A 144,179-nucleotide genomic window follows, 5' to 3' on the forward strand; every position below is an offset into this window, starting at 1 on the left:
GGCAAAGATCCTTCTTCCACCTCTGCCCCAAAAGGCACGTACACACACACACACACACACACACACACACACACACACACACAACTCTATCTTGGTAGAAGGTTGGGGAGATTGCAACTGCTTTAAAATTCCAAATGAAACATGAGAATACCCAACTATCTGGCTCTAGCCAGCCTAGTACACTCAGGCCTGTTGTTTAAACTTGGGTTTTTTTTTGCAATGGTGCCAAACTGTCAGTCAAACACAAATGAAATGTTACCAGACAACTGTCCCACTTTGTTTTATTAATTTTTAAGTAGACAGGCATGGTATCAGAGCAACACATAAACACAGTTCAGTGTTAGTATTAAATAAAAATTGCAACAAAGCAAATCTAATATATTTTAATAAAATGCACAGCTACGATTGTGCCAAGTGGTAATTAAATAGGAGTGATAAGACATTCACAACAATTGAAATAACTTTCTTATACAATAAAAAATCCCTGGGGTGAGAGGTAGGTAAACAGAGATCCTAAAAAAGGAAGAAGGGATAAGGGGAAGGGAATTAGGACCATCTAATGAGATCAGGTGTAAGAGTGGGTTTTGCCCTTCTTTAAACCAAGCAATTCCAAGCACTGTAGTGTTTCTAATCCTTGAAGGTGTCTGAATTTACAAGCTAGGAATTTGAGCAGGGAGAATAGAGTCTAAGAATATCTGTTTGGTTCTTTTAAAAGAAACCAAAGAATTTTAAAAATCAAAATCAACCCAAGCTCATTCTAGGAGTATTACTAAAATACTATGGTAAAAGTGCCTCCCTCAAGAATGGCAAGCAACAAGAGAAAAGCAGACCTTCTTATGCAAGAGTTCTTTACCAAGGAAGCAAAGAAATAGATGATTCAATTAAAATCATCCAGGAAGCTTTTTTAAAAATCCAGACATCTCTATCATTCCAAAGCCCACAAAATCAGGATCTCAAGGGAGGGCATATAGGCATGTATGTTTTTAAGAGCTCCCAAATGGTTCTGGTAATCACCCTAATTGACTATCTAGAACCTTGATGTATGTAAGTTTTATACCTAGGGGTAATTCAGAATTGCAGCCAAAGAGAGAGGAAAGATTGGGGAAAGCAAGCTGAAGAAGTAGAATATGCAAAGTGCCACAATGTCAACAGGTGTAATAAAATTTAATCAGATTGCTTTTCTAACACCTACCACCTAGGGAAAGGGCACTCTGACTGATACAGCGGTTGGGGTGTTGTTTTGATGCAATATGAACAGGCTGAGTGGGATGTCAAAGCATGAGGTTTAAGATAACTCAAAAGAACTGGGCACTTGATTCACATGGGTAAAATGTTTTAGGAGGTAAAGGGAAGAGAAAAAAACAGAAATGGGCCTTTTCAAAATCTAATCAGGTTAATCTTGCCTCCAATCTCCACATGCCAAAGCATGTGTATGAGGAAACTGCGTACAGGGAGGGGGTGCTCTACCCTATATACCATGTAACCTCAACCATGTTGAAACTCTACAAGATACACCCAGTGCTTTGTGACTTGTGTTGTCTAAATCGCTGATAAAACACAAACACATTGAAATTGTTCTGGTCACAGTTCTAAGAGATTTCAGAACTGCTGATCAAGATTTGTATAGTCATTCACCTATAGGTGCTTGCCTGCGAGCTTCCCCTCAGGGAAAAGAATACACTGTATGTTAAAGGCTCACTGAGGCACATAAGCAATCATCGCATGTGCTCTCCTTTTGAATCTATTTGTCGGCCTCTCATGAAATAAGCACTTTTGTGAGTAAGAACCATCCCATCCGCAAAGGAGTGGCAGTATCTATTTTGTCTCTTTCTGTTGTCTCCCAACTATGGGCCTCTGCCTGGGAGCTCCTCCAGTCACTTCCATCTGTTTTATCACTTTTTCATTTGTCATTGACCTCAGAATGTGAAATCTCTGAAGAGCAGAAATGGGGTGCTGGGAAAGCCAGTGGCTGAAGAAAGGCCATCCACATTTCCCAAAGGCAGTGCTGGGTTATTTTTATCAGTTGAGCACCATAAGGACATTAGAAGCCTATGGAATACCCACTGCACAGCTTGCCCTCTGTTTAATGTCTCCAGCATCAGGAGTCATCTGCCCACTGTTCCCTCACACAAAGGCTGGAAGGAAATATACCACGTACTACATACAGGTTTTATTTTAAATCAAATAAACACAGGGCGCAGACTATTAATAAAACAGAGACACAATTTGCCTTGGCAGGAACTGTGACTTACTATAGTACTGAACAACTCTTGGTGCTCTGTAGATGCTACATCATAAATTTAAATAGGTTGCCCCTATTACAAAGGTGGTTAGAAAGAAAATGGACAGAAAACTAAGTCAGTCTTCATTCCAAGATTGACCACTTGGGTTCTGTTTCATTTCTTGATTTCTCAGATGGGGTATGACTTCAGGAACAACAAAGCTGTTTTCTTCTACAATTAGCAAAGCGGCAATTCCTGTCTAACATTTTCACAAGTGGATGTTGTAAATAGAGTACCGTAGTGAAACCTTGCCTTGTAATATTGGGTAAATCACCTTAGTAGGCCTCAGTTCCTCAACAAGAAAAACAAGAGCACAAGACAAGGTCTCTAAATGTCCACTCAGCCCTAAAGCTATCTGGCTTCTCAATTCTAAAACTTTCAAATAAGAAAAAATGAAAATAAAAAATAGCCAAACTGAGCAATCCAGTCACCCAGCATGATGAGTAACCATGATGTGGACAACTGCATGGGTGGATGGACATCACCCATGGTAGAGTATATTATTATTCCCAATTATTCAACCTCCTCTCTGGAAGAGGATTATACATCTCCATCTACTGACATGTGACATCTTGCAGAAATAGTATTTGCCAGTTTCAGACAATGGCTTTGTCTATGTGACTTATTTTGACCAATGGGTCACAGAAGAAGTAATGCATGCACCATCTGAAGTTAAGAACTTTTGAATGCTTCTGAGCCCTCTTGGTCTTTTCCCTATGTCATGAAGATAGGGGGAGCTACTGAAGGCATCACGGATCTCAAAATGAAGACAATGCAGGGAGCAGAATCAACCAAGGAAGAGCTGCAAATGACATACCTAAATGAGTAAGCAACACAAGCCACCAGAACATTGGGGTTGCTTCATTTATCTCAGTCCTACCTAGATAAAGCTGACTGATTCACCACTCACCACTGGGCATATATCATAAATACTCAAAGAATGATAAGATAGATTGGCTATTGTGTACTCTCAGAATGGAAGCTCCTGGCCACAGCAGCCTTATAATTCAAATAGCACCAAGGACACCAGAAATATAAAACAATTCAAATATGTAAAACCAGCTGCCTCCCACGGCAATTTGGGGATGGCATGACACTGCCATCATAGCTATGCCCTCACTTCAATATACCTAACTAGAGTCCAGTGTGATGAAGAGGGACCCTGGTCTTAACCATCTAGAGGCCCCAGGCCACTGCCTATTGCTAAATTCCTTTAGGTCTACGGGAAACCTTGATCTATTCCTGGAGCCAAGTCATGTAACCTTTGAAATTTCATGATAGTTCTCCATTCAGAGAGGTCTGTACTTAGATTTTTTGTGGTTGTTCATCTAATGAGAACATAGTATTTAAAAATTTCTCAAAAAAACAAATGGATTCTCTAGCTCAGTACAGGAAACACTGAATTCAATGATCTGTAAGGTCCCTTCCAACTCTGAAATAGGTCCATCTTAAAGCATTATCTAATGCAGACATAATTTTCCTCGCCATTTCACAAGGTGGATATCATCTCTATTAGTGGCACACATCAACTTGATGTAGCAAATTAGGGCAGAAAAACAGGTGAATTTTCCAAATGAATTGACAGGATAATTTAGGTAAAGTGAACACGGTAATAAAGCAAACCTGTCCCCATTTATCAGACTTCGTTCAGAAAGTGTGTGTTACTTTAAGAGGGGGAAAAAAATCAGAACCAATTAGATTTACAATCTGTGAACATAGTCAAAACAGAGAGCTCAAATCTTTTTCTTCATTCCTATATAGCCTGAGGGCAATAGCCAAAAGAAATTACTATTAAGTGTGAGTAATGCAAAATAGATTGTGTGCGAATTTCAATCTGAAATGTGTGAATTTAATATACAACTGCAAATTAAGAAGTGCCTTTTGATTTACAAAGTAGGCTTGGTTCCTATGTGGAAAAAAACTCTACCCTACAGACTACTCCAAGATGGACTAACAGACTGCGTGTGATCCTGGAAGAACAAGGGGGAATATTGTAGCACTGGGACAATACTGTGGCTGCAGTGCTGTACCATCATCCACGGCACACACAAATCAGACCACTGAGAGGAACACTGTCATTGTGTCTCCACAGCCAGCTGTGGCCAGAGCAGCCACCATCCCAGTAGAGAACATAGGCAAAGCAGTTTATCAATACAATAACCTGGAATCACAATAAGGTGCCTTGAAGCTACACAGAAATAAAAGAAAATGAAATTTGTGTTTATTTAGACCATGTCCATAGACTAGACACTCAATTTTGTTCTAGGCTTTCTGCTTCAGAGCTGATTTCAAATCCAGGCCTTGCCATCATCCTGCGGAAAACATGTTTCTTCATATCCATGTTCCTTAGAACGGTTTTGCTTACAGGGTCACAGTGAAGAAAGGAGACCCCCTTGTATGATTATAGATGCTCACTGCCCACTGGGATGTAAGAAGCTACAATATACAAAGTACAGGAAGCAATGACTACACTGCTCCCTACCCTCATAGAGCTCACCACGTAGTGAAGAACTAGCGGGATTAAAGAACTTGCTCTAATAAAACATAACCATCACTTTAATACAAAATACCAGAAAGGTGATGATGGCTAGGAGTCCTTCCCTCATCACCTGCCAAACTTCTCTTCCTGTTTCTGAACATGGCTGACATCACATCATGTCCTCTGTGAAGTCTTCTTTGTCCTTTTCCTCCTCTAAATCACTTCTTAGTCACATACTCACTGTTACCAATGCATAGTATTCTGTGATGGTTTGTTTTTGGGCTTTCTCTAGCAGGACAAGTTCCTTAAAGAAGGGTTTTTATCTAGAATCTGCTGGGCATTCAGTAAGTAGAATGACTTAATAAAGGTCTAAATAGACCTACATAATAATCTTTGCATAAGATTCAAATTAGAAATAGATGAAAAAATAGGTCTTGGCTAGGTCCTCCAGACCCCTTCCTGCATTAACACAGAAAACTTCCTTACATGAAAAACCTTGGAAGGCTCCACTCTATGGAACCTGAGACCCTCTGACATCATCTAACACTTTTTCTTCCTTGTGAAAAGTGGGGCTAACACCCTACAACTCCAGTTTGATTCTTAAGCAAGGTACACAAGGATCTGTGTGATCCTCTACATGTGTATACATCTGCAATTAGAAAAACAGTGTGTAGCTTGTAAATTCCTGATATAAAGAGCCTCTTTGTTGAGAACTCATGCTTGCTTTTCTGTTTCTATCATAAGTAAGGAGAAATGTGATCATGTGCTGAGGCAAGAGAGTTCTAATTGGGTGCTACCACTAAACTCCAGTTTTTGGATGAGGAAAGGTATTAAAAGAAGTGAGAACAGAAACCCCTCTTCCTCTTGCCCCTACCACCTTTGCTAGAAAATAGCCAAACAGTTCCCACAAATGCCTGGCAAAATGTTTCTATGTATACATGTCTACAACCACTAGGTAGGCCACGCCAATTCTGGGGTTCAGAACCTTTTGGACAACTAAGAGAATCTCATCTTTGGCAAAAGGGTAAAGCAGTGTGCACACTGCCTAGATGGAGCTCAGACTGTATGCCTCAGAGAATAAAAGGGTAGCGCAACACTTTGGTCTATTTCTGGTGTCCTCAGATTTCTACTATACTGCAATAAAAGTAGTAAAGTCTAGCTCAAAAAGAGAGTGGCCTTAATTTTGGCAGATCCCAAACAGCCATTTACCCCAAGTCAAAAATGGCTCAAGGCAAATCAATCTGACCTTATTCACTATGCCTGGCAAGGGTTAGGAATATTATTCATCATTGCATCCACTTATTTCAAAGGGACTGGACTGACAAAAAGCTAGACTAGGCATGCAGGGCTGCTTTACTTGCAGAGAAAAAAGAAGAAACAAAATAAAAACAGCTAACCAGTGGTGTGCTAGTAAACTGGCTCTCGAATGGAGTGTGCAGAGGAAGCCTCAACTTGTAGTAGTGTTTACTGATTTCCATGGTATAAATACACCCACTGAGGTCAATTCCAAGCTATGGATGATTAGAAGACTTGCAGAATTCCTTAATATTCAGCAACTGGCTCTGGGAAAGCCCGTCATGTGCCAGCTTAGCACACATTTACTGAGAGTTTATTGCAGTGTCAGAAGCTGATAAGCACTTTAAATGCAGTATCTCATTTCATCTCCCCAGCAGTCCTATCTTATTATTATCTCCATTTTCAGGTGGGATAACAGAGGCACAGAGAGAATAAGTAAACTGCCCATGGTCACAAAATTTGGAAGTGGCGGGGCTGGGGCTAGAATCCAGGTTTCTGACGCCAGAGCTGACGTTCTCACAATACCATAAGGCCTCTCATGATCCAATCAACTGGCCCCTTGTGTAAATGGCTAACAGATCTCTAGCCAGACAGCAAAAGTGAGGTTTTGACCAGAGTATACACAGTGCAAATACGACCAAACATCTGTGGTACATGGCAGGCTTTATATAGTCACAGAATACAGCGGGATTCCTTCCCTTTGAAAACTCCATATCCTCCTTCCTCGAGTCTCCCTTCTAGTCTGACTCTCATACCTTAACACTTTCCAGTTAGTAACTAAGAATCTCTGCTCTACTCTTATTTCTCCCTTCGACAGTTCCATTCACATTTAACTCAAGAGTCCTCCTACTCCTTTCTCCTTCACAAGCGAGGAGAGGCCATCCAGGAGCAGCACCACCTTCATCAGCCGACAGCAGATAGAGAAGGACCACAACTGGCACTTCTGTAGGGGAAGTTCTGAACTTAAGCCACAGAAGCTGCTGTGGACGTTGGCACAGGGACCCCTGACAAATGAAAAGGAAGAAATGGACAGTGACATTCATATCACATCTCCAAGTCAGGAATTACTTTAAGACTGAGAAAAGGAAAACTCACAGCAGAATTACACTTGTCCCAAGGCATTCAAGGACGATCATGTCCAGATGGAGCAGAATTGAGAAAACCATTGGTGGGACCCCCTGAGAACTGGAATTCCTGGGCACATGCAGATCAGGGAGGCAGGCAAAAGGAAGACCTAGTTCCTAACCTTGAGTAGATGTTTCCACCGCTCCATGGTTTTCTTGCCAAAAACAGTGAGTCTCTGACTAAAAACTCTAATATCTGCAACTTACACTTGAAATAAATTTCCAATTTCCTTAAAAATCTTCCACATGAAGCAGTTCACAGGTTTTAGCCAAAGGTAAATGAAAACTTCTGCATAATTAGCAAGATTTTTTTTTTTAAGGATTTTATTTATTTATTTGAGAGAGAGGGAGAGAGAGCACACAAGCAAGGTCAGGGGCAGAGGGAGAGGCAGACTGAGCAGGGAGTCGGACAGGGGACTCCATTCTAGGACCGAGATTATGACCTGAAGGCAGACAACTGACTGAGCTACCCAGGTGCCCCAGTGAGCATGATTCTTTACATCATTTTTTAATGGAGCTCATGACTTACAATTGCAGCCACTGACTTATTATTTCTTTCACTTGGATCTATGTACTTTTATGAAGTAACTTTTCAACTACAACTGTAATTAAACAAAGCACTGACATATACTGAATCACTGTACCTCATGAGGCCGTAGTTCAAAAAAAAGAAGAAAGTATATTTAATCTCATGGCTCTCAGTACAAATATTCTTCATAATTTTGAGTGCATTTTGTACCAATAAAATTATCTGCCGTGTTTTCATGTTTACAGTCTAAATTTTCTAACTTTATGAATATGGTTATAAATTACACACAAATACTACTGCAAATTACAAATATTCTGCAAACTAACAACATAGAGCAGAAAGTTCACAAATATCTTATTGATGGAGAGGCATCATCACAGAAGTCTGCAGAACACTGTTCCAGACTACCAGTGACAGTGACCAGGATAATCATGCCCTAGAAGATGAATGAGGAGGTCCAGTTATGACGGACTTACAGGCCCAGGGCTTTTGGGAGACAGAAGAGCAGGCACTTACTTGTTTTCTATAAATACTGCTTTTTAAAATTTACCTTAAAAATCTTGTAAGCATATTTCCTTTGTAAAGGAAAATAATTTAATTTCTACAATTTACCTTGTGGAAAAACACAAGGTAAAAAGGAAAGTATCCCCTCATGAAAGAGGTTTTTCATTTTGATTTGAATTAAAAAAAAAAGGTGTTAATTCTTAAAAGACATTCATTAATCATAAAAACTTTCCTAAAATATTGAGTTCATTTACATACAAACTAGGAAAAATATGTAACAAATTGGTGTGCTTTGAAAAGTACAGAAAATATGTTTTCCTTGCTTTCATCCCACATTAAAGAATTTGGAGAAAAAAAAAATGAGTCTCCACCAAGAACTGGAACTAAAGAAGTTATTTCTTTTGATTAGCAAATATGTATTGCACACAATTCTCTAATGAGAACCCAAGAAATTGGTGCCTTTCTTTTCATGTATTTCTACCTCCATTCCTTTGTTGCTATGTTTCAGCAAATCTCTCCCAGAGTCACTCTGGTGTATGACATACTGTCCAATTAGCTGGCAACATTTTCCTTTTACCTTCACTGAAATGACCTTACTCTTTCTAGGAGGATTTCATACAATCACCCCATTGAATTAAAACTGCATGAAAAGCTGTACTCACAGACCAACTCCTAGGCAACACAAACCTGTTGAACTAAATCTGAGGTGAGAAATATTCCTGAAGAGAGAGGAGAACAATTATAGTCATTTCCCAATTAATTATTAATTTAATCCAGAATACAATGTCTTGCTAGAATGTGTAACTACAGGTGAAAAAAAATAATCTGTAAGAATTTAAGCAGTTTATGAATGTATACATGTATATTTGAATGTATATACATATTCATCACATGTGATGGATCCCCCAAAATAGTTAATTTCATCATTTGATATGTCTGATCAACCCACATTTGTCACCTATGAATTTAGGGAGGCAGTACAGAAAACGCCAATGCACTGTGTTTTCAAGAGAGCACACTGTTATTTATTACAAGCTTTTTGCAGAGACCCATTTTGAAGAGAAACAAATGAAGCGAGGGCTTTCAGTAAAGGCAGAATAACTTATTACACTAAATTCAGAACTATCTTAGAATTTGAAATATGGGCTCTGCATTGTTAACCCAACTAAAATATTTCATCCACATTTACCTTTAGAGGAAAAAAGTTTTTGACTCGAGAAAAGGCTTTTTTTAAAAAGGCTGATGGAATTCATGACAAGGGTTTCTAAGGCTGCTTGGAAACCAAATTGTTCTTAAAAAAATATCTCTGATGAGTTAAGTGCAAATGAATCAAACATATGGATTAAATTTCCCTTAAAATACACAAGGGTTTAAAAATTAGAGCAAATATGCTTGGTAAAGTACATTTGAAAAATGTTACAAAACATTTCAAAATGTTTGAAAAATAGCTTGAGGTATTTTAACAAATTGCAAATGAAGCTTGATTCATCCATCTCTAATTACATAATAATTACTAACACTATAGTTTAGGATTTATGTTCTGTAATACAGTAGTCATACACCATGATTAGCTATTTGTCTAAAAAAGTCATTCAAGATGTGCTAATTGAAAGCATTTTGAACATTCAGAACCAAACTCAGCTCTGGGATAGTGCTACAGACACCGAACCCAGGGCCAAGTACACAGAGGCAGTTAACTGACAGTGATCATACATACAGCTAATGACTCTGGAACTGTCATCTAGTGGGCAGAGCACTGTCGGGGATCTTATTAATAAAAATAACTGATAGAGCTTTATGTTGTTTTAAGTTGGTGGTCTAAATATAATTCATGGAAACTTTCAGAATGACTGATTCATACAATAAAGACTTTCCTGAAAAACAAGTAGGTGTATATTTATACTCTGATATAGCTCTGACAGTGACATTCCCCAATTCATTTCAATCCCACAACACAAAAGCCTAAGTCTCCTAGTTTAAAAAAAAAAAAAAAAAAGGCATTTCAGGTGAGGCACCTATGTGGCTCAGTCACTTGAGCAGTTGGTTCTTGGTTTTAGCTCGTGTCATGATCTCAGGGTTACTGGATGGTGCCCACATCAGGCTCCACACTCAGCAGGGAGTCTGCTTGGGGGTTCTCTCTCTCTTCCTCTGCTCCTCCCTTGTTCTGTGCTCACTCTCTCTCTCTCTAAAGTAAACAGATAAATCTTAAAAAAAAATTACAGGAAAGAGAAGGTAAGAGTAATTAATTACATCAGAAAAATGAGTGGACATAACATTTATTTCAAGAATTGAGTACTTTTGCATTTACACTGTTAAAAGTAATCCTGGAATATGGCAAAGGAATAGGCTCTAGAACTAAACTGACCTAATTCTATTCCTTCTTCCACTTCTCAGGGGCCTGATTACTAGAATAAGTCATTCTATAAACTTCAGTTTCCCTTTCTCCAAAAAGGAAATAATGGTATAGCTTACAGCCAATGTACAGATTTAATAAAACAATAAAAGTAAAGTATCTAGCACATAGCAAATATTATGTTAGTTCCAATCTATAATGTCAATTTATCTTATACTTCTTAATAACTACCACTAACTTGGGTGAATAGTCTGTATTGGCATCATGCTTCAGATGCTTAAAGGTTCTTAAGAAATGTTTCTACTGCCTGGCTTACTTTCTCTAAAGCTTATCTGCAGCATCCATCAAGATCCAAAACAGATACAAGTCCTATTTCCCACTTCAAAATGTGGTCCTGAATACAGATTGTAAAATTTCTCTGGGTTCGGGTCTTTCACAGTAAGATAAAGAGGACTGGACCAAGTCATTGCTCCCAATTTCATTTGCTTTGGGTTGCTGCTAAGCACCTCTCAAAACTTACATGAAAGGTCCAGAGAAGACCTTAGAAAAAAATAAGAGAAGAGTTGGCCATAAAACTTTTCTGTTCATAAAGAGGATAGGAAGTAGTCACTGAACACACTGCTCCTCTCCCTTGATTCCTTTCTCACCTGCCCTCATGTAATAGGACAAACGGTGGTGAGCAAGGAGCTGGACACATCTTGGGTGAGTGTCTGTGTCTATCTTGGCTGCATAGATGCAGGCAGCTGCATCTACCTGAGGTCAAGTCCAGCCAGGGAGGAAGGAAAGCATGCTGACCCTAGCCTCCAGAATCCAAGCCTGAACTGAGAGCCCACACAGCCCTTTCTGGCTATCCATTAGCAAGGCAGCAGCTGATGCTGGCCATACCTTCCCCCACAGTTTCCAACTACATTCCTGACTTCTCTGGGCAAACACCTCAACATTCAAGTACGCTCCTCCATATAAGCAGTCACCATGTCACATCACTAGGCAGCACTGGAGACATGCACTGGAGAAAGTGGCAAGGACTGAAGGGTGTGGGAAGACTCTAGCCACAAATGTTCCCTATTTTTTGTCCCATTTATCGAACTTTTTTCCTTAATAGGTTTTAATAGATCAAATCCTTTAAAAAAATAGATCAAATCCTTAATAACAGTCATGGCAGAAGGGTGGGGCCGTGGAATTAAACTGATGCTAGGTGCTTTCCAGCTATAAATATTATACAACTACACAACATAATCATGCATAAACATCTACTTTACACTTGGGTCTACTAGGAACACTTCTGGCAACCAAAGATAAAGCTAAAAAGACCACAGCCTAGAGAAATGACACAAAGCACTAAAGCTCAAAGACTGCCAACTCACTACTACTTACTCCTCATCCCCAAAGGGCTGTCCTCCTAACTTATCCATAATCCTAACAAGTCTTTAATGACTGTTTCACTGGATTCACTACAAACTGGAGGGAGGAACTAGAAGAGGAATAAAAGTTGTCAGCCTGAAAACAGAAGAGTAAAAATGCTTTAAATAAGAGGAAACAACCAAAACTCAAAGACCATTTAGTGACAGGCAGAAAAGCCCTGCTACCCCATCTGCTAGCTGCTGAGGAGAGCATAACTTAAGGATAACTCTGAATCACTAAGAAAAGGGTAAGTTCAAGTTCTCCATTTTACAAAGTCAGAGAACAAGTATGATACATTTCAGCAAAGTTGCAATAAAAACCAATTAAAAATAGATTAGAATATGAAAAAAGATGCTCAACATGTCATTACAGACCCGGAAATTAAAACAGAAATGTTATACCAGTACACACTTATTAGAGTAGCAAAATCAGTAGCAAAATCACTGACACCACCAAATACTGGAGAGCACGTGGGGCAACCGGAACCCTCATTCAACTGTTGGTGGGAATGCTAGATGGTAGAGCTCCTATGGAATATGGTTTGGTGGTGTCTTACAAAAGTCCAACATACTCTTAACATATAGTCCAGAAAGCACACTCCTAGGTATTTACTCAAATGAGTTGAAAACTTATGTACACACAAAAAACTGCCCATGAATGTTCACAGCAGTTTATAGCAATTTCTAAAACTTTTAAGCAACCAAGATGTCCCTCAAACAGATGTGAACATCCATGTAACAGACAAAAAGAAATGAACCATTAAGCCTCAAAAAGACATGGAGGAACCTGAAGTGCAAATTGTTAAGTAACTGTAGGATTCTCACTATATAACATTCTGGAAATGGCAAACTACAGAGGCAGTGTAAAAAAAAAAAAAAATCACTGCCCAGGGACTATTCTGTATGATCTTGTAATGGTAGATATAGGACATTATACTTTTATCAAAGCCCACTGAACTGTACAACACAGAGTGAACCTTAAGGTAAACTATGTACTTTAGTAATAATGTATCATAGTGATTCAAGCATAACAAGAGTATATATACCAAGGTGAGATGTCAAAATATCAGAAAGGGGCTTGGAGCATTGTGAGGGGAGCAGAGAAGGGAGGAAGAATTCACCTCACTGTTGAGATTCTCCGCAAATCTACACTGCTCAAAAAATACAGTACAAATTTTAAAAAATAGTTTTGGGAGATCTACAAAATAAGATACAGTCATCTGGAAAATTCACCATATGGAACATCCATTTTGCAATGATATTACACAAATAAGGCCAAGAATATTTATTAAACCAGTTAGAATTAACTGAAAAGCCACTCTTACCTTATCTGCATCAACACTGAAATTATCAGTGTAATGTACGGCAAACAAAAGAAGTCAGTTTTACAATATGTGGTTTTTAAGAACATAAACTCTGGGAAAAGTCACTCCTTACTGGTGAGGGGTTTGTTACTTTCACTGGTGGCAGTTAAGTGGACCAGTGATTGTAGATCAAATAGGAACCACAAAGAAAACAAGCAACACTCTAGGAATTTATTACCAAATCAGAACCTAGACACAGACAACTAAGCTCATGGGACTAGTAAAGTAGCAGCCCAAAATGTAAGGAAAAGCACTGTTTAAGGGATAACAATTTAGAAACATCTTTTTCTTTAATTAGGTTCAAAACACTGAGAGACAAACACTGAAACAAGAATCTTAACCAGACACAAACCATCTTAACATGTAATGATCTACTGGAAACTATCCACACGATGATAACTGAAGGCAACTCCCAGCTACTGTACCAACACATGAACAGACCTGTGTCTGTTCATACACAAAATGTATCTATTTTGTGTTTTCAAAAAATACGTGGGTTCTTAGAGAATGGACACAAGAATAACTGGGTTCCAAGATTTTTACATTAAGTTTGCATTTATGAAGCTATGAGAAGTGTGTCTTGTTTGAAATGACTCCTTGAAACAAAACACATCTGAATAAAGAAGCACACCAAAAAAGGAAAGAGTCCTCCAGACATTTCACAGAGGCTTAATTTGGAATAGATGGCTTTGCAAAGGCAAATTATTTTAAATAAAAATTTCAAGATTAAAAAAAATGTAGTGGGAGGAGGACAAGAGGAGAGAGAAGGAAGTGCTTAAACAAACAAGTCTGCATAGATGATGAAGAAAATATAAATATGGTTTCAGTACATTCCTTCCTAAAACTATGCCTGGTTAACTGAGGTAGACTCTGGAAAAAACAAGTGCAAAGATTCAGGTTTTCCAAAGGGCAATATATAGTCATTTCAGAGGTGGTAAAACAAAAAGTGTGTTTTATGAACACAAAATTAAATAGGAGCCCTTTTACGGGAAGAAAACACCTTCATACTAATTCCCTATTTGTTATGCCAAACTTCCAAATGTATAAAACCTACATATTGCCAGTGACAAAGCAATATCCACGTTATTTATAGACATATATGAAATAAGGTTGATCAAGAAATGAGAATGGTAAAATAAAAATAAATGCCATTACCTTAATAATTATCCTTTTTTTTTTTAAATTAACAAACAAGTCACTTGAAAATTTAGAAATACCATCCAGTTAAAGAGTTGTCTGGAGCCAGAAAACATTATAAACATTTCAAGAACTACTGTTAATTTGCGAATTATTAAAAATGTATCTATTATCTTAGAGATTTTATTTTTAAAGTACTTATACAGTTTCTACATCAAGAAACAGTACTAAAAGCAAATTTCCTTTAAAAATTAAATAAATAAGTATGGAAAGTCCAATTTAAAAGTATAAATAAGTAAATATAGTAATTATAACAGAGTTTTTACCCTTTTCTGCAAAAATAATTAGTGGAGATGAGAATATAACATTTGAGGTTCAAATATTTTTATTTCCTAACAAGCCCTCCAAATGTAGTTCTACTCTTTCTATTGTGACAAACTTTTCGATCCACATAAATATTATGTGCATCACAGATTAAGTGATATGTAAAAAATACCATACAATCAATTAAGGAACAAAAGACACAGAAAAATGTCAGAAGAAAAATTACTATTGTTTCCTTCAAGTTAATGTGGCCCTTTCTTGGAAAAGGCCAGCAGATATCTTTAATATTTTATGCCTATCACACAGGATACAGGTTAAGGTGATTTATTAACTAAGATAAAAGAAAGAGTGGGGATCTACAAATACACAAAAGGACTCAATAATCAAGATAATACTGAAGGAGCCAAAGCCCACACAACATGAAATACCTGCCTAAGTCCTTCACTTTAACTCCAGTTAGGGTGGAGTAGAGGGAAACATAACTATGCCATTTTACAATTCTCATCATAGATTCAACACTATATAAGAAACTTCCAATGCAGGAGCTCACACAAACTCAGGCTGTGCAAAACCTAAAGAATATCAGTAACTTTGTGTTCAGTAGAGTCAGGCTACATAGAGCCAAGAGAATGAGTGACAATTATATTGTACACTGGAGCTGTATGCACATATTTTTTTTCTTGAAATACCTGTATGTTTGTTCATAGTAGATACTGCTTGCTCACTTTTTGGGTAATTAGTGGTTTCAGCCTATACTTTTCAGTCAAATATCACATCATAAAACCTGCAATCTCAAGAGCTCAACTAAAGCCCCTAATTATGCAGCTAGACCACAACATGTTTCCTCTTCCAAGCAGTCTTGCTTTTTCTGGAGACAGAGGCCCAAGCCCAAACTGTGTTTTGATCATTCTAGAATCTCTACACTGCCACTGACTAGAAGATAAAAGCCTGTGCATCGTTATTTTCCTGTGTGGATTTCTAGAAGGCTTCAGCCTGTATTTAAAAGTCATTTGTCTGGTAATTTCATCAACACTAAGTTCCTTTAAAAAATAAAATGATTATGAGAGCAAAACATTTACCATAAACATGTAACATGCATACATGTTTATCATAATTACACATGTGCCATAATTACAAGTGTACATGTTTATAATATACATGAACTTTGGGAAATGGCTCATGAAAATAGATCTATGATACATTGTTCAAACAAACTTCTTGTTTTAAAGCAGATTTAAAGGAGAAAAAGAGAAAAACCTGTATATATTATCTTTCCAAAGCATATATAGATTACTGTGCCTCTCCTTTTAAGATTTGAACTCATTTAATTAGTTGGAGCCAGAAGCAACACAGTGTAATTATAGAAAGTGCCCAGTCAGAACTGCACAGCCTGGTCCAACTTTGTAAGCCACAAAGCTTCCACCCAAGGGTCTTGTACACAGTAAGCAACCAATGCAAGTCCGCTGAACAAAGGAACTATCTGATCAGATATCTGCAAGACGGAATAGTACAAAGCCCAGTCCTAAGATAATTGTGTTGCAGAGCCCAAGATATCAGGTTTTCAGATGATGTAAAGGAACCAAATTGTTCTAATTTGATAATGCAACATAGAAAAAAGAAAGCAAAACACCAAAATTTTCTCATTCTAAGGCAACATACCATCTTGTGATAAAGACAGCATACATACTGTGTACAGTAATGGCTGGATAGAACACCTGAGCCATCTCCTCAGGATCCTTGAAGGGAGTTAAGAAATACAAAGCATTCCCCATCCATTGACAGAACAAAATGAGAAAGAGGGAAATAAAAAAGTACACCTAATTCACCATCATAGCAAAGATAAGCTTCTAGGAAGCTTGAGTGTCCAAATACTACTTAACTGGTAATTTTTTAAAATCATAATTACCATATCATTATCCATGAAGAATTTTAAAAAGATGAAATACATGCCAAGACAAATAACACAAGACCTAGAAAAACCGTCTAACAAGTTTTAGCAATCAAAACAGGTATGTTTTAATGGCTGCCCCTAGGACTTCAGGAAAAAAAAAAAAATGTTACTGGATAGAAACAGTTTGCAAGGTTATCTTAGTGTGATCATTTATTTATTTTAAAAATTCATAAATAAAACTTATTTCAATTTTTTAAAATAAATTAATTCAATTAAAATAAAATGATGTCTCATAATTTTAACTCTTATAAACTATGCCTCAGAGGAAAGGGGGTAATTTATAGCATTGCATAAAATACTGGAGTTTTGAATCAGACTTAAGTTATCTGAAAATTATATAATTCTTAACAGGGAAAAAAATTCTCTTAAACCAAGATACTAGGAGTTTTTTTGTTAAGTGTCTAAAAAGTTCTATTATTTTTAGTTTTAAACCAGTGGGTGCTCTCCAAAATGGAGAATTCAAGACAACATCAAGTATAAACTTTAAAAAGCATCACCATTAAAGCACAGGTTGGCCAACCTAAATGGGATAAATGTAACTTTAAAAAAAATAAACAGGAAAAAAAAAATAATAAAAAAAAATAAACAGGAAAAAAAAAATAATAAAAAAAAATAAACAGGATATTCTACTTGTGATTAGATACACACCATCTACTTTTTTTTGGCCTCTTTTTATCATCTAACCCCTGCTGAACTGAATGCGCATGTCAGATTTCTATTCTATTCTTACTATATGTAGTGTCTAAGTTCTCAACCTAGACAAGAAATTTTAAAACTTCAAATGAACGTCACTCATTAAGTACAATGCTATTTTGTTAAACTAGCTGTCTGGAAAACTATAAAGATTTTGTTTTGTTTGTTTTGCATTAGCCACAGAGAGTGGACTTCTTTAGAATACCAAAGTATTTATTTAGAATATGAAAGTCAAGTTCAGCAAAAATCAATGTTAGAGCTGAGGAAAATAAAGGACTTATCTGAATGTATTGAAAGAAAAGTGAAAATAAATCCAGAATTCTAGAATGGAGAAGTGCATCTTATGCAATCCCACCCTTCCCACATAAGTACCAGCAAAAAATACTAAAGACCAGAGAAACAATCTGACAAAACACTTCAAAGACCACAAGGAATGAGGTTATCATAAAACTGAATAAATGATTAGATAGCTAATAGAAGAAATGGTAGGGGAGGAGAGGGTTAAAAATTCAACTATATGATAGACTGTGACAGTAAGAGTGGAATTCTAAAGGTTTAACTAACAAATTCCTTATTTAATTCAAAACTATCATTTTTAACAATAATGAATTTGACACAAACCCAGTTTTGATGTTAAAAGTTGACATATATAGGTCCCTCATGCTCAGAGCCAAGAATAGAAAAAAACAAAAACCAACAAGTACAAGTGCGAAAGAGAGGTCCTTCAAAACCCTTTGTAAACAAGCTTCTCCAAGAGCATACTGATCACTCTTCAGCCTCCCTGACATACTGCTTTGGATGTGCAATATTAACGCATGGAGTACCAGCACAAAGCCAGGTGATGGAGACTATCAGGCTCCCTATGTAAGCTTTTCTTCTTTCCCAGCTATATTTATATTCTTTGTGGTTTTAGGTTTTTTCCTTTAAGGGAAAAGTCTCTCCAATGAAAAGTTCTAAACTTGTTTTTTAAAAAAAATTGCAGGGAATTTCTTCACATTTTATAAATAAAAATACCAAAAATGAAATAGCTGACAGAAATTCAAGCAGATCCAAATTCGACCATCCATTTTTCATACTTCTCCAAGTCTGCAGCAGAGACAGACTTAGCAATTTTCTTAAGAGCCAATTCAAAGTCTCCTTTGGTAACAGGCATCTGAAGTTCCTCTTTAGAAAGTGCACGGATCTCTTCTGGACCTAAGCCATTGATTCGCCGTCTCATTGCCATTAAAGAGGCATCCCTAAAAACATACAAAATCAGTGAATACATACTGATCAAAATGTTTTAAACACTGTTAACTGTTACAAAGTTAAAGGAAAACATTCAAAAGATCATTTTATGTTTTTCTGATGCTGCTCACAACTTCCCATTTCAGAGATATTCTGAGGGTTCAGAAAAGGTTAAAACAGGATGCAAATGACTTAAACATAAAATATACTATTAATGAATCCTAAAAGTCTAGTTTGGGCTCAGATATTACGGAATTTTCTTTTCCCCACTTGCTCTTCAGAGACAGCCAAAAAAGTTAGGAAACAGAAGGAGAGTTTTGAAATACTAAACTGCACACTTAAAAATGAACACACAAGCTAATGTTAAGATAATTCAAATCTTATACCAGTTTGTGTACAACCTAATTAGAGGAGGAAAAGCCAAGAAGTTCTTTCTCTGGAACTTGAATGTATCTACATATAGTGGATGTGGAATTCCACGTGAGGCATTGGTGGGCAACTAAAGGGATAAAACCTGGCTTCTCCAGATCCTATTTTCAGTTCCATTCTGATCAGCTGTAAATAATTATGACGGTTTGGAAGAAGTGGACAATTAATGCTTATAAGAAAGCTATTAGGAAGCCAACCTAAACCAAACTTCAAATTTTTATATATTTTACTACAGTGATACCAGAAACTAGTGGGAGCTTATATGCCACTAAATTTACATGCACATAGGAAAAATACTAGTACAAAAAGTGAGAAACAGATATTAAAGTTTTAAAAAAAACTACTGCTGTCAATTTAAGGATAGTTAAGATGCTCAGAACTAAAAGAAAATCCTCTTCAATGAGTGAATTGTCTACAAAATATGATATCACTAAATTGAAAGGGAAATATTTGATGTATTTTATAAAATATATATTTCCCAGCTTAAACTGGTCAACTTGCTTGTTTACCTGCATGTAGTAAACTAATGTCAACCAAAAGTAAATTTTATGTTGGTTGACTCAACTAGGATCCAATTTAGAGCTAAAACGACCTTAGCTTGTCAAAGTCATTATATCAAGTTAAGTACAATGCCTTAAAAATGAAAAGATAGAAAAGGTGACCATATTGTTATATAATTATTCATCTAACAGTGATGAAGTGATGTAGAAAAGAAACAGGACAAATGAGAAGTCATTTCAAGGAAATCAGTTGCTACTTTACTTTCATGTAAGAGCTAATAACAATATTAACTTCAAGACCAAACCTCCTGCCAAATCTATACCTAATATGTAAGTCACAGATTAAAAAATAAACACACACACACACACACACACACACATACCTGCAAACATTAGTTATATCAGCACCAGAATAGCCCTCAATCTTCTCTGCTATATCTTCCAGTTGAATGTCAGGATCCAGTTCAACTTCACGAAGATTAATCTTCAGAAGCTCAGTTCTTCCTTTTGCTGTTAGAAGATTTTTTTGTTACTGTAGGATGTTTTACTTTACAAATCATTTGATGAGAAATTATATATTAAGATTCAGGAAAAGAAAGAGTAGTAAATAACTTGAGTCCACCTACTATTACCAACTTACTGCATGACTTAGAATTACTGAATTTCCTATATGCCTTGGTAGCAATAATAATTGAAACCAAACTCAAAGTTTTACTTATAAATTGTGAAGATACTTGCTGTGAAAACAAAGGATCTGAGATCCTTTATGAATAATAAAATTAATATTCAAGTACAAGATACATTTTTAGTAGAAAATAACATTTAGTCTAGTTTTATAAAGCTAGATTGCATGGAGTGTAACTCTTGTGAATCACTTTGCTCATCTTTATTGTGATATAGAAAAAGATTTCCTAGGCTGTAAGAAATCAGCAATTGACACGAAACACTAATGTGTTTTTAACTTGGGGAACCAGCTCTCATACATTTGCTCTTTCAGTATGACTGAAATGTGTATTGTACTGTGTAAGTTCAAATGAGTTACAGAATTACTTAAAATAACCAATCATGCTTGCTGTTTTACTATCAGTTTTAATGGCAAATTTGCTATTTAATACAGCAAACAGAGACTGCATCTGGCTTTCTACTATTTCCTGATATATAAAATGAAATATAATTTTCCCCAACTTTTATTTTGAAAAATTTTAAATCTACAGGTTACAAAAAAAAAAAAATCAGTGAACACCCATTAACCTTTCATCTAGACTCATCAACTGTCAATATTTTGCCACAACGTATCCATACAATTATCACACTTATCACTGTGGTACATTACTACACACTGGTACATTAGAATCATCTAATACACAATCCAGATTAAAATATCCTCATTTTTTTTTCTTTTTTTTTTTTTTTAAAGAATTTTATTTTATTTATGATAGTCACAGAGAGAGAGAGAGAGGCAGAGACACAGGCAGAGGGAGGAGAAACAGGCTCCATGCACCGGGAGCCCGACGTGGGATTCGATCCCGGGTCTCCAGGATCGCGCCCTGGGCCAAAGGAAGGCGCCAAACCGCTGCGCCACCCAGGGATCCCCTCTTTATAACTTTCTTAAAAACCATCATGCGTTGCATTTAGTTATCATATCTCTTTAGTCTTCTTTAATCTAAAATAGTTCCCCAATGTTTGTTTTTGTTTTTCATGACATTGACAATTCCCCAAATGATCATACAGAGTCAAAGCATTCCAGTAAAGATCTCAACAGGTCTGTGGATCTGAATAGGCGGATACTAAAATGTTTATGGAAATGGAAAGAATCAAGAACAACCAAGACACACTGGAAAAACAACAATAAGGCGGGAGGAACTGCTCTATCAGAATTGAAGACTTATTACAAAGCAACAGGATTCAAATCAGTGCAATACTCTTGCAGAGATAAACAAATAGATCAACGATACAGAATAGGAAGCCTAGAAGCAGAGTAAAGCATATGCTATGGACACCTGATTTATGACAATGCTGGTTTAAGCAGTAGGAGAAAGGATGCCAGAACAGCTACTATCTACAGAGTAAAAAAATATCCTGCCTCATACCATACATAAAAATCGGTGCCAGATAGATTACTACTCTAAACATAAGATGTAAAATTACAAGTCATTTTAGAAGATAAAGCAGGAAATATCTTAATGACTTCGAAGAGAATATTTTTTTTAAAGATTTATTTATGATAGAGAGAGAGAGAGAGAGAGAGGGGCAGAGACACAGGCAGAGGGAGAAGCAGGCTCCATACCGGGAGCCCGACGTGGGACTCGATCTCGGGACTCCAGGATCGCGCCCTGGGCCAAAGGCAGGCGCTAAACCTCTGAGCCACCCAGGGATCCCCTATTCTTGATATATATTTATACACACACATACACACACACACATATATATATACATACACACATGTATATATTCAAAAAGTTGCCCACAAAGGAAAAGACTAAAAAAACTGACATTAAAATTAGTCCGTTCAAGTGGTAAAGCTTCCATCTTTACCACTAGTTCACCAAAAGACTCTATAAATAGAGTGAAAGCACAGAAGCTACAGGGTTTGGGAAAATATTTACAACATATGTAAGTAACAAATTACTTATATCCAGAATATTTAAAGAACTCCTACAAATATAAAGAAAAGTCAGACCACCTAACATAAACATGGGCAAAATATTTGAACAGATATAAACAAAATTTCAATGGCTAATAAAGGAAAAGATACTCAAACTATTTAAAGAACAAAATAAAAATTAAACCACAATGAGATAGCACTGAACACCAAGAGATATAAACTTAAAAGTCTAAGGTTTTGGAAAAATGTGAAGCAACGAGAACTCCAAAGTGTAAAAACTCCAAGTGTAAAAACCACTTTGGAACAACCACTTGGAAAGATAGATTGGATTTATCTATTATTGTTCTAGCTATCCAACATGACCAGCAATTTACTGCAAAGATGGAATGCTCCATCTCAACCTAAAGAAACTTTGGCATTTTCACCATTATACAAGTATAAAAATATTCATAATAATACTATCATAACTGCCTAAAATTGGAAACAATGAAAATGTCCATCAAATAATATGATGGATAACTGTGGTATAATTATATAATGGATGTTATAGGCTGAATAGTGTCTCCCCCACCCCCGGAGTTTTACACTGAAGTCTTAACATCCAATACTTCAGAATGTGACTATATTTGAAAAGAGGGCCTTTAAAGGGGTAATTAACGTAAAATGAGGTCAAATGGGTAGGCCCTAATCCAGTCTCACTGGTGTCTTTAAAAGAAGAGATTACGAGACACACACACACACACACACACACACACACACACGAAGGAAGACCACATAAAGACACTGGGGAAAAAATGGCTATCTATAAGCCAAGGAAAGAGGCCCCAGAATAAAACAATACTTTGCTTGATCTTGGACTTCTAGGCTAAGAAAATAAATTTCTGTTGTATAAGCGACCCAGTCCATGGTACCTTGTAATGGCAGCCCTAGCGGACAAAAGTGAACAGCATCTAGATATAATATGGATGAATCTTAAAAATGTACTTGAATAAAAGAAGCAAAATAAACAAACACAATTAGTGGGATTCAATTTCAGTTTTAAAAAAGATAAAACTTTGTTCGAGGATACATTATTAGGTGAGAAAATTATATGATAAAAACAAATTATTTCCAACAGTGATTACCACCAGGGGGCGGGAAGGGAGCTGTGCTAGGGAAAGAATATACTAGAAGAGCATACTGGGAACTTCTGAGGTCTGATAATGCTCCATTTCTTGTCCTAGAAAGTAGTTAAGTGCTTGTTTGCCAATTACTGGGTAGACTGAACTAAATTTTATTTTGGTTTTTTTTTTTTTTAAGATTTTATTTATTAATGAGAGAGAGAGAGAGAAAGAGAGAGGCAGAGACACAGGCAGAGGGAGAAGCAGGCTCCATGCAGGGAGCCTGATGTGAGATTCGATCCCGGGACTCCAGGATCATGCCCTGGGCCGAAGGCAGGAGCCAAACCGCTGAGCCACCCAGGGATCCCCCTGAACTAAATTTTAATACACGGTTCCATAATGAGTTACATTTCTCATTCACACGTACAAAGTGAGGCAAAGCAAATCAATGCAAAGGACAGCCACAGTGGAAGAGAAGCATGCAGGCTTTATCTGGGATTACCAGGAAAAAAGGAAGAGTATGAGTAGGAAATCTTTACCTCCAGAATTCCTTAATCTTGGGAACTCCTTATCCTTAATCATCCCCAGCCAATAGGCCTACCTTATAGTTCACTATGGTAGAGAGCCAAAGAAGTCCTACACTCAGGTGGCCAGCAAGAAGGGAAAAAAAGAGGGAAGGGCAGGGAGCTCCTTCCTAGGTCTGCTGCCTCAGGAAGTGGTTGAGCTCCTGGTGCCTCAGTAAGAACTCTGAATTCAACCTACTGTGATTTCATAGTGCTCCATGCATATCAGGTGAATGTTAGTAAACAAATTATCACTTTGCTCTCTTAGTGATATGCTAGAATATCACTATATTTGTAAATCAAAATGTTTTACTGCAGCCTGCCCTAAGAACTCAAACACCAAGTTCAATACAATGCATTATCCCACAGAAACCAGGTTCTAGACAGTCATCTTACATGAACTCTGGAACATGCTCAAAGTGAGGGCCTGGTGGTACTGAAGCCTAGTAGAAGCATCCTTTTCTCTGGTGACTATAATTTGGGGAAAATAACTTCAATTGTTTTATCAGTGATTTGTTAGAAGATTCCAAGTAGAATTTATCAGCTCTATAAATCTAAATAATATTGTAGAGGATTTAACTAGAAATAACTAAGTTAATAATAATAAAGAACTGCCAATGCCATATAACCAAGTCAGTATACATTCTAAATTTAAATAAACATTATTAAAAGAATCATACACTTCTTGTACTAACAACTGTTCTTGTACTAACAATTCTTCTTGAGCATGCTTGACAGGCCAGCATAGCAGATAGTGAATATGTGCTCTGGGGCCAGACTATCTGGGCTCACAGCCCTGCTCCATCTCACTGGATAGGATACTTAACCCCATGGTACCTCAGTTTCCTCACATGTCCAATAAAGATAAGAACAGAATCTACTGCATAAGGCTTGTGAGGGTTAAATAAGTTAATACATGTAAAGCCTGGCCCACAGTACTCAAAAAATGTTCATTGTCCCCCACCACCATCACCTCCTCCACCATCATTGGTCAATCAACAAACAACATTAAAGGGAGACACAGAAAACCCAGATCCTTTCTATTAAGGACCATCTGAGACACAGACAATCCAGAGAAGGTAGATAGGCCAGGCCAAAGAAGCCTCCACAGAATTAGCATGCTTTAATGTCGACTCTGAAAAAAATCAATAAAATTTTTTAAAGTTTTATTTATTTAAGTAATCTCTATACTCAATGTGGGGCTCAAACAACCTCAAGATCGAGAGTCACATATCCTCTTTTGACAAAACCAGCCAGGCACCCCAATGGATTTCTTGTTCTTTTTTTTTTTTTTTTTTTTTTTTTAAGTAAGCTCCATGCCCAACATGGGACTTGAACTCACGACTTCAAGATCAAGAGTCGCTTGCTCTATGGACGGAGCCAGACAGGGGCCCCAATAACATTTAAATAGAGGCAAAGAGAGACAACAATCTAGGAAATGGGAGTACCATAAATAATGACACAGAAGTAAGAAGAAGCAAGCATATACCAGAGTTCAGGGGAGGGTGAGGAAGGGAAGTAGAAAAGTACAAAAGAGGGATGCCTGGGTGGCTCAGCGTTGAGTGTCTGCCTTTGGCTCAGGGCATGATCTCAGGGTCCTAGGATCAAGTCCTGCATTGGGCTCCCTGGGGGGAGTCTGCTTCTCCCTCTGCCTATGTCTCTGCCTCTCTCTCTGTCTCTCATGAATAAATAAAATCTTAAAAAAAAAAAAAAAAGTACAAAAGAGGACTGAGAAATGCAAACGGACGCAAGTAAAACAGATAAGGTAAGAACCTGCAGTTTAAAAAAAAAAAAAAACTTGATGTGATAGGAAATTAGACTCAGAGTCTAAGAGACTCTAGAATACTTTAGTGATTTAGGGAGGTTATTCTAAAAGCAAAATATAATTAAATGAAAGGGACTGAAAAAAAAGTTCATAAAGCCGACCAGGGGGTTGCTGCCATAATTCAGATGCATAAAAAAGAAGAGATTTAGCATAAGGCCAAGCTCCGCTGTGCCTGTCATTGTGCTTTTAGTTAACTATGGCAGATTGCATTTACCAGGATGACTGCAACACAGGCTTCTACAATGTAGTCTTGCTGCTGTGCCACCCAGAGGTAGCCTAACTTGAAAATGGGTAGGGTTGTAAATACTTCAACCCAGGGTACAGCAGAAGTGACACTATACAACCTCTAAGACTAGGTTAAAAAAGCAATACCACTACCACCTTTTCCAGTGGATCATCTGGAGGCCTGAGCTACCATCTATGGAATCTGACTATTTTGAATCCCGCTATGCCTGAAGCAGCCCAGGCCACATGGAATGGCCACAAGGTAAGAAGGAAGTGTTCCAGAAAGACAAGCTCCAGCTGAGGCCTCAGAGGTGGCTTTTGTTTCATGTATTCTCATTTTTATGTTCTTTCCTTCTCCAACTAAAAATTTATTTTCATGGGTTGCTTTTGTTCATAAAATGCCCTTCAACTTTTTTTTTTTTTACTTTCATATAATTTTTTCTTTCCATTAATTTTACCCTAGATTTCTAAATCGTTCTTTCAGGTCTCTCAGCTTTCCAAATGTTATTGTTTTGTCTATTCCAGATCCTTCTATCAGATGCTCCAGCCACAAGAGCTGTCTATTCATTTTCAAGCAACCACACCTTTGTTTCTGTTTTCCTCTATGAAAATAAATGAAAATGCAACTTCTTCCATGAAGTCTCCCCAAAGCCTTTGGTCAGAATTTATTATTCCTCATTCTCCACTCCAAAGTACCACGGAGCAGAGGAGAGGTGAGGGGGTGATGCAGGAAAATAGGTGATTGGGATTAAGGAGTGTACTAGTTGTGATGAGCCCTGGGTGTCATATCTAAGTGTTAAATCACTATATTATACACCTGAAACTAATATTACAATGTACTGGAATTTACATTATACCGAAACAAACTAGTTTGTAAAGAATTTAAATAAAAAACTTTAAAAGTTCCAGTGACCTGTGCAACAATATCAAAGTCCAATATACACGCAGGATAAATAAAAGGAAAACTCTACAGAATAAATCATAGTAGAATTGCTGAAAACAAAAAGATAAACAGAGTACCTTAACAACCACAGACAGGGGCACCTACATGGCTCAGTCAGTTAAGCATCCAACTCTTGATTTCGGCTTAGGTCATGATCTCAAGGTCGTGAGATTGAGCCCCACTCTGGGCTACACACTGGGTGTGGAGCCTGCTTAAGATTCTCTCTCTCCTTCTTCTCCCTCTGCTCCTCACTACCCCCCTCGAAAAAAAACATAAAGGACAACCACTAAAGAAAATTCCAATCTGTTTTCTATAGCTAAACATATACTACCATATGACATATGACATAAAGCATAGCTTTATTTACAACAGTCCCAAAACAGAAACCACTTGAATATCCATCAATAAGAGAACGGATAAACTGTAATATAGCCATATAATGAAATGCTACCCACCAGTAAAAAAAAAATAACATGACAAACCTCAAAATAATTATGCTGAATGAAAAACAGTCTCAAAATAATTCATACTGTATGATCCTACTTATGAAATTCAAATAATCTATGGTGGCAAAGATCAGATCGATGGTTGCCTCAGGTAGAAGGTACTGAGGAGAGAAGGTTGGGCTGCAAAGAAACACAAGAAATCCTTTGAGGATGAAAGATATGTTCTGCATCCTGATTGTGGTATGGTTTCATGGCTGTATACAACTGTCAAGATCATCAAATTTTAAATGGATGAAATTGATTATATATAAATCATTCTTCAATAGAGTGGATTTTAAAGAACAATAGCCAGAGGGGAAAAGATACATTACAAACAATGGTATCAATGACAGCAGACCTCACAAGAGAAACCAGGCCAGGCCAAAAAATGACAAAATGACATCTTTATAAGTAACGAAAGAAAAAAACAAAACAAACAAAAAACTTCTTTCAACTCAGAATTATTTATCAATCAAAAATACCCTTCAGAAATAAGGGTGAAAGACATCTCAGATAACAAAAACTGAACTTAATGCTGGCAGACCCAAAACAGAAATGTTAAGGGAAGTTTTCTAGACAAATGGGAGATGAACCTATATGGAAATCTGGACCTTAAAAAAAGAAAAGCAGAGTAGTGGGGATGTTAAATATGTAGGCAAATAGAAAATCTAGGGAGATGAACCTATATGGAAATCTGGACCTTAAAAAAAGAAAAGCAGAGTAGTGGGGATGTTAAATATGTAGGCAAATTGAAAATCTATGTTTTGTGCTCCTCTTAAGTTTATTTTTTTTTAAGATTTTATTTATTTATTCATTAGAGACACAGAGAGGGAGAGGGAGAGAGAGAGAGAGAGAGAGAGAGAGAGAGAGAGAGGCAGAGAAACAGGCAGAGGGAGAAGCAGGCTCCATGCAGAGAGCCTGACGTGGGACTCGATCCCGGGTCTCCAGGATCAGGCCCTGGGCTGAAAGCGGCGCTAAACCGCTGAGCCACCTGAGCTGCCCTTAAGTTAAGTTTAAACTGACAATTTATATTTCATTAGATCGTGGAATCTATACTGAATGTAGGTATAAAATACATGACAAAATAGCACAAAGACTGGGTGGGGAGGCAAATAGTTCTTACATTTTACATGAAGGTACAACTAAGTCAACTGTGAAGAGTTACAGATGCATACTATAATCCCTAGATTAACTGCTTTAAAAAACAGGGATAGGTAAAAAATTCAATAAAGGAACTAAAGAAGATACTAAAAAAAACAATTATCGAAAGAAATTAAGAAGAGAGGTACAGAGAAACAAAAGGGAAAATAACAAGATGACATAAACACAGCCATACCAATGATTATATTATATTTAAATGGACTACAATTAATTTTTTTTTAAGATTTTATTTGAGAGAGTATGAGAGAAAGAGAGTGCACAAGCAGGGGTGGGGACAGAGAGAGAGGGACAAGAGATTCCCCACTGAGCAGGGAGCCCGATGCAGGGCATGATCCCAGGACCCTGAGAGTTCATGACCTGAGCTGAAGGCAGACACTTAACCTACTGAGCCACCCAGAAGCCCCTAAATACTCCAATTAAAAAAGTAGAAATAAACTGGATAAATAGCAAGACTCAAATATATGCTGTCTATAAGAACTGAACTATAAATATAAGGACACGGTGAAAACTAAAGGAAGAAAGTAGATATATCATGCAAACAATAAGCAAAAGAAAGACAGGCTATATGAGTAGCAAAGTAAGCAACAAATCAAAGGGTCTAACCAGAGATAGTGAAAGATATTTCATAATGGTAGAAGGACAAAGAAGATATAACAATGATAAGTGTTTATGTACCTAATGATAGAACTTCAAAATGTATAAAGCAGGGCAGCCCCGGTGGTGCAGCGGTTTAGCGCCGCCTGCAGCCCAGGGCATGATCCTGAAGTCCCAGGATCGAGTCCCACGTCAGGCTCTCTGCATGGAGCCTGCTCCTCCCTCTGCCTGTGTCTCTGCCTCTCTCTCTCTCTCTGCATCTCTATGAATAAATAAATAAAATCTTTAAAAAAATTTTTTTTTAAATGTATAAAGCAAAAATTCACAGAATTAAAGCAAACAATAAACAAATTCGCAATAATACCTGGAGTTCAACACCCCACTCTCAGTAAGTGGTAGAAAAACCAGAGTAAAAAAATCAGTAAGGATCTAAAAGATTTGAACAGTACTATTACACTAACTTGATCTGACCAATAATTATAGAATATTATAATCAAGTACAGAATACTCTATTTAACTGCAACTGAAACATTCACCAAGAAAGACTTTGTGCTGAATCATAAAATAAATTCAATAAAATTAAAAATTGACATTACTGAGTAGTACCTGACTATGTTGGAATTAAGTTAGAAATTTAAAAAAGGAAAAATAGAAAGTATTTCTAATTGAACAGTAATGAAAACATGCTATCGCAAAATTTGTAGGATAAAGCCAAAGCAGTGCATAAAGAGAAATTTAAGCTTTAAATGTTTATATTTAGAAACAGAAGAAAGGTTTAAACTCAATAGTGTTAAGTTTCTAACTTCAGGAAAAAAAAGAGACTAAACTCAAAGTATAATGGAGAAATAAGAGAAAGTCAATGAACTAGTAAACAGAAAAATTACAAAGCAAAAAATTGGATTTTCAAAAATATTAATAATTTTGATAAATCTCCAGCAAGATGATCATGAAAAAGATAAAATACAAATGACCAATTTTATTTTTTTTTAATTTTTTATTTATTTATTTATGATAGTCACAGAGAGAGAGAGAGAGGCAGAGACACAGGCAGAGGGAGAAGCAGGCTCCATGCACTGGGAGCCTGACATGGGATTCGATCCCAGGTCTCCAGGATCGCGCCCTGGGCCAAAGGCAGGCGCCAAACCGCTGCGCCACTCGGGGATCCCCCAAATGACCAATTTTAAGAATGAAAACAGAGCCTATTAGTATACATTCTACTGATAATAAGGGGAAAATAAGGTATAGAGGTTTGTATTACATGAACTTAAGCAAAGCTGTAATTTCATTTCCCAGCATTCACAGAGCACAGCTCTGGTTGAGTCATTATGGGTGCTATTTGAAAGGCAGAAGTAAGTCAACTCAGAAAGCTGGTTCACGGCATGAAGTGCATTTGCAGCTCAAGCATACTGTCACTTATCTTCTGGCTCACCTGCCAGTATGGAGCAGTTCCTGCTAGATTTCCTCCTTCAGCTTTTCCGACTCCCAACCAGGTGTATATTTAATATTGTTACAATAGAGCACCTCAGTAATCAAAGCTGTAAGTCTTAGAAGCAATGAGAGCCCACCATGGGTTCCAGTCTATCCTCATGGGGTTCTAGCTCATTCTCACAGGTTATAATTTGTCCTTGTTTCCACCACTTCATCTTTTCTTCCTGAATTGCCTTCACTATTGACTTCAGTCTCCAGAACTAGACATGAAATCAACAGCCTCACATGAATCCTTTAGTCAGTTTGCACATTTGTATTAGGTCAAATCCCAGTTTGACAATTTAGAAGAAATGGACAAATTTTTTTAAGGACAAGCTACCAAAGCTTACTTAAGAAAAAATAGAGGGGCACCTGGGTGGTGCAATTGGTTAAGTATTTGACTCTTTGTTTTGGCTCAGGTCCTAATCTCAGGGTGGTGAGATCAAGTACCAAGTCAGGCTCTGTGCTCAGCAGGGAGTCTGCTTAGAGTTTCTCTGTCCCTCTCCTTCTGCCACTCCCCCCAACCCACTATTGCACTCTTGCTCTCTCTCACTCTCTCTCAAATAAGTAAATAAAACTTTAGAAAAGAATAATAGATAACATGATTAGATAGCCCTACACTTATTTTTAAATCAATGGAACAGAGCTGAGAAATAGATTCACACATACATAGCAAAATAATTTTCAACAAAGGTGCCAAAACAACTCAATGAAAAGAAAACTTTTAACAAGTGGTGCTAGAATAACTATATATATATATATATATATATATATATATATATATATATATATATACACACACACACATATACTATATATATGTATATATATAGTTATATATAACTCTATATATATAATGTGTATATATAGTTATATATATAGTGTATATAATTACATATATAAAACTATATATATACCCAACCTCTGACACTATATATACACAAAATTACTTCAATATGGATCATACATTTAACTAGTTTCTGAAAGAAAAATAGGAGAAAACCTTTGCCCTTTGGCATAAGCAAAGATTTCTTAAGACACAAAACACATGATCCATAAAAGAAAACCTTGACAAGAGGACTTCATCAAAATTAAAACTTCTGCTTATCAATAAACACTATAAAGAAAACTGAAAGGCAAAATAGAAGAAAATACTCAAAATGCACGTATCTGGTAAAGAACTATACAGCATTAATAAAACAACAAATAAATCAAAAACTGAGCAAAAGTGCTCGCGTCAGCAGCACATAATACTAAAAAAAAAAAAAAGGAAGGAAAAAAAGAAAGAAAGAAAAAGAAAAAAACCTGAGCAAAGGACTTGAAAAGACACTGCACAAAAGATAAACCAAGGACCAAGAGGCACACGAAAAGGCACTCCACATCATTAGTCATTAGAAAAATGCAAATTAAAGATGTGAGATAGTATTTCAGACTTGATAGGATGATTAAAATTAAAATACTGACCATACCAAATGTTGGTAAAGATATGGAAATACTGGAATTCTCATTCGTTGATGGTGAAAGTGTAAAACGGTAGACCACTTTTTAGGAAAACAATTTGGGTATTATAAAGTTAAATACAAACATATCTAACCTAGAACCCACCTATTCTATTCTTAGCTATATTCCCCCAAAGAATCAAAAACATTCATCCATAAAAAGATTTGTATGAGTATTTATAGTTTCATTCCTAATAGCCCCAAACTAGAAATAACTCCAATGTCCATCAGAAACGGAAATAAACACTGGTATAATCATATCAAGAATAAACTATCAATACATGTAACCATATGTATGAATCTCAAAACATTGTTGAGTGAAAGTAACAGATATACCAGAGTACCCATGTTATGATTCCATTTACATGAAGCTTAGTAATAGATAAAACTAATCTATGATGATAAAAATCAGGAAACTTAATACCTATTGAAGGTTGGAATTAACTGGTAGACAACACACAGTTACTTCCTGAGGTGACAGAAATACACTACATCTTGAGCAGGGTACTGATTAAACAGGATTATTCATTTGTCAAAACTCAGCAAATTACATACCTAAGGTTTATACACTTCATTCCATGTAAATTTTATCTCACTATAAAAAGAAAAAAAGTTCACTTATGAAAATTTCAAGTCATTAATAGGATGAAGTTGTATTTTTCAAAGAAGCATATTTTTAAGAAAATCCCAAGAGGAAAAAAAAAATCCCAAGAGGACTTTAATCCCTTAAGATTTAATGAGGACTTTACATTTAAAAGTAAAACTTTAGATATCCTTTCAAATTTGTTAACATGAATATTGCTCCGAATGTAAGAACTGCTCTGAAATGAAATGTCAGGAACTTCAACAGAGTACGACTGTGGGCCTCTCTTTCCATCTACTACAAATTGATTTTGTGATGCTACAAACTTTAAGCAGAATGCCAATGGACTAAAGACTTAAAGAGAAACGGTTTATGTATACAATGGAATATTACTCAGCCATTAGAAACGACAAATACCCACCATTTGCTTCAACGTGCATGGAACTGGAGGGTATTATGCTGAGTGAAGTAAGTCAATCGGAGAAGGACAAACAGTGTATGTTCTCATTCATTTGGGGAATATAAATAATAGTGAAAGGGAATATAAAGGAAGGGAAAAGAAATGTGTGGGAAATATCAGGAAGGGAGACAGAACATAAAGACTCCTAACTCTGGGAAATGAACTAGGGGTGGTGGAAGGGGAGGAGGGCGGGGGGTGGGGGGGAATGAGTGATGGGCACTGGGGCGGACACTTGACGGGATGAGCACTGGGTGTTTTTCTGTATGTTGGTAAATTGAACACCAATAAAAATTAATTTATAAATAAAAAAAAACAAAAGATGGAAAAAAAAAGAGAAACAGAAAAAGGTAACAGGAAGTAAAACAAAAAAAAAGAAAAGAAAAGAAAAATATATTAAAATGAAGGCATCATACCTGTTGGGAGAGGTATATATATCCTCTTTTCTAATCTCCTTCTCAAAGCTTCATCAATGTCCCATGGGAAATTAGTAGCGGCCAATACCATAACCATTTTGGAAGGATCATCATTCTCTAAAGCTCCTCCAACTCCTATACACAATAAGGGGAAAGGTGTTTTTCTTATAGTACCTTATTCTCTCATTCAACTAACATTTCTAAGCATCAGCCAGAGAATTTGTAATAGTCTCAATGACGAAAATAATGCCATCCTTCTGACCTCAGTATGATGCCAGAACCTGACGCATCAACAGTTAACTACGAAACAAAGAGGTAATAGAATTCATATAATCTATTACAGGATTCTAATCCAATAAGAAAACCCATCTTTTTCTGAAGAAAATGAATATGTAGTTGCTCTGAAAAGGCATGGGAGATTATGCTGTTTTATCCCTTTTTCAAATCATGAAGTCCCTCAAAAAAAAATTTTATTTTAGTTGTTAGTTTAATTTATTTTCTCAAGAACAGAAGAAGGTTCACATTTACTAATGTACTAGCATGCAATCATAATATACTACAAACATTTTTCTCCTTCAAACTTCTAAGTGACTTGAAAAAAATAAACAAAAAATTTGAGAATGAACCTAATAGTACTGAAAATACCATTTTTTTAATAGCAAATCAAACATATGTACCTTGAGTCTACTTTTTCAGAACCAAAAGTTTTAGAATAAAAAGCTTCAGGTTACCCAATGGAAACTCCGGAAAATGTGCAGTAAAACAAAACAAAACAAAAAAATCCCAAAACATCAAAAACTAACAAACTTTATTGCTAAAAGTTTGTATTTGTGACCTGGCACAACAAAGTAGTGACTTTAAAGCAACTCAGTTCAATATGGTATTTTCCTAATAAATTGTTACTAAACTCCTGTTTCAATCACTATCACAAAGAATCAAGCTATCCAATTAATAATCAACAGTAGTCACAAATACCCCTTGATGAAATTCAGCTGACTAAATTGATATTCAGTGATATTTTTAAAACATCTAATGTGTTTCTCCTCTAGATCCTTCCCTTAACATATAACATAGTCACTTCTTTCTCTCATACTTTAGCAGAAATTAAAATGATAAACTCATTAAGGGAAGGGACTCATACTACACTGATTTATGTATCCTTACAGTGCCTGGCACTATATATGACACACACTGTAAGTATTCGGTAAGTATCCACAGTTTCTGTATAACCATAGCAGTTTTGAAACAACACATTCTAGATTTTTTTTTTTTTTTTAAACACATTTTACATTTGCCACACAACGACCACAGTAATAAAGCTCTAAAGGCAGCTCTGGCCCATTACTCTCTTCCTTCAATGCCACTTCTTTGTCTGATTAAGTACCAAAGCTTCAAAGCTCAACTTGGCTGTTTCTTTCCATGACTCCCTTAGTCTGGGTGGTGCCTTTCCTACTGTGTTTTTACCACACCCAGAGTTTAGTTCTACCATACAATTTATGACGTATTGTTAAGTTGCCTGCTTCCCAACTACATCAGTAGTTCTACTTTTTGGTTCATGATCCTTTTATACTCTTAAGAATGACTGAGCTCCACAGAGCTTTTGTGTGTATGGAATAGATCTATCAATATTTACCATTAGAAATTAAAACTGAGAATTTTTAATTCACTTTAAAGTAATAAATCTATTATTTATTAATATAAATAACATTTTGTGGAAAATATAATTTTTCAAAACCAAAAATAATTAGTAAAAACAGTGGCATTTTCTTACATTTTTGTAAATCTCTTTAATGTCTGACTCAACAGAGAATAGCTAGATTCTCCTATCTGCTTCTGCTTTCCATCTATTATGGCATCCCAAATGTCTTGTGGCCTCTGAAACACTTCACTGTATTCTCATGAGAGAATGAGAATGAAAAAGGGCAAATAAAGTCTTACTATTATCATGAAAATGATTTGCCCTTGCAGACCTTTTAAAAGGGCCTTAAAGATCCCTGGGGCCCTGGACCACATCTTTGGAACCTCTGCAGTCCTAGTAAACCCCTTACCAGCCATGACATTCCTTTTCTTTGTAACCTCAGAACTTAGAATGGTACATGGTTCACAACATGTATGCAATAAATGCTATCTCAGTGCATGAACAAACTGAACAAGTGGGTGGATGAACAAATGATTACAAATAAATTCAGGCTGCCTTTTAGTCCACTCACTGAGAATTTCCACCAATATGAATCTACACAAAATTCAAAAAGGAAATATAACAGCTTGTGGACAGTAATTAAATATCAATTACCATCCATCTGAATGAGTAGTTCAGACTTGACTCTGCGACTTGCCTCATGTTCATCTGAGGTTCCTCTTCGACTACAGATAGAATCTATTTCATCGATGAAGATCGTAGTGGGCGCATAAAATCTAGCCTTTGTAGAAAAACATTTTAAAGAAACCATTCAATAAGCTCATAAAATAATCTGAATTTTTTAATGCCATTTCCTCCTCCTAATATAATGGTAAAAAAAAAAAAAAGCAGAAATTTCTCACTGCTTTAATGCCACTATTTGATTACTGACAGAGATTAAATCATTTATATCAGAAAATGGATATTTCTAAAAATAAAAGTTAGATGGTTGGTGAAGGTGGGTGACAGATACATGGGGATTCATAGTACTATTATTTCTACTTTTGTGTTTGAAAATTTCCTAATATAAATCTTCTTAAAGATAAATTATCAATCTCCATCTTCAAATATATTTTCTTAAATAACTACTGCAAGTCCCTAATGAAAAAGGAAAACTTTAACGACAGGTCAATTTCTGATTTTTATATATTTTTTTAAAGATTTTGTTTATTCATTTGAGACAGAGACTGAGAGAGAGAGCATAAGCAGGAGGGAGAGGGAGAAGCAGGCTCCCCACTGAGCCGGGAGCCTGATATGTGACTCGATCCCAGGACCTAGGGATCATGACCTGAGCCAAAGACAGATGCTTAACCATCTGAACCACCCAGGTGCCTAATTTCTGATTTTTAAAATATATACTAAAATATACTCAGCTCAACCAGCTCATTAGAAATCCTGAAATATCAAACCATACATATTACTTCCAAAGTGTCTTCCACCCTCACTGGATAAGCTGCCCTTATCTCAGAGAGGAAGAAACACTGAAGACACATCAACCCTCCAAAAAAGCCACCACCCCATACCTTACTCATGTGTCAAGAACTGTTCAACTACAACTCCATTTGTCCTTTTAAAAACAGATCCCAGGACACCTGGGTGGCTTAGCAGTTGAGCATCTGCCTTTGGCTCTGGGCATGATCCTGGAGTCCCGGGATCGAGTCCCACATTAGGCTCCCTGCATGGAGCCTGTTCTCCCTCTCCTGTGTCTCTGCCTCTGTGTGTGTGTGTGTGTGTGTCATGAATAAATAAATAAAATCTTAAAAAAAAAAAACAGATTCCTAGGTAAATGGATATAAAAGGGATATCATTCGCCTACAGAAACAGTACTTTGAAATCTGAATATATCATCACTCACCATTTCAAACAACAGACGGACTAACTTCTCAGATTCACCTCTATATTTAGATGTCAGTGTAGAAGATGAAACATTGAAGAATGTTGTGCCACATTCAGTGGCGACAGCTTTAGCTAGCATAGTCTTACCAGTGCCTGGGGGTCCAACCATCAGTACACCCTGAAATTTCAAAATCTGTATTAAATGTTTTATCAAAGTAAAATATATTCTTATAAAATATCATCAGCTATTGATGTACATAAAAAATTTCCCCATCAAAAAAGAAACTCAACTGTCACCATGTCACTCATGGTGCATTTGACATGAGTATCATTTCATAGATTAAAAAAAATGCAGACTGATTTCACAAAATACCTCAAATGAGAGGTACTCAGGGATGGGCTAACAAAAGGCCCAGACAGTAAGAAATCTTCTGATACATTTAAAAAGAACCTACCCAATTTTCTACCTGGAAGAAGGTAAGTATGTATAGTCTTGAGCATGGCTTAAGAGTGACTGCTCTGTTTAAACATAATGAAATAAGACATTTCCTACCACATCTAGTAGAATTGTACATTCCTTGCCCTTCAAAGAGACAAAACCTGTCTTCCACAAAACATAATACACAGTTTTTAAGCAAAGTAGAGATCCACTTATTAGTTAAGAAGGTAACTAAAATCCAGTGGCAATTCAAGAATAATCAATTTAGCTAGCATTTTATCAGATTAATGTGCTAGACAATTAATAGTTCATATAAAACAGTGTTAGTGATGAAAGAGCCACTAAATATAGACTAAAAACTAAATTTTACTTACCATCTTTGAAAACAAACAAAAACGCTTCTGTAAAAATAAATCAACTAGAAGTAAAAATTATTCAATAACACCAAGCCTCTACTATTGAAGACTACTGGATTTTCTTCTCACACTTTCAATGGGAGTTCAGATACCCAGTGAACATCACATTTCTTTTGTATAATAGTTGGTAATCTTAAGAATTCTGTCCTATTTATTTAATAGGTTTCTGGAGATTTAAATTTTGAAAATTATGCACATATAAAGTTTCACAAATTCAGAAGCTGTCCAAACCCTTTTCTAGTGTGAAAATTAATGGAAGACTCCTTTAAAATAGAGCTACGAAGCCAGAAGGGGGAGCTCTCATGCTCTACAACTCTTAGTCAATTGCAGACCCAACTGGAAGAGACCTGTCTTGCAAGTCTATGCTATGTTAGCTACTATCGCCACCCCCTACCCTCTCCCTCGCAACAGCCTAGTCAATGAAAGAGTGTCATAACCCAGCCAATGAAAAACCATTACACTGTAACCTCACACTTTACTCAAATAGGCTTTTACTAACAACCCTCCCAATTTTCCCTTTTCTCTATAAAAAAGAGTATTCCTCTCCTCTGTTCTCCAGACTTGGCTATCGCTATAGCTTGTTTATCCCAAACTGTAATTCTCTGCTATTCTCAAATAAGCCCATTTTTTGCTGATAAAATAACTGACAGCTTTTTTTTTTTAAAAGCTTTTATTTATTCATGAGACACAGAGAGAGAGAGAGAGAGGCAGAGACATAGGCAGAGGGAGAAGCAGGCTCCATACAGGAAGCCCAATGTGGGACTAGATCCTGAGCCAAAGGCAGACGCTCAACCGCTAAGCCCCCCAGGCGTCCCGTTTTGTTTTGTTTTAAGATTTTTTTATTTATTCATGAGAGACACACACATAGAGAGGCAGAGACATAGGCAGAGGGAGAAGGAGGCTCCATGCAGGGAGCGTGATGACAGCTTTATTTTTAAGGTTAACACTACCTATAGAATTCTGACACCCAGAAAGAAGATTTGAAACACTACTTTGGTAACTGTTTTTTTGCTCTGCAAGGAGCTTATAACTGTGCATGAGATGGATTTTGAAAACTAAAAACAACTAATAGTATAAGCACAGCTATAGCAAAATTCATTATTTCACTACTGTCCCCTTTGAATGCCCTCTCTGTTCCTGTAATGTCTTTCATGTGGGCACCTCCAATAGGAGTTAATTTCCAACATCAGTCTCTGTACATAGATAGAATCACACAGTACAATATTTATAAATTTCAGCTCCTCATGAATTATTCAATTATCTCCTCTATTTCCTATATCTCCTTCTCTATTGGCTCTTTCTCCCAGTATATAAACATACTTAACTCTGTCCTGTTTAAAAAAAAAAAAAAATCCTTTGCTCAACCCTACGAATCCCCTTGATACTATCCACTTTTTACCTTCTCAGCCAACCTTCTTTAAAAATTTCATGCTTACTAGTTTTTCTTTTTGAGCTACAATCTGAGTTCTGCCGCCACTAATTCATTAAAACTACCTAATTTACTAATCCAGTGGTCACTTTTCATCTCGTATCTTCTTTCCTTCTCCCTGACCTCTACTGGTGCTGTTACCTGATGTTCATTCCCTTCTTCCTGAAGTGCTTCCTCCCTATGTTAGTTCTATGACACTGTTCTTCCCTGATGCTCCTCCTACTCATGACTCTCTTCACTGCCTTTCAGGTTTCCTCCTCCCCTGCCCTTTATATTCTTGAAGCAATTCTAAACCGTTTGCTCTTTTTCCTTTATAGACTTCCTTGAACAATCTCATCCACACCCATATTATCACAATTTTAATTTAAATTCAAACTCTGTTCTAAGCTCCAGACCTGTTTCAAATTACTTACTATTTACCTAAACATATTTTGTTTCTATTTAAATCTGCCCCTCTTCCCAATTTTCAGTACCAATTCATAGTGTATGCACCTTATATAATAAAGAATTTGACTGGTCTTTTCCCCCAGTTCCTGGGAAGAAAACTATAAATCCTCGGAATTTCCAAAGTGACAGGAGTGCTTTTGTTGTTCATTTGAATCCTGAAATTTTATGTTGAGGTGACTCATGGTGGGCCCCTATACAGTTTATGCTAATGAGATGATTCAGGATGGTGGCTAGCCTTGCCAGAAAAGCCAACCATGGCATTAAAGAATTGGGGCTTTGAGCCACAGGATATCAACAAGACATAGAGAAAGAAGGGAGACTGGAAACTGAGACACACAGGCAATCATTTAACCAATCATGACTATGTAATGAAATCCAATAAAAACCCTGGAAACTGAAGCTTGAGTAAGCTTCCCTGTTGCAATACTCTATGGATTGTCACACACCCAGGTGCTAGGAGGGTAAAGCATCATGATTCTATGGGTAGAAAACAACAGAAGTTTCATTTTCGGCATCCTCACAGATCTTGCCCTATACATTTCTTCCTTTGGCTACTTCTGATTTGCCTCCTTTTGCTATGATAAAACTGTAATTGTAAGTAGAATGCTTTCTTAAGTTATCTGAGTCATTCTAGAAAATTACCAGACCTAAGGGGGGTAGTAAGAACCCCCAAATTTATAGCCAGCTGGCCAGAAGTGAGGGTGACCTGGGGATGCCCAAGTTTGCACTTGGCATCTGAAATAAGGACAATCACATGGAAAAGTACCTTCAACCTGTAAGATTTGGCCCAATTAGGGGTAGCTGGTGTCAGAAGTAATTGCATACTCCTTCAGTTCAAGCCTGGAATTTGGGAGTAACATAATTTGTACCTCTCCCTATAAACCATCAGTCATAATGTTATCATTACCTTTTAAATATCTCTCATAAATCCACCCATTTTTCACTAGCCAATTACAAATGCCTTTGTTCAGATCCTCATTGTTCAGATCGACTATTACAACAGCCTCTTCCTCAGATTCTTCATCAGCATCCATTTATGATCATCTCCAGTCCATCCTTCACAAGATGATTTTTCTACATGTGCAAATCACCTTCTTGGTAAAGGCTTACAAGCCTCATTAAGATAGGTTGGTTATACCTACCATGCCTGTCTTAAAACTTCTTTCAATACCTATTTTAAGACTTTTTTCCTCTAATAAATATTGTTCTAAAAGTTATAATAAAAAGGGAATGTTACCAAAATTAGGTAAATCTATAAGAGTCCATAAAAGCTTTTAAGTTGTAGAAGACAATCAAAATGCTATGAGTATTCCAAGCTATTTGAGTAAACAGATACACAATTTCTCCTCATCTTAACTTTTAGGCATGTAAAAAAAGGAAGAGATATTGAAAAGAGAAACAGACCTTCCTAGCTAATTCAGAAGAGTGTTTTATTTCACTCTACGGATCGGACTCAAGGAAGCCTTTGCCTAGGACGAAGACCAAAACAAGTTCCAGGCAGCCATTGTTGGAAGGGTTTTTTTAATATGCTAAAATAAAAACAGTAGACTTAGGAACTAGTCCTGAGCAGGCTTTTTATTCTAAAGTGGAGGGCATGTCTGAGAATTATACCAAGCCTAAATGAAGTGATCAAAATAATTAGTGAGAAATACACCAACTTTTAGAAAGTATTTATTTGATCAAATATTTATTCTACAAGACTATCTACTATTTAATTTGCTTGTTAACTTATTTACAGAAACAGATACCTAGAAAATTCTTAAAGCTAATCCCTAGTCCGGCAAACTGAAGGCAAGTGACTTTACTAAAGCCTGCAGTTTCAATACTCTGTTCCTCTCTTGCCATTGCAGAGGAGACACACCTCAACTACAAATTCAAATCCAGGTATTTAGGGTGTAGTACACAGACCTCCCCCAACCTTCACTACTGTGTAACAAATGCATAAAGAAGCCCCAATGTCGTCATTCATTATCATGCAAGCATCATTTTTATACCTATTTTATTCTAATAAATGCTCACCTTCCATGGCCTTCTTATCCCTTTGAAAAAGTCAGGCATCCACATTGGAAGAACAACAGCTTCCCTTAGCAACTTCTTAGCTTCTTCCAGATCTGCTATGTCATCCCTTTACAAGAGTAGCAAAGTTTCATGCTTATTCATGGACACCTCTGACTTATTCAATACTACTTTTTTTAAGTTTTTTTATTCATGAAATTATCATAGTAAGAGCACTATTTAATTAATACTGCATAAAATGATGAGTGAAAATATATTGCAGTGATTAAATAGGACACGTTATTCAATTAACAACCTTTGTCAGTTATGTCAACATCAAGTAAACATGTAAAATGTCTTGTTTATATTCTGAGAGAAGAACTGTCCTGTCAATTCTATACATGTATTAAGGAAGAAGTCACAATCATGGATAATAAGGCTCACACCAAGCCAACCATTACTGTTGTTACTTTAATTCAAGGACCGAAAAGACTTACCAATGAATGCTGGGATTCCTGGATACAATGTCTCTCTCCAGGGCTTCCACCAGATCCTTGTCATACCCAGCACCGTCAAATTTAGGAATTTCACCATCGCTCGCACCATCATGCATATTCTTCCTTCCCTAGATACAGGTATAAAAAAAGTCAATAACAAGATAATTTTAGTTAACATCACTGAGCTTTTGAAATATTATAATGTAATTATCTTAAAAGTAATTTTCTTTTTTTTAAGATTGTGTTTTCTGATTACTCAAATGCCACCCTCCCCTGTTGATTTCATCAGAAACCAATAAATTGGACAACTGTATTATACACATCAAATTTATATCTTTGGGGGTATAGTTTCAAGTAAGACTAAAATGATCCTTACTAGATACTTCTGGATTTGTGGGTGCAGGGAATTTCCACCACCACCAGAGACTATCCAGAACATACAGAAACAACATTAATTTACTGAGAACCTACTACACGGCAATAAATCTTACATATATTATCTCATTTAATACTCACAACAAGGTATGTATTGTTATCCTTATTTTTACAAATAAGGAACTAGGATTCAGGTGAAGTAATTTAAGCAAGTTCATAATTATTAAATGTCTGAGTAGAGATTTTAATGCAGCTTTTCCTGGCTCTCTGAGCCCATGGCCTTTGCATAACATCAGACCACTTCATGACTAACTTTTTAAAGCTTAAATGCTTTACAAACTATGATTTGCCAAAGCTAAGAAAGAGGCTACAGAGGAGGAAGGCCTTGGGACTCTGAACTGCATCTTGCAAAGCCTTTTCCCTGTTTTCACCCCCCAGGATTCAGGGTTTCTTCCTAGTAAAGTCCTTGGACCACATCATAAAGTGACTATAATGATCATGGTAAAAGGATCTTTTTAAATAGTATTATTAAGACCACTAAAGCAATATACTTTATCCTAAATTCTTTATTTAATAATATGGTAGCTTTAAAAAACAATTACATGCTCTGGTTTCTATGGGTTCTGCCAAGAATTACTCAAGCTTTAAATGAAATGCGCTCAGTTGCTAGAGATAGTTAACCACTAGAACTACTTCAAGGGACAGGGCCAAATATCTCCCTAGAGCTTCAGCCCCACAGTTACTGCCTAATACTAAAATGAAAGAGAAAACAGTCAAAAAAAAAAATGCATGAATTTCCTAAGCTTAAGTCTGAAGAGAGTAAACAGAATGAACCTCTCTTACCACACTTCATCTGAGATAAACCGTAGGCTTGATCATAAGTGCTGACAGAGAACTAAAATGGCTCCCCTTGGGCAAATGCTCAACTCATTAAGTAACTAGGTAAATGACCAAACAGTGCTCTTGGTGACTTGACACAAAAAATGAATATTTTACTGTTTCTGGGTGGCACAGTGACAATATTAGCTCAATTTTCAATAAGATTCTTATGTTTCAGATGATAGATACCAATATTGACAATATTAAAAAGAGTAAGTTTGTGGCATATCTACACAACAAACATAGTATCTACAAATTTAAAATAAGCTCAGCCTAGAATCACACTGTATAATACAGGTAGGAAAGGCTAAAAATCACATTCAAACAAATCACTGGAAATTCTCTAATCATTTTTAAAACTCTTCTGGAAATAAATCAACTAAAGAATGCAACAGAAACTGATATATCTAAGACTTAGCATAACTTGATTCAAATGGCATTATAATCTGAGACTTACCAAAAAATAATTATTAAAAAATATAAGTAGACATCCATTTTAATAGGAATGTCCAGTGGTAGAAAAGACATGATAAACACTGCCAAGGGAAAGAAAAAGCTGTACACTTATCTGAAAGTAGTAAGAATCAGAGGATTTAAAAGAATAATAAATATGTGAGCATATCTGTCTAATACATTTCAGTAGGTTTTATCAGTGAATAAAAATACACTACCTGCCCTCAATTGACCATCTAGTCTAATAGGGGAAACAGTAACAAGTAAACAAGACAAAAACATACATATCATAAACTGTGAAATGCTATGAAAAAACTGAGTGGTCCATGTCATTAAAAGGTAATGAGCAAACAAAACACAGATTGGAGAGACAGGCAGAGGCCAGCTCACCTAGGGCCCAAAAGGCCAGAGGGAGAAGCTTGGACTTTATTCTAAATGAATCGGGAAATGGCAGGATCTGATTTACATTTTTAAATGACCCTTCTGCCTACTGTGTGGAAAAAGGATAGGGTAGACAACTAGAAGCAGAGAAAGAAAGTCTGCATTCTAGTAATACTCAAGGTCAAGCTTCTCAATTCACAGAAGAGGAAATATGGGTGTTAAATCAGTCAAATGACTTGTCCTAGGATCCAAAGTTTATCAAAGATAGAGATGAGATTTGAATACAAATTAAGTACTCCAAAAAAGATTCTGGGAACTCTTCCAAGTCAAAATGGTGAGATTATTAAACAACAGATTTAGGGAAACTAAAAATAAATAATTAATTTGGTTACACTGGGAAACCAACAAAAAAGGTGACCATCATCCTTCATAACAAATACTCACATACACTGAGGGCACTTGATAGAATGAGTACTGGGTGATATACTATATGTTGACAAATTGAATTTAAATAAAACAATGTAAAAAAAATACTCAGATAAACTACAATAGGGCATCAAACATAAGTAACTGTGGTTTCAGTTAATGAGCTAGATTAACTGTAATACTAATACCTAAAAGAGACTTAGTTTTCAGGCAATAAAAGATAACCTCACCCAAGATAGTACCTGAACAATTTATAATAATAATAAAAGCTGCAGTAACACTGAAATGATCTTAGAAATCTTTCTTTAGATTTCCACATTAACTGACGAAGGTCAACATTAGCAAGAATTTAAAAAAAAAAAAAAACATTAGCAAGAATTTGATATTTAGCATGCAGTCTGACCTTTTTCCTCATTAAAGAAAATATTTTAGCATCTTTTTACTAATGTCTAAATTACCCTTATCAAGAAAGCTTTGTTAATGAGCTTTCATTAGTATCGACTAATCATTCTATGTGAAAAAAAATGAGGCTAAAATTAGTGACTAACCCAATATCATATAAAGTCAATGACACAAGTTGGCCTAAAGCACAAATAACGGTTTTTGCATTTTATTGTATGTCTTCTCACTCAGGCAGATTAAGTGAAAGACGGTCAGTTACTAGCTCTGGGTCTTGCATTTCAAATGACAAGTGAATTGCACCCAGAGAAGAATATCCAGGGCAATGAATGATTCAAAACCACATCATATAGAGGAAGACCAAGGACACTAGAGACATGTAAGCTGAAGAAGAAAACACTAGTGGAGCCACATGACCAACTGACCTATCTACCTCTATTTCCTCTATATTATTCCAAAGGAAAGAACCAGAACCAATAAAAAGTAACAAAAGACATAAATTTCAGATCAGCAAAACAATTTTCTAACAATGAGATCTGTTTAACAAAGTGGTCACTGCTCTTGCTAGGTAGTGAGCTACCCAACATCAGAATTACTAATTAGTAATAAATAAAAAGAAAAAAATCACTGGCCCACAGTCAGAGGGATGTCCAAGCTCAGCTCAACTCTGAGGTCAGTGACATTATGCTGGTAACTTGAAACAGTCAAAAGAGAAGTATTTACACCACAGGAATCAGCTGATGCTACAGACCAGGGCTTGATTTATTGTTTTGTTAATGGCCTAGACTAATAGGGAAAATGTTAAAAATGCAGATGAAACTTAAAAGTATGTCATTTCTGCAGCTCTTACATTATAAATTGCACAAAAATTAAGAAAATATTTTTCCAGGATTTGAAACTATTACCTGATTCATCAAAGTTGCTCAAATAATTGACAAATGAGTGAACTACCAACATACATTTCTATTATTTCACTTTCATCTCATTAATTAAAAAGAATACCAACACCAGCATTCATGTCAGAACTACACTTTTAGGGCAGCCCAGGTAGCTCAGTGGTTTAGTGCCGCCTTCAGCCCAGGGCCTGATCCTGGAGACCCAGGATCGAGTCCCACGTCAGGCTCCCTGTGTGCAGCCTGCTTCTCCCTCTGCCTGTGTCTCTGTCTCTCTCTCTCTGTGTGTCTCTCATGAATAAATAAATAAAGTCTTTTTAAAGAAAAAAAAAAGAACTATACTTTTAGTCATCTATTAACTGCAACCATAGGTTGGCTACAGATATAAGAGATGAGCAAAAATCAGCAAAGGTATTCTGTGAGAGTCCATTAGTTCTACAGAATTTACAATAAAGAGTACAATATATTTAATTATTTATAAATTATGTACTATACATCATTTGTATCAGATTTATAATAAATGTGTGAATGTGTATATACACACACTTTCTTCTGAAACTATTCAACATTTACCAGTACACTACTATAGTTGGATGATCATCATTCATCAAATAGTTTACCCATATGACAGTATCCTTTTCTTCATAAGAAAAAGAAAAGTTTTTCTCAAGTCACTATTGATTTGTAGAATCACCTATCAACACTTCTCAATTCAGTTTACAGTATCCCTTCACATCAGACATCCCTACACTTACTCAGTAATGAGAAGGAAAGTATTCAAAAAGGGCCATTTGTTACATATAACTCAATGAAATGAAGTCCTTTAAGTTTAACAACCTTAAATCAATTCTATGAATATAATTTACCATACTTTAATCTGAATTCTATTTAAAAGTATATACAGCTTTAATCATGAGATCGCAATAGAAGCACTGCTCATTTCACTAAGAGTTAATTAACCATAAAGCCATAGTCTTAAAAATACTTGCGAATCAGAGCTTTGTGAATTAAATTTATTTTTGGTTACAATACAAAAACATTTCCTCTGCTACCTAATATTTTTAGACCATCTTTTTTTAATAAAAAAATGCATTTATTATTTCTATGTATATTTCTATACTAACTCTAGGCTCCAATAGTTTAAAAAATAATACATCAAATTTTCTCAGGTACATTCAAATAAGACTGAAAAATATAGCTGTCAAGGTCAATTGATTCATCTCACTCCCTCTCATCAATAAGAAAATATTCAACGTGAGGCCAAGAGTCACATTTTGTTAGTCTGTATTCCTAGTCCCTGCAAGTATACTAAAACAAAGCACACACATAATAAAAGTATGTTAATGTGATGGGATGAGCACTGGGATTACAACTGATGAATTATTAAAAAGTATATCTGAAACTAATAATATACTATATGTTGGCTAACTGAATTTAAATTAAAATCAATCAGTCAAAGGTGTGTCAAGTAAACAGGGTAAGAAACTGGCTTTGTGATGACTCTGTGGACCTCATGGAGCGAAAAATTGTAAGGGCTGAGCAATAGATTGCTATACAAAGTGATTGTTACTTGCTGAAAAACAGTATTTTTAAGCTTGGACCTCATCTGAAGCTTGTCAACAGCTTAAAAAAAAAAAAAAAAGAAAGAAAGAAAAAGAGGGGTGGGGAAGATTTAATCACTCCCAGAAAATGAAAGGGAACTCTTTTACAAGAAACAAGTATTCATGATATATTAAAATATGATAGTAATAAGCATTTTGAAACAAAAGGCTGTCTAGCATACTGATTAAAAGCTCAGGTGATAAAGAGTTCAACTCCTAGTCCCCCCACCACTTGCAGGTACGACTCTGGTGCCTCAATTTCTTCATATGTAGAACAGAGAAAATTATGCTGAGGTCACAAGAAGTATTTACAGGAATTAAATAAGCCAATCAATATATATATATATAAAACTTCAAAAAGGGGCTAGTAAAGGTTAAGTGTACTCAAGGAAGATTAACATCTGCTACTGCTATTATTATTAGTTGCCCCATCACCCAGTTTGCAACACTAAATTAAAAAATCTAGATACTAAAAAAAAAAAAAAAATCTAGATACTAGGCTCCTGGGTGGCTCAGTGGTTGAGCCTCCACCTTTGGCTCAGGTCATGATCCTGGAGTTCTAGGATAGAGTCCCGCATCAGGATACCCAGAGGGAGCCCGCTTTTCCCTCTGCCTAGGTCTCTGCCTCTCTCTGTCTCCCATGAACAAATAATTAAAAAAAAAAAAAATCCAGATACTGAGAATCTTGGGTAAGATATATAATTTCTCTTGTCCTCACTTTTTTTTTTTTTTTTTACATCTATAAAGTTAAGTGGCTGGCTGAAGTACAATGGCAGCTTTCAAACTTTTGACCACAACACAAAATAATAAGTTCATTTGAGATCACGAGCTACTATACACCAATATATAATTACATAATTAAGGTTTTTCTATATATTGATAAAATTAAATATTTTTTCTAAAAATTACAGTGTCCTTACTCTCATTAATGCCTTCTGAATTTTCTAATCTGTTCTGTTTTTTTTTTTCTTAATCTGATTGCAATACACAGAACCAAAGATACTGGGGACCACTGTACTTCTGAGGAGCCCTCCAGTACAAAGTACTCACTGTCAAAATAGCATATTCAAAGGCAGTGGGTATGTCAGTTTCACCTAAGCATTCTCAAACCCTACCACAGCCTCCAGTAAGTTTTAAGGACACTAAAATTCTAAAGGGCATTGAGTGCTCATAATAACCATAGCTGAACCAAGTACACTTTTCAAATTCTAATAAACTCTGCATGAGTTTGTTTTTACAAATTGCAGTCCCCTTTGTGTCCAGAGTGACTCAAAAACCATCTTTTATCTTCAAACAACTGTAGAGTTCTTTTTTTTTTTTTAATAAAGGGCTTACTTTCCAGTGACATTCTGAGTACTTACATGTCAATGAAAGAATAAGATTTAGAAAATTATTTGGAAATTTTTAAGAGACAATTTGCAATCTCCAGAAGAATCTGACATTCAACAAATGCCGCCTCATTGCTTTGTTCTTTGCTTAAAAATCACATTTAAAAATCAACATTTATTTAATTGTTCTCGGACTCCTTTCAAATCTAATCCCATTTTTAATCTAGTTAGGTACGGATAACTACATAATATGAAAAAATCCTAAAATAAAGAGGAAAAAGATCTGTGACTTCACAGATTCCATTCCAAGCTCCATGCTTTGACTCTATGACCTTGGGTTAAGGCCTCGGCTCTCTACCTCAGTTTCTTCATTTACAAGATGAGTACCTACTTCATGGGATTGTTTCCTGAATTACTGTCCAATCACTGGAAATGGTGCCTAGCAGGGAGGCATCCAGTAAGCCATGACTAAGGTTATTCTCTTGTGTTAATGTGAAATGAAGGTAAAGACTGAAAGTTCCCCACCTAGTTCTAAAAGTTTACCTAAAAGCTCCTAGCAGAGCAAGAGTTGGACTTCAGCCCCTACTTTATGTTCTAAAATGCAAACCAAAATTAGCCAACAAAAGTGAAAAACAAGGGAAGCAAAGATGACACATAAGACAGAGATTTTTAAGTATCCATTCAGGTGGTTTTTGATAATGAGGGAAAACCAGCAGGGGTAAGTAAGTAGTGCCTCCTCACGAATCCCAAAAAGGATCAGAGATAGAATCACTTACTGTTCTATGGTATAATAGTTCTGACAAAAAACAAATAGAATCTATCTTTGAATCTATATATCATGAATAGAAATACTAAAAAAAACAAAAAAAAACAAAAAAAAAGTTTTATTCAAACCACAGATTAAATATGCACAAGGCCTGGGAAAGTTGTTTGTGCAGAGGCCTTATCTACTGATTGAAATTATACATCATAAAAATAATTCAAACATAGCATCTTATTTTGAAGGATAACAACTTGCTATTAAGTGAGAAGTTATATTTTTTCTTTTCTGTTTTTTTTTTTAAGATTTTATTTATTTATTCATGAGAGACAGAGAAAGGCAGAGACATAGGCAGAGAAAGAAGCAGGCTCCTCCCCTCCTCCCTCTTCTGCCAAAGGCAGATGCTCAACTACTAAGCCACCCAGGTGCCCCTGAAGTTATATTTTCATTGTATGTATCACAGCATCAACATGAGAACATATCCTGAATCTCTAGCTAGAGGAATTTAAAACTTCTTGGTGGCAATCCAATAATCATCATCATTCATGCCTGATGTCACAATGGAAACAGGAAATGGCATCACTAAAATTAAGGCTAAAAATGTGTCAGGTCATCCTGGCTGGCTCCCTACTCTGTAAGATTACCTCCAATCCATCTTAAGGGCAGGACAGAATTTCCACCTAGTACTATGTTCATTCACCCAACAATTTCCCAGATAAAGTAAATATACACAGTGAACTCCAACCAAGGAAAATTCATTAAGAGAAAAAAAAAATCCACATCCTTATAAGTCTTTCCCCTACAACTATTTTCATTTATTGTTCATTTTAATTTAGAATACATGTTAAAATATATTTTAAGTTTTAAAACTTTATTTTGAATATTTCTTCCACTATCCATCTTACTAAAAATCTCTGTGTGTTCTTTTTTAGTATACTTCTAAGGTCATTAACATTGCAGAATGGTCTTCAAAATGCAAAGACTGCTTAGGTTTTTGAATCAGACTGTTTTACTTATCTCTTCCACATCAAAACCGAGGTACCCTGAAAAGCCAAAAAAATTATAATATACACCAAAAGTCATGGGCTTCAAGGGAATGAGTTACAAAGAGAGTCTTGCCTTATCATCTCTTCCTCTTGCTCTATAATCCTTGTCTCTACTTGTAGAGGGTTTTTCACCCTTTGATATAGGATGTGCTCGGCCTACAGGTCCCCGGGCTCCTACTCCTGGCATTTCTTTCCTCAGAGGTCTTACTTCTCGATTGGGACGCCTTATCTGAGGTGGAGCTCTGGTAAGAAAAAATTAAAATGAAAATTAATCAAAGGCAAAAGTATTTCAAACTACTTCAGTCAATAAAACTATTAAATCAAGAAGCCCCAAATCTCAATTGTCCCCCTTTTGCCAATTCATGGTTACCACAATTAGGTCGGTTTTTAAAAGTGCTTTTCATTTAAAAAAAAAAAAAAAAAAAAGGTGCTTCTCTGTAAAGATATATCAGCTGACACAATTTTTAAACACATAAATATGTGTAACAGCAATTATTTTGTCAAAAAATAACTTAATCACCAATAGAGGGCAATACAGACTATTTCCATCTAATAATAGTGTAATGGAAAGCCAATTACTTTATTTATTACTGTCCTAAGCCAAAACTAAGTAACTTTTAAAAAAGTAAAGCATTTGAAACTAATATATTAAATGTCAATTACACACTTCGATTTCTTACAAAAGCATTAAAAGTTGAAAGGACAGGAATTCAAAATATGTCTGTTTGCACAGTTGACTAATTTACTGACAATCAAGATGATTTCCTCTGCTTCTATACTAGAAAAATCCAACATTTCATTCATCAAATTATAAGTGGTAGGGCTAAACAATGAAATCTTTTTATATACAGATTAATTTATGTGTGAAAACGTTATTCATGCTTTGAAGGTGCCAAAGGAAAAAAATCAAATTATACAGGCTCCCACATGTGAATTAAGAACTTTGATAACTATATATGATGAAGGATGTTAACTAGACCTGTGGTGATCATTTCACAATACATAAAAATACTGAATCATTACGTTTGTATACCTGAAGCTAATATAATGTTGAATGCCAAGTATACCTCAATTTTAAGAGTTTTGATAAATATGTAAACATAACAATACACACAAATGGCACATTTTATTTCATGTAACACGAAACATGTCAATTGGAAAATTCTGAGATTTTAACCTAGCACAGTATTTAGTGTCTCTCTTTAGGTGCTGGGGGACACTATCCACTCTGTGCCTAATCTCTTAATTCTCTTCCTTGGACTGTCTGTGCCTCTGTTTTCCTATCTTTTCTCTCTCTACCACTCTGCCTTTATATTTGTATATATGGGTAGTCCGTTTTTTACCCATTTGCCATTCTTATTATTATCCCTTTCCAACTTCATGCTTTTAATTCATCTAATTCATCATGGGCTTTCTCTTCCTGACATCAGAACTGACATATGTATATAACTTAGAACCTAGCAAAACAAGACAAAAAGCCAAGAAGGATGCAAACTTGAGGCAACAAAGGCAAAACACTGTTGACATACTTCAGGTCTAACAGAGCATCTTCAGACTGTTAGAATTAGACCACCTCATGGAACTGCTAAGGATAAGAGAAGCTGGTGAAAACTGGACATCTATTAGGTTATTACCTACTGACATAGGAATCCTTGGAGTTCAGTCCAGCTAAACAAGTATTTATTGATCACCTACTAGGAGATATACAGCTACTAGTATGCTAGGCCCTGGAAGAAGAAAGAAATCACAGAAAGTAACTGGAAAATAGCATATAGTACAATGGCTATGAGGCATTTTCAAATATAAAGATATAATTGTGGTATTGGTTCTAGTGCATGATTAGTCTTGAGCATCTGCCAATAAATTAAAAATGTGATGAGACTGATCAAAAACTAAAAATGTCACACTCTCTACTCCTGGAGTTTCTTTGCCACCACTACTCTGACGAAATTTCGTTCTGTTTTGGTGAAGGAGTAGAAAGTAGTAGAGCAGAACTTTACTTTTATTTTTATATGCTTGTGTGTGCATAAATGTCTTTCCTGAATCAGACCCAAGAGTAAGGCCAAAGACAATAAAATGAGAGCAACAATCTCTTCCCCACAGAACAGATGTCAAGTTTACCCTTCTGTTAGCAGCTGCGCCTGTTATTCAAATAGTCCATCATTGTTTGTGAGCCTGCTTTTTAGATGCACAGCCGGCCTGAAGCTTTTGCTCCCAAACAGAAAGCCTGTCCCTTACAGCTGCATGCCAGGCTGCTCGTCAGCTGCTGAGCATGCCCTACCAGCCCTCATTGCTTAGACTGACTGAATGGTAGTGAATCTTGAAACACTTCTACCTTCTCAGTTTGTGCCTTCCCCACCTCGGCTTGCTATTTAACAGTTGCTTAGGAATCCTGCTGTAGTCCACTTTGCACACGCATCCAGCTCAGGAAAGCTGTGTTGGGAGAAGAATTATTTCAAAGCTCTTACACAGGCTGCATTCCAAATGCTTGTTGCTGCTGACCTTGTCCTGCCACTCAAGGTTCTGATGGGCTCACAAATGGTCTGAATGAAACTGCTCGGGAAGCCAGATGTGCCGTGTGTGGCAAGTTGCACATCTCATTGAAAGTGTGCCTGTGCTGTGAGTCTTCAGTTCCATCTCACTGCAGTTTGATTTTACATTTGTAACAGACTCTGTCGGCTTCCCAAAGGACATCCTTGATTCTGTTCTGTACTTCCTCCACTAGCGCATCACTGCACAATGTCATGCTTCAATTTCAGGACTCAGTGACAGCTTCCAGGCTGTGTAAAAAATGTCTCAAGGCATCTTTCACTGGCCTCTTTTTAAAAAGAGACTTCAGTAGGGTTACACAGCATCATCAACTTCTGCCCTAGTGGTCAAAGAAAAGATGACACTGTACTAGCTTATAGTATTCCAAATGTAGATAACTGGAGATCTGCAGATAAAAGACTAGATGGTCTACACTCTGTTCATTTCTACTATATTTATTTCCCTCTAAAAATGGGAAAAATGTGCCTTTTTCTATCACATGCAAATAAGCCTAATTCCCCCCAAAATCCAGTATTTCCTTTCTAAGCCATATTACCTATCAATATTATATGTAAATGTTATCAACATTGCTTATTCTAGCAAACACCTGAAAACAACCCAATGTCCAATATCAGAACAGATACATAAATCATTATATATTCACATACTGGATACAATATACACGTGACCATGAATTATAACCACATGCAACAACAACAGATAAATCTCAGGACCGTTATGTTAAAAAGTAAATTCAAAGGACACACAGAGTGAGCAACATAGGATTTCATTTGGGGTACAAATATATGGACTAAAAGAGAGGCAAGGCAACAATAAATCCCAGGTTCAGTACAGTGTCTTACTCTGAAGGAGAGGGAGGGGGATAGGATGCAAAAGAGCTTATGGGCATCTTCAAAGGTAATAGTACAGTTCTTTATCTTAAATTCCCTGGTGGGTACATGGAAGCTATTGTATTGTGACCCCTAATGCCTTGCATAAATTTCAATTATTCATATCACCTACTCAGTAGTTAATAAAACTTTAAATGTGATTATACTACAACAACACAAGGTAAAATATCTGAGCACCTAAAAAGTGAAATTACAGAGTTGCTACAAAGTTATTGGCATGTTCCAGAAGTACACATATCCTAGTGACAAAGGCTCAGAGTTCACATTCTTAATTGACCTACTAGATTTCTATCTGGCAAGTCTCCATAAAATATCAGGCAACAGAAAGAAAATGGTCTGAATTATAGCACCACCCTTCCCTGGTTCCAAAAGTCAAAGGGAAAGAGACTTTTTTCAAAAAGGCCCTTCATTCTACACCGTATTAAGAAACATGGTCTAAAATACTAACACAATTTTCTCCAATTGTTATATAGGCTCCTTCTTGATTCCTATCGATTGAGCTCTATTTCTTCTAGCATTCTGCTTAATAATTATTCTAATTTTTTTGTTCATACATTGTTAGAATTCTGATGTAAGTAATTTAGAACAGGTTCTAGATTTGCCCAAGAACATAAGCCAGATTGCTCAAAGTTAACGTCTGGAAAAGAAAGAAAAATAATCTTATTTTGCTATTATATTAATCTAAATAACTCCAGAATTAAGTAAACAGGAAAATATCTCTTTCCCTATCTAATAAAAAAAATAAGAAATATAACTTCCAAGTAGTTCATAATGATATTTTTGATATAAAAACTAGGAGTCAATATACGAGACTTCTGAGTCCAAGAGAAATAGTTAAGAAATCAGGAGGCAAAAAACAAAGCTCAAATAGAAATTAGAGGACCTATGATTTGAAGTTAGACATTAATGATTAAGAATTTTAATGTTCAGTCTCATCAAATACATGACTGCTATTTTTCAAATCAGTAAATAGTTATTTACCTAATAAGTACAGGAACTATGCTGGATGTTATATTGACATAAAAACATTGCAAACACAAGTCCTACCTTCACAGAGAAACAGTATGGTGAGCTGAAGTCAGCATTAGACTTAGAATCCTAAAACCTGGGTTTCTTTTTACTCCCAGGTCCACCAGTTACTGATTATATGAGCATATCACTTAACATCTGTAAGCCTCACATTCTTCCTAAGTGGGGATAATAATTATAAATCTATTTTTCATTGATATTAACATATGTTCAGCAAAATGTCCATATATCACACAACTCAATAAATTTTAATATTATATAACCACCAGTAGATGAAGATAACATTTCCCAACATCCCAGAAAGTTTTTTCATGGTTCCTCTTTAGTTAGTATCAGCCAGTGAGGTAAGCACTATTCTGACTTATTATCATAGATTAGGATTGCCTATTTCAGTTTCAGAGAAATGAATCCTACAGTACATACTTTGTGTTTGTTTCTTTTTTTCAACATTACCTATGAAATTCATCCATGTTCCTGCATGTAGCATGAGTTTATCTTTCTTCAATGTTGTGTGGTATTCTATTATGTAAATATAATTTTAACTTACTTATTCTACTATTTTTTTTAATTTTTTATTTATTTATGATAGTCACACACAGAGAGAGAGAGAGGGGCAGAGACACAGGCAGAGGGAGAAGCAGGCTCCATGCACCAGGAACCCGACGTGGGATTCGATCCAGGGTCTCCCGGATAGTGCCCTGGGCCAAAGGCAGGCGCCAAACCGCTGCGCCACCCAGGGATCCCTACTTATTCTACTATTGATGAGCATTTGAGCTGTTTTCCATTTGAGGTTATTATTTAAGCTTCCATGAATATGGGAATTATGTTCATGGTAAATATAAGCATTCATTTCTTTGGGGTATGTACCCAGGAATAGAATATTGGATCACAGGGTATATGTAAGATTAGCATTAGTAAATATAACCAATAACCAAAAGGTTTTCCAAAGTGGTGATGCCATTTTATATTCACATCAACAATGTATAAGAATACCAGTTGATCCATCCTAGCCATTCTGGTGGGGGTGTAATGGTATCTCATTGTGGCTTTACTTTGCCTTTTCTGAAGGACTATGGATTGGGCACCTTTTCAACAATATGCTTATTGGCCACGTAAACATGATCTTGTGCAGAGTAACTATTCCAGTCTTTAGTCTACTTTTTTTTTTCGATCAGTTGTCTGACTTTTACTTATTGACTGTCATACTTTATATATTCTAGATAGAAGTCCTTTGTCAGATATACACAATGCAAATATCTTTTAGTATATGGCTTGTCTTTTCACTCTCTTAATGGTGTGTCTTCTTACAAAGAAAAGTTCATAGTTTTAGAATTCTGATTTATCAATCTTTTGTCTCTAATACTTTAGTGTCCAGTTTAATAAATCCTTGCTACGCCTAGATCATGATAATATCTTTCCATGTTTTCTTCTGGAAGCATATTCTTACTACCTTTTACATTTTTGGTAACGATCTATTTCAATTTAATTTTTCTATAGGTAGGAAGGGTCAAGATTCCCCTCCCATAAATATTCAATTAACCCAGAAGCATTTAGTGACAAGACTCACCTTTCCCTACTGAATTGCAGTGACATCTCCTACATAAGTCAAGTGACTTCACAAAAGTTAACCTTTAATGATAAGTTCCAGTTCCAAAAAGAATTTTAGAAATTTTAGTTGTTTGTGCTATCAGATTAAAAACAAATATTTTATTATGATATATTCAGGAGTCTGTTTAAAATATTAGTTTTTTCAATAACTATCTGAAATCTTAATGAATGCAAGACAATATATATGCTATATAATATGAAAGTCCACATTAAGTCTTCCCTCATTATCTAACAAATTAATCACATCCAGAAATACATTGAATACTGTAAGTCATGCTGATATGAGTTGTTTTGTATCTGCAAGGGTAATTTTTGTGCTCTTCAGAAGCTTTCTTTGATTTTTAAAATATTCAACTTATTAAAGTAAAAAATGCAAAAATTCAGTTATTCCTTAAAGCTTTTAGATTCAGCTTATAAATCTTTTCCTATGTATAAGAGTGGCAGACTTTGGAAGTCATTTTTGAGATGCTTCTGAATAAATGTTTTGTCCCACTTCCACCTGGTTAATTAAATTCTACCAAAATTTTTCACCTACATTTACAAATGTAATATACTTTATTTCCTTCTTAGTTCCTCAACTGTCTTACTCAATAAAGCATAATAATTTACATATAAATACTTTCATAAATCTAGTAAATTAGACTTACAAGCCTAAACTTCTCCTAATGTTCCCCAAAGTCCTTAACATAAATTATGTTAAAAAAAAGACACAGATATCCCGTTATTCCTTAATACATGTTTTACGTTGGAATTGCATGCTTATCACTCTCACTAGCCATAACAAATATGCACATATTCCTTAACAGAAAAATATTATTTCTGTGGCTTTGATTCTGTGAGACATTTCTATTCTTAATTTTAAATCTTCCTGGAGTTGAAAGATGCTTAGCCACTACAGAAGACAATTATCATCCACGTTAACAAAGGTAACATTTAACCAGAAATGTCAGCTAGTATAAGACTTGGAGCTATAGATATTCTCACACCAAACATTATACAAACCCAGTTTATATCATAGGGGTTTCTTTCTTAACATTTTGACATTATCCACAGATAGCCAGGATAGTAACGAAATTTTTGTCACCAATTTTGATGGGACACACTCACTAATCTTATTTAAAGCTGCTATACCAGTCATCAAAAGCTGGGGAAGAGGGGATGATTACATCACTAATTCATTAGTCTAATGGTAGAATTCCACCACTATCAGGAAGGTAATTACTCAATTGTAATTTGCTCTTCTTTATCTAAAAAGATAGATAAGCCTTGTGTTTTCCATGTAACTCTAAAGACCTTTAAACTTGAAAAACTTAAAATATTTATTTATTTACTTACTTAATTTGGCATTCTTACAAGGAGGGTATAAGGGCTACACAACTTCTACAGATATTAAAATAATATCAGTTGGACTTTAGATATCTCACAGTTCTAACTTTTAGTCAAGTTCTAAGATTGTTCTTCTTTTTAAAATGTGCAGACACAAAAAACAAATGAGATAGCCCCTGCATCCAAGCAGCTTAAAATTTAGCTAAATAGATATCCATATTTTAAGAATTATATTGGATATCCCTTTTTCCCACACATAAATCCGATGTGTGATGTCCCTCTAATAGGACCTTAGAATGATGAAAACCTTGAAGAGACATTCTTAACTTTACCACAAACGAACCATCAGAAGTTAAAAAAAAAAAAAAAAGATAAAACTCCCAATAACTTCTGATAATAGAATCATCAATTATAGAGTATTAAAAGATGTTTAAAATGGTTTTTAAAGGCATGAAGAATTTTAAACAAAAAAAACCACAGGTCTTAAGTAGTGTAAGTAAAAATAAATCCACACTTAGATTAAGTCATCACAAAAACTGTTTAACATAAAAGACAAAAACAAAATCAGGAGGACAATGGGAAACAAAAAACAAGTTATCTACAGTTAGAATAATGACATCATCCAGAAAACAAAAATAATACTATTACTAATGTCATCTTCAAAACACAGAGAATAAATAACTGCCAATCTGGTGTTCTATACTAAACTATCATTTAAAAGTGACAGGGAAATAATGATATTTTGAGACAAAAATTGAGGGCTTACCCTCAACTGAGATGTGTGTAAGAACTACTAAAGGATATACTTCAGCAAAGAAGAAACTGCATCTAAAAAGAGTGAAATGCAAGGAATGATGAACAAAACAATTAGTAAACACATAGATAAATCTAAGTATCTTACTCATCCATTCAACAAATATTTATTGAATGCCTACACTGTGCTGAGCACTACTCCTGGTGTTGAGGGTACAGCAGTGGAAAAGTCAAAGGACCTGATCTTATAAAGCTTCCAATATAGTAGAGATTATAAACAACAGACACAGGCTATATATCAGGTAGCAGTAAGTACTATGAAGAAAAATAGAGCAGAGTAAGAGGACAGAGTGATGACAAGTGAGGCGGTAAAATTATTTTTTAATTTCTTGAGTACAGTTGACAACATAATATTACATTAGTTTCAAGGGTACAACATAGTGATTCAACATCTATACACATTATGGGGTGCTCACAAGTATAGCTTCCATCTGTCACCATACAAAGCTGTTACAATACCATTGATTATATTCCCTATGCTTGGGGTACCGGGGTGGCTCAGTGCTTGAGCATCTGCCTTTGGCTCAGGTCATAATCCCAGGGTTCTGAGATCAAGTCCCACATCAGGCTCCCTGTGGGGAACCTGTATCTCTCATGAATAAGTAAAATCTTAAAAAAAATATATTCCCTAGGCTTTACATTTCATTCTCATGACTTACTCACTCTATAAATGGAAGCCTATACCTCTAACTGCCCTTCCACCATCTTGCCCATCCCCCCAGGGGATAAATATTATAAATAAGGTGGTCAGGGTAAGACCTTCTAGGTGACATCTGAACAAAGACCTAAATAAGGTGAGGACATTAGTCATCTAAATATCCAGTGGGACTGGGGTGAAGGCTAGAGGAATGGGTGATGAAAACCACAAATATTTCTTGAGCACATTCTGTGTGCCTGGCTGTTCTTTGCACTTTGCTTGTATCCAATCATACAGCTCTCAAAATAACCCCACGAGGTAACTGCAGCATTGATCCCCAATTTACAGAGGAGGAAAATGAGGGAAAGACTGAATGACTTGTCCTCACAGACACTAAGTGACAGAGTTAGGATGAACTCTCAAAGCCTCGCTAATTATCAAGTTCCTAGCATAGCAAACAACCTTCCTAAAATCTGAGCTCCTAAAGGGCAGAAATCTTCCTTCCTCCTGTTCTTTGTATCCATACTACCTAGCACACAGCGGGTGCTGGGTATGTTGAGCAGAACTGAATAAAGAGCAGAGGGATGAGGACTAGTGAACAAAAGGTGGCTATAAGAGAAAGAGAAGAGGCCACAATTAAAAAAGAAAAAAGGAAGAAGAAAAGGAGAATACTGTAATGTCACAGAAGCCCTAAAGAAGAAAGTTCCAAGAAAGAAAGATGGTAAACATTATCAAATATTATAAAAGTTAAATACAGTGAGTCTTGAGAATATGCATTCCATTATTCAAACAAGAAGTGATCTTCAAGAATTCAGTCCCAATACCGCAATGATGGAGATCCAAGATTTCCAGTTATCAGGAAAGCACAGCCGTGAAAGGCATTACAGGTACACTACACATGACAGCAGTTTGCCAAAGGAGCAAAGAGGGGGACTGACAGTAGCTCAAATGCAGCAAGGCAAAGATTCTTTTCCAATAAAAATTTAAAAGTAATGTGTTAGGAGTTTGTTCTGACTTACCACTATCTTGTTCCCATTCCTTAGTTTATCTCTAATGAATTAAAATTTCTATCTTTCAGTTGTCTTTTCTGTAACATAAAAAAAGGTAGAAATACCAAGTTTTTAGGCACTTATTGAATAAATATCTAGAATTCCAAAATAAAGATTTCAAATGAGTTCCACAAAATAAAACAAATGCTCCTGAGAAAAAACTTACACAAAAATAAAATAATATAGCCAAATGAAATGACTCTCCACTCCTAGGATGCTTTTGATGAGAATTTAGACCCTGGAAAACATCTGCTCCTTCTGTCTTCACTCTCAGATGATCTTGCTTGCTTTTTATCCCTCATTGAAATAACCAGAAAAGAACTTCCCCAAATTCTACATCCATGCTCCTGTAACTACAGGCCTTCCCTTCAGTTACTCTGACTCAGTTGCACTTGTACACTAGATCCCATCTCCCCTTGTCCACCCCATTACCCTGCCCCTGATTTAGTTCCCTCCATTCCTGGTATCACCGGTCTCCCCCTCCCCTACAGCTTTCTCACCAGCCTACAAACATCTTGCTAGTCCCCTCCTCTCTTAAACAACAAATCCTGACTCTATATCTTCCCCCAACTACCACTTAATTTCTCTGCTCCCCTCGTCAGCAAGATTCAGTGAAGAATTATATATACTACTCATTGGGGATCCCTGGGTGGTGCAGCGGTTTGGCGCCTGCCTTTGGCCCAGGGCGCGATCCTGGAGACCCGGGATCGAATCCCACATCGGGCTCCCAGCGCATGGAGCCTGCTTCTCCCTCTGCCTGTGTCTCTGCCTCTCTCTCTCTCTCTCTCTCTCTGTGATTATCATAAATAAATAAAAATTAAAAAAAAATTTATATACTACTCATTGTTTTCCATTCTTCTCTGCCCATTCTCTGAACCAACTCCATTATTTGCTACCATTCCACAAAAACTATTCATCAATGAGCTCCATGCTGCTAAATCCAGTAAAATTTTCAATTCCTTACCTTACCTTACTTTACCTACATGCAGAATTAGATGAAGTTATTTAACAGAATCATTAAACCTCAATTTCTTCTTGAAAGATGATAATAAAAGGATCTATTTTAGAAGATGATTGTGAGAATTAAGAAATAAAGCATGTAAAGAGTTTGTTAGCACAGTACCTGATTCACAATTAGGAATTCCACAAATGTCAGTTACTGTGGTTAATCAACACTGCTAGCTGCATTCTACCCACAGTCTAAAAATAAGTCCACTCCGTCCTCCAGAAATATAATTTGGGAAGAGAATAGGACTCTAGAATGTTTTTTTAAAATGAGTATAATCTCAACCTGCAAATCATTAGACAAATAATCTATTCCACATATGACACATGACATTAAATTTTCCTTCTTAAAATTTCTCACCTGATGATTCATAAATAACTAAACACTAATCCCATCTCTCTTAAGTTCTGCTTCTCATTTCCAACTCCTATTAAACAGCATGATCTAAAAATTTCATCACCTACTCCAATTTTTCTCTCAATTCTCTGTATTTCATTAATCATCAAATCCTGTCCATTCTACTTCACTAATGGCTCTCACACTCACTTTACAAGACCATATGCTTAAAAAGGCAAGGACTGTGTCTGTTTCTGAATCCCCCCATATCCCCAGCATAGTACCAGCATGTGACACAGTACTTGGCATGTAATAGGTGCCAGCATCTTAGCTCAAGCTTTCCAGGATGCCTGGGTTATTTTCTCTTATTGGTTTCTGGAGGCCAAGATCTGTGGAGGTGTCCCTCAGCTTTATACTTTCCACAAGGCCAAAGATCATGCCTAGCATATGACAAATGTTCATAAAATAAATGTTGGATATATCGATGATATAGTATGTTTCTTCCTAGGACTTCAAAATGATTTTACAAAACAATCTCATCATAATATACATTTTACGAGGAAACAATGAGGCAAGGAGAAGGGAACTTAACTTGGAGGACTACTCAATTAGTGGTGGAACTGTTAAAAACAAAAACACACACACAAAACTTGCTCTCCTGCCTCATAATCCCAGAAAAATAACTGAACGAGAGTCTGGATGAAATGCCTATAAAGATGAGATAATAGTCTATGCTCTATGGGTACTCAACATTGCCTTTACTTGATCTTTTCCCACTGCAAATTGAGATTTAAAACACTGGCAGTAACTTAATCTATTGGGGTACCCAAAGAAACAAAGCAACAACTTTATACCAAGTCAGTAAGAATTTCCTCAAAGAGGAATAACACAAACTGGATAAAAAACAATCTTACTATTTCTATGTACACAGAAACATATTGTGTCATTTTCTTTGGTTCCAGATGAAACAACATTGGAAGGCCTATTAGAGTTCTATTTTACCTATACAGAATAAACCAATGATTAATTTCAGGCTTGTGGATCCTATTCTTACTGCCATCTATCCCAAAAGCTGTAACTTAAAAAGCCCTAAAACATTCAATAGTTTACTGAATGTATGCTATACAAAATATTGCTCCAATGCAGAAAATCTGTTCCATTGCTTCAGATCTCACCTGGAGAGACCATTTTCAAATAGTCTCATTAAAGAGAATGCATTTAATAAACTTACATGGAAATTCTTGTAAGTAATTTAATTAATACAAAAATACCCTTTAACTTATGACACTAAGAATGATCGGGAGGCTTCATCTCTCTGGAGTTTAGTTCTAATATTGCCACTCTCCCTCATCATAAACTGTTTGTAGCTCAATTTCCCCACGTTTAAGGCAATGAATTTAACTCATTTTCAAAGATTGTTTTGATTTTTCCAAGCAGCTGCTGGTGATTTAAAACAAGATCCTGATTAAATTCAGCAGACACATGACTTTTAAGGTGTAACTTGAACAATGTGGCAAACCAGAGCTGGAAACCACAAGATACAGATTACCTTGGTGTGCAGAAACATGGATAGAGAAGTTTTATGCTAAAATTCCATTAAGTAAAAAGGACAGACCCACAAGCAGGGTTACCAGATTAGTAACTAATGCCAAATACATCAGATGCATCCCAGAAACACTTTATAAAAAACAAGGTAAATTATATTTTCCTACTGACTCATATTGTAATTTCAGTGTGGTATTCCCACAGAAAAAAAATTAACTATATGTAAAATACCAATATTTATTTCATTAAGTATTTTCAGCTTCTTTATTCTCTTACAACCTCTAATAAGAATTTAATCAAATAGATAATAGATCTATATATGCATTAGGATATATAGATGTATATTAAAGCCTACAGATACCACTGAATATCTGTAAAAAAAAAAAAAAAAACACAATAAAGTGGATATAAATAAGTTGAGAAGATTTGAGTTCAAATCCTGTTCTGGCACTCACTTATTCAGATGACTTTGAGAAAGTAACAAACTCTGTGAGCTTCAATTTCCTCAGCTGTAAATAGGGTTCATAATAAGAAGTTAGCAATAGTAATATGGGCAAACAATAATAGTAGCTATTTCATGGGATTATTGTAGGTTTAAATAAGATAATGCTTATAAAACATATAGTAAGTGACCAATAATTAGTCGTCATCCCTTCTTTAATAATGATCACAAACTTCACAAGACTTGGACATAAAAAAATGATTATCTTCTCTGCCAGTTATTCAAAATATTTCAGAAAACAAAGGATTTATGTAGAATGATCATTCTCTTTTTATCTGAAAAAAAAATGGTATTACTTTATTCCAGAGTTGACCATTCATTTTAATAACTGATTTAATTTAATATTATTAAATTTAATAATTTAATTTAATAATTGATTTTAATAATTGATTATTGTCTTAGACATTAAACTCTTCCAATTAATTCCATGAGGTAGAAATTCCCATCTTACAGATAACGAAACTAACATTTGGAGAGATTAAATAACTCACTCAAGGTCTGAAAGCAAGTAAGTTGCAAGAAAAGAATTCAAATTCAGATCTCATGGACTTAAGTCAAGTGTCTTCCCATTACCACAAGACTATCTAAGGAATATAATAACCATTACTCACTATCTCTAGACGGAAATTTCATTACATTTTGTTTTATGTGATCTGTAGAAGAAACCAAATTGTAAAAGGAGAAAAACATAGAACTCTAACCTCCCAGGGTACTGGGTGGCCCAGTTGGTTAAGTGTCTACCTTCAGCTCAGGTCATGATCCCAGGGTCCTTGGATAGAGCCCTGCGGCAGTCTCCCTGTTCAGTGGGGAGTCTGTTTCTACCCTCCCCCCGCCTCCCTTTCATACTCTCTCAAATAAATAAATAAAATCTTTAAAAATAAATAAATAAATAAAAACTCTAACCTCTCAAAACTTTCAAATCTAAACTTATAAACTTAATATTATTTATTATTAGCCCATGAATACTCAAATATTATACAGAATTCCTTCACTAGTAGAATCTTGTGAAGTTGTTGGTATTTTTCTATTGTTGGTGATGACACACATGGGAATAAGAATCTTTTTCTCCCCCCAGACAGTATAGAGTCATGGATTTGCTTTTTATTCTGATCCATACAGGAAAAAACACATTATCTACAATGGCTACATATAGGGAAAAATTCTTTTAATATGTTGAAAGGAGGTTCAGAGAAATACATTCTGGTCCATTCATCTGTCACTTTCATTAAAAGTAAGGATTAAAACACAAGCATAAAAATAAGATCTGCATTATGGGGAGTTAAGGGAGGACAAATAAAAGGAAATAATGAGCTAATACTTCTCTAATAGGTTTTCAGGTAAGTGTTCATCAATGGGCAAATGCCAGCCACACTTTTTTATTCGTTTGAGCCACAAATATTAGAGTTAATATCTGTAGCCAATGCTACATCATGGTGCTCTAGCAATTCAAAACAGGTATTCTCTATACTGTAAATTATTCCCAGGACTAAGTGACTTCACTGGCAAATTCTACCAAACATTTAAAGTACAGTTAACATGAATCTTCATACTCTTTCAAAAAATCAAAAAGAGGGGACACTTCCAAATTCATTCTATAAGGGAGCATTACTCTGATATTAAAGCCTGATAAGGATACTACAAGAAAACTATAGACCAATATCCCTAAGGAATACAAAAATTCTTTTTTTAATATTTATTTATTTAACAGATAGAGCACACATACAAGCAGAGAAAGGAGCAGGCAAAGGGAGAGTGAGAAGCAGACTCCCCACTGAGCAAGGAGCCTGATGTGGGGCTTGATCCCAGGACCCTGGGATCATGACCTAAGTGGAAGGCAGACACTTAACCCGCTGAGCCACCCAGGTACCCCAGAAATACAAAAAGTCTTAATAAAGTATTAGCAAAATATTCCATTGAATATGAATTCAACAATATACTGAGAAGATTATACACCATGACCAAACAGGATTTATACCTGGGACATCAGAATGGTTCAACATACACAAATCAACAAATGTGACACAATGCATTAACAGAATGAAAAATAAAAATCATACGAACATCTCAATGGATGCAAAAAACAAAAAAAGGCACTTGACAAAATATGACAGTCTTTCATTATTTAAAAAACAAAATTTCCACAAATTGGGTATAGAAGGAACATACCTCAACATAATAAAGGCCATATATAATTAAGCCCACAACTAACATCATACTTCAAAGTGAAAATGGAAAGCTTCTGCTTTAAGATCAGGAATAAGACAAGGGTGCCCACTGTCTTTATTCTTACTCAGTACTAGAAGTACTAGCTAGCACAATTAGGCAAAACCAAAAAATAAAAGGCATTGAAATCAGAAATGAAGATGCAAAAGTTGTCATTATTTGCAGATGATATGATCTTATACATAAAAAGCCCTAGAGACTCAACCAAAAGTCTCTTAGAACTAATCAACAAACTCAGTAAAATTGCAGGATATAAAATCAACTTACAGAAATCAGTTGAGTTTCTATACACTAACAAGGAAATATCTGAAAGAAAGACAACAATCCCATTTACAATAGCATCAAAAACAATGAAATATGTAGGAAAACATTTAACTAAAGAAGTGAAAGATCTGCACAATGAAAACTACAAAACTTTAATGAGAGAAATTGGAGAGAACACAGATGCAAAGATATCCCAAGTTCATGGATCAGAAGATTAATATTGTTGAAATGTCTATACTACCCAAAGCCATCTAAACATTCAACCTAACTATCCCTATCAAAATTCCAACTGCATTCTTCACAGAAATAGAAAAAAAAAAAAAACTCTAAAATTTGTATGGAACTACAAAAAAATACCAAATAGCCAAAGCAATCATAAGAACACAGCCAGAGGCATCACACTTCCTGATTTCAATCTATAATACAAAGCTTTAGTAATTAAAACAGTACAGTACTGGCATAAAAATACACATGGACACCAATGGAACAAAACAGAGAGTGCAGAAATAAACCCCTGCATTTATGGTCAACTGATATTTGACAAGAGAGCCAAGAATACTCAGTGGGCAAAGATTAATCTTTTCAACAAAGAGCGTTTAGAAAATTGGATAACCACAAGCAGAAAAATAAAATTGGGCCCCTATCTTAACACCAGTCACAAAAATGAACTGGATTTGATTTAAAAGACTTAAACATAAGGCCTGATATCATAAGACTTCTAGAAAAACATAGGAAGAAACACCTTGACATTCGTGTTGGCAATGATATGTTGGATATGACATCAAAAGCACAAGCAACAAAAGCAAATATCAAACGAGTCTACATCAAAACAAAAAGCTTCTGCATAGCAAAAAAACAATCAAAAATGAAAAGACAACCTCCTGAACGGGAAAAAATATTTGCAAACCATATATTAGATAAGGGGTTAATATCCAAAATATATAAAGAATTCATACAACTCAACAACAACAAAATCTAATTTAAAAATGTGCAGAGGAACCAAATGATAATTTTCTAAAAGAAACATCTAGAGTTGCCTGGGTAGTTCAGTGGTTGAGTGCCTGCCTTTGGCTCAGGGCATGATCCCAGAGTCCTGAGATCGAGTCCTGCATCAAGCTCCCTGCATGGAGCCTGCTTCTCCTTTCTCTGCCTGTGTCTCTGCCTCTGTGTGTGTGTGTGTGTGTGTGTCACATGAATAAATAAATAAAATATTTTTAAAGAAAGAAAGAAAGAAAGATCCAAAATGGCCCCCAGGTACAGAAAAAAAAACTCTCAACATTACTAATCATCAGGAAAATTCAAATCAAAACCACTATTAGATTGCACCTCACACCTGTTGAATGGCTATCATCAAGAAGATGAGGAAAGTGTTGGCAAGAATATAGAAAGAAAAAAAAAGAATATAGAAATAAGAGAGGCCTGTTCACTGTTAATGGGAATGCAAATTGGTTCAGACACTATGGAAAACAGTATGGAGGTTCCCCAAAAAATTAAAAATAGGGATGCCTGAGTGGCTCAGTAGTTAAGCACCTGCCTTCATTCAGGGCATGATCCCAGAGTTCTGGGATCAAGTCCTGCATTGGGCTCCCTGTAGGGAGCCTGCTTCTCCCTCTGCATATGTCTCTGCCTCTCTCTGTATCTCATGAATAAGTAAATACAATCTTTTTTAAAAAATTGGGATGCCTGGGTGGCTCAGCGGTTGGGCACCTGTCTTTGGCTCAAGTTGTGATCCCAAGATCCAGGATCGAGTCCCGCATCGGGCTCCCTGCAAGGAGCCTGTTTCTCCCTCTGCCTATGTCCCTGCCTCTCTCTCTCTCTGTGTCTCTCATGAATAAATAAATTGTAAAATAAATCTTTTTAAAAAAAATTAAAAACAGAACTACTAAATGATCTATCGATTCCCCTGCTAGGTATATACCCAAAGGAAATGAAAAACATGATATGGAAGAGATGCATGCACTCCCATGTTCACTGCAGCATTATGTGCAAAGCCAAGATATGGAAACAATCTAAATATCTGTCAATAGATGAATGAATAAAGAGGTGAAATATATGTATATGAAATATATATATATATTCATACACACACACACACATATATAATGGAATATTGTTCAGCCATAAAAAAGAAGGAAATCCTGCCATCTGCAACAAGGATGGACTTTCAGGGCATTATGCTAAGTCACACAGAGAAAGACAAATCCTATATGATCTCATTAATATGTGAAATCTAAAAAAAACCAAAATTGTAACAATAGAGAGTTAAATACCAGGGGCTGAGAAGAATTGGGAAGATGTTTAAGGGTATAAAGTTGCAGCTAGTAGATAATTAAATCCTGGAAATCTAATGCACAGCATAAAGATAATATACAACAATACTGTATTATAACTTTCAAAGGTACTAAGAAACTAGATCTTAATTGTTCCCACCAAAAAGAAGAAAAGAATGAATGAATGAATGAATGAATGAAAGAAAGAAAGAAAGAAAGAAAGAAAGGAATAATTACATGACATGATGGAGGTGTTAACTAATGCTACCATGGTAATCAAACTGTCACAAATCTATATATAGATTATCTCAAATCAATACATTGCACACCTTAACTGACATAATGTTATATGTCAACTATATCTAAATGAAGTTATTGTCAGCTTTTAGCTATAAACTAGACGTATATTTCTGAATTAATGACTTTCAGGAAAAAACTAAGGTACATACACAAAATTTTCAAGTTCTGATAAATCAAAATGCCATTATTTCTTTTTCTTAGTATTTAGTGTGAAACTTCCATGGTAACAACTCTATGACTCCTGAAATGTTGCCTTTTGAGAAGATAATGGTTACCTTAACGCAAATCACCTGAAAGTGGTTATATCTACGAAAAGAGCTATATTGTTGTAGACCTCAGAAAAGAATCATCTAGTGTTTTTATAATAGGAATCATAAAATTATCTGTAACTCAGTGGAAAAAACCCTGAAGGAATAAATTAACCACTTTTCACAGTTCTTTAAATGCTCTTAGAAAATTTCAAGAGATCAACAAGTTAAACACATGATCACAGCTATTGACTAAAGGCAAAATTATTTACTATGATGCAACACTCTGGCCACAATACCACTTCACAATCAAGGGGACTGAAAGCCAGAGAGACCTCAACTCAGATCCTGGTTCAACTAGCCTAACTTCTAGGTCAGGATCGCTCAGGCCTCAGTTTCCTCCCTTATAAAAGTAATGGAATTATTCATTCAATGTAGGTTGAATGCCTACTATGTGCCAAACACTGTATTAGCAGTAAAATTTTGTTATTTGTAATGTGTTTTGAGAAAATAAAAACATGGCCCCTGACCTAGCAAAATTCCTCATTTTGTGAAGAAACGCAACAAGGTAACTGCTATGAACAAACTGCTGTGTTTGGGCACACTGAGAAAGGCTGCAGAGAGAAAATACAGTTGAGCTGAGAGTCCAAAAATGAACATGAGTTGCTCAGATGGGAATGATGGGAATCCTGAGGAAAGAACAGATCATGCAAAGACAAAAAGACAAGAAAGAACAAGAGACAAGTTTAATGTAGGTGATGCATAGGCTGCACATCAGAGAGATAAACTTAGAGCTTTATATGCCACATTAGGGAATCCGACCTTTAACTTTTGGAATAAGGTTCCTTCTACAGTATGACTGTAGAATACAAAATGCTAAGGTTCCTTCTACAGTATGACTCTGGAAAGTGGTTGTAAGCCCAACTAGATGAATCCAATTTCTCCACCATTTCATCTAAAGTTAAAATCTTTTAAAGCAGAAAGTTTTAAAGCAAAAAAGCCATACAAGTTTTGACGCTGATAGAAAATCTTAAAGACCTCACTTAACTGATAAATTTTAGGACTAGCAGATTTCTATTGCTATGATTTATAGTAACATTCTAAAAGATATATGACAAATGATTTACTTCTATATCAAACTAAACTCTGTAAACCTGTAGGTGTGAAAACTGTAAACAAGTATTAAATTTATATACTCCCTCAAATTTTTCATACTTCATTCAAATAGAGCTTCACTCTCTTCACTCTGAATACCAATTAACTATAAAAGTACCTAAAGAGAATATAAAGTCCCATTTACCTGTGTTCTGCAGGTACAGGGGGTGGCCAAACAGCAGGATCTCTAAATGGTTCATCTTGACAGGACACAGGGAAATCTGGGGGCTTGTCCATTTTAAAACTCTCCAAAGTGCTAACAATATTTTTAACTTGTTCATATTCTTCCAATAATTCCTGCCGAACCTTAAAAGAAAATAACCTTATGCTGGAAACTGTTTAAAGTTTATACGAATGGCAAATAACAAATTGGTATATAAAGCAAGTTTTCTAGCAGTGCCTGCGTGGCGCCATAGGCTGAGCATCCCATTCGTGGTTTCAGCTCAGGTCCTGATCTCAGGGCCATAAGCAGGAGCCCTATGTCGGGCTTGTGGTCAATAGGGAGTCTGCTTGAGATTCTCTCTCTCCCTCTCCCTCTGCCTCTGCCCACCTGGCTTGTGCTAAGTCTTAAATTAAAAATAATAATAATAATAATAATAATGTACATTTTCTCAAAGTATGCAAAGTGAGTCATTAAAACTATTTTTTTTTTTTTGAGTCATTAAAACATTAAAAGACAAAGTACTGGGGCAGCCCAGGTGGCTCAGCGGTTTAGCACAGCCTTCAGCCCAGGGCTTGATCCTGGAAACCTAGGATCGAGTCCCGTGTCAGGCTCCCTGCATGGAGCATGCTTCTCCCTCTGCCTGTGTCTCTGCCTCTCTCTCTTTCCTCTCTGTGTATTCTCATGAATAAATAAATAAAATCTTTAAAAAAAAAAAATACTATTTAAAGTAATTTAGGAGGGCGGGAACTAGATTGAAAAAATACATTACATACCTTTTTTTAGGGGAAGTAGTTAATATATTTTCATAATGAACTAATTTCTACCAATGAATGTGATGATCATTAATGTATTTAAAACAAGTTCAGTAACAAGTTAACCATTCACAGATATCTAAAATGTTATGCTAAACCCTTTTAACATATTTGTAAATAGCTTTCAGAAAATTACCAGCCAAAATTTTCACCAGAATTTTCTACTTCTCATATCACTAAGTATGAAATGCCTGTCATGAGCATCTGAAAATCTGAAGTGGCAGATTACTAAGGTTTACCCACTTCCAATTTTTATTTAAATTCTCCTTCACCTAAAATCTGAATTTTTCTGGACTTAAATTCTTCCAGTTGCTGAATAAAGTTCACTTTGAGTTCAAAGGCAAGATTTTTCCCATATTTAAAAAACTTCACTGAGGGGCACCTGGGTGACTCAGTGGTTAAGCATCTGCCTTTGGCTCAGGTCAAGATCTTGGGGTCCTGGGATTAAGTCCCACATCGGGCTCCCTAGAGGGAGTCTGCTTCTCCCTCCTGCCTATGTCTCTGCCTCTCTCTGTGTGTGTCTCTCATGGATAAATAAATAAAATCTTAAAAATAAAATAAAAAATAAAAAACCTCACTGAGTACCTACTATATAGAAATCCTTGTTTTTAAACTTTGAGATCAAACTAATTTTAAAGGCAAACAGATAACAGATTGAAAATTACATTTATAAATTCACTTTAACAATTTTAATTTGTTTTTAACCAGAAAGCACACTTTATTGTAAAGCAGAGACAAGAAAAACTTAGGTAAAATTCAACTGCTAATATATGCAATTACATACTTGGAGAAATGAAATTATAGAACCTACTAAAAATAAACATAGTAGAAATATCTGAATACAAATGGTCACTATTTAACACAATTAAGAAATTGTCAAAAATATTTCCATGCTAGATTAATAAACCACTCTTGCCTATGGCTAGTATACAATATAGAAAAACACAACTAAAAATTCAACTTGAGTGAAAGCAAGTATATTGTCCTCACTCAACATAATTTGGTAATGCTTAAGTCAGAAAATAAGCCAAATTTACCCTGAAAACTTAAGTGAAACATCAATTTCTGACATGGAAAAATTAAAAGAAACACTTGAAAGGCATTAGTACATTAAATGGAAACTTCAAAGAAATGCTTCACTTTGTACTTTTAATTTTAAAAGGATTTTAAGTTTTAATAAGTGGGGAAATTCTAATTCATATTTTTATTAACTGTACTATTATATAATCAAGTTGTACAGTCAAAAGACACAGCAAATATATTAGTTTTATTAGATTATTGACCTTTGTATTTGTAGGGAGTCTTTCAAAAGAAGAGGAAACTTTCTTAAAAGTTTTATGAAATAGGTCAAAATTACATGTAACACTGAAAAGGGAAAGGGTGAGTAGAAATACCTTATATCAAAAATCTGTCATTATATACAACTGGGCTGATCATGAAACTTAAAAATTTAAAGTAAATTATAATTATAATTAAATATCTCAAAATATGTCTCATGAAAGCTATCAAAAATATATAAAATATTAACTGGGCAAGATAAAATATTCAGAGTACATTTTAAATACATTTCAGTATTTGGACAAATAAGAACTATTTACATAATCTCTAATTTTCCAACTCTAGTCTCTCAAGTATAATAAATTACTGCCCTCAATAACTGAATACTTGACTGTGTCTTACCTGTTGCCATTTGCCTTTGACAGCTGGGTCTCTGACTGACTGGCAATGTCTCTGAATCTGCTGTATCACCCCCTGGTAATATACCATTGATGAGTCATAGTTCCCAAGAAGTGCATATTCTCTTCCTTTCTTTGCATTGTCACAAATCTCAGCCAAATTCATCTTCTTGCAGAGACCTACACTGAATACATAATGCCTTATTAAGTTTTCAGCACCAACTTTAGAACATTTTTTTATTCTTTAAAATATCTGCTTATAAACTACTTTCAGAGTCAAAATGGTTCTTTCTTTGAGGTTATCTGAATGCATCTTATACTATTGAACAAAGTTTCTAATTCTGGAAGTACAGAGATCACAAAAGAACACCTACGGAGATCACACAGAGAAAAATTACACAACTCTGAACTATTGGTTTATGTTAAAGGTATATAAATTGGACACTAGTTTTCCTTGCTCATTTATAATTACCATAAGCTGTAATAATGATAAACTTGATTTTATTCAATTTATTCTTAACAATGTAGAAATATATGAATATCATATTCTATTTTTTCCACTGGAAAAAAAAATGGAGAAATTAGTTCTAAAACATTTTGGCCCCCCAAACCAAAAGTCATACTTAAGGAATACATTTTAAAGGAACAGCCTATAGTTGTCCGTGCATCATTTATATATATTTGTCTCATACAAGTTAAATCTAAGCAAAAATCTGTGAATTCAACTACCTGAGCCCTTTTTGTTCAACCTGTAATCTTCTATGATTTTGTCATTCTCTATTGCTTTCCATCTATGCAAATACTATCATTGATCTTTTCCCTTCCACAGATGCTATGAAGAGTATCATCTGAACCTCTGGTTTCCACCAAAGCCCTCCAGCTCAGTAATTCTGGCTTTTCTTCCTGGCTTCCCAAACTCATCCAAGAATCACCCAAGGCTTCTATGCAAAGAAACTTTCCATCCAAGACTTTAAAGAGTAGGAAGAATGACATCCAGGAAGAGGCCAAACTGCTCTACTCTTATTTCCCAGAACAGTAAACCAATAAATCTACTTAGTAAAGAAAATTAAAATATTTCTCCATGCTTAATCCAGTCAAGAAACACACAGCAGACATCAGCAGACACTTCTCCAAAGAAGACATACAAATGGCCAACAGACACATGAAAGACTGCTCAACACCACTTGGCATCAAGGAAATACAAATCAAAACCACAATGAGATACCACTTTACAGCAGTCAGAATGGCTAAAATTAACAAAACAGGAAACAAATGTTGATGAGGATGCAAAGAAAGGGGAACCCTCATACACTGTTGGTGGGAATGCAAGGTGGTACAGCCACTCTGGAAAACAATATCAAAGTTCCTCAAAAAGTAAAAAAAAAGAACTACCCTATAACCCAGCAATTGCACTACTAGGTATATACCACAAAGATACAAATGTAGTGATCCGAAGGGGCACCTGCACCCCAGTGTTTATAGCAGCAATGTCCATAATAGCCAAACTATGGAAAAGGTCCAGATGTCCACTGACAGATGAATAGATAAAGAAGATGTGGTATTCCATACACACACAATGGAACATCACTTCACCATCAAAAAAATGCAATCAGGCAGCCCGGGTGGCTCAGCGGTTTAGCGCCGCCTTCAGCCCAGGGCATGATCCTGGAGACCGGGGAGCTTCTCCCTCTGCCTGTGTCTCTGCCTCTCTCTCTCCCTCTCTTTCTCATGAATAAATAAATAAAATCTTATTTAAAAAAATGAAATCTTGCCATTTGCAACGACATCGGTATTAACTAGAGGGTATTGTGCTAAGCAAAATAAGTCAATCAGAGAAAGACAATTATATGATTTCACTCATATTTGGAATTTAAAAAACAAAACAAGGAGCACAGAGGAAGGGAGGGAAAAATAAAACAAGATACAATCAGAAAGGGAGACAAACCATAAGAAGCTTAACCAAAGGAGACAAACTGAGGGTTACTGGAAGGGCGGGGGGTAGTGGTGGGAGGATGGGGAAACCGAGTGATGGGCATTAAGGAGGACATGTGATGTAATGAGCACTGGGTGTTATATACAACGGATGAATCACTAAGCTCTACCTCTGAAACTATATACTATATATTAATTAATTGAATTTAAATTTTAAAAAATATTTTTCCATGCCTGTCTAAAGGGAATTAAATTTTGGTGTTGCTACGCCCTTCCTCTCTACCTCTTCTCTATTCTTAAAGGGTTCAAAAACTCTTCTTCAAAATTAAGCACATCTAGTTCTAGGCATTTCAAAGGACTCCAGTAGATCCTTGAAAATAAAGCAGTTTCCTTTAGGTGTTCTGACATATTGTTTGTCTTTTCACCTAGCATTAGTTCCTTGAAGGCAGTGTCTATGTTATTTGAGAATCATATCACAGCAAGTGTACACTACTTTTGCACACTTAGAAACTTCAGTAGATTTATCCACATGGAAACCACAGAAAACCTCTTGTTCAAATCAGAACATTAACACTAAGCAATAAAGTCTTATTACAGTGAATGAGCTGTAGTTAATAAATCCAGTAGAAACAAAGCAGTTCCATATATTATTTTCTTTTAAAGTGTGACCTTAAAGCATTAATTCTGCTAATATGTGCAGCTACACAACTATGCAGATAAAAATATCTTAATGTAAAACAGGGATCAGAAAACTCTTTCTACAAAGGATCATACAGTAAATATTTTAGGCTTTAAGGGCAAACAGACCAAATTGAGGATATTACATAAGTACTTATATGAGAAGACAAAAGTTTCCATAATTTTTATTGATAAAATTCAAAACATTCTAATAATAATCACTGAGTAAAACTTTTTGTAAAGCTCGTCTCCTGGTACGAACAAAACTCTTTTGGGAGGAGGGGCTAATATTTCACTTAGTTAAGATTCAAAATTAGTGTTCTCTATCATCAAAATTAGTTGCAAACATTCATAGGGTAGCACTGCTTTTTAATAAGATTTTATGTATTTCATGTTTGAAAATGTCTTCACCCAGAAACGTGCCATCACATACATGATTTTGATTCAGCATTATTTATTATTTGGAAGATACCTACAGACTTTATTCTTCTCTTAATATTTGTCTTTTGGCACGTCCTTACACTGCGGATTAATCACTTCCAATTAAAGGTTAAGGAGCAAGTGCCTCAAATGCACAGTTAAACAGATTTTGAATTATGGTAATTTCCTTTCCATTTACACCAAAGTCTCCGAAAGGCTGCTGAAATGGAGCTCAGAAACTATACCGCAAATCTGAGTAGGAACAGGGATGTCCCTTCTTTACCTTCACTTCTGACAACTGGAAGGAAAGCTACATAAAACAGCTTAATATTTATTACTTGTGATTCAAACAACAAAATAACTTTTAGTTTTACATATAACCAATGTTTTGCTTGTAATGTTAGGTTTAATACATTAAGATACATTAACAAGTCTGAAGCAAAAACTGATTTCCAAAGCCATTCAGGGCTCACTAACAGTGGCTAAGAAGAGTTCCTCTCATTCAAAAAATCTCAATTCAGCCGTAAGCTAAAAAGACTAAAATAAAAGTATACCACTACTAAGCCACTTCAGTGTGGTAGGTCAAGTCAGGATATTCAGCTTCTATTTCTGACAAAAATTCAAGGAACTGACAAAGATTAAGTTCACAAGAGCAATACTCTTTGAGTCTTGAGAAGCTACTAACTAGTTCTATATTGCATGATATACTCAAATATTCTCTGTAAAAAACCTGATAAATAAGTACTTAAAATTCACAACTGTAATTTCACTTTACAATTTCAGTTTTGTAAATTTGTTCACCTAAGCCTTTTTCTCCTCTATACCTATTTTTACCACCATCACTTATACTAAATCTGAGCAGATCCCACCTCAGGTTATACAAAATTAGTATTTTCTGAACTTTTTTTTTTGTTTTTTTTGTTGTTGTTGTTGTTTTTTGTTGTTGTTGTTTTAACTTTTTGAAAATATTTTTCCCTGTAGTTATTCCATGAGCATTGTCTTTAAAACTAATTCTTCAAAAACGTCAAACTTAGAATTGACTTCATGAATAACACCAAATGAGCTGTAGTGGTAACTTCTGTCAATCCACAAAAGCCAAGGAAAACCACTCAAAATCATTTGCTTTGTTTTTTAATTGATTATTAATGTTCTCAACTCTTCCAGCAACTGTTCTCGCCAAAAGGCTAATGGCTTTTTTTTTTTTAAGATTTATTTATTTATTCATGAAAGACACAGGCTTAGAGAAAGAGGCAGAGACACAGGCAGAGGGAGAAGCAGGCACCCTGCAGAGAGCCCTATGAGGGACTTGACCCCAGGATCACGACCTGAGCCAAAGGCAGGCACCCAACCACTGAGCCACCCAGGCATCCCAAAAAGACTAATAGCTTTAAACAAGTTTATTTTCTCCAGACACATTTCTTTGGCTACTACAATCAAATACGATTTAGTTAAGGCACCATCAGTAAACAACTTCCTTACTTAACTAACAAATGAGACACTCAGAAACTTAACCTGGGTGCAGCTTGATTTTCACTGTTAATAATTTTGTGAAGAAATTCTGCTATAAGATATTCCTTTTTAAATTTTCTGATTTTTCTGACCATTGTTTTCCCATGTGTTGGGAATACTGTGATGAGTGATTAGTCTGGTAATATCTGTGTATACTGTATTTCTTTAGCACAACTATAGTATCATTGAATAATAATCAGTGCTATCATCTACTTTGATAATTCAAACTCTAATGTACTTTAGAACTATAATATGTCAAGTCCATTTTTCTCAGCTTTTCTTGTTTCAACATGATGGATATATGCTGGTAATAAAGGAAAATCTCACAGGATAATGATATCAAAGGTACTTAAAACAGTGATTATACTGCACCAAGCAGCAGTGCAGAACACTAAGAATGCCACATCTCAGTCCCAACTATGCAAACTCACAAAAGTAGCCATAAATAATATGTAAACAAATGAGTATGGCTATGTTCCAATAAACCTTTATTTATGGACACTGATAAATGAACTTCATTTAATTTCCACATCACAAAATAGTATTCTTTTGACTTTTTTTTTTTAAGATTTTACTTATTTATTAATGAAAGACACAGAAAGAGAAAGGCAGAGACGTAGGCAGAGGGAGAAGCACGTTCCAGGGAGAGAGCCCGATGTGGGACTCGATCCTGAGACGGCGGATCACGCCCTGAGCCAGGGGCAGGTGCTCAACCGCTGAGCCACCAAGGCATCCCTTCTTTTGACTTTTTTAACCACTTAAAGAATGCAAAAACCGTTCTCAGTTCATAGGCCACTCCAAAACAAGTAGCAGGCTAGATGTGGTCCCCAGATTATCGTTTGCGGACTCCTGCTTTCAGCTTCTAGCATAAGAATCTGAGAAAGGTTGCCCGTGTGGTTCAGATGGTTGAGCATCTGTCTTTGGCTCAGGTCATGATCTCCAGGTCCTGGGATTGCCAGAGTAGGGCTCCCTGCTCAGTGGGGAGTCTGCTTCTCCCTCTCCTTCTGCCTCTCCCCTCTGCTCATGCTCTCTCTCACAAATGCATATATAAAATCTTTTTTAAAACTCTTTTTAAGAAACCTGGGAAAATACAAATTAAACCCTAAAGAGTAGAACATAATAAAGTTAAGAGAAAAAAAAAATCAATGAAGTAGAAACAGAAGAGAAATTTTCAATGTAGCCAAACTGGCTCTTTAGAAACATCATTAAAATAAAAACACCTTGGGACACCTGGGTGGCTCAGTGATTGAGCACCTGCCCCTCCTTGGCTCAGGTGATGATCTTAGGATTTGGGATCGAGTCCCGCATCGGGCTCCCTGCATGGAGCCTGCTTCTCTCTCTGCCTAGGCCTCTGCCTCTCTCTCTCTCTGTGTTCTCATGAATAAATAAAATCTTTAAACTAAAAATAAATAAAAATAAAATAATAAAATAACCTCTAGTAATATTGACCGGGAAAGGGAAAGAAAACACAAATTAACAAAATCAGTAATGAATGAGAAGTTAGCACTACAAGCTTTAGAGATATTAAAAGTCAAAGAGGACTTAATGAAATGGGCAAATTATATAAAGATCACAAAATATCAAAGCTTACTCAAGAAGAAAATAGACTGATTAATCTGAATAGTCTTATATCAGTGATACTCAACTTGTAATTTAAAATCTTCCCATCAGGGCCACTTGGGTGGTCAGTCTGTTAAGTATCTATCTGCCTTGGACTCACATCATAATCCTGGAGTCCCAGGATCAAGCCCTGTATCGGCTCCCTGCTCAACAAAGACCTGCTTCTCCCTCTTCCTCTGCCCACCCCACCCCAACCTCCGCTGGTACTCTCTCGCATGCTCTCTCTTGTGCACTCTCTAATAAATAAATCTTTAAAAAATTAAAAATTAAAAAAAATTAAAAACAGATTTTTAAAGACTGAAATATATGATCTCAATAGATACATAAAAAACTGACAAAATGTCAACTCCATTCATAAGAACTCTTAGCAAACTAATAATAGAAGACAATTTCCTCAACCCATTAAAGGGTACCTAAAACACCCTAGCTAAAATCTTATTTACTGTAAAAGAGTGAATGCTCACCCCCAATATCAAGAAAGAACAAGACCAATATATTTGCTTTCATCGCCCCTATTCAACATTAGAACTAGAAGTTCTAACTAGTGCAATAAAGAAAAAAAAAAATAAAAGCATACAGATTGGAAAAGAAGTTGCTTTTATTATTATACAACATGATTGTTAATGGAGAAAATCCCAGGGAATCTACAATAGCTACTAGAACTAGTAAGTGAGTTTTGTAACTCAAAATTTTGTTATTCAAAAGTTATTATGTTGTAGGACACAAAGTCAATATAAAAAATCAATTGCAAAAAAAAATCTATTGCATTTCTACATACTAATAATAAACAATTGAAAACAAAAATCAAAACAATGAAATCACTAAAAAACATTAAATACTCAGGGATAAATTTAACCAAATACATACAAGATCTGAACACTGAAAACTACCAAAAACTGCTAAGAGAAGTTAAAGATGACCTAAATTAATGGATATACATGTGTGTGCACACATTTATGAACTGACACATTCAATATGAGTAAGATATCAATTCTCTTGAAAGTGATCTAGAGAGTCAATACAATCCCAATCAAAATTCCAACATCCTTCCCTGTAAAAATGGTTTCAAAATTTCTTTGAAATATAAAGGGCGTAGAATAGTCAAATGGTTTAGCAAAAGACAACTCATTCTGATTCTAAGATTTACTATAAAGTTGCAGCAATCAAGACAGCATGGGATTCGCATACAGACAGACCCACAAACCAATGGAACAAATTAGTCCAGAAACAGATCCACACATATATGGCCAATTAATTTCTGACAAAGTTGTCAAGGCAGGTCAACAAGGTCAATTTTTTTTTTTCAAAAAAGGGTGCTGAAACAACCAGAGAGCCATATGAAGGAAAAAAAAAACTGAATCTCAACTCTTACATCACATCATATACAAAAAATTATCTCAAAATGAATTATTGACCAAAACATAAGTTAAAACTATAAAACTTTCAGAAGACAACCCAAGGTATAGGGAAGGAAGGGGCACCAGTTCCCCAAGTCCCAGTTCCCACAAGGCATTACATAATGGGCCACCTGACATCTGCACATACAGTAGCTTGCATTACAGGAGAGGAATTCTTAGTTTAGGAAACCCAAGCTATCATATTGAACCAAAGGAACTTTGTTCCAAAGGAAGATACAATCGCTTTCTTCCAAGGCTGTAAGCAAGCCTAACCTTTGCTCTAAAGAAGACACTGTATCTACTTTCCAAGGCTATTCAACTTGGTATCAACTTTCACCCTGAGGAGTCCCTTTGCTTCCCCCCCCCCCCCCCCCCCCCCCGCCCAGTACCAGTCGACTTTTATTGGACATTAATTGTGAATTAAGCAATGGAAGGATTCAAGGATGCCAGGCAAAAGTCATGGTCAGGAATGCCAATAGTGCTTCCACACTGGGCCCTCTTCAGTGGTACTTGCGTAGCCGTTCATGTTTGAGCTCCTTATAAGAACGACAGTAGTTGAAAAGCACATAAGCAGCCAGCACCATAGAAATTCCAGCAACGCCCCCTTTCTTCACATTGATATACTTGTTGTAATACCGGTAGTAACCTCTTTGAAATGCTCCAGCAATGCCCTTAGGGGTGAAATCCTGCATCAGTATCCAGCCTGGCAGCTCTCCTAGCTTCACCTCCATGAGCTTCTTTTCCTTCACTGGTACAGGCGACGCCATGTTGGAGTCCTGGGTGTCCACTCTCTTGTGTATGTCTTTTTCTTTCTTGGTTTGCTCCCTTACTTTGATGGAATACATTTCCCATATATGGGAGGTAGAGGTTTTAACACTTTATCTTACCTTCATACTTTAGTGATAGTTTGATTGACTACTGAATCCTAGGTTGGAAATAATTTTCCTTCAGAATTTTGAAGGTACTGCTCTATTATCTTCTAGGTTTCAATGAACTGGAAAACTGATGTCATTCAAATTCCTGATCCTTTATATATCACCTGTTTTTTCCCCTTTCTGAAAGTTTGTAGGTTCTTCTCTTTGAAACAAGCTTTCAAAAATTGTTGGTGATATTTGTGAAATGGGTCTACTTGGGACTCTTTCAATATAGAAATTAATGTCTGTAATTTTAGGAAAATGTCTGAGTTATTTCATTGATTATTTCTCTCCATTTTTTTCTGTTCTCTCTTTCTGAAACACCTTTTTTTCAGATGTTGGACTTCCTAGGATGGTCCTCTAATTTTCTTACCTTTTCTCTCCTATTTTCCATCTCTTTGTCCTCTGGCTCTACTTCCTTCAAGATTTCCTCAACTTTGCACTTTAATATTTTTCTAGAGTATTTTTTCTTTTGTATTTTCTAATTGAAGTATATAATGTATACGAGTATATAAGTCTTAAATGTACAGCTCAATGAATTTTAACACTGGTGCATCTAAGTAACACCCACATCACAATACATAACATTTCCAGCACTCTGGAAGGATCCTTCATGTCCCCTCCTAGGCAGTACTTCCCCTCAAGGCCAATTACTATTCTGACTTCTGTTACCATTGATGAGTTTTGCCTGCTTTTTCCATTTTTTTTTTTAAGATTTACTTAAATCTTTATTTATTTGAGAGAGAGAAAGCATGTGCATGAGTGGGAGAGGCAGAGAGATAAGGAGAGAGACTCTCAAGCAGACTCCATGCTGACAGTGGAACCCAACAGAAGGCTAGATCTCACAACCCTGAGATCATGACCTGTCCTGAAACCAAGAGTCAGATGCTTAACTGATTGTGCCACTCATGTGCCCCTTAACTGCTTTTTTTAAATTGGTTTTATTGAGAGAAATTTTTTACAATGAAATTCACTAATTTTTTCACAATTTGACTTCTTTTGAAAAATGTATACAATTGCATATCTACCAACACTGTGGATATAGAACATCTCCGTCACTCCAGAAAATTCCTTCCTGTCACTTTGCAGTCAATCTTTACCCCCATGATGTATTCTTCCATTCACATATCATTGTTATGTCTGTTTTAGAACGTGACATAAATAGAATCACTCAGTATGTATGCTGGTGTTGACTTCTTTCATTTAGAATAAAGCTTCTGAGATTCAACCGTGTTGTTGTATGTCAGTAATTATATGTTTATTACTGAGTAAGTATCTCACTATATGGATATACTAAAATCTGTTTATTCATTCATCAGTTCTCCAGAGGCACTCCTCAGGGGAAAAAAAAAAAAAAGAGTACAGCATATATTCTTTTCCCAAGCCTCGTACTATTTCCACTGAAGTTATTATCTAAAACTTCAAAATACAGAAAAGATATAGTCTGCCACGAGAGTCAAATGTTACAACATATAACAGAATATTATCTAAAACACATAATCTATTATTTACTATAAAATACATCTACTTAAGAGCACAGAAAAAGACACTTTAAAAAATGAACAAGCAGATATAAAAAAGACTTAAAACAAACTTCTAGCTTTAAAAAGTATATAATCTGGGTGTTATTCTATATGTTGGCAAATTGAACACCAATAAAAAATGTTTATAAAAAAATGAAAATAAAAATAAAAAGTATATAATCATTGAAATTAAAAGCTCAATGGACTAATATGGAAATAGCACATTAGACATAGATGAAAAAAGAATCAAGAAACCAGAAGATAGGGACACCTAGGTGGCTCAGAGGTTGAGCCTCTGCCTTCAGCTCAGGGTGGTGATCCTGGGTATCAGGATCGAGAGTACCACATTGGGCTCCCTGCAAGGAGCCTGCTTCTCCCTCTGCCTATGTCTCTGCCTCTCTGTGTGTCTCTCATGAATAAATAAATAAAATCTTTAAAAAAAAAAGAAAAAAAGAAACCAGAAGACAGAGCTGAAGAAAGTGCCCAGAATGCAGCTTATAGAGACAAAAAAAAGCAAAGAAATGAGAGAATAAAAGAAACGGTCCATGGTATGTCTATTATGAATTCCAGAAGAAAAAAAAAAAAGTTAATATTCAGGCTATAATAACTAAGAAATTTCCAAAGTCTATGAAAGACAATAACTCTCTATTTCAAAATAAATAAAAATAAGTCCACACCTAGAGACAATGTAGTAAAACTGAAGAATGCTAAAGGCAATAGAGATAAATACTATAATATCTACAAAGAAAAGACAGTTAACTTTTCAAAAGCAACAATGGAAGCCTGGAATCAGTGAAATTGTATCTTCTAAGTACTAAAAGGGGCAGTGGGGGGTTGTAACCTAGAATGGTATATATCAAACTAAACCATTCAAGCATGAAGGCAATATACAAATTTCAGACAGAAAAACCAGTGTATAGTGATGCGTGGGTTGCTCAGTGGTTGGGCATCTGCCTTTGGCTCAGGGCGTGATACAGGGTCTGGGGATGGAGTCCCACATCAGGCTCCCTATGAGGAGCCTGCTTCTCCCTCTATGTCTCTGCCTCTCTCTCTGTGTCTCTCATGAATACATAAATAAAATCTTTAAAAAAGAAAAGAAAGAAAGAAAAAACAGAGTATAAGTTCAGGCACCACATATTTTTAGTTGTGACCTCAGGCAAATCATGTAATTTCTCCAGGCCTTAATTCTGCATGTATACAATAGGGAAAATAATATTTATCATCATAAAGTTAAAAACTAAATGTGATAATATGTTAGCATCCTTCCTAGTAAATAATGAGCACTGAATCAATGTAAGCTATTACTTTTACTCCACACTCAACATTAATATAGAGGTTCAGAGCAGCTAATTTTTCTTCAAAAATAACAAGAAATGAAAGAAAGAAAGAAAGAAAGAAAGAAAGAAAGAAAGAAAGAAAGAAAGAAAGAAAGAAAGAAAAGAGAAATCAACTGACCCAGTTTTCATTATAAATTCCTAGAAGCAGGGCACTTGGGTGACTCAATCAGTTATGTATCTGCTGTTGGCTCAGTTCATATCCCAGAGTCCTGGGATAGAGCCCCAAGTCAGGCTCCCTGCTCAGCAGGGAGCCTACTTTCTCCTTCTCCCCCATGCTCATGCTGTCTCCGTCTCAAATAAGTAAATAAAACGTTTATAAAAAATAAATAAATTCCTAGAAGCTATACCACAAGTTTAATTACTCTTAGCCATAATCTTGAAATATAGGTTTTTTAAAAATCTTCTTAATATAAATCAGAAATTTCTAGGACTTTTAAAATGTCAGGTTATGGGTGCTTGGGTGGCTTCAGTCAGTTGAATATCTGCCTAGGTCATGATCCCAGGGCCCTGGGATCAAGTCCCACATCAGGCTCTCTGCTCAGCAGGAAGCCTGCTTCTCCCTCTCCCTGTGCCTCTGCCTGCCACTCTGCTTACTTGTGCTGTCAATTAAATAAAATCTTAAAAAAAAAAAAAAAAAAAAAAAGTCAGGTTACATCTAAAGAAAGTACGAACAGCTTTAAGCAATGCTTGAAAATACTGCTCTTATTTTGAGTTTACATATATTCAAAATTGAATTCAGCATCTTCTTGCTATATGTACTGAACTGATCCAGTATTGTTACCCTATACAGAATGATCCAAGTAATATCTTCAAGATTTCTTTGCTCAAGGAGAGTTCTATGCTCAAATGAGAACAAGAGCTCAGCTCAAGTTCACGCTCAGACCAATACTGCTTCATTTGGTCCTAGATAATTATGATTTGTCTCTTTCAGGACTCATATCTAAACCTAACAAATAGGGCAGCCCTGGTGGCTCAGCGGTTTAGCACGGCCTTCAGCCCAGGGCCTGATCCTGGAGACCCAGGAGTACCACGTCAGGCTCCCTGTATGGAGCCTGCTTCTCCCTCTGCCTGTGTCTCTGCTTCTCTCTCTCTCTCTCTCTCTCTCTCTACCTCTGTGTTTCATGAATAAATAGAATATTTTTAAAAAATAAATAAGTAAATAAACCTAACAAAATCCTGGTTCCAACCTATCTCTCCAGCTGCATCTACAACTACACTCTCTTCTTTAAACTACCATCCTGGGATCCCTGGGTGGCGCAGCGGTTTGGCGCCTGCCTTTGGCCCAGGGCGCGATCCTGGAGACCCGGGATCGAATCCCACGTCGGGCTCCCGGTGCATGAAGCCTGCTTCTCCCTCTGCCTGTGTCTCTGCCCCTCTCTCTCTGTGTGACTGTCATAAATAAATAAAAATTTAAAAAAAAAAAAAAAAAACTACCATCCTCCCACAATATACACACATACACACACACACACAGAGCCTTCACTCTCAACACACTTGGATTTTTCAATAGCAATTATTGCATCTCAGATAAACCTCATTGGCTACCATACTGCCACTGTGCAAAGCTCATACTTGGGTTATCTCATACCAAGACTAAGGCATATGTTTAGGAAAACCAAAAATAAGCTTATACAGAGAACCCCAAACTGCTTTAGATGTCACTTATAATTTTTTTTGTCTCCACAGTAATGGTTTTTAAATAGGAAATAAAACATTTTTTCAGACTAATTTTTTAGGTGAGTGATATCTAATTGTTAAAATACATATAATTCAGTTATAACATAAGCTTTAGAAAAAATTTTTGCTTTAAATTATTTTCATTCTCACACTTCCATAATTCTCCCAGAATGTTCCTTTTCCCTCTAGAAGCTGCAAATTCCTGAAATGAGATATTTATTTTAAAAACACTGAAGTAGCCTCAACTACAGCAACATGAACAAAATACTACTACTTAGGGGATCCCTGGGTGGCGCAGTGGTTTGGCACTTGCCTTTGGCCCAGGGTGCGATCCTGGAGACCCGGGATCGAATCCCACATCAGGCTCCCGGTGCATGGAGCCTGCTTCTCCCTCTGCCTATGTCTCTGCCTCTCTCTCTCTCTCTCTCTGTGACTATCATAAATAAATAAAAATTAAAAAAAAAAATGCTACTACTTAGAACAGTGGTAGCAAAACAAATCAAATTTGATTTTAAGCATTTGTACCACACTGAATTCTACCACTGTTCAGGCTCTACATATTTTTTTTTTTCAGTTTACTGAAATGACCAAAGTCCAGTCTATGTCATGCAACAACTGAAATAAATTCAAGCAATCAAAAAAAAACACATAACCACAACTGCTCAAATTACTGCATCTTAAAGTATGTTTTAATAGAAATAAATTACCCTACTATATGAGTAGTAGTCACCAAAACAGTTTAGTTTGAAAGCCACAATACCTCCCATCTCTTTATGATGGATTACATGCTCAAGGACTATAGTTTACCATGAGTAATGGAGAAAAGGACTTCATAAACTCAGAGACAAGAGGAAAATGTCTATAGCAACAAAGCCTTTTTGTTTCCTTACCTATGTTCACTTCTCAAATACATGGGAAACAGAAAAATGACCATCCATACAAAATAAAAGAATCTAAAAAGATTATTCTGGAACACCTGGGTGGCTCAGCGGTTGAGTCTGCCTTCGGCTCAGGCTCAGGGAGTGATCCTTGTATGGGATCAAGAGTCTCCCATCGGGCTCCTTGCAGGGAGCCTACTTCTCCCTCTGTCTGTGCTTCTGCCTCTACCTTTGTGTCTCTCATGAATAAATACATTTTTTTAAAAAGATCATTCTAAGAGCTTAAGTGTTTCTCAAAAGTAACCACTATAATAATTTCTGCCCATGTATTCAACTCTTTAAAACACTGAAGCAGATGTTTATCATGTCACTCTGTTTTAAAACAGTAGCTTAAACTGTAAAGTACCCTTTTAACATAAAAACAATAGTAACATTCACTGAATGCTTATTCCATCCACATCAGGAAATGTGATAAAAATGGCTGTCTAGTCATTATCTCATTTAACCCTTATCACACTACTAAATTAAAATGGTTACCCCCATTTAATAGAAGAGGAGACTGAGGCTTTAAAAAATTTAAACTTGCCCAAACCCTGGATTTATACCCCATCTGTCTAAACTCAGTCTGCACTGTTGGCTCATTATACTCTCCTGCCTCAAATTCCTTCAAAATATATTAATTCCTTCAAAGATATATAGCTAATCCAAAAATTAAAAATAAAAAGCTAACTAGTAGATATGAAATAATCATTTTATTCCAGTTGCCCATATAAAGACTACTACCCTTAATCTCATAGTATTTGAGCATTATAACATAAAATCTTCCAAAACCCTGTCTGCATATTACTATATCAAATAGTCTTTTTTTAAAAAAGATTTATTAAAAAAAAAAAGAAGATTTATTTATTTATTCATGAGAGACAGAGGCAGAGACATAGGCAGAGGGAGAAGCAGGCTCCTCGCAGGGAGCCTGATGTGAGACTCGATCCCAGATCTCGGGATCAACCCTGAGCCACCCAGGCATCCCTCAGTAGTCTTTAAACAATTAATGTTATTATCCTATCCATTCACTCATACATTTATCATCCACTCTACACTACTTAGTAAACACCTACCCCATTTAGCAAACATCCATGTATATGTAAGAAAACTATGTAAGGCCCATATAATTCTTCACTTCAAAGAATATATAAAAGGCAAAGAAAATAAGAGGTGTATAAAAATATCCATATTCACACCAGGAAGTACATGTTAAATACCACTTTCATCCATATTCTCCCGTGAGTGGATAAGAAAAACAAAACAGAACTTAATGATTCCCTCTCATTCATTTCCTCCTATCAATCACCAATAAAAATGAAGACGGGAAAATCATCAGAAAGGGGAGGATACTGAAATATAAAGACACTCATGGGTACAGAGGAAACAAAGAGAATGAAGGAACATACTACTGAAATAAATGAGGCTGAAGTTACACAGACATGATTATAAACTACAGGAGCATTTACAAAAAATATCTTCATACCAAAAAAATATTAAAAAGAATAAAAATTTCAAACTAAAGCTCACTTAAAAAAGAAGGAAATCTTGCCAGTTGAAATGACATGAGAGTATTATGCTGACTGAAGTAAGTCAAAGAAAGACAAATACTATTTCACTCATAGGTGGAATTTAAGAAACAAAAAAACAAAGAGGTAAAATGGGGAGGCGGGTGGCAAACCAAGAAACAGACTCTTAAGTATAGAGAACAACTGATGGCTACCAGAGGGGATGTGGATGGAAACATGGGGGAAACAAGTGATGGGGATTTTAGGAGTGTACATGTGATGAACACCAGGTGTTGTACAGAAGTGTTGAATCACTATACTGTACACCTGAAACTAATATCACACAACTGGAATTTTAAAACTTAAAAAATAAAGCTCACTTTTAAATAGGTTGCTTAATAGGAACTCTTAGTAAATAATTACTAATGGACAATTACTAATTAAGAATCACAAAGTTGGAAAGGGACTTAAAAGGCCATTTATTCCATCTCCATACTTTCAAAGAGGACCATAATAAAACCATGCAAAAGAAACATAAAGACATCTAGTGGACACTGAACAACTCATTTTGGAAAACACTGCTTTTGGTTTTAAATTACTCTCACAATCTATGCCTTAAATTTATCTCGCTTTTACTAAGTTTTCTAAGATTTTATTTCATTAGGTCTACCATATGTAAGTTCAATTATCTAGGAGAAAAGAGTCTTTGAAATAATGCTCAGAACATTAAAATATACATATTTTCATTTACAAACTGATGATCAAAATTAGTGAGATTATAATATATATCAGTCCAGAAATAAGATATAGTCAATTGAAGAATGTTAGAGCTATTCGGATCTCAAATCATGCATCAGAATTCCAAATTTCTTTGAAGATGAAAGAAAGGCAAAGATGTTATTATTATTAATGGTCTATAAAATAACATTTTGCAGCATTTAAGGAAGCTCACTTAAAAAGAATAACTGATGAATCCTTTTATAGAACAAATCATTTTGTAACATACCTACTGCCTTGATCTACCTGCTTAATATGGTCAGGTAAAGTCACAGAACACGGCCTCTTGTCAAACAGAAATGACAATCCTGGAACATTGTTGCTCAGGAGGAGAAAGTGAAAAGAAAGGCCTTCAGTCACTGGGCACTTAGGGTTTACCTCCATTAAACTATTCTTCCCAAAAATCTTATAAATAGTATTAATATCTTTTTGGTAAGGAGACAGGTTTGGAAACTTGCCCGTCATTACGTAGAAAATAAGTTGTAGTTCCAAAAAGGACAACAGATATATCTGACCCCTTCCACTATACCACACTCAGTAAACAATCCTTTTATAGAGAAATGTTCTCTATAAAAGAATACTACCGTGCATGTTGAGAAAATAAAGTAAAAAAGTATAAATCCAAAGAATCCGTAAGAGCCTTCTAATTTTACTGTGGTATTTACATAAAAAGATAATTATCAGTTAATAATTTAGAATAAATCTAAAGTTGTTGAGGAATACTCAACATAAGTTCTTAGCCTAGATTCTCTTCTCTTTAGTAACACATTAGGCTATTGGTTTCAATATTTTAAGTTCTCCCACAGTAAATCAAAATTTAAGGGGGGGGGGGGGAATCACACAACTTTGTTTCACTGTCACTGAAAACTACCGAATTCTAATCTCAGCTCAATGAAACTATTTTTAACCTGTCTGTCCTAGCTTTCCACGGTGGCTATTCCACATGTCCATCATTCTCCTTTCCTAAATCCACTCTCCTCTCATCAACTGGCCTTGATTCCTAATCTGCCTCTTAGAGAATATAAATTTGAACTACTCTAACCACCCAACCTATAAATATCCACCTCTATTCTCACTTCTTTTCTTTTTTAATGCCTCTCTCCTCCTGTCTACATTAGCACACTGCCTAGAAGCACAGCTAGTACTTAGTTGATACTTACAAAATGCCACTAATTCTAAACTAATTCTTCCTGCTCATCTATCCTTTCCTACATTTTCAGAGACCTCTGTCAGCTATGTCCTCTCTCATCTCCTACATCTTCAAACATTTCCTCTTTATTGGCTCTTTCCCAAATAGTTTATCGATATTTATAAGAAAGTAAAGAAAAAAACCTACAAACCATTTTTAGTTACTGCTTCATCTCTTTCATTTCTTCAGGGTCAAAATTCTTTAAAGATAGGTGTGTCTGGATTTTTCATATCAATAAGTACTGTCAAGTAAGTAGAATAAGTTTTTTTTAAGAATCCTTAATTCTTTTTTAAAGTTTATTTACTTAAGTAATCTACACCCAAACATGAGGCTTGAACTCACAACCCCAAGATCCAGAGTTGCACACTCTACTGACTGAACCAGCCAGGCACTCCAAGAACCTTTAATTTTAAGGATATCTATTGAAACAATTACAGATAAAGAGATATGATATCTGAGTTTAGCTTTAAAATAATCCATTTGGGGACAGGAGTTTTAGATGAAACAAAACTGGTTATGTGTTCACTCTTCAAGGTAGGTGACAACTACATAGGGAGTTCATTATTCTATTTTCTTTTGTATATGTAATACCATGAAAAATTTAAACTTATTTTTCAAGTAGCCTATGCTCACATTCCTTTTCATTTTTGCAAAGAAGTTTAGAAAGACTTTCCTAAAGGAGGAAAATGGATTTTGTGCCATTAGAAATATTTCAATCGGGCAGCCCGGGTGGCTCAGCGGTTTAGCGCCGCCTTCAGCCCAGGGAGTGATCCTGGAGACCCAGGATTGAGTCCCGCGTTGGGATCCCTGCATGGAACCTGCTTCCCCCTCTGCCTGTGTCTCCGCACCTCTTTCTTTCTCTTTCTCTTTCTCTGTCTCTTTCTCTCTGTCTCTCATGAATAAATAAATAAAATCTTAAAAAAAAAAAAGTTTCAATCTTTACCTTACTTGCGCTCTTCAAGACACATGATAACCCGGACCATTTCTGCTTCTTACTTTCCTCTCCTTTGTCATTCGTTATGCACACTCTCTTATTTTTCTTCTCTGCCTCCCAACCTCTCAGTCTCATTCATGGGCACTTCTCCCACTTCCTTTCAAACATGGTTCCACTAGCTCCTAACACACATACCTACACACCCCAAAAGTGCTGCTATCAATTTTATCCCTTAAATACTTCTACAATCCCTGTCTTTCCATAACTCCAACTACTTATTTCAGACTCTTCATTTTTCTATTGTACTTTCTCCCCCACTAAAACCAGTTTCCCCACACGATCTCCCCTTTTCAAAGTCCATTCTCCACACTTCAGCTGGAGTTATCTAAAATACAAACCCGACAACAACACCACTACCCCATTCGAAATTTGATGGCTGTCCCATGTTGAAAAAAAAACCTTCCAAACTCTTTATCATGGTACCAAGTACTTTAGCATCTTCCACCCACTACACTGCAAATACTCGTACTCTGGGACTGAGGTATAAGAAAGACCTAGGGTTCTGCAAACACAAACCACCAGAAATTATCCTTTGCCATTTGCCTAAAATGACTCTCATCTTCTCTTCCATTGAAAGGTTACTCAACTTTCTTAACACAAGTCAAATATCACACCATACTGGAAACTTCCCCTAATCTCCTTAGGGTCAGAATCTTTCTACCAATGGGTACAGAGAATGGCATCAGGGGCTGAGATAATGACTTAAATGAGTTATACCCAACCTGGGTTGAAATCCCAGGTTCAAACTTTATCACCTATGACTCTGGACAAGATCTCTTAGTTTGCTTCCTCATTTCTAAATAACAGTAGCTAGAAATTTTTATGAGAATTAAATAATGGGCTACATGCAAAATACTGCACGGAGCCTCACTAAAATTAAGTATTCAATAACGGTTAACTATTATATGACTATTTATTCCCACTCTGGGCTCCTATAGTAACTTGCACCTACCTCTATCATACTATTGTGATGACGTAACTGTTTGCTCATACAGAACACAGATTATTTTCTATCATCTTTTTATTCCCACTACCAGGCATAATATACAATATAATAGGTTCTTTTGTAGATTTTATTTATTTATTCATGACAGACACAGAAAGAGGCAGAGACACAGGCAGACGGAGAGGCAGGCTCCATGCAGGGAGCCCGATGTGGGACTCGATCACTGGACTCCAGGATTACGCCCTGAGCCAAAGGCAGACGCTCAACCACTGAGGCACCCAGGTGCCCCCAATATAATAGGTTCTTAACAAATCTTGAATAAACAAAAAAAAATGCTTCCAACCCCTAATAAGGCCTCAATTTTCTTCTAATGGTCTTACAAAATTTACTTTCCGTATCCTTGTAAAAAAATGGTACCTTAAGTAAAATTTACAAGCCAGTCTTATTTTGAGAAAAAAGGAATTTTGTAGTGGCGCTGTGTTATTTTCTTGTTTAAATCACAGTCTGGGGAGCTGGGTGACTCAGTCAGTTAAGCATCTGCCTTTGGCTCAAGTCATGCTCCCAGGGTCCTGGGATCAGTCCTGCATCAGACTCCCTGCTGCTCAGTGGGAAGTCTGTTTCCTCCTCTGCCCTTCCTCCTTCCCACTTGTTCTCTCTCAAAACTAATTTTTTCTTTTTTTAAGTTTAAAAATAAATAAATAAATAAAACACAGTTGGTCAAGTGTCTGCCTTTGGCTCAGGTCATGATCTCAGGGTCTTGGGAATCAAGAAGCTCTGCTAAGCTGGGAGCCTCCTTCTCCCTGTCCCTCTGCTGCTCCCCCTGCCTGTGCTCTCTAATAAATTCTTTTTTAAAAAAATGATGTAAAACACACAAAATAAGACCACTCTACTATCAACAATTTTTTCCACATACTCTATAAAATACCAAATTTCTAGGATCGTTATCTACCTGTTGAAAAAATTTTAAAAGATAATCAAGGCAGGCTTTTTAAATCTGGTGGGCTTCCTTACCACCAAGGCCTGAGCCAACTCTAAGGACTAAGGTGTATTGCAGAGGGTTTTTTTTGTTTTTTTTTTGTTTTTTTTTTTTAAGTAGAACACGGCATTTTTCATTCTGAAAACATGCTACCGAGAAATTCTAAAGAACACTGAAATAATCAAAGAAAAGAATTACTACTACTCACTGCTTTAAAAAAAAAAAAGAAAAGAAAAAGAAAAAGACCAGTCTGTGCTTTAAAAATCACTAGTAATTTAAAGCTAAATTAATCTTCAAAATATGTGTAGGCAATGTTCAAGCTAGTATTAAGTAGGGGTGGGGGGGCTCATTTTACAATATTGACCCTCAATAAATAAAACGCAAAAGGCAGAACGTTTTTTTTTTTTTAAGTATTACTATATAATAGCATGGTCTCTACTTCTACACTTGACCTTTAAATATTAATGCCCTCTGAGTAATTATTAATGGATTTAATATGCAAACACCTCCGAGCTACTTCAGAATAAACATGATTAAATATCTAAAAATAAACGTATTAGGGAAAGGAGAAAGGCCTGTTAAAAAAAATCGTTTCTCGGGTCTCACATCAAATGTGTGCCATACATACGGTTCGGCACCGAGAGGCAGCAGCAACCTGGGAGGGTCAGAGGCGCCGCAGGCCCGAGGCCCTGCAGCTGGGGCGGCTGCTCATCCCCGAGACTACCGGGGGCGGTGGCCCAGCCCAGTCGGGGTGGGGCTGAGCGCTGTTAACCGGGGCGGGCCAAACGGCAGGACGGGAAGCCCAAGTCTCACCTCCACTTCCCTTTCCCAGCGCAGAGCGCAGTTCGGCGACCACCCAAGAGCCCCAGCACCACAAAGACACAGATTTTCTCTCGCCCGGTAGGCTCAAAGTTTATCGGTCTTTCCCAGCAGTCAGGGCCGCCGGGCTTTGTAGTTCGCCGGTCCAGGCCACGCCGCCAAGGCCGCAAGCCTGAGGGGCCGCTAAACTACGATCCCCATAATGCCCCGCGAGTCTCGAGCTCCCACTGTTCTCCACCTCCCCTCACGGCGCCCCGACAGCCTCGCCGCCGCACCGCCTAGGCGGCGGGAGACTGGGTGGGGCTGTCAGCCTGGATACCCCCCCACCTGCTCTCCTGCTTGCGCCCCTCTCCCTCGGATTCATTACCTACGGGCCGCAGCTCGGCCGGCGGTTGGTGATGCGGCCCGGTTGGGGGAAGGGCACAGGCCTCTGCGGCCGCCGAGTCCGTTAGTTCCCGACGTGCGTGAAGAGGCGGCGGTGGCGGCGGCGTACGGTTGCCATGGCAGCCGCGAGGCGAGCGGTGGGGGGAGCACAGAGGCTCACAGTCAACTCGGGGGAGGAGCCTGAGAACCCCGCCCGGGTACGGGGGAAGGGCGGCGCAAGGGTGAGGCGGAGAGGGGCGGGCGGTGACATGGAGGAGGACGAGTGTCTAACTGAGCTCGGGTTCTGCCTGACGAGCCCTGCCGCGGCAGCGGCGCATCCCTCGGCCGGACGCTGGTCCGCTGCCGTCGGCGCAGCGCCTCGGTGCCGCTGTATTCTGAGAGGGTAGCTGTGGCGTCCGAGGAAGCAGCGCCCGGGCGTCTCGCCGCCGGGCTCCGTAAAGGTCGTCGGGCCCGGGCCTGCCCGTTCCCCTCCGGCCTTTCCACCTGCAAAATCACATTTGCAATCTTGCACACCCTTCTGCCGCTTCCTGAGGAGCAGGGTGGAGAGGGATCCCTCAGTAAGGTGTAGAGCACACGGCCTTTCGGATTGTTAAGGTCTGAGAACTCCGAAGAGGCGCTGATTTGGGCTGAACGTTTGAGGCGTGTGCTATTCCTGAGGTAATGGTTTGTGGACTCTGCAACGGCCTCCTCAGAGGTGCGGGGCCGGGGCCGTAGAAACCGCAGAACCGCTTCTCGGTTCCCGTCCTGCCCCTACCCCGGGTAGCGGATACCCGGGGGCAGTTCACTCACGGATGCGGAACGCCTTAACCTGCAAAATGGAGACGATGTCTAGTGCACAGTGCCTTTGAGAAATCAGGGCATCGATACCGATGGACCACCGTGAAACAAAGACCGGCATTTAACAATTTTTAGATCTTATTTAACCCTTCGTGGTAAGAGTCAGAAGAGGGGTGGCCGGAGGGGAGGCTGGGGTGCGGCTGAAGACGGAATTCTCTAGTGATGGAGAAGCTCTGTATCTTCCTTAGGCTTTGGGTTACAGAGGCATATGCCTTTGTCAAAACTCATGGAATGGTACCCGTAAAATCTGCACATTTCACTGTAGGTGAATGTACCTCAAAAAAAAAAAACATAAAAATAATTTAAGATCAGTCTTAGCAACTTTCAAATATACAATACAGTGTTGTTAACTTTGGTCACCAGGCTGTACCTTACATCCCCAGGACTGACTTATTTTACAATAGGAAATGTGTACCCTTTGACCACCCTCCTCACCCATTTGGATCCACTACTCCCAATCCCCACGTCTGGCAACCTGGCAACCACCAGTCTGTTCTCTGCATCTGTAAGATCGTTATTAGAGCTGTAGACTCTAATAGAGACCATGGAGATGGTCTCTGTCCAATCTCCAGACTTTGCAGATGAGGAAAATGAGACCTAGTAATTTAAATAAACGGAGGAAGGGGGGCGGCAGAATTACCCTGTCATTTTCTACCAATAAATGTCTCTTGAGAAATTATGATTGAAAATAGCAAGCTGCTTACTGTGCATGTCATCCAGTTCTCAGTCGGGGTCACCTTGTCCACAGAAATTTTGTTAAAATGGACTCAAGTCCCTTTCCCACCTCGTGTGGAAAGGCCAATGTTCTCTCCAAGATTGTACAATCCCTGGGGGTTTTAGAATCTCAGGGTCACTTCTGGCTGAGTTCTTGCTCTCTCTGAACACATGGACTCTCTCACATCTCACCTTCTGGAATGCTTTTCTCTCCTGCTGACACAGTTTGGAAATCAAGCCCTTTTCTTTGGTTCATTTGTATAACAGGTTTGGAGCAGCTGAAGGGTTTTAAATGAAGGATGCAGATAACCTAAAGTTAGAATTCCCTGGTCTTGGAAGGACCTCGGTATCCTGATGGCATTGGTATCCACCAACCCATATCCTTTTTCAGCAGAAACTGCAACCCTGCGCTAACCAACATCTCCCTGGCCCTCTCTCTCTCTTCTTTTCTCTCTTTATATAATACTGTTAGTTATCTCTGTTTCCTAACCTATACCTTCAGGACCACCTTCCACTCCTCAACTGTTTATCAAAGTATTTTCCTACACAAAGAAAGTACTTGGCCCAAGAGGAACTGTAGTGCCAGCTATCAAAATCATGTTTCAACTCGGTATGTATCTGCATATTCTATTTGATTCAGCCCAGAGTATACTCAGTAAATATTAAGCTTATGCACATGACCTATCTAGGCTACCTGCGTAGGGGGTTGTTATGAAAACTTTTCAATGCAGGGACACCTGGATGGCTCAGCAGTTGAGCGTCTGCCTTCGGCTCAGGGCGTGATCCCAGAGTTCTGGGATTGAGTCCCAAGTTGGGCTCCCTGCCAAGAGCTTGCTTCTCTCTCTGCCTATGTCTCTGCCTTCTCTCTGTGTCTCTCATGAATAAATAAAATCTTTTAAAAAAAGAAAGAAAGTAAACTATTCAGTGTAAATGAGGAAGCAGTTGATAGTAGCTGGAACCTGATGTCGAAGAGAAAGAAAAGAACCTAAAATCTCCATCATCATAGCTTATATTGTGCAGAAGTAATGACAGCATTCAAGCAATAAAATCCAGAACAAAACCTGAGTTAATGCTTAGTAGCAATAATGACATCCTTATAGAAGCAACACCTGGGCTTGTCACCTCTAGCAATTTGATCACAACTCTGCATACATAATGAACATATAAATAGAGTCTCCTTTACTCCTGGAGAAGATGATACTGATCTGCTATCAGCTGAACACATGTTTTTGTAGTAGAGATGATAGGTTCACCTGATCCATCTAGCCCTCATCTGATTTCCCTTGTGACCAGTCACTTGCATTTACAAGGCAGCTGGCCAGGGTTGTAGTGCAGTCTACAGCCATGAAGAAGTCTGCAAATGCAAGGCCCCGGTGCATAACCCTCCTTGTTTTTTTGAAGTCAGAATCCCCAGAGAAGCAGCTCAGCAGGACAAGCCACTTAAGGAGAATGATGACAGCAGTGAAAGGCAGCAGCTGCCTTGAAGTAAGCTGAAGGAGGATGGTCACAGAGGAAGAACATGAGCTCCCGAAGCACAGTCTTAGAAAACCTAGCATGGCTGTGGACAGTTGGGAAGGAATGAGAACTGACAATAGTTTATTCTTTTCACTGGAGACTTTGTATTAGTTCAAGTAATAGTTAAACACACTGTGCAGGGATCCCTGGGTGGCGAAGCGATTTAGCGCCTGCCTTTGGCCCAGGGCGCGATCCTGGAGACCCGGGATCGAATCCCACGTCGGGCTCCCGGTGCATGGAGCCTGCTTCTCCCTCTGCCTGTGTCTCTGCCTCTCTCTCTCTCTGTGACTATCATAAATTTTAAAAAAATTTAAAAAAAAAACACACTGTGCAAATCTGAAAGTAACGGATTATTCCACATGGACAATATGGTCATGAGCCATTGCCCTCATTAAAGAGACTTAGCACATCTAGGGGCGACTAGGTGGCTCAGTTAAGCATCTGCCTCACCCGGGTCATGATCTCGGGGTCCTGCTCAGCAAAAGAGTCTGCCTCACTCACCTTCTGCCCCTTCTCCCCGCTTGTGCATGCTCTCTCTCAAATAAAAGTCTTAAAAAAAGATTTAGCACATCTGGTTCAAAGTCAGACATTTTTCCTCAGTTCTCAGTCTTGGCCGCTATAGCATTTGACTTTGCTGGCCACCCTCCTTAGTGGTTCATGACCTTGGTTCTCCTCAAAGCATGCTTCATTGTGTTATTCACCAGCTCTTCTACCAGCTTCTTAAGTGGAAATAGCTCCCAACATTGAATCAGTACACCCTCTCCATTTATAGGGTTTCACCTCTCGGCTCTGGTTGACACTCAGATTTCCCTTAGTCGTTCTGATCCACAAGCTCCAATACTGCCTCAAGCATGTTGTGCACTTCCTTACCTTGTTCTATATGATATTCTCTTCACCTGGAATGCTATCCCCCTACCCTAAATTCTACCTATTATGCAGAAAATGCCTCAGGCCTCTACATGAAGCCTTTCCTGATCATTCCTGCTCACAATCCTATTCCTGCTCTGTACTCACAAAATTTCCCGCCTGTATCATCCACTTAGACAACGTACCATCTAGTGGCAGCTCACGCATTGTTTACTCATTGGCTTTTGTCTTTCCTCCTCACTGGATTTCAAACTCCTCTGACATACATTTCTGGGTATTTCCAATACATCTTTATAATACCTTTCATATAAGGACACAATATTTTTGATTCATGGCTCCTTCTCTCGAGTTAAACCTCCTCTCTCTTGCTTTCCCCCTTCTGATGCTATAGAGGACATTCATAGACTCCTAATATAAATATCCCTGAGGCCTATGGAAAAAGTGTGGGCCCCCATATGTGTTCAGTGGATGAGTGAGAACCTTAAGAGGCAGTTCTCCTAAGTCACTTTTGGTGTGGAAGGAGTTTGGGAGGTAAGGGACACTGAATTCCAATGCTCAAAGTCACTACTAGGTCCTAGAGCAAAGTTTAATAGGTCATGAAATCAATTTCATGCATCCTATCCAGCTTTTTAATGTTTAAAATGTGATAGGGTAAGATAGAGTGGGGTAAGGTAGAATCAAACAGAAGCAATAGGAACGAAATGCAGAGTGTATGCACATAGTTCTAGTCAAGTACAACAGTCATTGGACTTTGGGCTTCAAATCTACCCTCCCTCTACTGCTGGTGTTGGTGGAGCTGGAACTAGGCAACCCACATATCTCCTTTGTCTTCTAGCTCCTGGATATAGTAGGGAAGAGCACAAGGCTGGAAGAAGAGGAAGCCAACTTGCTGACATGGTCACTTCCTGTTAGCTTGCTACTCCTATCAGCATCACTCTAGCAATGGCCTTTTAGCCTGGAGGCAGTAATTTCTGTCTCAGGCTTCTAGTGCCACTTCCAGAACCAGCCTCACAGCACCTCTTCTCCCTCCACCCCAGACTTAGCAGCATGAGTCAGGCAGTGTGTTTCTGCAGAGGTCTGGGTCCCACAACAATGTTCCTTCTCTTCTAAGCTGCTGGGTTCTGAGAACCCACCCTCCCCTCCACTCTTTGATCTCTCGCCCCAAAGGCAGTTATCTGCTTCTTGCAATTATTGTTGACATGTTACTCCAGTGTTCTTTTTAAAATTTTACAGCCGCTCCAACATTTATTTAATCAATCCCCTCTGCTAAATTCTCTCTGCTGAAATACTTGCCTTGGTTCCTTTTTTTCCTGAGTGTTAGACCCTGACAAATATGAATTGTGAAATAAAACATAGCTCCTGCTGTGAATGTCAGTCCAAAAGGTTTAAGAAACACTACCTTAGATGAGGGGGAGAGTTCTTCAATAGACAGTCGCCCTAAGTGCTGAGGGGCCAGTCCTACCACACACAGGTGCTCTGCATCTCAGGTATGGGAAGAGCAGAGACACAGAGACCCAGGCCTGCCACAGCAGCTCTCACCATTAGACGCCAGGCCTAGCTAGGTTGGCCCATAAAAATCACTGCTGGTGAGCCTACAGTTCTCTACCACAGTTTGGATGGAACCCCATGCTTCATCTGGAGTCTGACCTCTCTTGGATATGTAGAAAACTCAGCTTTTTAAAGTTGCCCTTCTACACTTTTTAGCAGGTGGAGGAAAACAAAAGTTAACGATGAAAAAACAAGGAAAAAAAAAAGAAAAGAAAAAAGCAAGGAAGTGGTACCAGAGACCTCATTAAGTGAGACTTGGTGAGTCAAAGAGAAGGATGAAAAAGATAGATTTCAGGGTGCATTTTTTTCTCTGATGCTGCCTTTTCTCACAGGTGATATGAGGAGGTAATAGGCAAGAAAAGGAAGGGGAGAACCTTTTCCCCATGTTTCTGCCATATCCAGCCCAAATGAGTCTTTTGCTCTATTTTATTCATGAACTTACTATGCTTCTGCTTCAATGCTCCCATTAGAAGGGAGACACTCTTTAAAGACCAGAACTATTAGGCCAGCCTCATTTAATCACAGTCTTAATGAAAAGAACTGCTTTACATTTGGGGAATTCCAAATATTTCTCGTGTATGCCAAAATAAACAACAGAACCTCTTGGCAGTCGCCTGTGGGGATTCTCCTTGCTTATGATTTTGTATTTCTTTATGCTAATTTAGAAATATGAACAGAAAACCCAGGACTCGGGGCTGTTAAGTGGATTTGTAACAGTCTGGAGTGTTGTGGGTATGTAACTCAATGAATGAATGTACAATCCTCTGTGATAGCTGGAGTAATAGTACTTTCATTGAGCACTGCAGTAAGTCATCGTGTATACTCAGCAAGCTGCTAATACATTAGCAACACATCTTTCACCTAACTGTTTTAGGACCTTACATTTAGTAGAGGAATACATAACTGAATGTGAATTGCTCAGGCAAATGTTGGCAAGTTACTTCATTTGTGACGTGTAGAACATTTTCTAGCGAACTGAACATGTCACCTTGTGATTTCACCAGTGAAACACATTACAATGTAGATGGCATGTCACAGAGGAAAAGCAGTTTGTGATCAGGTTTTCTATTTGTAAAAGGCAGTGTTGTGCCAAGCAACCACAAGCACAAAACATTTTAAGTCTGAATGAAAAAAGGAGCGGTACAGCTGGGATCCCATTTCCCCTTCCAAGAAGATATAAACCACTCTAAGGGGCTACTCCCGGTACCGGAATCCTTTGCCTGTTTTTTTCTGTGTCCTATTTTAGTTTGGCCTGTAGGGAATTGAAAGGGATGCGTTTAAGAGGTAAATTCTATTTCCTCTCTTCCCTCTTGTTTTTCTGCTACATTTTAGGTCTTCTTTGTGATTTATGTGCGTAAATGATGACTTAGATGAATTATTCCTAAATGGTTAACTATTGAAGCAAACCGTTCATCATCCAGTTCTCTGTGATACCCTTGCCTTATGTTCACCAGTCTGCTCCCTCCTTTCTCAAATCCCACCGCAAATTTCACGTCTTCAAGAAGCCCTCGCTGATAGCTAAAATGAAGACTTCTAACAGCCTTTATTCATCCTTGTCTCTGTCCCTTTTCCCCAGCTCTCCGGTTAACTGTTGTCATTATCTGACAGTGAAGTCACAATGAAATAAAGGACAGCAATCTCCTAAGTTTTGTGCTCTTTCTTCCTTCTTGCTCTGTGCCTGGATTTATGCCTTCGTAACAAATAAGCATGTTGTTTTTTAAACAAATATCACAGTGAAGCAAGTCAAATGAATTTTTTGGTTTCCCAGTGCATATAAAAGTTATGTATACACTGTACTATAACCTTTAACTGTGTAATAGCATTATGTCTAAAAAACGATGTACTGGCGCATCTGGTTGGCCCAGTTGGTGGAGCGTGTGACTTTTTTTTTTTTTTTAAGATCTTATTTATTCATGAGAGACAGAGGGAGATAGAGATATCGGCAGAGAGAGAAGCAGGCTCCCTGTGGGGAACCTGATGTGGGACTCAATCCCAGGACCCCGGGATCACACCCTGAGTCAATGGCAGATGCTCAACCACTGAGCCATGCAGGTGACCCAGAGTGTGACTCTTGATCTCAGGGTTGAGTTTGAGCCCCATGTTCTGTTGTAGAGATTACTTAAAAAGAAAAATAAAATCCTTAAAAAATCTTAAAAATATAAATTAATAAATATGATGTACATACCTTAATACAAAGACCCTTTATTGCTAAAAGATGAGTTTTCAGCTGGTGAAGGATCTTGCCTCACTGTTGATGGCTGTTGACTGATCAGGGTGGTAGTTGCTGGAGGTTGGGGTGGCTGTGCCAATTTCTCAAAACAAGACAACAGTGAGGTTTGCCCAAGTTTATACCTGGAAAGTTAGTTCATTCATTTTTAACTGCTGCAACCATAAAGTACCGTTTCTTTCCAACTTTCATGTCTTGGTGTGTCTGGGCGACTGTAACAAAAAAAAAAAAAAAAAAAACAACCATAGACTGGATGGCTTATAAACAAATTTATTTCTCACATTTCTGGAACCTGAGCAGTTCAAGATCAAGTCACTGGCAGATTCGATGTCTGGTAAAAGCCAGCTTCCTACCTCATTGACAGTAGTCTTCTTGCTATGCCCTCACATGGCAGAAGGAGAGAGGGAACTCTCTGAGGTCTTTCATAAGGACACTAATCCCACTTATGACAGCTCCACCCTCATTACTTAATCAAATATCCCAAAGATCCCACTTCCAAATACCATCACATTGGGGGGTAGAGTTTGAACATATGAATTTGGAGGGGACACAATCATTTGGTCTGCAGCATTCTACCCTTGGCCCCTCAAAATCCATGTCCTTTTCATATGTCATCAACTCTAACATCCAAAATCTCATCTAAATCAGTTAATCAATATTCGCTCTAAGGCAAATTCCTCTTCAGCTGTAAGCCGGTGACAAAAAACATGCCATGTACTTCCAAAACACAAAATGGTGAGATAGGCACAGGACTAATTTTCCCATTCCAAAGTTAGAAACAAGAAAGAAAGGAGTGAGGTCCAGAGTTAAGACCCAAACCCAAGAAGGCAAATTCCATTAGACCTTAAGACTGAAGACTAATCCTCTTTGGCTTGATGCTCTGCCCTCCAGGTGCACTGGGGTAGATGTCCCACCTTCCAGACACACTGGGGGGTGGTCTTGCTTTCCCAGCTTTGTCAGGCAGAAATTAGGCCCTAAGGCTCCCAACAGCCCTGTCCCCATGGCTTTGGGTGGTCTCAACTGCTGTGACTCCCCTGGACACCACTCTTAGGGCTCCAAGGTCCCATCCTTTGAAATTTAAGTGAAGGAAGCCATGTCCCCAGGGATTGTATACTCTGTAGGCAGTGCAGATACCACCAGAGTTTGCTGCCTGCACTCTCTCGGGGGTCAACCACTGCAGCCCGCTCTGTACCTGGGCCCACTGACATCTCATTTGGGCCTGGCTAGGAGCATGGCTAGGGTGTGTGGTTGCAGTCATGGGGTGTGAGGTGAGGCAGTGCCCAGCAGCTCGCACTGAGCTCCTGCAAGTGCCAGCAACCCCTCTTCAAACTCCTCTTCCCTGCCTTCCCACTCCGGGCCTATGTGGGAATGGTAGGCCTGAGGATCTTTAAATCACCCTGAGGAATCCTTGGTCATTCCTCCATTGTCTTGGAGAATAGCACCTGGCTTCTGCCAAAGTCGCTGATCCATACTAATCTCCTTATCAGATGGTCACTTAGCCACACCCTTAGTGTTCTCTCCCAAATAGGCTTTCTCCTTCCTTTCAATGGGGACAGACTGAGAATTTTCCAAATATTTAAGTTCTGGTTCCTTTGTGATTAAAAATTCCATCTTTAAGTCATTTCTCTCTTCTTGAATTTTACTATAAGGAGTCATGAAGAACCGGGCTGCTCTTTCAACACTTTGCTTAGAAATTGCTTCAGCTAAATATCCAATTTCATTGTTAGTGTGAAAGGATTTCAATCTCAAATGGAACCAAGGATATGAACCGGAGAATCTCAAGAATGTGCCTCCAGGGGTGCCTTCAAGACTCAGTCAGCTAAGCAGCTGCCTTCAACTCAGGTCATGGCCCCAGAATCCTGGGATTGAGCACCCTCACCCCCAACCTACCCTCAGGCTCCCTGCTCAGTGAGGAGTCTGCTTCTTCCTCTGTCCCTCCTCCTGCTTGTGCTCTCTCTCTCTCTCTCTCTCAAATAAATACAATCTTAAAAAAAAAAAAAAAATGCACCCTCAAGAGACTAATTTCCAGTAAATGCCTGACTCACCCAAAACCCATACTTACTGCCTGATCAATGAACATCCAAAACGAATCTCATCCCATCCTTAAAACAATGAACTCACTGCTTGGACTCTGGCTCAAACCCCTGCCCCTGCCCTTCATTGCATTCCTTGCCCATAAATATTCACCCCAGACACTGAATGGACTGGCCTGTAGCTTGCATTTCCCAAGTTGTATTCCTCTGCTATTCCTGAATAAACTCAATTTTAGGTAATTTGAGCTTGCCTTGTTGTGCCCAAGATTGCGAATCCGAGAAACCACCAAGGAGCCAACACCGATGCAAGCGCACAAGTGTTTATTAGCAAGCCCGAGCTTGGGTCCAAGTATACCCGACACAGCGGAGCAGGGACTTGGACCCCGAAGTGGTTTACAGCTGGATTTTTTTATAGGCTGGTCTAGGGGATTTTCAGAAGGGGTGGAGAAATTTCTCAAGTTCTGTTTACATTCTGATGTAGGGCTTTCAAGGGCATTGAGCTCTGCTCTCATTCTAATATGGGACTTTCTACCAGGGGCGTGGGCTCTGTTGTCTTTCTGATATGGGACTCTCTGCGGAGGGCAATTCTGAGCTCTGTTGTCTTTCTGATGTGGGATTACCTGCCGAGGACATTGAGGACATTCTGCAGTTTTTCCCATAAAGTTCAGCTCTTATTCACAGGGGCCTAAGATGGCTGTACTTGTGCTAATGCTAAACTTTAGGTGGGATGGCCTTAATTTTTCTCGGCCTCCACAGCCTCAGTTGACCACTTTATTTAGGCCGACACTTGCTAGTTCTAACTTCCACAAAACACTAGAACATGAACAAAATTCAGTTGTTTGCCACTTTATAAAAATGATGGGCCATTCCTCCATTCTCCAATAAAATGTTCCTCACTTCCATTTAAGACCTCATCAGAATGGCCTTTACCATTCCCTTTCTACCACCATTCTGTTCAGTATTAAGAAGATTGAGGCTTTCCCTACAGCTCTCCTCTGAGTTCTCACCAGAATCGCCCTTAATGGTCCGTTCACAGCAATGTCAGCCTTTTCTAGCATGCACCTCAAAACTCTTCCAACCTCTACCCATTACCCAGTTCCAAAGCCATTCCACATTTTTTGAAGATTTTTTTTGCTTGTTTGAGTAAGAGAAAGAATTTGAAGCAGACTCTGTACTGAGCACAGAGCCTGACACAGGGCTTAATCTCATGACTACAAGATCGTGACCTGAGCCAAAACCAAGAGTTAGATGCTCAACAGACTGAGCCACCCAGGCGCCCCCCATTCCACATTTTTAAGTATTTGTTTGAGCAGCCCCACATTCCTGATACTTAACTAATCTAAAGGTTGTACAATGAATATCCGTGGATGTTACTTTGTACATATGTGCAAAGGACTTAATAGGATTTATGCCAAGAAGGACAATAATAGATAGCAAAACATGTTCATCTTCAATTTTCCTAGATTTTACTAAGTATTTCCTAAACTGGTTGTATCCATTTATACTCAAAACAGCAGAACAAGAGAATTTCTACTTCTCGATATCTTGGAATTATCCAACATTTTAGTTTTTGCTGGTCTGACAAGTATGAAAGCACAAGATGTATTTGAGTTTAATATGGATGTCGTTGTATGAGTATTGTCAAGTCAAGAAAATGAGGCAGAAGCAGAGGAAGTCAGATATAAATTAGGTAGTATATTAGTTATCTATTATAACAAATTACCATAATCTTATAGGCTCAAGACAACACACTTTTCTTATCTCAGTTTCAATGGGTCAGGAATCCAGGCACAGTTCAGAAGGGTCCTCTACTTTAGGGTGTCTCACAAGGCTGCAGTCAAGGTGTTGGCCAGGTCTAGGGTCTCATCTGAAAGCTTGACTGGGAAGGACCCACTTTCAAGTTCACATGGTCATTGGCAAGATTTCAGTCTTGCAGATGGTTGGACTGAGGGCCTTAGTTCCTTACTGGCTATCAGCCAGAGTCTACCTTCAGTTCTCTGCTATCTGAACCTCTTCACAGGATAGCTCATAACATGCCAACTTGCTTCATCAAAACCAGCAAAGATGAGACTTGGATAGCAAAACTTGACAAAATCTTCAGTAATCTATTCATGGATAATAATATTCATGGATAATGTCTAGTAATCTATCTTGCATATTCTACTAATTAGAAGCAAGTCACAGATTCCCCCCATACTCGAGGGGATTACCCAGAAGTGTGACTATTGGGAAGTAGGGATTATTACAGGCCATCTTAAGTCCATCTGTCATAGACAGGTATAAGAGTTAAGGATTTTGGTTAGCCTATCATTTCAAACCCAAATACTGTGGGCTCAAGTAGACTAGAGATCTATTTCTCTCTCATTTGGAAATCTGAATAGGTGGTGCAGGGCTGATAGGCAGTTTATAGTCACAAGTGACCCATGCTCCTTCTATCTCATTTATCTGCCATTCACAACATGTGGATCCTCTCATCCTACAAGATGGCTGCTCCAGAGCTTGCCACCATGCTGCACTCCAGTCACTGAAATCCATTCTGCATACTGCAGACAAAATAATTGTGCTAAGATGAAAATCTAATTGTGTCACTCCTTAGAGTGAAAACCAGTGACATTCCCAGGCTACAGCAGTTTCTCAAACTTTTTTTTAATCATAAAACCCTATACTCGGGCAGCCCTGGTGGCTCAGTGGTTTAGCGCTGCTTGCGGCCCGGGGTGTGATCCTGGAGACCTGGGATTGAGTCCCACGTCGGGCTCCCTGCATGGAGTCTGCTTCTCCCTCTGCCTGTGTCTCTGCCTCTCTTTCTCTCTCTGTGTGTCTCTATGAATAAGTAAATAAAATCTTTAAAAAAAAAAAAACACCCTATACTCAGTACAGACATATATATATATATATGTACACATCACATACACATACACACATGCACACTCAAACACAGATTTCAAACACATGCAAGTTTCATGAAACAAAGCTCTCTCTTACTGCTACTCTAATATTCCCGATTTCTTTTACATTGAATTCATGAAGTACTAATGAATATGGGAAAACACTGGCCTATAGGACACAGTTCAGAGTATACGGTGACCTGGTTGTGCTTGTTTTTGCTTCCTCTTTTGACTCCAACCTCCTCATGCTTCCAGACCTTGGTGCCTATATAACTCCTCCTTCTGCCTAAAACCACCTTCCCCAATTGTCCTTCTCACCTCCCCAGCTCCTCCTTGATTTTCTTTTTTTTTTAAGCATATTATTCATTTATTAATGAGAGACACACAAAGAGAGGCAGAGACATAGAGGGAGAAGTAGGCTCCATGCAGGGAACCCAATGCAGGACTCAATCCCAGGACCCCAGGATCAAGACCTGAGCCAAAGCCAGATGCTCAACCATTGAGCCACCCAGGTGCCCTCCTCCTTGTTTTTCAAGAATCAGCCCAAGCATTCCTTCTGGAACCCATTCCCTGGCTCCAGTCCCTCTCCTTGAGCTCTGTAGAACTTTGCCTCTGCACCCCCGCCCCCAACCATCATAACACTTATGCTGATTCCAGTCATCTTCTTGCATCCCTGTTTTCCCCTAAATCAGTTCCCCTGAGAACTAGGACCACGACTAAGGTTGTGTACCTTCAGCCCTTCCAGAGTGCCTGACATAAAGTCAAAGCCTCATAAATTTTTCTTATATGAATAAACAAATGAATGAATGTCATGGAAAAAGGAGTGCCTGACAACATTTACTGAAAATCTATTGTATGTAGAGCATTGTGGTAGAGAGAATCATGAAAAAAGAAGCAGAGGTTGACAGTGATAAATTTTGTAAAAAGGTATAAATGACCTGTGTTCATAAATAAGGAGTGTCTTTATAACTCTAACTACCATGAGGTGTCTCACTGACAGTGTACCAAATGATGTTAAGTGGGATTGAAAGAACTCATTTCTTACATCCCTTCTCTTAACTGATTTCCCATTTAATTTCATTTTTATTTTATTTTATTTATTTATTTTATTTTATTTATTTTATTTTATTTATTCATGAGAGACACAGAGAGAAGGCAGAGACATAGGCAGAGGGAGAAGTAGGCTCCCTGCAAGGAGCCCAATGCAGGACTTGATCCCGGAACTCTGGGACCATGCCCTGAACAGAAGGCAGAGGCTCAACCACTGAGCCACCCAGGCATCCCCCTATTTCATCTCCTATGAGAAAAATCTCAGACATCCCTCAGACATCTCTCTCCTAACCTGGGTCTACTCTCCAGCACCAAGGCCCAATATAGAGCAAAGCAACAGAGCTGTTCAACTGATTTTTGGATCAAGTACCCCACATGACAGATTCAGGGCCTTCCAAAATGGGCCCAGGGGGCTAAAATGAAGTAATATGACATGTTACAGACTTCAAGCGTGGTTAAGAGCATGCACGGCAGCTGCTCAGATGCCATCATGAGCCAGGAAATTCAGGAGTTCAGCAGAAAGGGAAATGTGAATTCAAAATGGATTCAGTGTCTCACTTTTAGACACTTCTTTGACCCTGGGAAACCTAATCTTCTCAGGTCAGTTCTGCAATCCTGGCTGATAAATTCATGAATAAATCAGGCCAAGGACATATGCAGATGATATTGGAAAGAATAAAATATGACAAGGCAACAGCATACACTTTGGTGATAATTTAAAATTCCAGATACTGGAAAACAGCATTAGAAATTACCTAACCTCTCTCAAACTATTTCTTTCTCTCTCTTGTTCATTATAATAGCAATGGCTTATATTGATACTGTTTTATTGCTTCTATAAGAAGCATTATGTCATTTGATTCCAGAGCAGCCCCCTGAGGTAGCCACATTTTATTTATTTGAGAAAAAATGAGTGTGAGAGAGAGAGCAGTAGAGGAGGGAGGCTCAGAAGAAGAAGCAGACTCCCCGCTGATCGGGGAGCCCCATGTGGGGCTTGATCCTGGGATCACTACTTGAGCCAAAGGCAGATGCCTAATAGTCTGAGCCACTCAGGCACCTCTATGTCCATTTTATAGATGAGGATACTGAGAGTTTAAGTGACTGCCTATGGGTCATACGGTAAGTAACTACTAGATTTGTATGGGATTCTAATTTATAATACTATTGATTTGTCATAAGGGAACAGCAATCAGAAACCTGGATTCTAACCCCAGCACTGCTAATGACTTAGCTGTGTCATCTTGGACCTTCATTCAGCCTTTCTTAGCTACATTTTCTCACCTATAAAAAATGCGCATAGTAATACCTTCCCTATCTGCCTCAGGGTGCTTATGGGGACAGAACCCAAGGGTATTGGCAAAAGTCCTTTGTAACTGAGATGATAATACACAGATGTCTGATCTTAGCAATTTTTTTCAGCAAAATAATGAGAATAATGCTTGTTACCATCTCTTTGACAGCATCTTTTGCTGCAGTCATTCAATAATTTTACAGCAAATTATTGCCTTTGTGATACCCCTGTTGCTACCATCTCTACAGGTGCACCTGCCACAGGCCAGTGATGAAGGAGGAAGCTCTTCCTTCTCAGAGTGACCTTAGAGCAGCAGATTCTCAATGTTGTAGCATGTTAGCATCACCTGGATTTACTTTAAAAACACAGTTGCCTAGTCCCTCATCGTGACCAATTAAAATTTTAGTGGGAGTGGGTGGAGACAGGGAAGGGCCCGGGCATCAGTATTTTTTTATGTTCTCCAAGAGGTTCTAATATGCAGCTAAGATTGGGAACTCCTGCTATAGAGTCTACAGATTTGTTCCAGAGATGGCAGTACATAAGCCCCGTATGTCTGAGGTCGCTTGGGAAAGAGGTCCAGGCGTTGGACCTTGAATCACAAAGATCCTAAAATCCTTCCACCACATATGTAGACAACCTCCTTTCTGGAGCTAGTATCAGAGGAAGTTGCAAGCACTAAGTGTATGATGGAAAAGATGGTGAATATGGTGGAGAAGCCTGAGCAGCACAGAGCCCCGTTCCTTGTCACTGTTAATCTACTAAGATCTGCTGCTCAAAAACATTCCCCAGTAAGTTCCTACATCAGAGGCATTCCAAACTGAATGCCTTTAAAAAAACAAAAATAAAAAAAACTCAGAAACATGGAATCTACCAATGGTCAATTCTATAATTTTTCCCACTGATAATAAGGAAGTAATCTTCCATTTAATTCCAGTGCCTTTGTAAATCGTGCTCCATTTGTTTCATTTAGGGTTAAACAAAGAAGCATAACTTACCTTTTCAGTGTGATATATTTCATGTCTATTAAAAGTATTTCGTTTCCAGTAAAAACATAGGTTTAACTATTGCCTCAAATTTCTTAAAGAAGTCTTTATAGGAAGAAAATACCCAGCAACAATCCTGAGTAGGACTATGATTAGACCTTTGACTTTGACTCTTCATAGGAAACAAAGTAACACTTTCTCAACTATTCACTTCTGAACTTCTCATACCAGAAAAGAGGAAACAAGATAAATAAAAGGATTTGATATTTTGGGGATCCCTCTTTAGATCTGAGCGCCAATAGAAAGGGACATTCCCTTAGAAAATATCTCAAGATGAATCACATTGTCTCGTTTGATCAGCTGGCTCCCAAGACTGGAAAGCAATTTGATGGGAATAAACTCTTGATACAAAATCTGGAGATTTAAATAATGAAGAGGTTTATCTCTCATCTGAGAAGAGTTTATAGTCCACAGCATAGCCTGTAGAAAAATACCCAGCCTCTGGGACCCCGCAAAGGCAGTAATAAGGAGGCATTTTATTGTGATGCAATGGGTGTGCAAAACATGGGGCTGGGCTACTCTCAGGGGCTTTGGAACCAAATTGGCTTCCTGGAGAGCCAACAGAAGAAAGTGGCAGCCTAAAAATATTTAAAGAGCTTAAGACCCCCAAGGGAGAATTTCCAACTATTGAAGTGGAAAAGACTGAGCATTTGCTAAGTCCAAAAAGAAGATTTTTAATGAAACACTCAGCAAAATGCACAGACTTTGGGTAAGGATCTTAAAAAATAATAATTAAGGTCATACCTATCATAGACAGAGTAATCAAACTAGAGACTTTACATTTTCTTTCTAATGACATATGAAGAAGCATCTAAAAATAGGCTCTGTAGATAATGAACTCTTCTCTTTCTTGAGTTCGTTAGGCTACAACACCTTCATTATACAGAAGATAGGTTCCATCTCACCATCTGTCAGGCATAAATCTTGACATGATCTTCAAGATCTTTTTCTATGGCCTTTAATTACAATTCTGCTATTTATTCCTCAACACAGCCTACATCTCACATGCTCCTTATATGAATGACATGTAGTGTGTGCTGTGGGTAAGCTCTTGGGCACCAGGCCCAGCTGCATGACCCAAGCTGTCTGACCTTGGCTATGACTTCCCGTCTTTGTGCCTTGGTTTCCTCTGCTGTATAATGGGGATAACAATACCAGCCAGATCCATAGTGCCTGACACACAGTAAGAACTCAAAAAATATTCACGGTTACTAACAATGCATATGGCATTTGCCTTAGTGCCTTTTAAAATATTTAGTGTATTTTAAAAATAAAAAACAAGACACGTGGTCCAACAAAGGATTGTTTTTCAGATTTGTGTGTTTGTTTATGTGCAAAAGCCATTGAGTTACACACTTAGGGTATTGCTTTTTATTACATCCAATTCTACAACCAGGAAGCATTCTACAATGTGGTCCCTGACCTCAACCTGTTTATACTGCCTTTGAGAGACAGAATATATGCTCACAAAACATTAATTGCAAATCCAAAGCTTCATGATTATGTATAAAGTAAGTAGTTCAGACCATAAAAGCTACAAAAACTGAGGAAATCAGGTCTTTACTGTGTACATAAAGTTGATAGAGAACTGCACACAGACCACAAAATGCAGGTAAGTTAAACGAAGGAATGTTCTGGCAGGTAGGGGAGACAGGAAGGTATGGCAAGTAAACAGAATCATTCATCTGGAACAGATGATCTGTGTTTGAAATCAGATGAGAGAGATGAACAAAGCTCCTCCAGTAGGTGCAGGCTACGTGGTCAAGGGCTTCAAATGCCAGGATCAAGAGTTTTATTTTGCCCTGAGAGTTCCTGAGGTTTGGATGTTTGGCACCAACACAGATACATGCAAAACAGGTTCATGTAGGGAGAGACCAGAAGAAAGGAGAAAAGTTGGGTGACTTTTAGTAACAATCCAGGTATGAGGTGATGAAGTCCTGGACCACAGTGGGGACATTGGGAACAAGAAATGACAAGCAGGAGAGGCATGACAAGGATTCATCGCCTTCACTCCATTCTCATTGTCAAAATGGTCCCTAGACTAACTCTTTGTTACCTGAGCACATGAGGCCAAATTCAGGAGCACCAGATGCATTCCCAAGGTTTCCAAGGATGTCTGGGCTTGGGTGCTTCCTCCTCTGCATTTCTTAGGTGCTAGAGGACAGAGGCCCCACTGGCCTCCAGGAAGCTATTCCAATGTCCTGGTGGACCCTCCCATGCTGATTCCCATTTGCAGTCTCTTGCCTTCCTATCCTGTGTGCAATAGATTTTAGGCAGTAAGATAAAATCATATTCCTTTCTTGCTCCCTCCAAAAGTCATACAGTATTCCCAACTGTGTAGGGCTTTTTAGACTATTTTTTATTCACATTTTTCAATTAATTTGCATATTTGAATATTTTTCAATTAATGAATTAGTACATAGTTTAAAAGGTTAGAAGAGTATGCTTTTTAAATGAAGTTTATCATCCCTAAATTATTCCTTGATAAAGTTGAAAGGAAAACAATAAGCTTATTGAACAAATAGAACAGTGACAGTACAGATTGAAGGTCAAGTTAAAAAGCTTAACTGACTGGTTACTTTAGTCCCAGAGCATTCACTATTGGTTTAGAAGGTTGTGCGTTAGTTATGTGTAGGGCCATATATCCTGTATTGTATTCTGGAATCATTCTTATATAAGATTAACAAAATGTAAAAACCAGAATATCCAATTTCTTTTTTCTGTATCAGGACATGAAATTGCAATCATCTGCTTTTGCTTAACACCTCAATGGAGGAGACACAGTCATGCTCTGGATAGTAGTTTAAAGTGATGATTAGTCTCGATAATCTCTTGAAATGCCTTTCAACTCAGCGAGTAACATGTGGATTAGTGTTTTCTGTGTTGAATTTAATGATGAAGATAGGGACATGTAGAGCAGCCTCACTCGGAGTGATCTCCTGATGGGCAGCATCAGCGTCCACCTGGGGGCTTGTGTTACAACTGGCTAGAAGTACAGAAGCTCAAGCCCCACCTAACACCTTCTGAGCCAGTGCAGGTGGCATCCAGATCCAGCAACCATGTTTTATATCAGGAATGGGAAAGCTCGGGCAGCCCAGGTGGCTCAGCGGTTTAGCGCCGCCTTCAGCCCAGGTTGTGTTCCTGGAGTCTCAGGATCAAGTTCCACATCGGAGTCCCAGCATGGAACCTGCTTCTCCCTCTGCCTGTGTCTCTGCCTCTCTCTCTCTCTCTCTGTGTGTCTCTCATGAATGAATAAATAAAATCTTAAAAAAAAAAAAAGATAAAAAAAAGGAATGGGGGAAAGCTGTGTGTGTTTGTGTTTGTGTGTGTGAGCCATGGTCCACACAGCAGGTGGGAAGCAAAAACATAATGAAGAGCCACATGGCTAAATATAAAGTAAATGTAGTTGTTTCATAGGTATATTTTTATAACTATAAATATATGGTTATATATACTTATATAACTATAAAATATATTTTATATATAGTTATATAACCATTTACATATATTATAGATATATGTTTTATAGTTATATATCTCTATAGATAGAATATTCTTTCAATTATTTTTATTTTTTATTTATTTTTTAAAGATTTTATTTATTTATTCATGAGAGACACAAAGAGAGAGAGAGAGAGAGGCAGAGACACAGGCAGAGGGAGAAGCAGGCTCCATGCAGGGAGCCTGATGTGGGACTCGATCCCAGAACTCCAGGATCACGCCCTGGGCTGAAGGCGGCCCTAAACTGCTGAGCCACCCAGGCTGCCCTTAATTATTTTTAAATTCTAGAACTTACTATTTCCAGTCAACATTCAAGAACACTTTTTATACCTTAAGTACTATCTTCTGGCAAATTCCAGGAAGACAAGGAAGAAGAGAAAGTGAGTGGGAACATCTAATTATATACTGGTCCAAGGACTGGGAAATACATACCTCGCTGTCTTACTAACACTGCAATCACTTGAGGGAGTGAGAGCACACTTCAGATTAAAAATGGTTTAAACAGGAGTGCCTGGGTGGCTCAGCTGGTTATGCAGCTGCCTTCAGCTCAGATCATGATTCCGGGGTCCTGGGATCAAGCCCCACATCAGGCTCCTTGCTCAGCGGGGAGTCTGCTTCTCCCTCTCCCTCTGCCTCTCCCCCCCACTTGTGCTCTCTCTCTCTCTCTCTCCTTCTCTCTCTAAAATAAATAATTCCTTAAAATGATGGCTTAAACAGACTTGACCATGAATTGGCATTCTTATTTGTCTCTTAAAAAGCATACATCTTCCTAAAACACTTTGCTTCTGGAATCTAATCAGGGCATATACTCTCATCCCCCACCTAATGCAGGAGCCCTGAAGCCACAGCTTTGGTATCTGTGGTTGTCAGGCACGCTACCTTCCTAGCAGCCCGTTTTCAACCAAACCTCCGGCCACATCTCACAGCGCGCATTCTGTTAATGAGGGCTCTCCTGCCCCATGGGTGCCTTGCTCTATCACAATTCGGTGCCTTTCTTCTACCTGAAATTCCTACCTGCCACTTGTCTATCAGGCAAAACCTTACCCCTCTGTTGAGTGTCAGCTCAGATGCTTTGCTTTCTGGAAGCTCTTCCAGAATCCCCTGGCACATTAAGGGCTTCTTCTGGACTACACACATGCACACAGATATTTGCACCCCTTTATACACAAATCCATTATAGCCACTATATTTTCTCTCATTGCATATGTTTATACTCAAATTCAACTCTCCATTGGACTCTGTCCCTTAAGGACAGGAATGATGTCTTACCTTTGCATTCTCAGCCGCTGGTTTACGGCCCCGTAACAAAGTATTGTTTAATGAATACATCACATAAACAATCAAATGAATGAGTAAGTGAATGAATGAATGAATTAAATCTAAACAAAGTTCCACAGAAGCAGGGAAATGGCAGTTCTACCCACTAGCTAGCCACATCAAAGAGATAGCATTTGAGCTGGGTATATATATATTTAGAGATGCTATTTACTCGTGAGAGACACACAGAGAGAGGCAGAGACATAGGCAGAGAGAGAAGCAGGCTCCTTGTGGGGAGCCTGATGCAGGACTTGATACCAGGACCCCAGGGTCATGACCTGAGCTGAAGGCTCAACCATTGAGCTACCCAGGTGCCCCTTGAGCTGAGTATTGAAGACTAAATCTGATTTTACTAGGAAGGAAGAGGAGAAAAGAATTCTAAACAGAAGAATGGCATGAACAAAGTCATGAGGGTGGGAAAATTAAATGGCCTTCCTAGAGAGCAACTAATACCATAGGTCCAGTAGCAGATAGACGTTATAGAGAAGAAGCTGGGGCTGTTGCTAGGACCAGGATAATGTGCTGAGGAGTTGAAGCCTGATTCTGGCCATAACGAAGACCATGAAGGAACCCTGAATAGGGGAGGCATGTGATCAGATATGTGACTTGACTGGAGCTTGGTTGGAAGGAAATTGCTGTGGTCCAGGCAATGATAGTAATAGCCTGATAAAGAGCAGCAACAGTGAAACAAAGAAAATAAAGGAAACTTGAGAAGCATTTTGGAAATAGAATCAAGAGCACTTGGCAACCAGCCAAATGTAGGGAACGAGGAACCCATCCAGCTGAAGACTGACCTAAGCTTTCTGACCTGGTGACTGAGTGAAGGCTCAGACACCACCACCCACGAGTGTTATCTTGTCCTCTGAGGCAGATTACAAGAGCTCTGAGACAGCAAGGATCTTAGTGTGTTCCTTTCACTACATTTACTGTATACCCTGCAGTACTTAGGGAACATTCGTGAGTGAATTAATGTTTCTTAGATTCATCAAATATATAAAAAGGGAAATATTACAATACATACAATGTCTCTTTTTCAGAGACTCTCTGAGTTTTTCTTAGATTCTTTGCGTGTTTTTCAACCACAGAGGGATTCACAAACGCCTCAACCATATCATTCAACTTGTGAGCTCACCAAACTGACCCCTGTCATTCCATAAGCAGAAATCTTTATGACTGCGGTGTGTTGGTGGGGGTGGGGGTGGGGGGCGATAGGCAAGTGGTTGGTATTTTTTACTTTTTTGGAGGGAGTGCTATGACAGTTTCAGTCCCCTGAAAATAAATCCAAAACAAAACCAACTGAATGTTTTTCTCCGGTAGAAGAAAAGAAAACAGACCTACTACAGGTAAATTGAAATCCTCAAATAGACCCATAACACATAGCTGAGACATTCCTGGGATAATGGCTTAGTTAGACTGAGGCTACAAATCTTTACATTTCTTCATTCACGTGGCAGGACTAATGAGATTTTATGGCAGGCAAGCTGTTTATCCCTTGGGTGACATTGGTAAGAACAACTATATCTTTATTAGCTAAGACTTTTCTGCACTGCAGCTTTTTTCCTCACCAAAGACTGTCCCAGCCTAGATCACAGCATGCACAATGTATAAGAATCTCATTTCATCATATAAACGCTCTACCATTTCCTTCTGTTGTTTGGCTCCAATCATTTTTTTCCCAAAGTCATATTACTCCATAAAAGGGGCAGGTGGAAGAAATGGATAAAAGGAAAAAAGTTGAAAAGGAAGTTTAAAAGGGACCTGCAAAGACATTTGGGGCTAACAACAACACCTCTAGAATATTCGATGTGCCCAAAGGCCATTAGGAATAGGGCTGAAGACCCACTGTTACCTGTAGTACTATAATTGCTGAACAGGACAAGAGGACTGTGATCCCATCAGCAGTGGCTGGAAACAAGAGCATGGTGACCTCCACTTCAGTCTAAGATAAGGATTCGGCCCCTTTTGTGTTGCCTATGATAGCCAGCCACACTTTTTTTCAGCACTCAATTAGCACCACATACACCCAAACATACAAACTCACATATTTGACAATTGCCATCATAAACGCCTATCCTATAATGACATATCCATTTTACCTTTGTAACTAGGAAAGTGTCTGAAGTCCTGAGCCCAAAGGATAGTGGAGAAGTGGTTCAGGGAAAGTCAATGTACAGTTTCTATTTCAGGGGAAGATGGAATAAACACACTCTACCTTGTTTCTCCCATTGAATACAGCTATAAAAGCTGGGCACAATGCACAAAGCTGCTATTTGAGAACTTTTTAAAAAGTCAAAAGTAGCAGGCCAAATGGGGAAGAAAACAAGAATTCAAAGAACCTTTAACTTGGCTGTGGATTTACCTTTTTTTTTTCCCTTTGGTGATCCCTGGACAGAACTCAAGGCAGTCTGAAACCCAGAAGTGGGCACCAGTGTGAGCATAGAGAGCTCTAGCAAAAGCCTGCTAGTTCTGGCTCAAGATGTGAGAAAGAAGTCTTCTGGTGGTAATGGCAACAGCATGGAAGTTCCACAGCATAGAAATGCCATGAAAAGAGAATCTTCCTCTCCAATTAAAGGAAAGGCTCATACAAAGGCCATGCTTTTTTTCCTTTCTGTGTGCACTTACCACTTGGGCCAGGACATGGGCAGAGTCACAGGAATTTCACAGAAGAGCAGGGTAAATAAAACCCTAGGCTTCTAAAACAAAAACCCTAGGCTTCTAGATGGATGAACGAAAAGGAGAACCACCAGGAAAAACTGAAAAATACCAGAGAGATCAGGGATAGAAAGGAGGTTGGGAAAACAAGCCCACAAAGTTCTTTGCTAATTTGGGGTCTCACCCCAAGCTGTGTATGCTTAAATTTGACCACAAACAGCATACAAAGAGAATGAGAACTGAGCTAACAGATACATCACCATCTGGACCAACCATGAGATGGTGTGCATTCAGGAGAAATCTAAGTAGCACTGCAAAGACTTTGCAAATTGGAACCACAACCCGCAGAAATCTGGTTAGAACTTGCAGCCCAAGCACAATTATGTCAATTGTCTGTTAAAAAAAAAAAAATCAACATTTTCTACAGGATTTAAACAAGATCCAGTATCTCATAACGTAATATTCAAAATGTCCATGATATGTAATGTTAAACTTATTTGCTTTAAGATTGTATTTTTAAATTTATATTACCATTCACAGATTCAGTTTGGAACCATTTTAAATGTAGTAATACTTCTTTTAAAGTTCCCATTGAGGGATGCCTAGGTGGCTTAGCAGTTGAGCATTTGCATTTGGCTCAGGGTGTGATCCTGGAATTCCCGGATGAAGTCCCACATCAGGTTCCCTGCATGGAGCCTGCTTCTTGCTCTGCTTGTGTCTCTGCCTCTCTTTCTGTGTCTCTCATGAATAAAAAAAAAAAAAATCTTTAAATAAAGCTCCCATTGAATAGGGATGCCTGACTGGTTCAGTCCCTAAAACATGCAACTCTTGGTCTTGGAGTTGTGAGTTCAAGCCCCATGTTGGATGTAGAGATTACTTAAAAATAAAATCTTTTTAAAAAAACTACTATTTAATATGTGAACAGTTCCATTAAAAAAAAAAGTCCATGATATGATCAAAAAATGCATGGCATAAACTAGGAAAATCTCATCTCACATGGAAAATACAATTAATAGGATGTCAATGCCAAGATGATACTGACAGGAAGTTACCTGAAAAACACTTTAAAGCAATTATTACAAAGAATGTTTTAAGTAAAAATAAACACTTCAAAAGAAATTCGGGAGACATACCAGACAAACCAAATAGAAAATTTAGAACTGAAAATACAATAATAAAAATTTAAAACTCACAGGGCTCAAAACAAAATGGAGACAACAGAAGAGTCAGTCAACTTGAACATAGAGCAATAGAAATCATCCAATCTTGGGATGCCTGGGTGGCTCAGTGGTTGAGTGTCTGCCTTTGGCTCAACCACTGGGACCAGGCTGTGATCAGGTTGTAATCCCAGGGTTCCTGGCATTGAGTCCTGCATCGGGCTCCCTACAGGAGCAGGATGAGCCTGCTTCTCCCTCTGCCTGTGTCTCTGCCTCTCTCTGTGTGTCTCTCATGAATAAATGAAATCGAAAGAAAGAAAGAAAAAGAAAAAGAAAGAAAGAAAGAAAGAAAGAAAGAAAGAAAGAAAGAGAAATAAATAAATAAAGAAAGAAAGAAAGAAAGGAAGGAAGGAAAGAAAGAAAGAAAGAAAGAAAGAAAGAAAGAAAGAAAGAAAGAAAGAAAGAAAAAGAAGAAGAAGAAAGAAAGAAAGAAAGAAAGAAAGAAAGAAAGAAAGAAAGAAAGAAAGAAAGAAAGAAAGAATCTAATCTTAAGAAGAGAGATTAAAGGTTTGGGGGAAAAAAAAAAAGATATGACCTCAGGCTCCTATGGAACAATTATACAAAATCTAATGTTCGTGTCATCAGAGTCCCAGAAGGACAAAAGAAAGAGCAGGCTACCCAGAAGGACAAAAGAAAGAGCAAGAAAAATACTTGAAAAATAAAGACTAAAAAACTTCCCAAATTTGGGATGCCTGGGTGGCTCAGTGGTTAAGCCTTTGGCCCAGGGCATGATCCTGGAGTCCTGGGATCAAGTCCTACATCAGGCTTCCTACATGAAGCCTGCTTCCCCCTCTGCCCATGTCTCTGCCTCTCCATGTCTGTGTGTCTTTCACGAATAGATAAATAAAATCTTAAAAAAAAAAAAACTTCCCATATTTAGCAAAAGGCATAACCCTGTAGATTCAAGAAGCCCAGCAAATTTCAAATAGGATAAACCTAAAAAATCCATACCTCAACACATCATAATCAAACTGCTGAAGACTAAAAATGAACAAAAATCATGAAACAATCAGAAAAAGACAACATTATTTATGGGGGAGCCACAATCAAACGACTGTGGGATTTTCATCTAAAATAGTTGAGGGTGAGAAAGCAGTTGAAAGACAGTGTAAATGTGCTAAAAGAAAAAAATTGGCATCCTACAATCCTGTATCCTAAGGAAGTATCTTTCAGGAGTAAAGGTAAAATAAAAACATTCTTAGGTGAATTAAAATAAGAGGATTTTTTTTTTCTTTTTTGACAGCAGACATGTGCTAGAAGAATTGCTAGAGAAACATCTTCAGACAGGGGCACTTGGCTGGCTCAGTCAGGAGAGGGTGTGATTCTTGATCTCGGGGTTGTGAGTTCGAGCCCCACACAGGTGTAGAGATTACTTTAAAAAAAATCTTCAGATAAAATTACCCTGCATGAAAGAAGCCAGACTCAAAAAGTTATGTACTATCACAATTTCATTTATATGATGCAGAAAGATAGAACAATGGTGATGGAGAACAGATCACTAGTTGTTAGGAGACAGGTGGGATGAGGATGTGAGTCAAGTGGGATAGCATGAGAGAATTCTGGAGGGTTGAAGATGTCTATGCTGATTGTGATGATGGTTATATGAATCTCTGCATATAGTAAAATGCATAGAACACTACAGACATATACACAAAGTCAGTATTGCTACCTATTTTTTTTTTTAAGTAGACAAAAAGAGATACTGGTCCATAAGAAATTTCTTGCCTTTGGGGATCCCTAGGTGGCTCAACAGTTTAGTGCTGCCTTCAGCCCAGGGCCTGATCCTAGAGTCCTGGATCAAGTCCCACATCAGGCTCCTTGCATGGAGCCTGCTTCTCTCTCTGCCTCTGTCTCTGTCTCTGCCTCTCTCTCTCTCTCTCTCCCCACCCCCCGCCCGCCGTGTCTCTCATGAATAAATGGATAAAATCTTAAAAAAAAAATAAATTTCTTGCCTTTGAACAACATGTGAAGTTTTACCATCTCCCTTGGATGCCTGCTTGTGAGAGCAATCACTAGAGCCACGGCCATAGTCAGTATCAGGCTGCTTCTGCTGCCCTTGAGTGCAACTAATCCCTGAATTCACCCTCTTCACCCCCCCACTACCAGTTCAAGCAAAGAATACATTATGCGCTTGAGCTGAACAATGACTACAAAGTGAGGAGTCATTTTGTGTGACGGCCCTCTTGTTCTACAAAAACTGTAAAGCCCTCCTTACGAACAAGAAAAAATCCATTGGACTCATCAGAAGCAGGGCTTAGATATTTATATGTCACCCTATCATTAGAGCACCAGCTTCCAAGTTTCCTTCCTAGCTGCTGCACCCACAAAAGTGCAGCAAACCCCAGCAGGTCCTGGAGCCTTTGCAACACTCTACCACTTGACTGACTTGTAGACTGTTTCTGTTATACAGATAGCCTTTGGTCAAAGTGATAATTCTCCTATGGTATCCAGTGCTTAGTATTGCTACTTTTGCCTTTGGTTGACCCATAGAAGGAAAAAGGATCCACACATCTAGAGGGGAAGGAGTAAGATAAACACGAGACTTTGAGCAGTTTCGCATTGTTTAAGAGTAGTGTGTATGTGGCTCTCTCCCACTTAAGGCAAGCAGTGTGCTTTACTCAGTTTTATGTCTCCAGGGACCTGCACAGTGACACATAGAGGTGGTCACATAAATGTAGGTTGCAAACAAGTGAATGTATGCATTCATGGCTGAATAAATGACCTCTGTGACTAATATAGGCAGAAAGTCCAGCAAATACTTAAGATGATCACACTCCCCCCTGTTCAGCTGTATCTCTTGCTCCTGAAGGCAATGGGCTGTGGTGATGCAATGGCTTGGTATGGACAAGAATGCCAACCGGGGGACCCAAGCTGGCAATGGGAAGGCAGGAGAATTGGGCCACTGTAAGTGGCTTACCATCCTGCCAGATGGATTGGCATGAGCAGTCCATCCCTATGTCAATCAGAAGGAAGGAAATAAGCAACAGGAAACAGCATAGTGAAATGCACTAAAGTCAATGTGCAAGCCAAGACATTCTCTAAAACATTTTCTGTTCCCTGGTGTTCCTTCAAAGACCGGCCTGTCTTCAAATATGTTTAAGAAACATTATATACTGTCTCCTGCTTAAAGATGTACCATGTATAGTTGCTTGATTAACACCTCTGAAAAGTCCCATAGTAAAGAAATATGCTTAACTTTTTAAAAGATTTAATTGAGGTATAATTAACATATGCACAGTCCATTAAGTGTTCAGTTCATTGAGTATTGAGAGTTGAATATCCAAGCTATCTGCCATGCCAAGGAAAATATAAAACATTTCCAAAACCCCAGGCAATTTCCCCATTCCTACAATACCCAGGCCCTGTCCAGCAACAACCAGTGCCTGATTTCTCATCACTATAGTTTGGTTTTGCTACTTCTTGGATGTCAAAAAGCCTGAATCATATTGTATGGATTTTGGGAGGCAGGGTGTGTCTGACTTCTTTTGCTCAGTGAGGGTTTTTTAAAGATTTTATTTATTTATTTATTTATTTATTTATTTATTTATTTATTTGACAGAGAGAAACAGAGAGCACAAGGAGGGGGACCAGCAGATAGAGGTAGAGGGAGAAGCAGGCTCCCCACCAAGCAGAGAGCCCCTTGCAGGGCTCAGTCCCAGGATTTCAGGATAACGACCCGAGTTGAAGGCAGACACCCAACCGATCAAGCCACCCAGGCGTCCCCAGTATAGGATTTTTGAGCTTTTGTGTATATCACTAGTTCATTAATTTTTTTTTAATTGCTCAGCTGTATTCCATTTTGTTTATGTGTATATGTGTGTGTATACATCTCATGATTTGTTTATCACTTCTCCTTGCAATGGACATTTGGGTTGTTTCCAAGTTTTGACTATCATAAATAAGGCAGGTATGAACATTCTTGTGCAAGTCTTTTCACAGATATGTGTTTTCATTTTCTCGGATAAATACCTAAGAAAGGAATTGTTGAACCACAGGGCAGGCATAGTTACCTTTATAAAAACTGCCAAAGAGTTCTCTAAAGTGATTGCACCTGTTTGACTTTTTTAACTTAGTACTTCCTGTATTCATTTGACCACAGAATCCACCCTCTTCCCACAACATCTGTAAAATGAGCAGATAGGGTTAGACAGCTTTTCAGATTCCTCCTAACTTTATGTGATGAGAAAATAGACACGCCATTCAAAAGTGGAGCCATTTTGCCTTTTCTGTATATATCTAGTAGGCAAAAGCCAAAGTGGTAAAACCCAGGATGGCAAGAATTTAAAAACTTGGGAGTAGAAAAAGAGAAGACAGCACTGAATCCAGTGAATGGGGAAGAGGTGCTTGCAGGCAATCATCTGGACAGAGGCATGAAAAAGAGATTTTTAAGCCAGAGGGACTCTGAGAGACTAAGGTTAGAAATAATTAAAGCAGGTACAATGGTGTACAGAGACTCCTACACTGTTTAACGAGTTTATCAGGTCCAAGGACATCACTGATGGCAAGATATTAAGAAAACTCTTCAACATTTCTTTAAAAAGGTGGTGGGAGGAGGGTGATTGCATAGACAATTTGGGGGTGTAAGTAAAAATAAGGCACAGTATCATTTTACTCCTTCTAACTCCACTTATGAAGAATTTAAGCTTATAAGGACATATTACTGTAGGGATACAATTCTCCATAGATTTTTCAAATTTCTGCACATCTTGTGCAGGAAAACTGACTACACTTTATTTTGGATATTTTTTTTTTGGAGAATTTTTATATAATGACCAGCCTTTATTTTTTATTTTTTTTTATTTTTTTTTAATTAATTTTTATTGGTGTTCAATTTACCAACATACAGAAAAACACCCAGTGCTCGTCCCATCAAGTGTCCACCTCAGTGCCCGTCACCCATTCCCCTCCAACACCCGCCCTCCTCCCCTTCCACCACCCCTAGTTCGTTTCCCCGAGTTAGGAGTCTTTATGTTCTGTCTCCCTTCCTGATATTTCCCACACATTTCTTTTCCCTTCCTTTATATTCCCTTTCACTATTATTCATATTCCCCAAATGAATGAGAACATACACTGTTTGTCCTTCTCCGATTGACTTATTTCACTCAGCATAATACCCTCCAGTTCCATCCACGTTGAAGCAAATGGTGGGTATTTGTCGTTTCTAATTGCTGAGTAATATTCCATTGTATACATAAACCACATCTTCTTTATCCATTCATCTCGAGGCTCCTTCCACAGTTTGGCTATTGTGGCCATTGCTGATAGAAACATCGGGGTGCAGGTGTCCCGACGTTTCATTGCATCTGAATCTTTGGGGTAAATCCCCAACAGTGCAATTGCTGGGTCGTAGGGCAGGTCTATTTTTAAGTCTTTGAGGAACCTCCACACAGTTTTCCAGAGTGGCTGCACCAGTTCACATTCCCACCAACAGTGTAAGAGGGTTCCCTTTTCTCCGCATCCTCTCCAACATTTGTGGTTTCCTGCCTTGTTAATTTTCCCCATTCTCACTGGTGTGAGGTGGTATCTCATTGTGGTTTTGATTTGTATTTCCCTGATGGCAAGTGATGCAGAGCATTTTCTCATGTGCTTGTTGGCCATGTCCATGTCTTCCTCTGTGAGATTTCTCTTCATGTCTTTTGCCCATTTCATGATTGGATTGTTTGTTTCTTTGGTGTTGAGTTTAATAAGTTCTTTATAGATCTTGGAAACTAGCCCTTTATCTGATATGTCATTTACAAATATCTTCTCCCATTCTGTAGGTTGTCTTTTAGTTTTGTTGACTGTATCCTTTGCTGTGCAAAAGCTTCTTATCTTGATGAAGTCCCAATAGTTCATTTTTGCTTTTGTTTCTTTTGCCTTTGTGGATGTATCTTGCAAGAAGTTACTGTGGCCGAGTTCAAAAAGGGTGTTGCCTGTGTTCTCCTCTAGGATTTTGATGGACTCTTGTCTCACATTTAGATCTCTCATCCATTTTGAGTTTATCTTTGTGTATGGTGAAAGAGAGTGGTCTAGTTTCATTCTTCTGCATGTGGATGTCCAATTTTCCCAGCACCATTTATTGAAGAGACTGTCTTTCTTCCAATGGATAGTCTTTCCTCCTTTATCGAATATTAGATGACCGTACATTTCAGGGTCCACTTCCGGGTTCTCTATTCTGTTCCATTGATCTATGTGAATGACCAGCCTTTATAAAAAAAGACAGTACCTCCTTTTGGAGCAACATGCAGATTTGCTTACATTCTTGGAAGATAGAGATTATGTCTACCTCTGAGGCAAAAGGCACATATGTGTATTGTCCTTTATAAATGATTTGGAAAAATAAATAAATAAATAAATAAATAAATAAATAAATAAATAAATGATTTGGGTTTCCTAAACGCAGGATTCCTCTCCTGAAATCTGATTCTCTGCATGTGTGGGTATAATCCACCCTTCTTTGCATTACCCTCTGGAAATTGAGGTTTGTGAAATCAGTACGAAAAAAATGCTGATCATCTGTCTACTGCTATGGCTGTGAGTAATAACTGTCCTTCTCTGACCCAGAAGACTCATGTCTTCACCTGTAGCCATGAAACTGTAGCAGGTCAACTTTTAAGTGTGACATAGGATAAAATATTGGTCCCTTCGAAATTCTTTTTTTAAGATTTTATTTATTTATTTATTTATTCATTCATTCATTCATTCATTCATTCATGAGAGACACACAGAGAGAAACAGAGACATAGGCAGAGGGAGAAGCAGGCTCCATGCAGGGAACCTGATGTGGGACTCCATCCTGGATACCGGAATCACGCCCTGAGCTAAAGGCAGACACTCAACCATTGAACCACTCAGGCATCCCAGTCCCTTCATAATTCTTAATCATTGCGCGTGAACTTCTTGAACAACAGTAGCAAAAATTCTTCCTCCACACTTCCAAAGTTTCATTTATAAAAAGGGGGGGGGGGCACCTGGGTAGCTCAGTCAGCTAAGTGTCAGACTTTTGCTATCAGCTCAGGTCATGATCCCAGAGTTGTGAGATCAAGCCCTGAGTTGGGCTTCACTTAGGATTCCCTCTCTCCCTCTGCCCCTCCCCACCTCTCTCTCCCTCTCTAAAACAAAATGAAACAAAACCAACGTAATTTCTAAACAAGGGGAATCAATTCTAAAATCAGAAGATTTTTAAAAAGAAAAATTCAAGGATTTCTTTGTTTTAAGATTTTGACAAATTTTATTTACTTATTTGACAGGTTTTTTTTATTTCTTACTTATCCGAGAGACCACAAGCAGGGGGAGCAACAGGCAGAGGGAGAGAGAGAAGCAGACTCCCCACTGAGCAGGAAGCCCAACTGGGGCTCAATCTCAGGACCTTGGGATCATGACCTGAGCTAAAGGCAGATGCCTAACCAACTGAGCCACCCAGGCGCCCCAAGGATTTCTTAATATGCTGTTAATTTCTAAACTTAGGGAGGTGCCTGGATGGCTCAATGATTGATCATCTGCCTTCGGCTCAGGGCATGGTCCCAGGGTCCTGGGATCCCTAGCATGGAGCCTGCTTCTCCCTCTGCCTGTATCTCTGCCTCTCTCTCTGGGTCTTTCATGAATAAATAAATAAAATCTTAAAGAAAATTTTTTTTCTAAACTTAGGGGTTCTGGGGAAAGTATTTTCTGTTACTTTTTAGAAAGTTATTTTGCATGGCACTTGAGTGGCTTAGTGGGCTAAGTGTCTGCTCAGGTCATGAACCCGGAATCCTGGGTTCGAACCCCACATCAGGCTCCCTGCTCAGCAAGGAGTCTGCTTCTCCCTCTGTTTCTCACCCTACTTGTACTCTCTCTTCAAATAAATAAAATCTTAAAAAAGAAAAGAAAAGAAAGTTATTTTGCTAGCACCAGTTGGGAAAAGAATCCATTCTAGGAACCCACACACTAAAACTTTCTTCTTGGATTCTGTATCACAAAGAAGGGAATGAAACTCAGCTTCAGCTGCTGAAATCACTAGCATTGCACAAGGCCAAGGGGGCTCTCCCACTTCTTCAGTGTCCAAGGGTGACTGGCTTATGGCTCCCACAGATGCCCTGAAGAGTGCATAAGTCCTCGTGTCTTCTGAAAGGAGGACAAAGGTCCCTCCACACAGCAAATAGTTGGGGAACCCTTAAATCTCCAGCCAGAAACAGAGGTCAGAGGCAGGCACCCTTATTTCCAACTTGCCAGGTTTATACCTGTTGCTCCCCATTTGGAGAGTAAATTAGTCATCCTAGCCAAAGAATTCAGGAAGACTCTCGGCCTCTTTAATCACAACCCTCACTGCCCACAAGTCACCTTCACCTACGTTCTAGTTATTTTTCATTGAACTCATCTTTGGAAATGATTGAAATCATAGGAGTGCTCCCTACAACCACTACCATTGTCATGTGAACTTCCTCACCTCTAAAATCATGACTTTCCCTTATACCTTCCTCTGAAGAACCAGTTTCACCCACTGTTGGGAACAGTCCCCTTCCCTACTGTGAACTCAGTGACCCTCTGTTTCATCTGCATTCACTCTCATCTTCCACCACTGGACCAGACGATTTCGTGAGATTCCTTCCACATCTAGTATCTATCATTCAGTGGTCCCCATTCATTTATTCACTCCCCCTTGGAATAGACACATACCACCCCAAATTGACATTGACTCTACATGTCCTTCCCCTTATATATTTTTTAAAGATTTTATTTATTTATTCATGAAAAACCCAGAGAGAGAGGCGGAGACACAGGCAGAGGGAGAAGGGGGCTCCCCATGGGGAGCCCAATGTGAGACTCAATCCCAGGACCCCGGGATACAACCTGAGCTGAAGGCAGATGCTTAATCACTGGGCCACCCAGGCACCCCCTTCCCCTTCTAATACAACCTCCTAAGGGTCTAGTACAAGTAAATTTGTTTCTAGATAATTTCCAAGATATACTTTATCTCTGTATGACCACAGAAGCAGTGTTGTTAATAAGGTCCCTAAAGACCCACTCATTTCAAATCTGATGAGTATTTCCCCTCCCTCTTCCTCATTTATCTGAGTGTGTGTGTGTGTGTGTGTGTGTGTGTCCACATACACAAATGCACCCACATGCAATATATTGGCCCTTAACCTTCTCACACCTAATAAACTACTAAAAAGCAGTTTGTGCAGGATATGTGTTCTATTGTACATAATATAGTCTACCTAGTGTATTAGCCTCTCGGGCTACCATACCAAAAAACCACAGGGGCACCTGGGTGGCTCAGTCAGTTAAGTGAATGCCTTCAGCTCAGGTCATGATCCCAGGGCCCGGTGTGGGGCTCTCTGTTCAGCGTGGAGCCTGCTTCTCCCTCTCCCTCTGCCTCTCCTCCTGCTTGTGCTCTCTTTCTCTCTCTCTCTCAAATAAATAAATAAAATCTTTAAAAAAAAAAACCCCACAGACTAGAGGCATATACAATAGAAATTTATTTCCTCACAGTTCTGGAGACCAAGAAGTTGAAGATCAAGGTGCCGGCAGGGTTGGGGTCCAATAAGAGTTAGGGCTCCACCTTTATGACCTTTTTCTAACCCTCATTACTCCCAAGGCCCCATCTCCACATATAGTCACGTTTGGGTTTAGGACTTTAAAACATGGATTTAGAGAGACACAGTTGGGTTTAAAACAATAGGATGCAAAACACACATAAAATAATTACAGAGTGGCAAGGCTAAAAATAAAGGTCATAGCTAATGGCAGAATGCTAGCTATTATCTGTAGAAACAAGGAGCAGATAGCAAATACACAGGTTTAATTTACTTACTGTGTGCTTGAGTTGAGGGGGGGAGCAGAGGGAGGAGGGGCAGAGGGAGGGGAAGATAGAGATTCCCAAGCAGACTTCCATTGACACAAGGCTCTCAATGACCCTGAGATCATAACCTGAGCTGAAATCAAGTCGGACTCTTAACAGACTGAACTACCCAGGTGACCCTGTTTTATTTACATTTTAAATAAGCTCTTCTTCTGGCTAACATGCTGCTATCTTGTTTACTCCTGTCAGTGGCCATCATGAAATACAATGATTTTTTTTTTAAAGATTATCTATTTATTTATTGGAGAAAGAGAGCATAAGCAGGGGAGGAGCAGAGGGAGAGGGAGAAGTAGGCTCCCTGCTGAGCAGAGATTCCAATGTGGAGTTTGATCCCAGGGTCCTGAGATCATGGCCTGAGCCCTCCCGGTGCCCCCAAAACAATGACTTTAATTTTATGAGTACAAGTACATTTTACAAAAAGAGCAGGCTCAATCAATATTTTCATAAAGTACCACCTGTGATGGTGGGGAAAATGTGACTTTAACATTAAACACAAAAAGGCACACACTCCATTAATGGCTCTGATTTCCACTTCCTGGCATTGATTAGAGATCTTTGCTTAAGAACCAGTCATTTTGAGACAACTGGGTAAATTGGTTGTGTCTTAGATAATGTTGAAGAATTATGGTTAATTTTTAAAATATTTATTTATTTATTTATTTATTTATTTATTTATTTATTTACTTGAGACAGAGAGAGAGAGAGAGGCAGAGACATAGGCAAAGGGAGAAGCAGGTTCCATGCAGGGAGCCCAATGTGGGACTCGATCCTGGATCTCCAGGATCACACCCTGGGCTGAAGGCAGGGCTAAACTGCTGAGCCACCCAGGCTGCCCAGAATTATTGTTAATTTTATTTAATCTGATAATGATATTGTGGTTATGAAAGAAAATAGAGAAACATATAAAACTATTTCAGAGTAAAAAAGGAGGAGGAGGAGGAAAGAAAAAGGAAAATATGAACCACATATTGCAAAACATTCATAACTTGAACTGGGGGAAGGGTACATGAGATTCATTATACTTTATGTCTACTTTTGTGTAAGCTTGAAAAACATCTTCAATTTTAAAAAGTGTTTTTAACAAATATCAGTGCCTAAAGTGGGAGTCAGCCTTCTGCCTGCCACTAGGGGTATATCCAACTTCTGTGATGCCTGAAACTTTTACAATTTGGGAGCCCTTTTTAAGAAAAATCATGAATACAAAATTCTCTTGGAAGAGGTCTATGTAGTGAAAGGTCCTGATGCTTGAACTTCATCAGCTCCATGGTAACTCTTCTCTGTCTGCCATGGGTTGGGTTTGGGCACCACAGTGATTTCCCCTTCTTATATTATTATGATCATTTTAAATATGAGAACAAATTCAAGATTATTCCACGACCTTCTCTGCACCTGTCACCCAGCTTTCACATCAGTCTTGGGTGAGTTTTACCCTCTACTCTGTCCACTCCCCTCCACACATACTGTGTGATATCCTGAAGCAAATCTCTGCTATCATTTCATCTCTAAAATATTTCAGTATGCATCCCTAAAAGATAAGGACCCTTTCAAAAACAGAACCATGATATCATTATTACACCTAAAACAATAAATCCCTAAATCAAGTCAGTTCAAATTTCTCTAATTGTCTCAAATATGTTTTTATAGTTTGTTTGAATAAGGAACCAAATAAAGCATATGTTGCAACTTGTATTTCTAGTGTTTCAGTCTCTTGTAGTGTATAGGTTTGCTCTCCAAATTTTTTCTTTTCCTTATGATTGATTTGTTGAAAGAACTGGGTCATTTTGTCCACTAGGGTTTCCCGCAGTTTGGATCTTGCTGATTGCATTCCTGTGGTATCATTTAACATGTTCCTCTCTCTCCTTCCCTCATGTAAATTAGTGATTAGAGCCAGAAGCTTGATCAGATTTGGGTTTGCTTTTTGACAATAGTTCTTCTTGGGTGAGTACTTTATCAGGAGGCACAAGATAAAGTGTGTGTGTGTGTGTGTGTGTGTGTGTGTGAGAGAGAGAGAGAGAGAGAGAGAGAGAAAGAGAGAGAGAAAGTTGACAATGATAGTAGCTATTGCGTGATCATTACTAAGATCCTTTGTATCCCAGTGTTTGCTGGGTTGTTATTTAAATGTGAGTGCCTGAGGCAGGTGTTGCATACATTGCGGGGAGCTGCCTCATCTTTACCCAGGCCCACTCCATACTTTATAGTTTACTTGGCAGGCTCCCAAAGGCACTGAACCGTTGGAAGGATTAGGCCTGGTAACATCACAAAGATAAACAAGGTGCAAGACTTGTCCTAAAGGAGTTCATAGCATGGGAGTTGTAAACACATGAAAATAACAATAAAAGAGGGGTCATTATGTTGTACAACTGACTTGTGTGGTGAGCCCCCCTGGGAGTGCATAGCGGAAGAAGACCCATTAGCAGGAAGGACTTTAACCCAAACACAGATTATTATATGGATGACTGCTACGTATTCCCAGTTACAAGTTGGCATCTACCTGTGTCCAGCCCGACTTCCTGTCACAAGATGTCCTGTCCATTCTTCTCCACTGTGTGTTGGGCCAAAGCTTTCATAGCTAGATTTCTGGCTGCCTCTTGGTTCCATGCCACTTGGTATGACCACAAGTTAACAACACATTTTCTCACTGAAGAAGGGGGAGATCAGTCATTATCTGCTGTGGGAAGTGTAGAGACAAGGAAACTGTTGCACGACTACTCTGTCTCTGCCAGACACAGAGCTGGACACATTCCTGTGTGTTATCTCATTCATAGCCCTCACAGCACTGAGTACCTAGGTTCTCACCCAGTATCTACATTTGCCTTCGTTCTCTCCAACAGAACCCCAGTTTTGATCACTGTTGCAAAGTACCTGCTAACACTTGCCTACTGGGACTCCCTCGTAGTTAAGAGTGACCATGCAGAATGATACTCACCAATGGGTTCTAGCTGCAAGCTGGCTAAGAACCTCTGGGAAAGATTTGGGGTTTCTCTTTCTTCCTTTCCTTCCTTTGTCTTTCTGCCTAGAATGCAGAATTTAGTGGGAGGCAGAGAAACCATCTTGTGACCACAAGGAGACCAACATGAAGACAAAAGCCTCACACTGGGGATCACACAGCAGGAACTTAGAAGTTACCCTCCTGGTGTCACTAACCCTCCCCACAATACCTACTTCTAGAATTCCCAAAAAGTGTGAAAAAAGAAAGTCTTACATGGTTAGCCCATCATAATCAGCTGTTACATGCAGTCCAAATATAGTCTATCTGGTAGTTGTTGTTATTATTATGATAATTCTACTTATGTATTAAGATACTAAAGTTCAGGTAGGTTAGAAACTCAGTTGACTTCACACAGCCAGAATAGGGCACAGCTGATATTGAACACATATTTGTCCCCTGACACTTACTTACAAAATACATGAATCTTTTACTCTTCCATGATACCTCTCATCAAGCAAGTCACAGGCTTTTCCTCAGCATTGGAAAGCCCAGTGGAATAAGCACTTTTCCTTCTCCAGAGTCTGGCCTTCTCTCCAGTACTACATCAGCATATTTCTCAACCAGTCAGAGCCTCGGCTGCTGGCAATGAGGACATTGTCCCTTCCTCTCCAAAAAGACCAGTGGCAGCTCCTGGAATCCCTTCTCCTCTTCTTTCTGCCATTGGCTCATTTCCTACCAGTGGAGAGCATCAGAACATCACTGTTCAAACACAGCTATCTCGCCCAGTGGTTCCCCACTGGATGTTACACAAAATCTTATCGGAAGTTACTGGATTTAATTAAGACTAAGATGCACATCTTTTCACATTTTTAATGACCATTTTTCTCTTGCTTTACTATCTCTGAAATCATAACATGACTTAAAGGTACCGGCATTTTAGTTTTGTTGGAATAGGTGCTTGGAAATATATTGGTTCGATAGTCAACTAAGTTTAGAAAACTTAGTAATCAGGGGATGCCTGGGTGGCTCAGTGGTTGAGCGTCTGCCTTCAGCTTAGGTCATGATCCTGGGGTCCTGGGATCAAGTCCCACATTGGGCTCCCTGCACGGAGACTGCTTCCCCCTCTGCCTACGTCTCCTCTTCTCTTTCTGTGTCTCTCTTGAATAAAGAAATCAAATCTTTTAAAAAAAGAAAACCTATCATGTTGACCCTCTGTGAAATCAATAACCTGAATGCTATGCGACTCCCGAGGTTCTTTTGTCTTTAAGCGGGTTTTTTTTTTTTTTCCTTTTGCCTTTAAAAGATACCTGTAATTGCTAATCGGGGCTCTCTTCCTCTTCGGAGGCGGAGAGCCCGTTTGCGCAAACGTCCAATAAACCCTCTTGCTAATTGCAAAAAAAAAAAAAGAAAGAAAACCTAGTAATCAAATAAACTAAATTAAACAGAAGTTTTTAATACAGGCCTTCTCAGAGGCTTTAACATGCTAAAGTGCATCTTAAGAGATTTGTTAAAAACTTTTTGGCCATGCGATTCTCTTTTTTTGTTTGATGTCTTATGGTACTAGTGTTATATGGAATGTAAGTTTGAGAACACTGCATTAGACCATTCTATTCTGGATTAATTAATCAGATGTGCCAACCAACTGTCCTCTGCAAGAGAATTTTGAAAAAGTTGATCAGAAAATATGTAAACTGTGATACTGGTAAATCTGAAGAATGGCCCTTTAGCAAGGGGTGGGGGGTCAAAGATGTCCTAGAAGCACCATTCACCTGAGTTAGTCACTGGAAAATAGAGCAGATCCCTTCACAGTGAATTTTGGGGAAGTAGATGGTACAGGAATGCTGAGTTCTACTACCTAACTCTTTTTATTGGCAGTCAAGCCTGCTTGCCTTTGCCCAGTCCAAAGAAAAAAACAGGAGTAGGGCTAAAGTCACCCCTCCTTAATTCCTGGAGACTGCATCTGATGCCCAGAGCCTTAGGACAACATCACTGATCTCAGAGATATAAACAATCCTGCTGTGGCTCCTATAATGCTGGAAAAGTGAGACCCCAAACTTTAGCTAGTACTTTTTACATTCCCGGGTAATTCTGATGTGCGGACAAAACTGAGGGCCATACATCTCAGGAGCTGACTTGAAGAAGTGGTGCTTAAACAGTGACAGTCAGTAAAAGATGTATTTATTTGCTGCAGTAATCTACACCCTAGGTGACACAGACTTAAAGGTGGCAGATATAGAAAATGGGAGATGAGGCAAGAACTATTTTTTTAGACTTTATTTATTTATTCATAAGGACACAGAGAGAGAGGCAGAGAATTATTTTTGAGTAAGAATCTTGGAGGAGGGTCTTAACATAACTCAGATTTTGAGAAGTTTGAAAGAATGTCGTGCCACGAGAAACATGGGATAGTGATGGGAGGAGTGGGGATCCTGGGTCCCTGAGGGAAGATGATTGTTTGAATTTACACACAGAGCTATAGTTTTTGGCTTGAGGTCCAAGTAGAAATGTCCAGGAGAAGGCTGGAGATGGAGACTGGGTCTCAGAGGGCAGAGTTACAAATTTTGAAGTACTTTATATGATGTTTGAAGCCTTAGGAGTTGAAGTGTCTTTCCCAGATTGCCATAGTGTCCAACGTATCACACATTTATAACTGCTGGGAGTCCACACGAACAACCCAAAGTTCAAGCCCCACCTCTGCCGCCAATCAGCTATGTGGCCTTGTACCAGGTGCTCTACCTCCTGAGCCTCAGTTTCCTTCCCTGGATAACAGGAACTATCACACCAACCTCTCTGAACTGGTGCGAATAATAAGCAAGCAAATCTTGGTAAAGCACCTGGCACACTGCCTGGTGCTATGTGTGGCCTAGAGTCTTGCTAGGTCTCTAATTTCCCCAGCCCCACCCCACACAGCTCACAAGCAAGCCATCGCACGAGTCCACTTCTCAGGTAGAGAATGAGGCCAACAGCGGCCCACAATCCATTTACACTCACCTCAACGGTATGTGAAGATCAAATCTTGGCAGACCAATTTAATTTTCTTTGATGAATAGATAGGCCACGTCGATAAGGAATGAGTAAGAGATATAATCTCGCTCTTCTGGAGTATGACCTCAGATTCCACTGCCAGTGACTTTTCATCAACGAGACAGAAAGAAAGAAGAGAGACTCTTACTTCTTAGGTGCAGGTACCAAGAACTGAATAATATCACCCAAAAGGTGGCTTATCAATGACTCAGCTTAACCTGGAAGTATCCTGTGTGATCGCAATGGTGTCAGAGCTGGAGCTGATGCTGAGCATCTCTATCTTTACCCCAGTGATGTAACTGAGAACTTCCTAAATAAATCACAGATGATGCTGAGTTGTGAGGCATTGGTAAGAGGATTAGGAATAGCAGTCAAAATACCATTAATTGACGAAAGAAATAGTTGATAATGTGGGCAAGGTGCGAGGTGCGATAGGAACAAACGTAATGTATTTTGAAACAAATTATATAGACAGAAAGAAGGCTATAGATTGACTAGTTCACAGGATTATCAACCAGTTTCACCCAGAGGTGTAGGCAGGTAAGCAATGCTCAAGCACGGTAAGGGTGCCTCAGTGACCCTGATGGGCTTAACACATGACAGAAGAAGGCAGAAGAAAAGAGACAGACAGGCAGAATGAGAAACAAAGAAAGGGAGAAATGATAGGCAAGCGTGATGTTAGAATTGCTGTAATTTATGTTCAGAGTGGGAGATCTTAGGTAATTGGAATTATCTAGAGCACACAGTGTGTGCCAGGCACTGTATCCAGATCCTGCCCCCGGGAGTTCTTCTTCTACCTGACTTCTAAATGTTGAAGATTCTATTATGAGTCCTTAGACGTCTTCTCTCTCCATCTGTACTCACTCCTTTGGCGATGTCATCCAGTACCAAGGCTTTCCATACCACCCATCTGCTGATGACTCACAATTCAGACTTCCATCCCAGACTTGGGTGGCCAGTCGTCTACTTGTCTTCTCAACAAATCACAAACTTGGTTCATAGGAAGTGGAATCTGCAGTCTTCTCTGTCCTGCCCAAATCTGTCTCTTCCCGTCTTTCCCATCTGTGTACACAGCACCCAACTCAGCCCAAACAGAGGACTTGTCCTCGGTTCCTGCATCCCATGTCCTGTTGCTTCTAATTCTCCAGAATTAGAACTAGATCTCACAGCTGAAAAACAGCAGGACCTAATTATTTCACATTCCAAAGACTACTGCCAACAACCAGGAACAAAAAAGACCCCTTCTGGGACACCTGGGTGGCTCAGCGGTTGAGTGTCTGCCTTTGGCCCAGGGCATGATCCCGGGATCTGGGATGGAGTCCCACATCGGGCTCCTTGTAGGGAGCCTGCTTCTCCCTCCATCTATGTCTCTGCCTCTCTCTGTGTCTCTCATGAATAAATAAATAAAATCTTTAAAAACAAACAAACAACAACAAAAAACAAAAAACAACAACAAAAAGACCCCTTCCTCCTTCCTGCCCCATGCCTTCTCCTGCCCCTTACTCCTGACCTCCAGATATGATCTTGCCTGAACCAGCCCTATCTCGACCCACCCCACAAGAAGAAGACTGGGGAAGACAAAACAGTCTTTGGGGTCTATCGCCTTGGGAGTGAGGACTGCAATATTTGTGAGTAGAGATTACCAACTCTCCTTGTGGGGAAAGAGAAGAAATGGATTCCAAAGTGATGGGAGGCTCTACAACAGAGGCTAGTGAACTTTCTCTGCCAAGGGCCAGATGGTAAATATTGGATTTGCTGCCTGTCCAGTGTCTCCCAAACACTGAACACAACCATCCTGGCATGAAAGCGGCCATAGATGATAACATGAATGAGCAAGCCTGCGTTCCAATAAAACTATTTATGGACACAAATTTGAAACCCATATGATTTTCACATCTTTTTTTCATTTTTTTCAACCACTTAAAAGAGTTAAAAAAAAAAAATTCTTAGCTCACAAGCTGTACAAAAACAGGCAGCAGGCCAGGTTTGGCCTCTTGTCTGTAGTTTGCTGACCCAGAATCCAAGAGAGACACTTGCAGATACTGTGAGGACCTGCCAAAAGGGAACAGTGACACCTTGCTCCTCGGGAGACATAGATGATGAACCGTGGACTGCATGCCTGTCCTGGGTAGAACAGAGTGTGGGGAGAGGGCAATGGAGGTATTTTCTTCTGGAAGCTGGGAGCACCTGGGAGCAGAAGGCCAGGCCTGCTTCTCAGCTAGGATTTCTGAAGACAAGACCCTTATGAAGCCACACCTGCCCCGAGAGGAACAGAACTGATTTTACTTGTAACTATCTCTTGAAAATACTGTATTTTTATAAAATGGTGTCTCCTAAGTTCCAGCTCTTTCTGCAGTAAACTTAAAATGTAGCAACAAGGTTACAGATGATTTCTTGGGATGCAGAGGTTTTGCATGGGTGTTTGGAATATTCATTTTTAAAATTTCTACTACTGTTGGTGTAATTTTTAAAAAATTTTATTCAAATGAAAGAAGGTTAAGCACTGATACCAGTTAACTAGAAGGGACACAGAATGCCTATCCTGAGAGCCTTGCAGCGATGACCAATGAGCATCTGTTTCAGGGGTTTTAGGGGAGCTCAGCCCGCCTCTGGAAGCTAGGTGGGATATCCACTTGGAGTTTCCTCCGTCTCCATGATTCCAGGGTACAAAAGGAGACAGATGCCCACAAGGAAGAGTGGTTAGAAAGAGCAGCTCTTCTTTCCTTTTCTCCGACAGCAGGGCCAGTGAAGATTAACTCCCCAAACCCCCCCGAGTAACTCTGAATATCCAGCAAAAGAAGTTTCCTTTGAAATGACGTCTGCCTGCAGAAGAGGTCCACAGAACCTGCATTTTAGTGCTGAAATAACTGCAGTTGTTTGAGCTGCCTTTCCTGCTAAAAGATTTTTGAAGAGGAAAAAGAAAAACACCTCTCAATATGACAAGGAATGTGTCAGAAAGGACTGGGCACAAACAAGGTGCGGATGCTTTCCCCTATGAAAGAGGTGGGTGTAACTGAGAAATTATCTCCATCCTCTTGGCCTGCAGACCCTGAAGAGACACAGACAGACTTTTTTAGATCACAGTTTTCTCTGCATCGGGTGGCCACTGAGTCTCTCTGCTCAGGACCTGTAAGTCAGGACATTTCCTCTCTAGCTGAGTTTTCCCTAGTGCTAGAGAATCCCAACATCTGTGTGTAACTGGCAAATTGTGCTGATGTCCCCGAGGGCAAGAATCGGTGCCGTTTGCTCCGATTCTTCCTGGCCTGAGTGCAAGTCGCTGGATTAACGAGAGCCAACACTGAATTTTCACCCCCAATTATACTTTATAACTGATTTTTAAAAATAACATAGGGACAGATATTATGTAAAATGTTCCGTTTTCCAACATTTTTTTCTGGCTATCACCTTTCGATGTCCAATTTTGTTTCTGTCATGTACAGCAGGAGTCTTGCAGCTATTATATTTTTTATGCTGTGTCATTATCATTCAAGATGTCCAGATAAATTACTAACAGAAAGGCAGCAGAGATGCCATTAAGCCGGCTCAATAACCAAATAACCATCCAGCTGAGAAAAGAGTCTTCGTTCACTCACTCCCTTCTTTCCTGTTCAGAATCGCTTGGTTTACATTTGTGAGAAACACGCTTGCAAATATTTTCTCTTAGCTGAATGTCCTTCTCTCTACTGTCAGATCAATAATTATGAAAAGATAAATACAGGAAAAGAGCAGCATCGCTTAGATGAGCCTCCCGCTCATTAGGCACCGACTGCATACCTGCTGCCAAGCACACTCCCTCTGCTCCCCCAACAACTGCACAGGCAGGCATTATTCATCCCTTTTTACAGCTATGTAAACTAAACTGCAGGAAGTTAAATAACTTGTCTGGGCTCATACTTCTGGTATGAAGTGGAAGTTGGCTTCCAGCCCGGCTCTATTTGCCTCCAGCGCCTCGTTCTTTCCACTCTTCCACAACGCCTCCCTCACTAACTACCCGGGGCTGACCGAGCATTTTCTGTGGCTGTCCCTCCAGCACATTGATTTGCCTCTTTATAGGAACCTCTTCCCACCTCTTCCAAAATTGTTACTTTTCATTGTAATTGCACAAGGATGACTTTAAAGGAAATTTTCAAGCTGGGGGTGTCACTCTCTTTCACAACTAGTTTAAGTTTTTTGTGTTTTCTTCCAGTCTTCATTCTTGGGGATTGAACTAGTACATCGTTATCAATGCTAAAAAGTGTATATACCCTTCTTTTTGCATTCAACGTTACACTGTGAACGTATTCCTCTGTTTATATAGCATTATAATTATTGATTTAACAAGCACATAAAATTCCATCAGGTTGACATATCTCAATTTCTTTTTTTTTTTTTTTTAAGATTTTATTTATTTATTCATGAGAGACACAGAGAAAGGCAGAGACATAGGCAGAGGGAGAAGCAGGCTCCATGCAGGAAGCCCGACATGGGACTCGATTCCAGGACTCCAGGATCACGAACTGAGCCAAAGGCAGACAATCAATGAGCCACCCAGGCACCCCCTCAGTTTCTTAAACCATTTCTCCTATGTCAAATTGTTGATAATGTTTCCCTAATATAAGTAATGTCACAATAAACTTTTTTTTTTAAAAAAGATTTTTATTTTTAAGTAATCTCTACACCAGACATGAGGCTAGAACCTGCAACCCAGAGATCAGGAGTCACACACTCCACCAACTGAGCCAGCCAAGTGTCCCTACAATAAACTTTTTTCACATATATATGCTTTTTCCTTTTACTGGGAATTTTCTTTAGACTAAATTCCCAAAAATATAATTGCAGGACCAAAGGGTTTGACTGTTTTATGTTTGACCCCTCTTTCTAAATCTTGAACACAAGATTTTCAACCTTCTTCTCCTTGTCTTATAAGCATAATCTGTGAAAGCCAGATTCAATTTGTAGCTTCATTTCCCTCACATTTGATTGGGCATTGGGTTAAAGTGGAGCTTGCTCACACTCAAAGCTGCAGCCAATTTCTGAATGTAAGCTGAACTTCTTCAAAAATTCTTGTGTTTCCCATCCAGATACTAGGCCAAAAAGATAAAAAATAATTACTTCATATTCTTGTGCTGGCAAGATATGAAGAAATGGACACACTAATAAATTTCACTGAGTATAAACTGGTATAACTTCTCTGGAAGGCAATTTGGCAATACATAGAAAAAGCTCTAAAAATCTATATATCTCTTAATCTAACCATTCTATCTTAATACTTTATTCTAAAGGGGAAAAGTCAGTGATAGGTATAAATATTTAGCTGCAAGCTAAATCTATAGCATTTCTTTTGTAAATTTACTTATATAGGGACACCTGGGTGGCTCAGCGGTTTGGCACCTGCCTTTGGCCCAGGGTGTGATCCTGGGATCCCAGGATCGAGTCCCGCATTGGCTCCCTGCGTGGAGCCAGCTTCTCCCGCTGCCTGTGTCTCTGTGTCTCTCTCTGGGTCTCTCATGAATAAATAAACAAAATCTTTTTAAAAAAATTTTACTTATATAAGTTCTATTTAGTTAACACAGGGTTCAATATTGATTTCAGGAGTAGAGTCCAGTGGTTCATCACTTACATATAACACCCAGTGCTCATCGTAACAAGTGTCCTTCTTAATACCCATCACCAGTCTAGCCCATCCCCCACCCACCTCCCTCCACCAACCCTCAGTTTGTTCTCTATCGTTAAACAGTCTGTCATATTGGGATTCCTGGGTGGCTCAGTGGTTGAGCGTCTGCCTTCAGCCCAGGGCGTGATCCCAGTATCCGGGATCAGAGTCCTGCATCCAGCTCCCTTTGGGGAGTCTGCTTCTCCCTGTGCCTATGTCTCTGCTTCTCTCTGTGTGTGTCTCTCATGAATAAATAAATAAATCTTAAAAAAAGAAAGAAAGAAAGAAAGAAAGAAAGAAAGAAAGAAAGAAAGAAAGAAAGAAGAAAGAAAAAGAACTTTTCCTTTAAAAAAAAAAAAGGAGAGTCTATCATAAGGGGCACCTGGGTGGGTCAGTAGGTTAAGCACCTGCCTTCAGCTCAGGTCATCGATCCCTGGGATTGAGCCCTACATTGGGCTCCTTGACAGCTGGGAGTCCACTTCTCCTTCTACCTCTACCCTTCCCCTAGCTTCTCCTGTCTCCCTCAAATAAATAAATAAATAAAAATCTTTAAAAGAAAAGTTTATCATGATTTGTTTCCCTCTCTCACTTTTTTCCCCTCCCAAATGTTAGTCTGTTTTGTTTCTTAAATTCCACAAATGAGTAAAATCATATATTTGTCTTTCTCTGATTGACTTATTTCACTTAACATAATACACTCTAGCTCCATCTACATCATCACTGCAAATGGCAAGATTTCATTCTTTTGATGGCTGAGTAATATTCATATATATATATATATATACACACACATACACACACCCCACAACCTCTTTATCCATTTAGGGATGAGCATTTGGGCTCTTTCCATATTTGCCTATTTTTGATAATGCTGCTATAACCATTGGGGTGTATGTACCCCTTCAAATCTGTATCTTTGTATCCTTTGGGTAGATACCTACCAGTGCAATTGCCAGGATCATAAGGTGGTTCTATTTTTAGCTTTTTGAGGAACCACCATACTATTCTCCAGAGTGGCTGCACCAGTTTGCATTCCCACCAACAGTATAAGAGGGTTCCCCTTTCTCCACATCCTTGTCAACACCTGTTGTCTCCTGTGTTGTTAATTTTAGCCATTCTGACCCATGTGAAGTGATATCTCATCATGGTTTTGATTTTGCATTTCCCTGATGACAAGCAATACTGAGCACCTTTTCATGTGTCTATTAGCCATCTGGATGTCTTCTTTGGAAAAATGTCTTCATGTCTTCTGCCCATTTCTTAATCAGATTTTGTGGGTTTTGGCTATTGAATTTGATGTGGTTTTTTTTTTTTAAGATTTTATTTATTTATTCATGAGAGACACACAGAAAGAGGCAGGGGCAGAAGCAGACTCCCTGCAGGGAGCTCAATGTGGGACTCAATCTCAGGACCCTGGAATTACAACCTGAGCCAAAGGCAGATGCTCAACCACTGAGCCACCCACGGGTCCCAAGTTTGATCAATTCTTTATCGATTTTGGATACTTACCCTTTACCAGATATGTCATTTGCAAATACCTTCTCCCATTAGGTAGGCTGCCTTTTAGTTTTGTTGATTGTTTCCTTGCTAATCTATAGCATTTCTTTATAGCATTTCTTATTATGGCAAAAAGGGAAATAAGTGTACATCAAAAAAACCAGAATTGGCTTAAAAAATTATGACATATCTGTATAATGAGCTATGATGCAACCATTTAAAATTATAATTGTAGATGAGGGCACCTGGCTGGCTCAGTCAGTGGAGCCTGCAACCCTTGATCTCAGGGTTGTAAGTTTAAGCTCCATGTTGGGTGTAGAGATAATTTTAAAGAAATGTTTAATAAATAAATAAATAAAATTATAATTATAGGTGATATAACACATTAATGACATAAACACAGGCTCATGATATACTTAATGAAGAAACAAGTCACAAAACAGCACTTATTATATTACTTACTTGTATAAAATAGATAGAAATAGTTGTAGAAATGCTCCAGTTGTTAACAATATTTATATCCAGATAGTGAGGTTACTATCTGGTTGTTGAATGGTTTTGCCTTTTTATTTTTTACCCCACAGATATTATTGCTTTTTTGATTTTTTTTTAAGGTGGGTTTTTTTTTCCCTTAATTAGACCAGTTTCTAAAGCTTGCATGCACACAAAAAATTTCCTACTCCCTCAGCTGGGACAGAGAAAAAGAGCAGTATCTGCCTCATCATCTAGATTCTATGTGTGTTTTATCATCCATACATGCAAATATCAAGCACATAGACAACGGATTAGAAGTGTATGATGATGAATGTAGGGGAAATATCCTTCTATATCTCATTCAAAACTCCAGTACCACCCCAACCCCCCAGTCCAGCAAAGGAAGTGAGGGTGACTCAACCCCTCTGACCAAGGACCTAGACACTTCTCTCTGCAGAAGTAATGGGGGAGAAAAGAGTAAGGCTGACAAGGAAGAGCTGCTGCTTGCCCTGCATTAGTTATCTATTGCTGTATGATAAGTTACCCTAGGACTGAGTAGCTTAAAATAACAAACATGTGTGATCTCACAGTTGGTGTGGGTCAGGGATTTTGGGAACAACTCTATTGGGTGGTTCGGACTCAGGTGTCTCATGAGATTGCAGTCAAGTAAGGACCACATTCATCTGAAGGCTCGACTGGGGCTAGAGGATCCGTCCCAAGCACATCCACACAGTGGGTAGGGGTTTCACTGGCTACCAGGCAGGAGCCTCACCTGCTTGCCTCATGGGCCTCTCCACAGACTATCTGTGTGTTCTTGTGACATGACAGCTGATTTCCTGAATGAGTGATCAAGATGGAGTGAGAGATAAAGCACCTGATGTGGAAGTCACAGTGTCTTTTGAAACCTAATCTTGGAAATAAAATCCAATCACTTCTGGTGTTTCCTGTGGGTCACACAGACCAACTCTGACAGTGTGGGAGGGGACTATGCACAGTTGAGAGCACCAGATAGCAGGAACCAAGAGGGGTCATCTTGGAGGCAGTCTACCATACTCCCCAGCCATTGCTGAAATCCCCTCAGCAAGAGAATTGGAGAACCATGGTTTACAAATGAATCTACCAGAGTCCTAATAGATAAATTTTTACTTTCATTCAAATAAAATAACAGACAATACAGTAAATAAAGAGCTTATCAATGTCATTAAATTAGGGACGCTTGGCAGAGATCGAGTCCCTCATCAAGCTCACTGCATGGATCCTGCTTCTCCCTCTGCCTGTGTTTCTGCCTGTCTCTGTGTCTCTCATGAATAAATGAATAAATTTTTTTTTAAAAAATGGCATTAAATTAGAGGTAACAGGTACCACGCAATTAATTTCCATTTCTTTATGCT

At 38.1% G+C, this 144,179-nt stretch overlaps 2 protein-coding genes and 1 long non-coding RNA gene across 20 annotated transcripts; 1 reads left to right on the forward strand and 2 right to left on the reverse strand.

The window, feature by feature from the left end:
* Positions 1-17,339: 17,339 nt before the first annotated feature.
* Positions 17,340-94,816, reverse strand: KATNAL1 (katanin catalytic subunit A1 like 1). Of its 13 annotated transcripts, none has more exons than XM_041767794.1 (12): positions 94,323-94,352; positions 90,745-90,834; positions 73,200-73,380; positions 70,690-70,850; positions 50,867-51,035; positions 42,253-42,380; positions 41,780-41,885; positions 37,049-37,207; positions 35,809-35,935; positions 33,516-33,650; positions 19,976-20,102; positions 17,340-18,674 (listed from the first exon to the last, which is right to left on the reverse strand). In XM_041767794.1, the coding sequence occupies exons 3-12, from the start codon at positions 73,359-73,361 to the stop codon at positions 18,476-18,478; spliced, it is 1,473 nt and encodes a 490-aa protein (XP_041623728.1). In that variant the 5' UTR covers positions 73,362-73,380; positions 90,745-90,834; positions 94,323-94,352; the 3' UTR covers positions 17,340-18,475. The 13 variants fall into 13 exon arrangements, with proteins under 13 accessions (XP_041623728.1, XP_041623730.1, XP_041623726.1 ...); XM_041767796.1 differs by lacking the exon at positions 94,323-94,352 and adding an exon at positions 94,138-94,209 and having other exon boundaries at positions 73,200-73,375; XM_041767792.1 differs by lacking the exon at positions 94,323-94,352 and adding an exon at positions 94,116-94,199 and having other exon boundaries at positions 73,200-73,375.
* Positions 81,154-81,978, reverse strand: LOC121497948 (ATP synthase subunit f, mitochondrial-like). The gene has a single exon (XM_041767799.1). The coding sequence runs from the start codon at positions 81,594-81,596 to the stop codon at positions 81,252-81,254; it is 345 nt and encodes a 114-aa protein (XP_041623733.1). The 5' UTR covers positions 81,597-81,978; the 3' UTR covers positions 81,154-81,251.
* Positions 94,265-101,838, forward strand: LOC121497949. Of its 6 annotated transcripts, none has more exons than XR_005989572.1 (3): positions 94,265-94,409; positions 96,531-96,873; positions 99,481-101,838. It is a non-coding gene; the product is annotated as an uncharacterized LOC121497949 (long non-coding RNA). The 6 variants fall into 6 exon arrangements; XR_005989574.1 differs by lacking the exon at positions 94,265-94,409 and adding an exon at positions 94,790-94,909; XR_005989570.1 differs by lacking the exon at positions 94,265-94,409 and adding an exon at positions 94,920-95,644 and having other exon boundaries at positions 97,665-101,838.
* Positions 101,839-144,179: the final 42,341 nt, after the last annotated feature.

Source organism: Vulpes lagopus, chromosome 8 (genome assembly GCF_018345385.1).
Source record: "Vulpes lagopus strain Blue_001 chromosome 8, ASM1834538v1, whole genome shotgun sequence".
Taxonomy (NCBI): domain Eukaryota; kingdom Metazoa; phylum Chordata; class Mammalia; order Carnivora; family Canidae; genus Vulpes; species Vulpes lagopus.

What these genes read in the sequence shown, in the direction of transcription:
- LOC121497948 (XM_041767799.1), bottom strand. Translation starts at nt 81,596, where the DNA reads ATGTATTCCATCAAAGTAAGGGAGCAAACCAAGAAAGAAAAAGACATA.
- KATNAL1 (XM_041767784.1), bottom strand. Translation starts at nt 89,869, where the DNA reads ATGACGGGCAAGTTTCCAAACCTGTCTCCTTACCAAAAAGATATTAAT. An exon ending in CCTGTACCTGCAGAACACAG is followed by an intron (nt 51,036 to 70,689) that starts GTAAATGGGACT and finishes TTTTCTTACCAG; the next exon opens with AGCTCCACCTCAGATAAGGC. An exon ending in GGATAAGAAGGCCATGGAAG is followed by an intron (nt 37,208 to 41,779) that starts GTGAGCATTTAT and finishes TTGAAATTTCAG; the next exon opens with GGTGTACTGATGGTTGGACC.